The sequence below is a fragment of the Homo sapiens genome, chromosome 13 (assembly GCF_000001405.40).
Source record: "Homo sapiens chromosome 13, GRCh38.p14 Primary Assembly".
NCBI classification, from domain to species: domain Eukaryota; kingdom Metazoa; phylum Chordata; class Mammalia; order Primates; family Hominidae; genus Homo; species Homo sapiens.
Genome location: NC_000013.11, coordinates 58,685,516 through 58,829,694, shown reverse-complemented (window position 1 = coordinate 58,829,694; position 144,179 = coordinate 58,685,516). Strand labels below are relative to the sequence as shown.

At 35.4% G+C, this 144,179-nt stretch overlaps 1 long non-coding RNA gene and 1 pseudogene across 2 annotated transcripts; one reads left to right on the top strand and one right to left on the bottom strand.

Annotated features, from left to right (window-relative positions):
- Positions 1 to 65,367: 65,367 nt before the first annotated feature.
- On the bottom strand, positions 65,368 to 114,429 carry LOC105370220 (uncharacterized). 2 transcript variants are annotated; one of them, XR_941987.3, is made up of 6 exons: positions 114,391 to 114,429; positions 114,149 to 114,295; positions 112,417 to 112,499; positions 110,287 to 110,401; positions 85,799 to 85,922; positions 65,368 to 65,706 (listed from the first exon to the last, which is right to left on the bottom strand). It is a non-coding gene; the product is annotated as an uncharacterized LOC105370220 (long non-coding RNA). The 2 variants fall into 2 exon arrangements; XR_941989.3 differs by having other exon boundaries at positions 112,468 to 112,499.
- DNAJA1P1 (DnaJ heat shock protein family (Hsp40) member A1 pseudogene 1) lies at positions 77,340 to 78,781 on the top strand (annotated as a pseudogene).
- Positions 114,430 to 144,179: the final 29,750 nt, after the last annotated feature.

Sequence of the window (144,179 nt, the reverse complement as noted above, 5' to 3'; positions counted from 1 at the left end):
CTTTGGTTTGTTCAAATGATGAAATAAAATAGTGCATGTGGGCTGGGCGCGATGGCTCAATCCTATAATCCCAGCACTTTGGGAGGTGGAGGCAGACGGATCATGAGGTCAGGAGATCGAGACCAGCCTGGCTAACACGGTGAAACCCCGTCTCTACTAAAAGTACAAAAAATTAGCCAGGCATGGTGGCACACACCTGTAGTCCCAGCTTCTTGGGAGGCTGAGGCAGAAGAATCGTTTGAATCCGGGAGGTGGAGCTTGCAGTGAGCCGAGATTGCGCCACTGCACTCCAGCCTGGTGACAGAGTGACACTCCGTCTCAAAAAAAAAAAGTGCATGCAAAAACATATATGATGAAGAAAACACGTAAATATGAACTAGTGTTTTTATCTTAATTTCCAATACACATTCTTTTTGCTTTCCAGGGTTTCTACTAATATAGAAACTACCCCTCTTATTGTTTCCTATTGTTTTAGTCATTGTCTGTTTGTCTTTAAGTTATTCTTTTATATTTCAGAACTCTAGAAAATTACCACCTCTTTCACACTTTTTTAGCTCTCCCTTATTTCTGTACAAATTAAGTGTTTGTGTTGATGGTCCAACTAGTATCTGAAACTCAACTCTATTCATCTTTATCTCTGGTTTAGAAATATCTGGCTAGCATAGATGTTATCATAAAAGGAATTCTGCTTTTTAAGTCATGACCTCAAAAATCTACATCTCAGAAAACTACTTCACCCTAAGACTGTACTCCATGTTAATTTGTTCATTCAAATAAAATTCATGTAATGTTTTATGCGAAATGTTAAAGGAGATAATACTTCTCAATAGTATGTACTCAGTACCTTGTTGTTTCATTCTGACTCTGCTGATACCTGAGAAGTGAATCATTTTTATAGTCCTTGCTTTGTGCTAATGTCATGCCAGTATTCTCTGGGGTGGTATACCTTAAAGACACCCCAAACGCAGGAAGTCTGCATAGTAACTGCTTAAAAATAATTATCCCCTAAAAACTGCACTACAGTGCTTCACATACAGTAGATGGTCAATAAATATTTATTAAAAGAATGCTGACATATCCAAAGAGTAACTCTCTAATGAGGTGCGGAGAGGATTTTGATATTGTGACTTAATATTACATATTTTAAATTATTTAAAAGGAAAAAAAGAATACCTACTTTCATAACTTCTACTTACAATGCTGATTTCTACTCATAGCCTTGGAAGTAAAACATGTCTTCTTTTGTTTTCTAGTTGTAGAAACAACTTTTGTAGTTGCGATATTTCATTTTGAATTCAAGTTGATACTATGAGAGAGAATTGTAGCTTCAGAAGAATTGATTATGACCATACAGATGTATTAACAGAGGCAAAGTGATCCGCTCACCATCCGTAATGTTTCTATTTGTGACCTTTGAGGAAAGGCAACATAGTAGATTATTTTTCCCATGTTTCTGAATTGTGCTTTTTATCTCTAAGTAGCAGCAATACTACAAAAAAAAAGCACAGTGCATATTAAGATGATCCTTGCATGACAAGGAAAGTCATTTATTTCCAATGAACAAGTCAGTCACAAAATCAAAATAATTTTTTTTCCCTTTGGATTCATTGTCAGTTTTGTTGACAGCGTGACACTCTCACAGAGAAGGGCAGTTATGTCTTTCACTACATTCACTACATTAAGCTGAATGAGAGAAACAGAAAGAAAGAAAAATTATAATCAAAGGCGCTACCAAAAAAATTTAATGTAACTGTAACAGATTCAGTTAAGCAAAACAAATAATTTATTATTACTTTTAATAATTTTGCTCTCAATTACTCCCTAGAGGAAAGACACATAGAATAAATGCTTCTGAATTGAATTAGCAATGATATCACATGGCAATAGAAATATACATTTCAGCCATCATTATGATATATCACAAGACCACAGACTTTTTATCGTGAGTTTCTTGTGGTAACTAAACAAGTGGAAGATTTGTGTAACTTGCATATTTTTTGAATTGTACAATTTTATTTTAGTCAGCAATTTTATCATTGTAGGCTTATGTGTTTAAGCTCTATATTTTATCTTTGATCACTTAAGTCATAGCAAATCTAGGCATGAAATTTGCATTCTTCTCATACATACATATCTATGAATGATACTACATTATGCTGTAGACACATAATTATCTCTTTAGAATTTTGATGGAAATTCTGAAGGAACTTGTCTGTGTCAAAATGCAAAGTTCTGTAATATAAGATCTTCCCTGACTACTTGCGTTTTGCCTCCTACAGCATTTATGTGGCATCTCTCACAAATGCTTACACTTCCGTATTATAGATTTCCCTGTGTTACATATTATTCAAATGTTAACAATGCATCTAAAAGGCTCTGTACACACAATTTACCTATATGACAAACCAGCACATGTACTCCTGTACCTAAGGAGAAGTCAAAAAAAAAATTAAAAGGCTACATAAACCCCTTTTTCTGAGTTTCTGCTGTGCTGGGAGTATCCTCTATTCTGAGGAAGGACTTACTGATGACATATTCTTGGTACATACAGAACTGAAAAAGGTTCAGAATTTTTAGTGCCTGGAAACATATCTTCACTAAATAATGTCATAGTCAATTCAAGCTGCCAATGCTAAAACAATATCTATATGACCTCATTTAGTCAATTCAGTTAAAACATCAGGGAAGTAACTCAGTGACAAAACTCAAACAGACCAAAGACTGCTGATTGGTTGCTTTTCAATTTTCTTCTTGAAAGTGTGGCTTCATGTAGCCATAAATTATGTGTTTCTTTTGTGAATTCTTATCACATCTTTGGTTTAGGAAGTACATGAATATATGCATTCTTGTGTTCAAATCAGATTTATAACTGGCAAATACATTTTCAGAAAATTATACCTTCACCTCTATGGGCATTGAAAAAAAAAGTGAAAGAAGGACTTTCAAATTATCTTCTGAAGTAGTGAATAAAAGGTTACTCTTTCCAACTATGTAACAATCTATGAAAATAACAGTACTACTGTCTGTAAGAGAGGTTCTTATTGACAAGGTATAAGCTCACACTCTAAATTCTATTGCTGAGGAAAGCTATAAACTTTCTAGTAACCTGGAAAACTTTTTCACTTAAACTAAGTAGGAAAAATAATAAACATATTACTGTTTACATTATGTCCCTAAGTCCAAATTACCATTGGTGGTTTTTATCAAATTTGAAAATTTAGTGAACATTATAAAACCTGAATAGAAAAATCTGTAGTCACAGTTTCACTGCTTTTTTTTAACTTTTAAGAACTTACAAACAAGATAAATTTGCTGCAAATATATTTTGAAAGTACAAAAATTTTAGAGGAAAAAAACAAAAAGAAACATAATTCTACTTTCCAAAGGTCACCATATATATTTTAATGTATTTTAAGTTATTTACTAATCTCTTAATTGCGAAATTTTTCATTTCAGTTATTATATTTTTAATTTCCAAGAGATCAATTTTTGTTCTTCCTTTGAAGCCAGGCTGAATTTTGAAAATAAATCATTTCATCTTGGTTTTTCACTTGATATTAATTTATACGCATTTTTATATTGCTAAATCTCTTCAAAATGTTTGATTACATAATGTCCTTATGATAAGAATGAGGCATAATTTCATAACTTTTTTCTTTATTTTTATACATTTTGGTTATTTCCTTGTTGTGGTACTTGCATTATAAACACTGATTTGGTATACAGAATTAGATTATTATAGGTATAATTCTGACTTTTATTAGTAAATCAATAATCTGAACATATTTTATTCTTTATTCTTTTTCAAAAACAAAAGTTACACATTCACACACAGAATCACATAGTTTTAGAAATTGTAGTTTCCTGTTCCTCTCCTCTCTTTCTCCCTCAAGACAAATATTGTCAATTATCTCAGCTAATTCATTGTCGCCAAGTTTTAACCACCATATTCTAAGTTAATGTGTTTGCCTTTCTACTTCTTAATTTTTTCTATTTGAGGCATTAAGTTCCCATTATGGAAAATGACAAAGTAGCATTTATTTCTCCCCTAGTCTCTAACACATCATGCTCTTGTCCCTCCTGGCTCTCTTTCCTAATGCACGTAAAGCATAATATCAGCAAGTTCCTGATTAAGTGTATATCATTATGTTTGTATGCCACCTATTTTTACCTCTGAAAGCCTGTAAAATTTCAGAGTCCCTCCAGCTTCCTGAAATTTCAAAATCGTGTGCCTTGGTGGGGGCATGCTTTTCTCTACTGTGCTAAGTACTATGAGCCCTTTGTAATCTTACACGCATTAGTTCTGAAAAATGTTCTTGTTTTATTTAATTGGTGTTCTCACCTTTTACTTTATTCTCTCTTCCTAGAATTCTCAGTGAATATTAAACTTTTTGGCTAGTACTCTACATTTTCTTACCTTTGCTCTCCAATATTTTATTTGTTTGTGCTTTACTGTATTTTCTGGGATATTTCCTCAACTCTGTTTTCCAACTCTTTTATTAAATTTTTCATTTCAGTTATTATATTTTTAATTTTCAAGAGATCTATTTCTGTTCTTCTTGTAAAAAATAGTATTTCATTCTTGTTCCAAGATGTTAGTAACTGCTACTATCTCTAGAATTATATATATACATGCATATATATATATACCCCCACAAACATATATATAATTCTATTACTATAATTATATATATTCACATGTGTATATATATACATTTCATTTTATACACACACACACACACACACGGACACACATACATACACACGTATGATTTTCTCCTTGGCCATGAAAATGTCTGTTCCCTCTAATTGTCTGCTGTTTTTTATTTTGGCCTCTGTCTTTCATGTAGAGTTTTCTGCAGCATGTGGTTGGTAGTTGCTGCTTGAAGACTACTCTGAGTGTGATTTGATGTCTTTGTATCTTTTATGCTATAAATAAAAATGTGATTTTTATTTAGCCTAATCCTATGGGAGGCGGGTCAGTTAGGAGAAACATACTGGAGGTTTCCTCATTCAGTAAGTATATATTTTCTTCTCCATTAACCCTGCCTGGTATATGCAGTCCAGAATCCTCCATTTTGTCCTTTTTAGAAAATAAAGTCCAGTCTTTTCTAGAGTGAGTGGTTGAGTGATGAGAGACAATTGTTACACTATTTAGAGTTAAGATGGGGTCTCAAAAACAGAATGGATCTAACAGCTTCTTAAGACAATTTTTCAAGCAGGGCTCCTTATTTGAAATATCCTTCTTTTCTAGGAATTTGGATTCACCAATTATTGAGGACTTTGTGACTGAGGTTTCTCTGTTTTCCTAAATCTTTCATCTGATTTGTATTTTCCAAAATATTGTTCTTTTTTTCTTCTTTACCACTCTTCTTATCCTTGAGGCATTTTCACTTTTAAAAAATTCTCTTTTTGTTTTCTCCAAAACAAAATTAGTGGTCATGTCTTCTGTTCCTATCAGGAAGTGAAAGTCTGAACTATAGATTCTTTCTGTACATTTGCTTTTCTGAAATACTGTACCAATTATGTTCTTACTAGGAATGTCTAAGGGCTTTTATTACTTATTTCATAGTGAGAGGTGACAAGGTGCTAGCAGCCCTGGCTCGCTCTAGGCGCCTCCTCGGCCTAGGCGTCTGCTCTGGCCGCGCTCAAGGAGCCCTTCAGCCTGCCGCTGTGCTGTGGGGGCCCCTCTCTGGGGCTGGCCGAGGCCGGAGCCGGGTCCCTCTGCTCGCAGGGAGGTGCGGAGGCAAAGGCGCGGGAGGGAGCAGGGGCTGTGCGTGGCGCTCGCGGGGCAGGCGCGGGTTCTGGGTGTGCGGGGGTTACGGGTGGGCGTGGGCTCGGTGGGCCCAGCACTTGGCACCTGCTGGGCTTTATCAGAGACTGGGTCCTGTGCGTGGACCGCCGTTCCCTCTTTGCGGGGTCGTTGGCCACAATGGTGGGTCTGTTTCTCACTTCCCTCCTTTTCCTCTTGGTTGTCTGGGACCAGCTCCCTCTGGGATGCCGGAGTGCCTGGGCTAGGAACTGCAAAGTCCCGCTCCAGGTACCAGTTAGAGGTGAAGCAGGCTGGGCTTCTGGGAAAGGTGGGGACTTGGAGAACTTTTCTGCCTAGCTAAAGGATTGTAAACGCACTAATCAACACCCTGTGTCTAGCTAAGGGTTTGTAAATGCACCAATCAGCACTCTGTGTCTAGCTAAAGGTTTGTAAATACATCAATCAGCACTCTGTGTCTAGTTAATCTGGTGAGGACTTGGAGAACTTTTGTGTCTAGCTGAAGGATTGCAAATGCACCCAGCAGCACTCTGTGTCTAGCTAAAGGATTGTAAACACACCAATCAGCACTCTGTCAAAACAGACCAATCAGCTCTCTGTAAAACGGACCAATCAGTTCTCTGCAAAATGGAACAATCAGTTCTCTGCAAAATGGAACAATCAGCTCTCTGTAAAATGGACCAATCAGCAGGATGTGGGTGGGGCCAGATAAGGGAATAAAACCAGGGCACTTGAGCCAGCAGCAGCAACCTGCTCAGGTGCCCTTCCACCTTGTTCTTCTGCTCTTTGCAATAAATTTTACTGCTGCTCATTCTTTGGGTCCGCACTGCCTTTATGAGGTATAACACCGTGAAGGTTGGCAGCCTCACTTCTAAAGCCAGCGAGACCACAAACCCACCAGGAGGGACAAACAACTCTGGACGTGCCACTTTATGAACTGTAACAGTCAGTGCAAAGGTCTGCAGCTTCACTCCTGAGGCTAGCGAGACCAGGAACCCACCAGAAGGGACAAACAACTCCAGACGCCTCACCTTAAAAGCTGTAACACTTACAGTGAAGCTCTGCAGCTTCACTCAAACCCAGCGAGACCACGAACCCACCAGAAGGAAGAAACTCCGAACACGTCCGAACATCACAAGGAACAAACTCCAGATACCATCTTTAAGAACTGTAACACTCACTGCAAGGTCCGCACCAATTCTGGACACAATAGTACACTTCCCAACAGTATTTTAAATTTGTTTTAGTATTGCCAATTTGATAGGCAAATAAATGTCGTAATTTAAAATGAGAAATGGGGAAAACAGCTAACCTAAACTATTACGGAAAGGGAAATAGCAAGTGCTCCATAAATGAGTGAGAGAAGGAGGGTGACTGAGGATCAGAGATATTTAGCAATTCTGGGTAAATCTCAAAAGATTCATGAAGTTTTGCACTGATAAGAGCTGGTTAGCCTTCCATTTTTATTCCATATTGGTCCAGGGATAGAATAAATAGAACCTCAAAAGTCCAAATGGGAAAAATTATATCCCAATTTTATTAACTTTATAATAGTATTACCAACAACTATAATCTTGTCACCAATAGGAATCTTAAGAGTATTCATATAATTTTAAGTTGTAGACTTACTGTAATGCTCAGTACTTGAAAATTACGGTAGTTAGTTCATACTCTAGATCTTATTTAATGTTAATAAACCATATATATCCATTTATAAATCTATTTTTAAAACATCTTGTTAAATATATTTCAATATTGTTGGTTTTCATAATAATTTTATGCATTTTACTATAGGAATTTAAACATAAAGAAGTTTACAAATCTCTAGCTTTCATCCCTAGATGAAAAGTTATCCTGAGAAGAATGAGAATTGGATTAAAGTTTAAAGTGTGCGCAGACTTTAAGTATGTTGTGGATTAGATTATTTGCTCAGATAGTTTTAAATTATTGCTGTTTTAAAACATTTTAATTTGATACCCCTTCATTTTATATTTTTTATTTTACATTTTTAAAAAATTTAGCATTTCACTTTGTGTTCAACTAGTACCTTCTTCTAAAATGAGGAATAGAATTAAGTAAGATTTTTGAATGCTTCATTTGTCTTGTACATTTTTCACTGATGTGTTGGGAATATTCTAAGGAAAGAATGGAACAATTTGCGATTCTAGTTAGACTGTTGTAGAACTTAATTTGCTGTACTGTAATCAACATGTTTTTTATTCTTTTAATGCAAATTTAAAGTTAAAAGAAGAAAACTGTACTGAAGAAAGTAACCAATAGTCCATTAGTAAATCGGGTGATAAAATGTTTGAAGTGAAGAACCAAAGTTGGCCTGGAAATAAATATACATTTTTAAATACAGAACTTGACATTGTAATGTGCTCCTGTGAATTATTGGTAATAAAATAGAGCAATTCTTTAAAAGATGAGAAATGCATATAGACCTATGAATTAGACAATATCCGGAGAAACACATTAGAAACTTCACTTTAATCCTTTAGGCTTTTGTGACATACACAATGAAAACACAATGAAAACAAGATACATACCGTGATATTAAAATACTCAGAGTTCTGATATTAAGAACAGACAAGAATACTAATAAAATCTTCATGTGGTAATTAAAATATATATATATATGTATCACGTATATTGTGGCACCAAATAAAGATAAATAAATTGTGCTTGTTTGTGGCAGAAAAGGGAATTAACAGAACATTTGTCTCCAAAATGAACATTTGTATCCAAAATTATTTGAGATGGTTTACAAATTGAACATGTTAGAAAACAGGAAATTTGGTAATAGAAACTAAACAAAACATCTAAATCAAAGGAGTAGATAACAGTGGAGTTTAGTTCATTAGTACAATTGGCTTCACTTTTCCTGTTGCATAGGGTAAAAAAGAAAATCTGTTTACTTAGATTAGCTATTACTAGTGGAATATTTTACTGTTTGCTTATATTAGCTTTATTCTATAGGATATCATCTAAAAGATACTTCCAGAAAAAATAATCTGTGATAAAAATATTGAGGAAATTTGGCAAAGAGTGGGACTAGCTTTGAGACTATGTATATTCGACTTAAAGAATTCTTACTGTAATGAAAATTGTACTAATTCTATTGCAAATGACATCCATATCCTGAAGAACTAGTATTTCATGGAACATATTCTGGATATACTCGTTTGATAGTCTTCAATTAATGATACATACAATAAGCCCATATGTTTGCATGATCACATTTTCCTAGTTAATAAACTGTTTTGAATAAAGTAGCCAGAGTAAAGTCTAATAAATTGGAAATAAATAGATGAAATAAAAAGGAAGTCAATATGGAGACAATTTAACAATTTTCTTTTGTGATAGTTTTTTGGGTAATATTTCATAAACTGATGTTTATTGCTAATTTCAAACTTCAAAAGAAAATACAGTACATACAAATTATCAAAAATACTGAAGACAGGCTGGGTGTGGTGGCTCACACCTGTAATCCCAGCACTTTGGGAGGCTGAGGTGAGTGGATCACCCTAGGTCAGGAGTTTGAGACCAGCCTGACCAACATGGAGAAACTCTGTCTTTACTAAAAATACAAAAATTAGCAGGGCATGGTGGCAGGCGCCTGTAGTCCCAGCTACTCAGGAGGCTGAGGCAGGAGAATTGCTTGAACCTGGGAGGCAGAGGTTGCAATGAGCCGAGATTGTGCCACTGCACTCCAGCCTGGGCAACAGGGTTAAACTGCGTCTCAAAAAAACCCAAAAATATATATATAGAAAAGAGTTGGCATTTTGAGTGCTAAATATAATCTCTGTGAATTAATAAAATAGAATTTAAGATTATTAATTCCTATATCTTATAACAAAGTATGTGAGACTCCTGACAGAACAATTATAATTGTTACAACAATTACAATAGCTGTGTCATATATGCAATCTATTGATTCACTTGAAAAATCTCAGAAATTGATTTTCTAACTCTAGATATTTTTCTGAAACAAAGTACCAGAGAGACTACTAATCAAGACATTTTATGATTAAACACCTCTGAATAATAGAAATTTTGATAAAGATAGAAGAAAACTACTTGCCAATGTGAATGGCATTCTTTAATTATGAAAGAGAATACTAACTCCGGCAAAAAATATTCAGCCTTAAAAGTAGTAATACATTCTAAATAATTGCGTATATTTTCTATTTAGCAAAGTTCAGAACCGACAAGTTTTGAGAAAAAGAAGAAAAATAAATTTGTTTAAAACAGTTGCAAAGTTTAAGAAAATATTTAACAGAAGATAAAAAGTCGTCTACATTTTATAGTTAAATGTCAATTTTCTTATGAACAAGACACATTATTTCTCATTGGACAATGAGCAATATTAACTGAAATTCAAGGAAAACGGGTAGAACAAAAATAATTTCAATCAAATAAAGGCCATTATAAGAGACAGAATTCTTTCAAATTAGGAAAATAGTTGCATATATTGTGCCCAAATGGGAGGACAAAGAAAATTTTAGAAAGTATGTTAGAGACTAATAGGCTGAACCAAATGCTTATTTATTGTATTATCTGCTTAAGAATTTGGTGCCTGAGAGAGAATAATAGAACAATGATTGCCTTTTCATAGTGAATAAAAGCTGCAATAACTTTTTTCTTTTTTTTTTGGTCACAACCGACATTACTTGCAATAGAAGTAGTTAATAATAAATTAAGGCAAATGAGGATGGAACAAATATTTGAATGCATGTGAATTATGGGCATTCCTAACACTAACATTGGAGTTTTCATTTTAGCCAGGCTTTCCAATTTTGGCATCACATTAATTTTATTATTTTCTTAGGAGGAAATTTAAATTTAAAGCATATATTTTTATTGAAGGTATTTTTAAGTTATGGGCAAATGATATAATGTGCATCAGTGCTCACAAGATATTAAATCAATGTTTTGATCTATTTTCAGATCGTTCCAAACGATGGCCAATTTCTTTGTCTTTTAAATTTGATTGTGTTGCAGGTATTTATCTCAAATTGGTGCTTTGTTGGATATTTTCCCAATCTGCTGCAATATTAAGCAAGGCAAGTCATACAAATGACTGCTAACAACTGAAATTGGCATGTATTCTAAGTAGTTGTGAAGGGGATTGGCTGGCTTGAAACCCACCTGAGGGGTCTAACAATTTTCAAGCCATTAGCCCAAGTCTTCTTCCCATGGAGAAAATAACAAGATGATCTATAAGTCTGTGGCAAAAAACCAAAAATATTTTCCAATTATTTCTCAAAATTAGATCGTTTTGCCTCCCTATTTTGCTCCTATTCCTTGATTGTGTTCCACTGAAAAGTGCACAGAAGATCCAAAAAAACAATTCTATTTTTGGAACTCTTTAAAAATGCCTCTCCAGAAATTCTAAAAAGGTATGTCAATCTGAGATCATGTAATGTCCACAGACTTATTTGACTTTTATATTCTCACTTACTGATTTGATCTTCAAATACCTGTAGCCGAGGTTCTTATTATGCATGTAGTTCTCTGATGGTCTGAACTGAATTGACTCATCAACCAATACTTTCATAGAAACAGAGCTTGGATCTACAACTGATCTTCATTTTCTCTATGATTCTCAAAATTACTCCTTAAAAACACTCATCATAATGATTATTACCTCTTATGTCTTTTTTTTAAAAAAAGTAATAAACCAGGGACACGGTCTTCAAATTGCAATAGTGATAGCATCAACAACAACAAAAGAAAAAGATACTATTGCTATTATACTCTACATTTTTTCAACCTTTAGAACTATAAATAATTTATATCAAGCTTATAGATAGCATTGTCGATGTAACTTCCAGTGGGGAAAAAAACCCTTATAAATCATTGGTATCACCAGTTCTACAATCACACGTTTAAGTGTATCAGCAATAAAACACTTGCATATATATTATATAACATTTTTAGTTACTTGTATTTATTAGGTGTTTAATGTGTCCTAGGCTGTGCAAAGCATAGTGGACACAAAAGCAAACAAAACAGGTATTGTTTATATAACTTATATTTTGAACAAGGAAATGGATAATAAGCAAATACCTAATTGTATTGACATAAAGCAAATGAATAATTCATCTAGGAATCTATTCCTTCAAGTTGCCAAACATTAGTCTTTGGGATAAAAATGGCTGTGTTGATACTTTCTTTTTTTTTTTTTTTTTTGTGAGACAGAGTCTCGCTCTGTCACCCAGGCCGGACTGCAGTGGCTCTATCTCTGCTCACTGCAAGCTCCGCCTCCCGGGTTCATGCCATTCTCCTGCCTCAGCCTCCGGCGCAGTTGGGACTACAGGCGCCCGCCACCGCGCCCAGCTAATTTTTTATTTTTTTGTATTTTAGTAGAGACAGGGTTTCACCATGTTAGCCAGGATGGTCTCGATCTCCTGACCTCGTGATCCGCCCGCCTCAGCCTCCCAAAGTGCTGGGATTACAGGCGTGAGCCACTGTGCCCCGCCTGTGTTGATACTTTCAAAAGTCCCCTGGTAGGTACCCAGATTTTAAATGTCTGAAAGTATGGCCAAGAAAGTTTTCTTGATACAAAGATAACTTTGTTCCTCTTGAAGCCACAGTCACCACAAAACTTTTGTAATTGATGGATGAGAAAGAATAACAGAAGCATCATTATGTATGGTATTTATTGAAAGCCCACCACATGCTAGGAGTTGCTGCAATTGTTGGAACTCTAAAGCATGCATGCTCCTTTGAATTCTCATAGTAGTCTTCACTTGATCTTAGCCAAAATGCCAAGAAGTGACTCTCATAGCAGTCTTATGTACTCTTTTCAAGGTGAGAATTCTGAGAGATAGAAAGACTGTGCAATTTACTTATAATTGCACAGCTATTAAGTGAAGATAGGTCTATATGATTCCAAATCTTGTAAGCAGTGTATTTAATCCTTTGTCTATTACTACAACTAAGAATCTATTGAGTAAATGTAAGCAAAAGAGCAAAACTGGATACTGCCAGAGTCCAAAAAAGTGAACTAAAATAAGTGGTTCTAGAAACATGTGATTTAAAGCTTAAGTTTCTTTCTGGTATAACCGGAAAAGATGAAAGTAACTCTATATATTTACATATATTGGGAAAGCAGAGTTATTTGTGGATGCATTATGCTCAGAAGTTATTAATTTCAGAATTCATAAAAAGGTAAAGAAAAGAAGAAATTTATTACAAATTTATGCAAATTCATGACTATGAAGCCTCCTCCTTCTGGAGCAAAAAAGGACTTGAAATGAAAGCAAAACAAAAAACTACAAAGGTATAGCCTAGGCAAGAGCGGTGTTAACATTTTTAATATTACAATTTGAGCATGTATCATAGATAATATTTGTTAAAAAATTGTATGGGTGCTGTCGTGGCATTTATTTTCTGTCCAACAAGTGAGTCTAATAATACATTCCTGACTGGGTGCTAACAAGATGTGGTTAGACCCTCAAAGTGAACTGGATGCATCAGTCCTCTTACAGTGGACTGATAAGCAAATGCTGATCAAGCAGAACACAGAGGCAACTAGATAGAGAACAAAGAACACATATTAGAAAAGGACAAAAAAGTATCAGCTACAATTAAGTAATGGGAAATATTCTCTATTAATACTGCCAGATGTTTTGCATATATAATTGAGAAACAATACTTTCTTAATAATTAGATTATGTCTTAAAACACACCAAAAATATCTTAAAACACCTGTATATGAAACACATATAAATCTATACCTTTAACCCAGTCTATTTTCAGAGATAAACATTAATATTTTTACTTATAGAGTCTCAGGCAATCTGACAACTACTCTACTGGGTACTAAAAATAAATACGTGAAATAATTAAAAGCCAAATTCTAGCCCTCAAACACTTGGAAGGAGAGCTAACTAAAATATGTTGATTAGGCTGGGTGGGGTGGCTAACGTCTGTAATCCCAGCACTTTGGGAGGCCAAGGCAGGTGGATCACCTGAGGTCAGGAGTTCGAGACCAGCCTGGCCAACATGGCAAAACCCTGTCTCTACTGAAAATACAAAAGTTGTAGGGGCAGACACCTGCAATCCCAGCTACTTGGGAGGCTGAGGCAGGGGAAATCACTTGAACCCAGGAGGCGGAGGCTGCAGTGAGCCGAGATCATGCCACGGCATTCCAGCCCAGGTGACAGAGCAAGACTCCATCTCAAAAAAAATATTTAGGCTGGGCTCGGTGGCTCACACCTGTAATCCTAGCACTTTGGGAGGCCGAGGCGGGTGGATCACGAGGTCAGGAGATCGAGACCATCCTGGCTAACATGGTGAAACCCCGTCTCTACTAAAAATACAAAAAAAATTAGCCAGGCGTGGTGGTGGGCACCTGTAGTCCCAGCTACTTGGGAGGCTGAGGCAGGAGAATGGCGTGAACCCGGGAGGCGGAGCTTGCAGTGAGCCGAGATCGTGCCACTGCACTCCAGCCTGGGCGACACAGCAAGACTCTGTCTCAAAAATAAAAAGTATATATATAAAACTTATATATATAAAAAAATATATATATATAAAACTTTTATATATATAAAAAACATATATATAAAAGTTTTATATATATAAAAAACTTATATATAAAACTTTTATATATATAAAAACATATATATAAAACTTTTATATATAAAAAACTATATATTATATATAATATATAAAAACATATATGAAACTATATATTATATACTATGTATAAATACATATAAAACTATTATATATTACAGTTATATATAATACATAGTTTTATATATAGTCACATATATGGATATTTAGTCAAATATTCTATAGAATCCTGATTTCACAGCTTACTTTTTAAGCTACATATATATATATATATACACATACACACACACACACACACATATAGACTAGGACATTTACATACATATCTATATAGACTAGGATATCTATCTATCTATAAACTAGGATATCTACATCCAGCCATGATAGAGTAACTAATATTAAACTAGCTTTTCTGTCAGAACAACAATAGTGAAAGAAATATATGAAATAACTATTTTCATATACTGAAATAAAGAGACTGCACAGGTCTGTGTTCCATGAGGGAAAAAAAGAGATTAACCATATGATCATCTCTTTTTTTTAAAACCTGGGAGCATTTACCACATCCCTAACACAGAAAGAGTGAATCCAACCAGACCTTTGCAGTCTTGCGGGGCTGGGAAAGAGATAAAAGTTAAGAAAGATTAGATAGTTGGACTTTTAGGAGCAGATTTCTAGAGTGATTACTCTAGAAATCTGCACTAGAGGGCCGGGCATGGTGGCTCAAGCTTGTCATCCCAGCATTTTGGGAGGCCAAGGCAGGCAGATCACTTGAGGTCAGGAGCTTGAGACCTGTCTGGCCAACATGGTGAAAACCCATCTCTATTAAAAGACAAAAATTAGCTGAGCATGGTGGTGTACACCTGTAATCCCAGCTACTGGGGAGGCTGAGCAGAAGGATTGCTTGAACCCGGGAGGCGGAGGTTGCAGTAAGCCAAGGTTGCACCACTGCACTCCAGCCTGGGTGACAGAGCAAGACTCCTTCTCAAAAAACAAACAAACAAACAAAACCCAGAAATCTGTACTAGATTCCCTTCAACCTTGGTCTTAATTCTAAGCTACATGTGTGTAGAATGTAGACAGGCAAATAATATCTACCAGGAAAAGATTAACTGAAAAGGAACTGGCACCTATAGAATTCTTAGATCTCATAGGGTTGAGAGAATTCATGATATGAACAACTTGTGTGTAGAGATCCTGCTGAATATATACGACATTCAGTAGATATTCCAGAAAGGCCTCAAAATAGATATAGTGTACAACTACTAGTCCTAGGGCAAAAAGGTATTTTATACTCCTCCTCACAAAGCTGAAAAATAAATCTCAAAAGGATCAAACTGATCAAATAAAGTGCCTGCCAAACCAAAACTCAACACTCTTTTTAAAAGAAAATAAAATCCAGATACTCAACAATATTTACAATACTCAGTGCACAATTTTTAGATATGTGATAAGGCAAGAACTTGTATCCTATAACCAGAAGGAAAGTCACTGAATAGAATAAAAACTCATGAATGACAGAAATGATGAAATAAGAATTAATGGACTTCAGTATATATATATATACACACACACATACACACACATATATGTGTGTGTATATGTGTGTGCATGTGTGTATGTATATATATGACTTGGAAAAAATATGAATGTAATCAAAGTAGAAACAAAAACTATAAGAAAGAGCCAAATGAAAATTCTAGACCTGAAAAATACAAAATGTGAAATAAAAACCTTATGGCTGAATGGCAGATTAGAAACTACAGAAAAAAAATTGATCAAGCCAATGAACCTGAATAAAGGGCAATGAAAACAATTTAAATTAAAATATAGTTAGCAAAAAATGCCAAAAATCCAGCAAAACAAAATCTTGTTTGCCCGTAGTACAGTAACAAATAACCCATCATTGGTTTAGTGAGAATTCCAGAAGGAAAGGATATGAAGGAAATGGGAGAAAAGTTACTTGAAGTAACATGAACAAAAAATTTTCAAATTTCATGAAAATCTGAATCCAACATATTTAAGAAGCTTAGGCAAGATCAACATAAAAAATAATACCTAGTTGAATTATAGTAAAGACATTAAAAACTAATGATAAAGAAAAACATCATAAAAAATAAACAAAGGGACAGAGAAAAGAAAATCCACACACATTATGTAAAAAGGAACAACTACAAAAATCGCATGTGCTGCTTTTTATTTTTAAAAACTGCAGAGCAAATAACAATGGTACCACATCCTTAAAGGGCTTAAAAAGTAAGCTGTTAAATCAGGATTCTATAGAATATTTGACTAAATATCCATAAAAATCAAGGAATAATAAACACTTTTTTCAGACACAATTACTGAGAGAATCTGTTGAGAATATTTGTATACTGCAAAAATGTGTTCCCACCATAATTTGTTTTCACCATAAAGACACATGCATGTGAATGTTCATTGCAGCACTATTCACAATAACAAAGACATGGAATCAACCTAAATGCCCATCAATGACAGATTGGACAAAGAAAACATGGTACAGATACACTATGGAAAACTATGCAACCATAGAAAGAGACCGAGATCATGTCTTTCACAGGAACATGGCTGGAGCTGGAGACTACTATCCCTAGCAAACTAACACACAAACAGAGAATCAAATACCACACGTTCCTACTTACAAGTGGGAGCTAAATGATAAGAACTTATGAACACAAAGAAGGAAACAACAGACACTGGAGCCGACTTGGGGAGGGAGTGTGGGAGGAAGGAGAGGAGCAGAAAAAATAACTATTAGGTACTGGGGCTTAATACTTGGGTGATGAAATAATATGTACAACAAACCCCCATGACATATGTTTACCTACATAACAAACCTTCACATGTGAAGGGCAGAAGGAAAACAACTGGAAATGAAACTAAGACCTAGACAACTAAGACATGGCCCAGAAATATAAAGGCATAGGTAAACATAAAATAATTTTTTTCTCATTTTTAAAATTTATTGTAAAAGTTTGACCTTAAACAACATAGAAGCAATGCATTGTGGGGTTCATAACATATATTGAAAGAAAAACATATGAGGGTACTATCACAAAAGACAGGAGGAGAGAAGAAAATAAAACAAAAACAAAGATAAATAAATAAAACCCAACAACAACAAAAAAAGAAAAGACAGGAGGAGAGAAAATTGAAGCATATCGTTATATGGTACATAAATTATACATGAAGCAGAAGACTATATTATATATAACATAGAACAATATTATAACATATATGTTGTAAATTCTAGAGAATTTGCTAAAATAAAATTAAAAGGTGAATTGAGTCAATAGAAGAGATAAAATTAAATATCCAGGAATCTTCTTTAAAATCAACAAGAAAAAAATTAACTCAAATAAAAAGTTGGCAAAGGACATGAATAGACACTTCAAAAAAGAAGATACACAAGCAGCCAACAAACATGAAAAAAAATGCCCAGCATCATTAATCATTAAAGAGATGCAAATCAAAACCACAAGATACCATCTCTCACATCAGTAGAATGGCTATTATTATGAAGTCAAAAAAATAACAAATGTTGGCAAGGTTGCGGAGATAAGGGAACACATTCACTGCTGGTGAGAATGCAAATTAGTCCAGATCCTGTGGAAAGAAGTTTGGAGATTTTTGCAAAGAACTAAAAGTAAAACTGTCATTTACCCCGGGAATTCTATAACTGGGTATATATCTAAATGAAAATAAATCGTTCTACTGAAAAGACACCTGCAGTCATATGTGCATTGTAGCACTATTCACAGTAGCAAAGACATGGAATCAACCCAACTGCCCATCACCGGTGAATTGGATAAAGATAATGTGCACATATACACCAAGGAATACTACACAGTCATAAAAAAACAAAAACAAAATCATGTCCTTTGCAGCAACATGTATGAAGCTAGAGGTTATTATCCTAAATAAATTAATGCAGGAACAGAAAACCAAATACGTTGGGTACTCACAAACACAAAGATGGCAACAATGCTAGATGGGAACAGATGCTATGACTGTGGAGACAAAAACCAGCATTCCTTTCCTCAAAAGTTCTTTGACTGTATTCCCAAAAATATAGTTCAGAAAGCAAGCAGAAATCCTCTTTTGGGGATTCCAAAAGGATGGAGGGAGAGAGGGGAGAAGAGTTGAAAAACTAACCTATAGGGTACTTTGTTCATTGCTTGGATGATGAGATCATTAGAAGCTCAAACCTTAGCATCACACAATATACCCGTGTAACAAACCTGCACATGTATCCCCTCAATCTAAAATAATAATTAAGTCTTGTTTGATAAAATATGGCAGAGAAAAAGAAATAAGGAACAAAGGCCAGTTGGGACTAACATAACACATAGAGCATGATGGTACATTTAAATCGAACCATATCACTAAATATAAGTGGTCTAAACAGTCCAGTTAAAAGGGATAGATTGTATTAAAAAAACACAACGATGCACTTCCTGTCTACTAGAAATAAACAATAAAAATGAAGACATATTGGTGAAAGTAAAATAATAGGAAAAGACATACTATCTAAAGAATAATCCTAACAAAGAGTGGCTGTATCAATATCATATAAAGTCAGGATCTTCCCAAATCTGGCAGAAAAAGAAACAGATATTCTAAGAACAGAATGTTTAATATGCAAGCTTATCTTCCAAATAATACCTTAACAGTACCTCCCTGTGTATTCAAGTTTGACACTCCTAAAATATTTCCACATAGAAATTTTGAATCATCATGGCCTCTGTTATATTTTCATAGTTCTTGAATTAATAAGACCTTTACCGCTCACTGTTGCCTAACTTTCCAGCCCTGTTGATTACTTTCCTCACAGGCACCTTAATGACACATGCTGAGCAACTTGCAGCTGTTCAAATGCAAACACAACATATGTTAATCAAACATCTCAGTATTTTTACACATTGCTTTATCTGAAATGTACATTCTCTCTCCTATATCTGGGTATTTCTTACAAATACTTAAGTATTGAGCTCCAATATTACCTCTCACAGAAGAGTTTCCATTATACCTTCAACGTGGGTTAGGTTATCTTTTCATGAGCTTCTACAATGACCCCTCTCAGTGCATGTCACCTATTTCTGCTTGCTTTCTGAACTATATTTGTGGGAATTCAGTCAGATAACTTTTGAGGAAAGGAATGCTGGCTTTTGTCTCCACAGTCATAGCATCAAACTCCATGGTTAGTACAGTGAGATGACAGTTTTACAAATGGTACTGACAGTGAGATATTTGATTCTAACGTTTTGATTTGAGCACAGGTACATTATTTTGCAGGATGGAAAATAAACTCTTAAAATTGGAGCTTTCTTACGATTACTAAGTAATGTTTACAACAGACATCTTGGCTTCATTTCTATACTTCTTCATCCTATTTAGAGGCAATCTTGACTTTCATGAAGCTTCTGCAATTTCCAGGTCATCTCCGCTAGAAATATAACAAGATGGGGAGAAATGAAGCATTATCATATTTCAAGAATAGAGAAACTTACATTTTATATTACTTTTAAAACATGTCATCCATTTTTTTCCATGCGAGACTTGATAATACTAAATTTTCTAAGTAGCAAATTCAGTTAATAATTATTTATTGAGAGCACGCCATGTGCCAGGTGCTATGTGGGATGTTATTTAGCAGTAAGCATAGAGAAGGAGAAAAGACAGGGATTAAATGAAGTATTAGGCAAAATCAATAAATTATATGCACGATATGTGTTTAAAACAAAATACACTGGATGTTACTTACAGTTTCCTTTGGATTACATTGTTGATCAACAAAACAACAAAGAGAAAGACAAAAAGCTTCACCCTAGCCAGCAAAAGCCTTTGAAATCTGATGTTGGATTTTATAATGTCTTATCTTCTTATCTCCAGGTCATGTCCTTAATGTTTATGAAAAGCAATCACTGAATTGAAAATGTTTTGTTTTCAATTCAGTGATTGCTCAGCTATAATAAACTGCTAACACTTTTTAATTTGATACGTTACCTACTCATTACACATATAACACAGCAATAGGTTTTACTTTTCCCCAGGATCAATTTTCTCCAGAATATGAATATTTCAACACAGTTCCTTAATTTTTAGGATCGCTTTGCCTTGGTGAAATGGATTTATTTGTTCAAGAAGAAAATCCAAAGAAAACTTCACGAAATTTACTAGTTGAAAATAAATATATGGCAACAACTCACAGCAGGGATCATAGAGAACTTTAGAAGCTTTGGTCTTATCTTCATATGGAGGGCATTGAATGAATGAACTAAAGAGACTATCAAAAACATGTTTGACCCCGATTCTAATTTTCTCACTGTTGAATAGGTACATCTTTTCACAGTTATCACATCATTCATGGGAGTCCTTTCTGTGTCTAACTATGACCATGAAAATGACTGAAGACAAATTCTATAATTTTATATGGAATAAGATATTGGGTAAAAGAGAAAGTTTCTTTGGGCAAAAGGTGGAAAGAGAAGAGAAGATCAGTTTGAAGCCTTATCAACTCAGGAGAGTAGCTGGTTTAGGGATCTCTTGGGATCTAAGTGTGTGTCTTTGTTTCTACATGGAAATTCTACTTCTTGAAGATTTACTTTTCATAGGGAATCTATGGGAATGTGACATTTTCAGTAGAGAATGAACAGGGTGCTGGCTGGCTGTTATCCAAGAAGAACAACAGATTGCTGTGAAAAGGATTAAAAAAAAATCTTTGGATAACCAGGTCCCTGAAGGAGTACTGACCCCACCCTTTCTAAATCAAATCTGCCTTCCTGGTTAGTCCTGTCTAATTATGTTCCCCAATAATCTACTTTGTAAAAAAATCTCACTTTTTATACTTTATAACTCTGCACACACTTTTTACATTAGGGATTGTCTGAAATGAAGCTCCTTACCAGCTCTCTCTACAGGAGTTAAATGCCTTGTGGGCCATGGGATTTTGCCCTGTTTGCATGTAACTCTTCCTACTGGGAAAAGCAATATCCCCCACTTCCAGTTTCCTCTAGTGAACCAAAAGTGATCTCCCAAGGTTATTTTTGGAGAATCTTCCTTATTTCACTATCGTAGACATGTAATGAAAAAATAATTCAACTTGGACATATTTAACTGCAATTATTTTGAATAAAAAAGTGGGAAATTTTTGAAAGGAGTTATCCAATGAGAGAAAATAAACTATTCACTGAATAGATACAGAGAGCCCTTGATGAAGCAGAATAAATCTTTAAAACTACATTGACATAAAGAAAATACTTTCAGAAATGTACAGTATTAGTCAATTAAATTAACAGAACATATTGCATAAATTTGTGGCTTGAATGTGAGACCATGAGATGTGTGCTCAGCCATCTGAAATATGCTTAAAGTGGATAAATAAATATGCTATGTAGCTTCTGAATACTAATGCTAAGTACTTTTTTTCTAACAAATGTCTTTATACTAAATTTTATTTTATTATTTATTTTTAATAGATATTATTTTACTGAAGGGAAAATGAAGTTAAATTTTCTTAAGCTTTTCTACCTTCTACCATATAGCAACTAACACAATCAACTGTCATTTCTCTTTATCTTATAAATAATTTGTTAAGATTGAATCCAGGTAAGGAGCAGTGATTCTAGGTCACCAAGGAGTGTACACATATCCAGTATCTTCAGTGGAATATGTTTGTCCCTTTCTCTCCATCAAAATTTGAGTTCCTCTGAGTGCTCAGAAGTAGGGGGAACGAGGCCAGGTGCAGTGGCTCACTTCTGTAATCCCAGCACTTTGGGAGGCCGTGATGGGTGGATCACCTGAGGTCAGGAGTTCGAGACCATCCTGGCCAATATGGTGAAACATTGTCTGTACTCTGTGGTGGTGTGTTCCTGTAATCCCTGCTACTCGGGAGGCTGAGGCAGGAGAATCGCTTGAACCTGGGAGGCCGAGGTTGCAGTGAGCTGAAATCACACCACTGTGCTCCAGCCTGGGTGACAGAGTGAGACTCCATCTCAAAAAAGAAAAAAAAAAAAAAGAGGAAGAAGAAGAAATAAGGGGAATAAGCTTTTTCATCATCCCATGATATCTATTGCTCAGATGGTGACATAACCATTCAAACTTAAAACTATTATTATCAACACCTTCTTAAACACCAAAGTTTTTTTTTTTTAGTAATAGGCAACTTGTCACGTAATAATCTTGAGAATGTACTTGTTTATTTTTTGTCAAAAAACTAAATTACATGTGCAATTTCAGTTGTGCTTATTTCAGTGATTATGTGTCATTTATGAAGCTTGATGACAATATGTTTATTTAGAAAATATTCGAGAACTTTATATGTCAAACTTGTAATTTTTTTTCTTTGCTTGTCTAACAAACTCCAAATATCATCATTTTCAGTGCACACCGATGCTAACAAAGGGTGCAGGTTTCAAAAGCAAGGAAAGTGCCTCAACAATTAACTGAAGTATGTGTCACTAATGCTGATTGCCACTGGGTAAAATGAAACACAGTTGAACTAATTATCTGTGCCAATATATGTATATTTTCACTGACAGAGGCAGGGTTGAAATCAGATGTCTGATTCCTGGTGAGTGACCACAATTTCATTCAAGTAGCTCCCAGACATTACAGGTACATGCAACATATGTGACTTGTACCTATGGTATTAAGATGCCAATATTCTCCATTCACAAAGAAGACACCTGATTCAACGATGCTAGGCAAAATGCCATGGCAACAGCTGGCTTCTCATTCTAGCAATGATTTTATAATCCTGCTGGAAGGCCATCAGCTGTAGGCTTTTCCTCTTTCTTTGTTCAAGCTCTTTTCTAACACAGCAAGTGAATGTTAGACACTCTTCAGAAAGTGATAAGGAGGAAAAACGTAGTATAGAAATACATATGGTACTATTCTCCTATTAGCAGTAGAAAGAGAGAGGAAAGAGAAATGGCAGAGCCAACCCATAGCAAATGATAAAAGGATTCTGATGAAAAGGATAAATGTCAAGAGGCCCTGGCCTCTAAAGCGAAAAAATGCTTTAGAGGAGGTGAAATTTAAATTTAGTAAAAGTAGTAGCACTAAAAGAATGGTGTCTAGACAATCAGAAAATGAAGAATCTAAATGAATGGAAGGGAGAATAAGTAGGAGATAATCAATAGGAAAAAGAAAAGGAATAATTCATATTCATTTCTCTCTTAGTAAAGTTATAAAAATAAATTAAAGCAGGAAATGCCTTTGAAAACCAAATAAATCAAAAGAAATTTACAGAAACATTGGTTTGGAAGGCAACTGGAAAACTGTAAATTGTTTTAATCATATGGTAGCAGAAACATGAGGTAGTAATATTTTGTTACCTGATATCATAAATTATGCAGTAAATAAAATATGTAAGTCTCATTGACATAATACATAAATCAATGACATAATGCATTGTTCCAAAATGCATACATTAACATTAATGTGTGACTTGCTATGGTGCACATCCTAACACCTCAAAAGCTTTTAAATCTATTGTATGAATGATCCATTTTTCAAAATTATAAGATCAACTGCAAATTGTACTAAAAATTTCATTATTTAAATGGCTGGCAAACTATTATAAGAATAGCACTAATAGATGTTCCAAGTTACTTTGCAAGTTTATTTAGTATTTACACTAATATTTACTCATATGTGGCTAAATTTAGACACTTTCTAATTTTAGTGATTCAGTTTAAAGAGTAAACAAAGACTTTCACAATCCGAACTGTATTATTATTATTTTAGTTTGTGTACTGTTTTTAGTGTGTGGGTAGGTGTGCCTAAAGGTATTTTTACCTCAATGAATTTAATCTCCTTTAAGCTAGGATCCATGATTTTCATTTCTTTTTCTTACATATTATTTTGCACAGGTTCTTGCGCCTAGTAAACACAGAATAAATGCTATTGAATTGTTCAAAGTTAAAATAAAATTTGCCTATAGTGACATGATTTTATTTTCTAAGAAAACATTAATTATATAGAGCAATGATTATGGAAGTTTCATAAATGCATATAAATGTTGCTGTCATAAGACCATGAAAGACTATTGTTTGTGTCAATGACTTCTGCAACAGAATTTTCTCTGAATCATGTCTTAATCCACATCAAAAGACATGGTGCTAATGTTTCCATAAGAGATGTATTTGGTCCTAAATTATAAACTAAGATAATCTAATACATTGATGAACATATTAGGGGACAGTGTGGTCCAGATTGTCCCCTGTGACCTTGACAGTGACATCAGTTCCTCTGCCCTTGGTGAGGGAGCAGTTATCTTCCAGGACCATCTTGTCAAGCTGTTTCCTCATTTCTAGAATAACAACTGGTTCAGCAACAGCAAATATCTGATCATCACAGCATTTCACATAGCTTCCAACTAGAAAACAGAGGTCCCTGTTCTCCACTCTAAGTATGGGAGGAATAGTGAGTGTTCTCATTATGTGAAGATTTATGTCATGATTTTATTGCCATTTACTGAAACTGTCACATCTCATACGGATTTCCACATCAGATAACAGCTATTAAAATTGACACCATTACTGTATAAAAAAGAAACAAACAGTAAACAAACAAGAACAGAAAAAAGATATATACATGAAAAATGAGCCAAAAAAGGGAAATATTTACATTGCTATTCTTTTTATAAGTTGAAGATCTCTTTTCTGACATATTCTTCAGGGAAAATAAATCAGAGATTACTTTTGAAAAGGATCCCTAAAGTTTGACAATTTAAATAACAGCTATGTTTCCCTGCCCAGTGAAATCCATACAGTTTTGTTGGATCCTTTTCCACAACCAAAGACATTGCATTTTCAGTGTATCATCCTAGAAGTAACGGACTATGTGCAAGAAGCCTCTTCACATTATTCTTCTCTAGTTTCCTTCTGTCGATCTGTGAAAGATGATTTAAAAATTTTTATCTTGCTTAATTTTCCATCTACTTTCTGACTGCCCATTTTAAAAATTTTTACCTTTTGATGTGTTTGCCAAGACAGATTTCTAAGCTACTTTTTAGTTTTAATTTACTTCTTGATCTAATCTCACTAATTCCTGCTTAAATAAGCTTGCTAGATTCTTAATAAGCTTTTTTTCTTAAATAAAAATGTCCATGTAAAATAAAACACACTTACCAAGACACTTGTTTCACTCTTTATATCTTTCACTATGTTGGTGTATGTGTTATGTGTATACATGTGTGTATAGTTCACAGTGCCTAAGATGAGTTCACACACACACACACACACACACACACACACACAAGACCACACAGCAGTGAAGTCTATACCCAGACAAAGCAGGCTTATGTTGACCTTCCACTAACACAGTTTAAATGCTTTTCCCTTCTTAAATGCTTCAATTAATGAAATTAGCTGTTTTATCTATTATACTCTGAGTTTCATATTTTTAAATTAACATATTACAATTTTACCCTCGAAAACCTACCAAAAACAGGGAAAATGAGAATTTTTACATATTCATACCTCTATTGCAATGTATGCTTTATTACAAAAAACTAGTATGTCTAATTTCAGTTGTTATTAAATACATTATTCTTTTATTCACTTATCTAACTTTATTTATTGGGTACCTTCTACTCGCAAACACGTTTGTGTGGTACTGCTATATACTGAATGTTTGTGTCCCTTCCAAATGTATATATTGAAATTCTAACTCCTAAAGTGATGGTATTAGAAGGTAAGGCCTTCAGGAAGTGATTTAGTAATTAGGACTCAGACCTCATAAACAGGTTTAGAGCCCTTATAAAAGAGACCCCAGAAAGCAGCCTTGCCTCCTCCTCCAAGTGAGAACACAGGAAGAATACAGCCCTGTGTGAACTAGGAAGCAGGTCCTCACCAACCACGGAATCTTCTGATACCTTGATCTTGGACTTCCTAGCCTCCAGAACTGTGAGAAGTAAGTTTTTGTTGTTTATAAGGCACCCAGTCTATGGTATTTTGTTATAGCAGCCAGAATGGACAGAGGTACTGTGAAGACTTCGACAATAACTATGCATTATTGTAGCCCTTTACAGAGTTTTACATGGTTCTCAGCTTCTCCTCTTATTTTTAATGTTGATCTGTATTCAGATCTGAATAAAAACCTGTGATGGTCACTATACAATACAATTCAGTTGATATGAATGTCTGTCATTTATAAATGTTCAGAAAGGAATATGGCGACATGAAAAAATATTTTAAAATACCAACAAAAGTTCATCTGTTATATTTATGGAAATGAATATGCCAGATATATTCATAGTTAATCAGGAGAGAGTGACAAGAAAATATGTTTTCAAAGTAAGTGAAATTGGAGATAATTATTACTATCTGTATTCCCGTGAGTAGAGAAAAGAAGTTACAAACTCAGAAAATTATTTTAGATGATACCCAAATGATTCTAAAACCCCATAATCTTCATTTACCGTAGATGTGATATAGCAGCCTGCCTAGTCATTCCCAAGATTTGTCTCTAGAATCCTTCAGTTCTTAGTTCCATAATCTTATAGAATGAATAAATAATTTAATTTAGGGTATGGTATTACTACTTGAAGACAAAAGAAGTTTCTGCTGTTTCTTTAAAAATTGTATTCAATGAAATTTAATACAAACAGAGCTTTATTTCTGACTTTTATTTTCCATTAAATTTAGATTTGAGACTATACATTTTTTTCCCAAAAAAAGAGAACCAAAGGCTCTCTTTTATTAATAAGGATAATTTAAAGAGAATTGAAGAATCAATGCTCATGTTTATGCACACATATTAGAATAAAATCTATGTATACACAGGTATAAATTATAGATTGGCTAACCAAAACTACATTACTGTATATGAACTTAGTTCAAAAGAAATTATGATTTTATTTCTGGGCAAACAAATATACGAAACAAGTAGAAAATTCTCTGATACAAACATCTTGGGGACTGAGGGTGGAAAGCGGTGGTTCCAAAACAGTAAGAAAATAATGCTTCTTATGCCCAGTTTATAAGCATTTACAATTTCTGCCTATTAATACAAGGCCATCTCAACACATAAATGTCATTGTGCAGGCAGACTGGCTAAGCTTAAAACATAATTGATTTAGAAAACGAACGATTTTTCATATTATCCTTCTCAAAATGAAAAAAAAAAGCAAGATTGAAAAATGGGCAGAATTTATTTCCCTTTTCAATTCTGTGGTTAATCTGCTATTTTTCAACCTCTTTTCTTTTATTAAACTCAATTATGTTTTACTGGCTCAGTGCCCTTTTTGTGAGGTAATTTCTCAATGTACATTCTGAGGCCTCCTTGACTCATTTTTTGAGGATAATTTTAGTACATAGGATTACTATCTACATTACCTGAATAGAAACCTTGTACTTTTCAAATTCATTTTGACAGCTCAAAGATACATCGTAAACTTTTCTTCCTTTCTTTCCTCCCTCCCTCCCTACTTTCTTCCCTACCTCCCTCGTTCCCCTTTCCTTCCTTCCCTCCTTCCCTTTCCTTCTTCCTTCCTTTTCCCTTCTTCTGCTCCTCCCTCTTTATCCCTCCCTCTTCCCTATCTCTTTCTCTCCTTTATTCCTCTACTTTTTTCTTTTCTTTTCTCTTTCTTTCCTTTGTTCTTTCTTCTTTCCCTTCTTTCCTTCCTTTCCTTTCTTTTCTTTTTCTTTCTTTCTTCTCTCATTCTTTCTTCCTCCCTTCGTTTTCCTTCCTTCCTTCCGACTTGTTTGATATACATTATTATGCCACTACTTCCATATAATTGCTTCAAGCATTAATTTTAAAATGCTGACTCTCAAAGGTAGTTGACAACAATTTTGAGTAAAATTGACTACTTTTCTCCATGACAATTATCATAACCAAGAACTGCTGTTTCCTGATCTTTATAAACCGTAAACTTTACATACTATTCTCACTCTACTCATGGGAGAGAAAGGCCTAAAAGTCACCCTGAAATTGTTTATTTTCACACTCAACATAGGTACCTATATATTATTATTTGTGAATGTTACTAGTTAATTTAATAATATGCATGATGAAATTTTAGAGATCAGCTGATACAGTCTTTCTATTTAATAAGAATCTTAAGCTCAGACATCACAAATTCACACAATTAGAGATTTTGCAAACCATAGCTAGATCCTAGGTAATCACTCTTTTAATACTACATTATTTTCATTACAAATAAATCTACTGACATATTTATATTTTTGTTTGGCCTACATCATTAACAGTAACAGTCACCAATATCTGTCTAGTACAGTGGCTGACAGAGTCGTCAATCTCTCCTGAATTGAACAATAAAAATATTTCTGTATCTTAAATTATCTTATTGTCACATAATTTTGTGGTATGCATATTATTAATTGAATTTTACATATTAATAAATGGAGGTTCAGTGCATAAATTACTCATGATTAATCAATTGGTAAAGGGGAAATTCTAATTTTGACCTTGGATATTTCTGATTTTCTTATATGTTCACACATTTAACAGTCAAAACTTGATAATACCTTTTCTCTGTTTTTCATAAAATAAAATCAAATGAAATAAAAATGTATTTTATAGTATAAACTTTATAGTAGCTTGTTCAATATATGGAATTGAATCTGGGACTATAATATGTGTAATAGAGGAATTTATTCTAAGATGATCTTCAAAATTGTTATCAGTTTTTCTATTCTTCTTGGCACTGTCATTACAGAAAAGCGTAAAAGCAGTTATTAAAACACCACCCAGAAAAAAGTAATAGAAATTAGAGACAATGTAATAATCTATTTTTATGACTTATGTATTCAAGTTACATTTTGCAAAAGACGAATAATTTTAAATTAAGATATAATCAATTGGAACTGAGTTCTAGACATCAATGTTCAATATCAATATGAGAAATAACATATTAATCATCCCAGTATTTATTGCTCAGTGCAATAGTAAGTAATTTATCGCACAAGTTAAAGAAGAGAAATGACTCAAATCTGCAAATGTAACCTACAATAAACACATGAACTTGAACAAATGTAACTTGCTGTCCTTTTCATGCTTTCTTTAGTAGGTAGTACTCACTGAAGTAACTAACATTAGCTGTAACAAAAATTTTTTATGTATTTTCCTAATTCTTTTTTGAGTTATCTCTGTGATCAATGATCTTTTACACACACCCACGCACACAAACACACATGCACACATAACTGATTAAATAAATGATATGTTATAAATTGAAAATATGGCGTTTCCATTAAAAAGAATGAACAAGCCTATAAAAGCTGATAAAGGAATGACCTGCAAAACATATTATTTAAAACAAACAAGCAATGTAGATGAATGTGAGAGTATCACAGACGTAAAAATGGAAGGGCAGAGGATATACATGTATTCTCTAAGTATGAGCACCGAATATCTCTGTGTGATACTTAGCAGGCTGACTGGAGTGTCTGCCTTTAGAGAGGAGAGTAGGGTCAGGATGACAAGAAGACTGATTTTTTCATCACGCAGCCTTTGTACTGTTAGAGTTTTTAAAACTATATACATATATTACATTAAAAAAAGAAAGGCTGGGCGCGGTGGCTCACACCTGTAATCCCAGTACTTTGGGAGGCCGAGGCAGGAGGATCAGGAGGTCAGGAGATCGAGACCTTCCTGGCTAACACGGTTAAACCCCATTTCTACTAAAAATACAAAAAAAATTAGCCGGGCGTGGTGGCAGGCGCCTGTAGTCCCAGCTACTCGGGAGGCTGAGGCAGGAGAATGGCGTGAACCTGGGAGGTGGAGCTTGCAGTGAGCTGAGATCGCGCCACTGCACTCCAGCCTGGGCGACAGAGTGAGACTCCATCTCAAAAAAAAAAAAAAGAAAGAAAGAAAGAAAGAAAGAAAAAACATGTGGCCAGGAGCGATGGCTCACTGCCTGTAATCCCAGCACTTTGGGAGACCCAGGTGGGAGGATCACTTAAGGCCATGAGTTCGAGACCAGGCTGGGAAACATGGTGAAACCCCGTCCCATACAAAAGTTAGCTAGGTGTGGTGGCACATACCTGTAGTACCAGTTACTTGGGAGGCTAAGGCAGGAGAATCACTTGAGCTCTGGAGGCAGAAGTTGCAGTGAACTGAGCTCATGCTACTGCACTCCAGCTTGGGGGACAAGAGTGAGACCCTGTCTCAAAAAACAAACAAACAAACCAAAAACAAAACAAACAAACAAAAAGCAGCCATAGCTTGTCAGTATTTGTGATCTTTATGTCTTTTAAGGTTTGTGTTTGTGATCAATGTTTGTGATCTTCTATTATATCTTTATTTTGTGCAATATAGGGTTTATCAAGGTTTCCAAGTATTTTCTGGAATTATAAGTCAGTTAAAATGCTATAAGAGCAGCTCACAGCAAAACATTTTCAAAATATCAAAATTTCTAAAATATTTATATTTAAAAAGCCTTATAACTGGCCAGCTTCTTCCACATATAAAATTATTATAATAATATGAATAGAATGTGAAATATATAGCTTCTAGGAAGAATTTTGATTTTGTCAAAATTCTTAATCAGTGCTTTTCTCTTCAGTTTTTTTCTCTTCAGTTTCAGGGCAGATATTTGTCAGGATTCAATATAAGTAATTTGGATGCCAGTTCCTATGTTGGACATGTATCAAAAGGAAATGGTTTTATGGAGGAAAGAATTTGAAAACTTAATTTAACTTTATTATTATAATGTTTTCATTACATTTATTATCGCTATTTGATTCTTAAAGAAGAGTGATATGTTCGAAGAGATAAATTTAAAATTTTTTTCAATTATTTATTCATTGAAGAACAAAGCCAAGTAATTACTATTTTCTAACTTACATCACCTTAGCTGTTACAAGCACTCTCCCAAATGCTGGATTTTAAAAAAGAAATTCTTACATTAACTTGATATTACTTGTCACAAAACTCCTAAGTTCTGTGGCTGAGACATGTTAGCTCTCCTAAGCCCTGTTTAAGTAGTTGTATTCATTTTCTACTACCACTGTACCAAGATTAATTACTTACACAAAACAAATTTTATTTTCTTATAGTTCTGGAGATAAGAATTCTCAGATCAATCTCACTGGGAAAAAAGTCAAAGCTTCAACAAGTCTGGTTCTTTTCAGAGGTGCTGTAAAAAGAATGTTTTTTCTTGCTTTTTTTCAGCTTCTCTAGATCACCTATATTCCTTGGCCTTTTTCTCACATCATTTCAATCTCTTGTTCTCATGTGAGTATTCTCTCTTTGACTTCTTCTGAGTCTATCTAAGAACTTTTGTGATTATACTGGGCTCACTAGGGTAGTCCAGGATAACCTCCACATTTCAAGATCATTAATGTAGTCACATCTACAAAGTCCTTTTTTTTCTATACAAGGTAATACTCACGTTATAGGTATTAAGAAGGGGATATCTTTGGGGTACCAGTGGTCAGCCTACCATAGTAGCCTACACACAAGGGTCTTAGAAAAAGTCTCAACATAGTTATACATTTAATTTCTCTTCTTCTTGAATAGGAGGCATGAGCAACTACATCTCCAAAATTATTTTTTCGAATGGAAGTTAATTTTGCCATTAGCGCTTTATGCAATTCTGGGTTTCATCCTTTCAGCTTTGAGGATTTATATCTTGTGAAGGCAGTAATGGGTAATAAGCTGCCTTATTGCCTTCTTAAGTCACAACCTCCATTTTTATGGTAATTTAAAAATCTCATAATCTATTCCTTTATAAATTCCATTGAGTTTGTAACAAGGCCCTAGTTTAAAGCTTCCTGTAGCCACCAATTATATTAAATAAAGAACCTTAAAATAATGCAGGAATGTGGTCTTCTGAGCCCGTGATGCCATCAAGTTACTCCTCATCATGAGCAAGAACTGATAATCATCTATTCTATGTTATCAGAAAGTTCAGAGTTAGAAGGAAGAGTTCAGACTTTTATTATTATATTCCAAACATAAAGTAGATTTTTCTTTGATGTGAGCTGTAATTTTCCAAATGTTGCAATATGTTAAAAAGCAAGAACAATTTCCTATCTTAAAACAGCATTTAAAAATAATCCAAGAATTTTTATTTTAATAAATACGTTAGTTCAAACACATATGCAAAATACAGGAGACTTCCTCATATGCCTGTCTTACAGATATGTATTTGGGTGTTGATACGGGGCTAATATGAACGTATGTCTTTTTTTAATGAATGAAATTGTTCACATGTATGCTTACTGTTGAAACAAATATCTTGTGTTGAAAATTGTCATCATGTTTTACAAACTTTTATTTTAAAGTTTCCTGCATATTTATTTTGTTCTCTATCACTTGTTATATGGTCTCTGTACATCCTGTTTTATTACTTTTTCTTTGTTTTTATTTTGGTTTAAATTAGGATTTTTACTATTTGTCTTTCATAATAATACATGCATGCATGATATGTTGTTTATTATTTTTTTATTAGTGTTACTAGTAGTGGTACTTATAATGTTAAAATATATGCTTAAAGCCATTTCCTCCAGTTTTAATAACTTTTAACATGTTTATATATGTGTGTATAAATACACACAATATGAACGTATATATTAAATTAAATTATTGTTAAAACTAAAGGATACTACAAATTTTATCAAAACTAGACCACGGTTGGAAAAATTTTACCTAGAAATTTTGCTTTAAGAAATGTAAAGTACTGAGTTAGCACTTACCATTTTTAATATAATAAAAATAAAAGGAAGAAGGCTAAATATATTTGTGTTTCCATAAAACAGAAGTTAAATCTTACTTATTCTAAATTAATCTTCTATATAAAGAACTTTCCTATATTTCTAAAGATTGCTTTTAATAACCCCAAAAACTATTGGCTTATAATCCTGAGAATACGAATATTTGGAAGAAGAAACTCCATGTGTTAGAATGCTTGTTGCACAAACCATTTCTTCATCACTGAAATATGTAAACTATGCTTGTCATTAACTGGCAGTCTGTAGGTACACTGATTTCATTCTGAAAACAGAGTGCAGATAATTGTAGAGAGAAATGGGTCTGAAGTCATTACTATGCAAAACCTATTTTGCCATTAAAATAAATGTTAGAACACAATGAAAATATATCATTCTTCCACACAAATGTTATTCCGTAATGAGAATGAAGAAATTCTCATACCTATTTTTGTTCACACTTCATTCCCTGGGCCCTATTTCCCATATTTTCTACTGCTTCATTTATATGAATATGGTTGTCAGTATTAGCTTTCTATTGCTGCCGTAACAAATTGCCATAAACTTGATGGCTTTAAAGCAAAGTAAATTTATTATTATTCATTTTTGCAAGCCAGAAATGTGACAAAGATTTCACTGGAATAAAAGTGTTGTAAGGGCTGCATTCCTTCTGCAGGCTGTAGGGGAGAATCTGTTTCCTTGTCTTTTGTAGCTTTTAGAGGCCATTCATATTCCTCTCTTCTGGATCCCTTCCCTCTGTCTTCAAAGCCAGCATCGTTGTCTTTCTCTGACTATCTGTCTCCTTCTGACCATAGCAGGGAATGTTTCTCTGCTTTTAAGGATCCATGGGATTTGATTAGGTTCACTTTGATAATCCAGGATAATTGCTTCATCTAAAGTTTATCAACTCATTCACATCTGCAGAGTCCCTTTTTGTTGGGTACTTACTACACAAGTCTATCTCCAATTTATACATGTATTCATTAACAACAAGCCTGGTATGGGCAGTTTCTCATCAGGGGCTACAAAGACAAATAAGATGCTAAAAAATGTTCATTGAAATCACTAGGCTTTTACCAGGAAGCAAACTCATAAAACACATCAGTAGAGTTTCATAACTGGTGTTTCAATTAGGATAAATTTGAACCTCTTTAATATGGATGGCAGAGAAGAGCTCTCAATCTCATGACCTTATTATCATAACTTTCTGCTTGTCTCTACCTCATGCTCCAAGCTTATGGAACTAAACACAGTCCCTCAAATCTGTCACATGTTTGTGCTGAAGGTAAAGGATATATCCCTTATGGTACATGCCCCAGCCAATTTCTTCTACTAGTTTAAAAGCAAGAGGCTACTCCTTATACCCTATGACCACTATATAAAGGTCCAGAGATATGTACCTGTTGCAAGAACAACACATAAGGTAGCCTGGTGTGAAAGGGTATAACCTTAGGAGTAATTGTAATGAGCAAGTCAATTAGCTGGTTCCTTCCGAAATCAATCTTAGAGAATGTCATGACAGGTCACTACATTGTAAAGGGGTTACATAGCAAATTGTCAGCGTAGCTATGGAGAATTACAAGATAAACTCCAGCCATGAGTGACTGAGTAATAGAGATAATTGTCAGTCTTCAGATAAGTGCCTTATTTCCTCACGATTATTATTGTTAATATATTATTATTATTTAAATTCTTGATCATTTATGTACTAGTACAGATTGATGCTACTGCTTTGATTCATGCTAAGGTACCAGAAATTTTACTTATCATTAGTTTGACACCATCAGTGCAAATGCCAACACAGTAAAAAGACAAACAATATCTTGGTGTTACTGTAAAAACAGTTTAACACATTCCACCCTGTCTACCACCCAAAGGATCTTGAGCTACCAGGAGACTATGGACATATCGGCACACACTTTTTTAAATCTAAAGAGTGTCTGATCTATATAAGGGAAATGGCCTAACATTATTTGAATGCTATTTCTCTACCTGGAATGTGTTTCTTCAACTGCCTCCTGCAAAATTTTTTATTGGTCAACTCAAAGAGCCTAACTCAAGTGGCTTCTATACTATGTAAACTTTTTTCTTTTTCTACAAATAAAATTAACTTTAGGGTTGACATTTTGAAAATGAGAATGAGACTTTATAATTTTTTCTAATGAACGATCAGGCAGTATTTTTAAAACTCAGTGCATAGAAAAGACTCAGGTGTGACTCATTTGAGATCTGCCACTGCCAAAGGAATATCATCATTACAACCTGTTTAGCATGCATGCAAGGATGTTGTGTGGTTGCTGTGACAGGTACCACTTCAGAGATTCAAGCAAAAGCTACATTATGTTTCTTCTTTGAGCCTGTGGCATTAAATTACACAGACTAGCACTTTAAAGAAGAAAGTTTTTTATAACTGCATTTTTATCAAGGGTACATTTGGATAGCAAGGTTTCAATATCCATTTTAGCTGAAGAATTGTAAAACAGAATAATCCTTTTGAATAAAACATTCATGGATATCCCAAGAAATTATTTTTATATGTAGTTCTCAAATACCCAGTCCTTTAGAAAATATTTCTGTAAAGACTTTATTGTATTGCAGAGCATAAAAACTAACGCATCATTTTCAGCCAATATTATTTTTTCTTCTATGAATTTCTTTATAAACTTTTGATACGGGTAACATAGATAATTTTTTAAGTTTAGTTGTTTCATAAAGAAACAGGAAGAGTTCACTTCTAAGTGGAATTATTCAACTTAATTCAATAACTCTTTATTGCCCTCAGACTATTGTCAAGATAATAGATTTCACGTTTGTCACTATACCAAATACATCTAAACAATATAACATTTGAAAAATGTAAAAATTTAAATTCTGTGATTTAAAGTAATAGAAATTATTTTCAACAGTATTTGAAAATTAATATTTTATTTGTAGGATTTTAATGCCACTTTAAAAAGTAATGTAGAAAAAATGTGTCTTTTATTTACAAAATTCTGAATGGATAGTGAAAGTAATAACCTCCTTTGGCAATTCAAATCTCTTTATGCTGTAGAGATATGTGTTTTTATTTCAAAAATAATACATTTAGAATTGACATATAAGTTTCATATGCATAGTGTCTATGTCGAAAATTGTGCTTGATATTGTAGTACTCACTAGCCAATTAATTTTACATTTCTTTGCTTCCCAAACTGTCAAGCTGCTCAATATTTGCTGACAAATAATATGTTGAATACCTACTGTATTTAAGATGCTGTGATACATGATTGCAAGTTCCAAAAGTGTAAAAGATGGGGTTTTGCTCATGGAAAAAGGTAAAGAAAATAGTGTCATATATTACATTACACCCGTACACACTGTGCAATAATTTTAGATTGTCCCCACTAGGGTATCCATAGCGGGCCTTATTTGTGGAAAAATCAGAGTAAATTTAATCCTCTTGCCATAATAATGGCTTTAAGGAACCCAAGTCCAAGTCAGCCAATAAATGCTGTGCCCAAGAATATCAGGATGGTTCAACATCGTTGTAACTCAGGATACAGTTTGGTGATAAGAGGAAGGAACAGCCTGCTCCCTGGATATGAATGAAGAAGGCACTTGTGGTTGACTGATGCCTGTAGCTATTTTTGAAGCTGGCATAAGACTAAGGCTGACACTTTGGAAGACAGAGCCTCCAAAATCAAAAAGAATTAGAGCAAAGGATACAAATATATTTGAGCCTACCCTCCTTTTAGATTTTCAGAAATGTAAGTAAATACATTCTTATTTTAAAGTTGACTTCTTAAGGTTGCACTTGAAAACATCTTAACTAATAAATCATCAAAAAACAAAGCTGCCTGAGACAGATGAATTCAGGCAGAAGAAATGAAGTGGAAAAGAGAGCAAATGAGACTACTTATTGGCTAAGTCAGGGTGGAAAATTCAAATGCTCCAACTCAGGAGACCTATAGTTATGAAGCAAATCAGAAATAAGAAGAATTAGCAAATATTGCCCAGAATACTATTGACATGTTTGAATGTAAATCCAGTACTATGAGATCTATTTTCAAGAATTTTATAGAGGGCTACTGAAGATATTGTGTAGAAGATGCTTGGAACAGTGCCTTATAGACATGAAGCAATAAATAAGTGATAACTATTATTATTTATGAAAATGATAGGAAAGTGTGTGGGCAGTCAATACATTTTAACTTTCTTCTTTTATTCGGACAGTCAGAATTGGAATGACTGACATGGGCATTTGAATACAAAGGATACTAGATAGGTAAAAGGAAGAGAGAAGTTAACAACAAAGGGAAGATGTTGAGGAAAAAATATAAAACATTATTAATTGGCCGTATATAGTAGTAATTAAGGTCAATGCTCTTATTCATATGTGGGAGCTAAAAAAAATGATTTCATAGAGGCAGTGAATAGAATGGTGATTACCAGAGGCTGGAAAGGGTAATGGGGATGGGGAGATAAAGAGGGGCTGGTAAATGGGTACAAAAATACAGTTACAAGGAATAAAATCTAGTGTTCAGTATCACAATAGGGCAACTATAGTTAACAATAATTTATTGTATATTTTAAAATTACTAGAAGAGCAGATTTGGAAAGTTCCCAACATAAAGCAATAATACACGTTTGAGGTGATGAATTTCCCAATTACCCAGACTTTATCATTATACATTGTATGCTTTTATCAAAATATCGCATGTAACCCATAAATATATACCTCTATTACATATTCATAAGATTGAAAAAATTAAAATAAAAAAGGATTACAAATATATGCTTTTGAATTTAAACAGCTTAAATCAAACCTCTATCAGACAATACATGTGCAACCTTAGACAAGTTAATTAACCAGAGTTTCAGACTTTCCATCTATAACGTGAAAATATTAACAGCAAGTCTCTCATAGGGTTCATATGAGGTTAAAAGTAATAATGCATATGCATTAGTCCATTCTTGCATTGCCATAAATAACTTCCAAACACTGGGTAATTTATAAAGAAAAAGAGGTTTAATTGACTCACAGTTCTGCAGGCTGTACAGAAGGCATGGCTGGGGAGGCCTCAGGAAACTTACAATCATGGCAGAAGGCAAAGGGGAAGCAGGCGCGTCCTACATGGCTGGATCAGGAGAAACAGAGAGTGAAAGAGGAGATGCTACACACTTTTAAACAACCAGATTTTGTGAGAACTCACTTACAGCAAAGGACAAATTTACCCCCATGATCCAATCACCCTCCATCAAGCCCCTCCTCCAAAACTGAGAATCACAATTTGACATGAGCTTTGGGTAGGGACAGAAATCCAAACCATATCGGCATAGAAAGGAGGGGATGAGATGGACAATTAGAAGCAACTGTAGTCTGCAGCACTTACAGAGAGGAATGAAAGGGGGAAGTTAACTCAGCACCTTCAACTGAAATACGCAGGATCTCATATTGGGACTTATTAGGCAAACAACTTGACCCACAGAGAATGAAGAATAGTAGCATGGGGTGACAGCCCACCCAGGACAGCATGGTGCCAAAGGAACCCCCACCCCCAACCAAGGGAAGTGGTGAGTAATTGTGCAAACCCACTGGGGAAAACATTCTTCTCCCACAGATCTTTGCAACTGTTGGACCAGGAGATCCCCTCATGAACGCATGCATTAAGGGCATTGGGTCTGATACACAGAGCTCTGTGAACTCTTGGCAGAGCAGCCACTCAAGCACACAGAGACTCAAGAGTTTTACATATTCTGGCCCCAGGATCCCTGGCAAGGTGAGACATCCATCCATACAGACTCCTAGGAAGGGGGTTGAATCTAGGGAGCCAAGCAGCATCATTTTGTGGGCTCCACTTCCACAGCACCTCACAAGTTAAGACTCACTGACTTGGAATTCCAGCCAGCCAAAGACAACAGGCTGCAGTCTGTCTGAGATGGGACCAAGTTCTCAGGGGGAAGGGTGGCCACCATCTCTGTAGTTCGATTGACTCAATTGTTCCAGCCTGCTAGCTTTGGGGAGTCCAAATGGTCTGGAAAAGGAAGGGCCTCCCACAGTGCAGCACAGTTGCTTTGCCAAATCGTGGCCAGACTGCTTCTTTAAGTGGGACCCCAATCCATTCCTCCTCACTGGGCAGGACCTCCCTGTGGGGGCTTCAGCCACTCCAGCCAGGGTTATACAGACAGCTCTGATCTCTTCCTTGGACTGAGCTCCTGAGGAGAGGGACAGTCACCATCTCTGTCATTCAATTGAATCACCCATTCCAGCCTGCCAACTTTGGAGAGGCCAGATGGTCCAGATGAGGAAGGGTTCCCCCAGTACAGCACACCTGCTCTGACAAAAAGCAGCCAGACTGCTTCTTTAAGTGAGTCCCTTATGTTGTTCCTCCTGACAGGGTGTGACCATCCAACAGGGGTCTCCAGCAACCTACAGGGATGTTTGGGCCAGGAACAGGTCAGTAACCTTCTGGACTGAGCTTGCAGAGGAAGGATCAGGCTGCCATCTTTTCAGTTTTACAGCCTTTACTGGTGATACCTCCAGGTGAGGGGAAAACTGAGGCAACTAGAGTATGGAGCAGACCCCCAGGAAACCACAGCAGCCCTATAGAAGAGTGGCCTGACTGTTAAAAGAAAAACAAACAAATGGGAAACAACAAAAACATACAAAAAAAAAGACTCCACAAAAAACCCATTTAAAGGTCAGCAACCTCAAAGACCAAAGGTAGAAAAGTCCACAAAGATGAGAAAGGATAAACATAAAAACAACGAAAACTCAAAAAGCCAGAGTGACTCTACTTTTCCAAATGACCATAACACCTCTCCAGCAAGGCCACAGAAGTAGACTGAGGCTTAGATGGCTGAATTGACAGAAGTAAGCTTCAGAAGGTAGATAATAACAAAATTTGCTGTTCTAACCCAATGCAAAGAAGCTAAGAATCATGATAAAACAATACAGGAGCTGACAGCCAGAATAGCCAGTTTAGAGAGGAACATAACCAATCTGATGGAGCTGAAAAGCACAATACAAACTCACAATGCAATCAAAAGTATCAATAGCAGGATAGGCCAAGTGGAGGAAATAATCTCAGAGCCTCAACACTACCATTCTGAAATAAGACAGGCAGACAAGAGTAGAGAAAATAAATGAAAAGTAATAAACAAAACCTCTGAGAAATATGAGATTACATAAAGAAACCGAACCTACAACTGATTGGGGGTACCTGAAAGAAATGAGGAGAATGGAACCAAGTTGTAAAACATACTTCAGGATATCATCCAGGAGAACTTCCTCAACCTAAGAAGACAGGCCCACTGCAAATTCAGGAACTGCAGAGAACCCCTGTAAGATGCTCCACGAGATCAACCCCAAGACACATAATTTTCAAATTCTCCAAGGTTGAAATGAAAGAAAAATTGTTAAGGGTAGTCAGAGAGAAAGGCCAGGTCACCTACAAAGGGAAGGTCATCAGACTAACAGAAGATCTTTCAGTGGAAACTCGACAAGCCTGATGAGATTGGGGGTAAATATTCAACATTCCTAAAGAAAGGAATTTCAAACCTAGAATTTCATATCTGGGCAAACTAAGCTTCATAAATGAAGGAGAAATAAGATCCTGTTCAGACAAGCAAATGCTGTGGGAATTCGCCACCACCAGGCCTGCCTTGCAAGAGTTCCTGAAGGAAGCACTAAATATGGAAAGGAAAAACCATTACCAGCCACTAACAAATACACATTGAAGTACACAGACCAGTGACACTATGAAGCAACCATATAAACAAGTCTACAAAATAACCAGTTAGCATCATGATGATAGGATCAAATTCACACATAACAATACTAACCTTAAATGTAAATGGGCTAAATGCCCCAATTAAAAGACACAGAATGGCAAGCTGAATAAAGAACCAAGGCCCATTTGCATGCTCTCTGCAAGAGACCCATCTCACATGCAAAGATACAGATAGGCTCAAAATAACAGAGTGGAGGAAAATTTACCAAGCAAATAGAAGACAGAAAAAAGCAGGGGTTGCACTCCTAATTTCTGACAAAATAGACTTTAAAGCAACAAATATCAAAAAAGACAAGAAGGGTATTGCATAATGGTAAAGAGTTCAATTCAACAAGAAGAGCTAACTATTATATATATATACCCAATACAGGAACACCTAAATTCATAAAGCAAGTTCTTAGAGATCTGCAAAGAGACTTCAACTCCCACATAATAATAGTGGGAGACTTTAACACCCCACTTACATTATTAGACAGATCACTGAGACAGAAAATTAACAAAGATATTTAGGGCCTGAACTAAGCTCTGGATCAAGTGGACCTGATAGATATCTACAGAACTCTGGCACTTACTCTAAAATTGATCACATAATGAGAATTAAAATACTCCTCAGCAAATGCAAAAGAACTTAAATCTTAACAGTCTCTCAGACCACAGCACAATCAAACTAGAACTCAAGATTAAGAAGTTCACCTGAAACCACACAACTACAAGGAAACTGAACTACCAGCTCTTGAATGACTCTTGGGTAAATAATAAAATTAAGGCAAAAATCAAGAAGTTCTTTGAAACTAATAGGAGTAAAGAGACAATGTAACAGAATCTCCGGGACTCTGCCAGAGCAGTATTAAAAGAAAAATTTATAGCACTAAATGCCCACATCAAAAAACTAGAAAGATCTCAGGTTTACAACCTAACATCACAACTAAAAGAAATAGAGAACCTAGAGCACCCAAACCCCAAACCTAGCAGAAAACAAGAAATAACCAAGATTAAAGCTGAACTGAAAGAGATAGAGAAACAAAATCTTTCAAAATATCAATGAATCCAGGATCTGGTTTTTTGAAAAAGAAAAATATATATGTATACTGCTAGCTAGACAAAGGAAAAAAGAGAGACGAACCAAATAAACAGAATCAGAAATGATAATGGAGACATCACTACTGTTCCCATAGATATACAAATAACCATCAGAGAATGATATAAACGCCTCTATGCACATAAACTAGAATGTCTAGAAGAAATGGATAAATTCCTGGACATATACACCCTCCCAAGACTGAACCAGGAAGAAATTGAATCCCTGAAAATATCAATAATGAGTTGTAAAATTGAGGTAGTAATAAATAGCATACCAACCAAAAAAGGCTCAGGACCAGATGGATTAACAGCTGAATTCTACCAGAGGTACAAAGGAGAGCTGGTACCAGTTCTACTAAAACTACTCCAAAAAAGGGAATAGGAGAGTCTCCTCCTTAACTCATTCTATGAGGCCAGCATCATCTTGATACCAAAACCTGGCAGAGATACAACAAAGAAAGAAAACTTCAGGCCATTATCCTTGATGAACCTTGATGCAAAAATCCTCAACAAAATACGGGCAAACTGAATCCAGCAGCACATCAGAAAGCTCATCCATCACAATCAAGTTGGCTTTATCCCCAGGATGCAAGGTTGGTTCAACAAATGCAAATCAATAAATGTCAGTCATCACATAAAGAGAACTAAAGACAAAAACCATGTGATTATCTCAATAGACGCAGAAAAGGCCTTTGATAAAATTCAATATCCTTTCATGTTAAAATATTTCAATAAACTAGGTATTGAAGGGAAATATCTCATGTATGAAAAACTGACAGCCAATATCACACTGAATGGGCAAAAACTAGAAGCATTCCTTTTTGTAAACTGGCACAAGACAAGGATGTCCTCTCTCATTACTCCTATTCAACACAGTATTGGAAGTTCTGGCCAAGTCAATCAGGCAAGAGAAAGAAGTAAAAGGTACTTAAACAGGAAGAGAGGAAGTTAAATTGTCTCTGTAGATGACATGATCCTATATGTGGAAAACTTCATCAACTCAGCACAAAAGCTTAAGCTGATAAGCATCTTCAGCAAAATCTCAGGATACAAAATCAATGTGCAAATTCTCTAGCATTCCTATACACCAACAACAGGCAAGCAGAGAACCAAATCATGAATGAACTCTCATTCACAATTGCTACAAAAAAGAATAAAATACCTAGGAATGCAGCTAACAAGCAAAGTGAAGGACCTCTTCAGGGAGAACTACACACCACTGCTCAAAGAAATCAGAGGACACAAAAGGAAAAGCATTCCATGCTCATGGTTAGGAAGAATCAATATCATGAAAATAGCCGTACTGCCCAAAGTGATTTATCGACTCAATGCTATTCCCATAAAAGTACCGTTGACATTCTTCACATAATTAGAAAAAAACTATTTTAAAATTCATATAGAACCAAATAGAGCCGTAGTAGCCAAGACAATTCTAAGCAAAAAGAACAAAGCTGGAGGCATCATGCTACCTGACTTCAAACTATACTTCAAGGCTACAGTAACCAAAACAGCATGGTACTGGTACAAAAACAGACGAATAGTCCAATGGAACAGAATAGAGAACTCAGAAGTAAGACTGTACACCTGCAACCATCTGGTCTTTGACAAACCTGACAAAAAGAAGCAATAGGGAAAGGATTCCTTATTTAATAAATGGTGCTCGGAGAATTGGCTAGCCACATGCAGAAAATTGAATCTGGCCCCTTCCTTACATAATATACAAAAATTAACTCAAGATGGATTAAAGACTTAAATATAAAACCCAAAACTATAAAAACCCTGGAAGAAAATCTAGGCAATACCATTCAGGACATAGATACAGGCAAATATTTCACGACAAAAACATCGAAAGCAATAGCAACAAAAGCAAAAATAGACAAACTGGATCTAATTAAACTAAAGAACTTCTGCACAGCAAAAGACACTATCATCAGAGTGAAGAGACAGCCTATAAAATGGGAGAAAAGTTTTTCAATCTATCCATCTGACAAAGGTCTAATATCCGAGTCTCCAAGGAACTTAAATTTATAAGTAAAAAAAAAAAAACAATTAAAAAGTGAGAAAAGGACATGGACACTTCTCAAAAGAAGACATACATTTGGCCACAAACATTTTAAAAACCTCAACATCACTGATTATTAGAAAAATGCAAATCAGAACCACAATGAGATACCACCTCATGCCAGTCAGAATGGCTATTATTAAAAAGTCAAAAAGCAACAGACACTGACAGGGTTGCAGAGAAAAAGGAATGCTTTTACATTCTTGGTGGGAATGTAAATTATTTCAACCATTGTGGAAGACAGTGTGGCAATTCCTCAAAGACCTACAGGCAAAAATACAATTTGACCCAGCACTCCCATTAATGGGATATAATAGAATATAATATAATAGAATATAAATCATTCTATTATAATGATAAATCCACATACATGTTTGCTGCAGCACTATTCACAATAGCAAAGACATGAAATCAACCTAAATGTCCATCAATAATAGACTGGATTATAAAAAATAGTACATATACACCATGGAATACTATACAGCTGTAAAAAGGAATGAGATGATGTCCATTTCAGGGACATGGATGGAGTTGGAAGCCATTATCCTCAGCAAACTAACACAGGAACAGAAAACCAAACACCACATGTTCTCACTTATAAGCAGGAGCTGAATGATGAGAACACATGGACACATGGGAGGGAAAGACACACGTTGGGGTCGGTTGGAGGGGTTAAGGTCAGGGGAGGGAGAGCATCAGGAAGAATAGCTAATGGATACCTGGCTATTCTGTGATAGGATATTCTGTAATGGGATGATCTGTGCAGCAACCACCATGGCACACATTGACCTATGTAACAAACCTGCACACCCTGCCCATGTACCTCAGAACTTAAAATAAAACTTGAAGAAAAAGGGCTGGGTGCGGTGGCTCACGCCTGTAATCCCAGCACTTTGGGGGGCTGAGGCGGGTGGATCACGTGGTCAAGAGATCGAGACCATCCTGGCTAACGTGGTGAAACCCCATCTCTACTAAAAATACAAAAATTAGCCGGGTGTGGTGGCACGCCTGTAGTCCCACCTACTCAGGAGGCTGAGGCAGGAGAATCTCTTGAACCCAGGGGGCAGAGGTTGCAGTGAGCCACGATGGTGCCAATGCACTCCAGCCTGGGGACCGAATGAGACTCTCTGAAAAAAAAAAAAAGTTGAAGGGAAAAAAAAGAAAGAAACTTTCTAGTTTAACCACAAAAAACAAAAACAACAAAGAAACATATTTAGTTCAGTGTCTCACAGAACGTAGGTGCTTAATAAATATTACTAAGTTTATTGTTGTTATTTAGTGAGGAGTAAAGAAGGACAAGTAAATAAGAATGAGAAGAAAGGAAGTACCAGTTTTAAAAAATAACAATTACAAAATGAAAAAGATATAGATTTTTCATAGTAAGAGAAAATCAATGGCCACAGAAAATGTCAAATACAAAGAATACAGAGAACAAGTCATTACGCTTGATAAGTCATCAGAAAGTTACAGGAGGTTTCCATGAAAGGTTCAGTGTTCAGTTTGGAGCTACAGAGTAAGGGATTGAGGAATGGGGTGGTAGTAGGAAGCAGATTCACAGGATGTAGATGATTGTTTGAGATTATAACCAAAAGCAAGAGGAAAGTATATGAGAAAACCTGATAAGGAAATTTTTTGTTTCTGTTTTTGTATTAGATTGGTGCAAAAGTAATTGTGGTTTTTTACCATTAATATAAAGGAGACCTGAGCATATTGTAATTGAGATAGAAGAGGTCTCAGTAGAGTTTCTGGGAAGAGAAAGGGGATGATAATGGAGGTGCAATGGCAGAAAAATAAAGATTAACCTTTATTAGGAGGGAGTAAGACACCTCTTTTTTTAAAATAGAGCATAATGGGAGAGAAAAAAACATTTTAAAAAGATGAGAGTTTGCTGTCAGCTGTAAGCTGAAACCATGATGCTCATATTTCGTACTAGCCTTCTCAGTATATTAGAATGTTTGGCCAATATTTGAGCACAAGGGATATGGTGAGTTCAAAGAATATAGAAAAGTCTTGGTAAAATTACTTATTTATTTATGTGTGTTATTATTCCAGAGAAGATTAGGAAAGTTCACAAGATGCATAAAATTCACCAAAATAGTAAATTAGAAATATGTATTATAAAGAAGTGGCTAGGATAGAGGTATAAATAAATCTAGAAATGAGGCTAGAACACAAAAATTTGAGTCACAGTTTGACTCTAACCTTATACTATAGCAGAAAAGCAGACGAGAAAATAGGATAAGCTCATGAGTCATAGCGTCTGTAGAGAGCAAACTATGTTTTCCAAGTTGCTTCCAAGGAGGACACTGCAACCTAACAAACGAAATTCTCATTTACATCTACTTGTAAACACAGCTTTGAATTGTATAGTGCTATTTCTTATACTGTAACGCTAATGGAATTATACTAAATCACAATTTAACAAAACTAGTCCTGTGGGGAACCAATACAATAGTCCTCATCTATATAAATATTTGATGAGTTAAGTAAAGGCATAGGAATTACGGTATCTAGAGAAATAGACTATATAATCTTCAGGCAATCCTTCCTAAATGTTATTTTCTCTTAACCCAACTTTTGACATTAGGCGGTAGCAAGTCTGATATTATGTACCCTGACAAGAACTAGAGTTCAGATCATCTATATTGGCAGCTAAATATGATATGGCAAGCTTGTCTGTGAACCAAAACTGATATAGTATTATCAAACCTGAGGAGGCTGACAAAGGTGTATTCTGGTACATAAAACCACCATGACACTCTCAGGGTCAAATGGAGGAAGCACCTGCTGGCAGCATCAAGATTTTCCTGGGTTATTAAATTTGAGTCAGCATAGTTCTTAGGTCTTAGGTAGATGATAAATGACTTTTTACAACCTAGTCATTACTTATGTCAGTTGTTTATACACACTTTAAAAATGTAACACTTTAGATTATTTGAACATTAGTTCATAGAATTAAAAAAAAATAGTATATTTCTCATTCCCTTGATTTTACAAATAAGTAAATCAATATTTTTTTGCTTTGTTTTTTCTTATGTAGTTTTCTTCACCCCCATTTTCCTCTGTTTCTCTTTTCCTTTTGATCAAAAGGCATTTATTAAATATCCATGTCAATGTGGCTCCTTGCCAAGCCCTATAGAAACAGTTCTTAGCTTTCAGGCCGGGCACGGTGACTCACACCTGTAATCCCAGAACTTTGGGAGGCCAAGGCGGGCGGATCACCAGGTCAGGAGATCGACACCATCCTGGCTAACATGGTGAAACCCCTTCTCTACTAAAAATAAATTAGCCGGGCGTGGTGGCGGACGCCTGTAGTCCCAGCTACGCAGGAGGCTGAGGCAGGAGAATGGCGTGAACCCGGGAAGCGGAGCTTGCAGTGAGCCGAGATAGCACCACTGCACTCTAGCCTAGGTGACAGAGCAAGACTCCATCTCAAAAAAAAAAGAAAGAAAGAAAGAAAGAAAGAAACAGTTCTTAGCTTTCAGAGCTTGCATTGTGAGGCAGATGATGACTCTGTCAATAGACAAATATAAGGCGTATTGACAACATAAGGAAAATGTTAAACACCACAATGTGGTTTTTTGTTTGTTTGTTTTTAAGTACAGTCGGGCAGTCCTTTCATGGGAACTATTCTTTCTGAAACCCACAACTTTTCTTCCTTTTACATTTTTAATGCTTTCCCATTCAGTGTTGCAAAATCTCCATAATGTGTGCTCTGCGTGACATGTCTTCTAGATATTTCAATCAGTTCAATCAACACATCTTATAAGCAGAATTATTTTTGTGAAATACTTGCACATTAATAAACCCTTAATTCTGCTGAATTAGGGCAAAGGCTGTTGCTCCTTCTCCAGGCACAGCTCCATCACCTGAACCAAACGGTTTATTCTATTTATGTCTAGGTACAAAAATCTTACTTAACAGTTCTTGGGGGCTTAAGAAATCAAAGCAGCCAAGCGCGGTGGCTCACGCCTGTAATCCTAGCATTTTGGGAGGCTTAGGCGGGCAGATTGCCTGAGGTCAGGAGTTCGAGACCAGCCTGGCCAACATGGTGAAACCCCGTTTCTACAAAAAATACAAAAATTAGCTGGGCGTGGCACATGCCTGTAATCCCAGCTACTCGGGAGGCTGAGGCAGGAGAATCGCTTGAATCCGGGAGACAGATGTTGCAGTGAGCAGAGATTGCACCACTGCACTCTAGCCTGGGCTACAGAACAAGACCCTGCATCGGGAAAAAAAAAAAAAGAAAGAAAGAAAGAAAGAAAAAAAGAAATCAAGGCAGTTTCATAACAGAAATACTGGATACACTTATGCTTTGGTTTAGGCTGTACAATAGATACCTGTATACGATCCTCATGAATGGCAGTTGCTGGCTGCTTCTTGCATTCAAACCAATCCATCAGCAATTGTATGTTTTCTGTCCATTTGGAAAAAACGTGACTGCCAAATTCTCAAGTATTTACCTTGCAGGGAGTTGTGGACATGGGAAATAACATGTATAACAATTTGTCTCTGAAATGACAAAAGGAAGCCAACAAATAAACAGCAGGTTATTTTTCTACATGAATAGCCCAATGTTCACAGTGTAGATCAAAACATGTTTGGTAGTAAAGTCTGAATTTACAAGGAATCATTGAATTGGTCCTAACGATTCATTAGGAATCTGAGTGTCAATGTCTAGAAGTATACTATGAAAATATTTCTTCTCTTCCTATTTACCTAATAAGAGAATTAATGTACATGAGGACAAAATGCAAACAACATGTGTTTAAGTTTTGAGTTAAAGTATCATGAATAGAAATTATAGTGAAGTTTATTATTTTTTACATTATTGTTCTGCTCTTCTCCCAAGGAAGAGTCGTATTACATTAAAATAAGAATTATATGGTAAAATATTCACTATTTCACAATATATAGTCATACTATCATTAGAATTTTATCAGTTGCAAGTGATAAAAATCCATTGCAGGCCAGGCGCGGTGGCTCACGCCTGTAATCCCAGCACTTTGGGAGGCCGAGGCGGGTGGATCACGAGGTTAGGAGATCGAGACCATCCTGACTAATACGGTGAAACCCCGTCTCTACTAAAAATATTTAAAAAAAAAATTAGCCAGGCGTGGTGATGGGCGCCTGTAGTCCCAGCTGCTCGGGAGGCTGAGGCAGGAGAATGGCGTGAACCCGGAAGGTGGAGCTTGCAGTGAGCCTGGGCGACAGAGCAAGACCCTGTCTCAAAAAAAAATCCATTGCAAATTGGTTGAAGCAAATCAATTAATGAATCTAATCTTTATCTATCAACTAGCTTTCATCTACCTATTTTGAGAAAACTGTACAGTATAGCTTCTGTGGTTATATCCTTACCCAAAACCTTCTGCACTATGAGTGGGACCAGAGCTGCTGCCAGAAGAGTGGGGCTATAAATAAGTGTTCACTATATTGATAAAATTCGAGCAACTGAAAGAAGTATCCGTATTCCCACTAGTTTACAATAGCATAGAATAAAGAAAAATGTAACAGCAACTATGTTAGGAGCAATGCAGATCTCTGCTCATGGGTTAACACATATTTATTCTTATTGTCCCTAATCCCAGAAGGGAATTGCATTCCAGAAGAATTCTCAAATAACTAGAGAATATCTGTATTTGACTCTAATTAAAATTTAACCTTTTAGATAAGTTCTATTAAAACATAAAATTTATTCTGTAATCCCTAGAGATGCAGCATGTATAGTATATTATTAATAAGACTAAAGGAGATTTATGGAAAATGTCTGAATAATCAGCCAAGACTTTAACATAAATGTATGCAAATTTGCCAAACATTGATGTAAAATCTTGAGAAGTATCCTCAGGAATTTTCCTTTTTATTATGTTAATGGCCAAGATCAATTGAAACATGAAATATATGGAAATATATGGACTTTTATTTAATGTAAGTGCTGCAAATTTTGCAAGGCAAAATACATAAGAGAAGCCATTCAGATTTGGATTTAATATGTAAGCTTGGAGAAATTTGGTTAGACTGAGTCTTTTTCAAGGGAGGGGCTTATCAAAAAATATTACAAACCCTAAACTAGTTAGAGAAGAGTTCAGGCTTTGGGTCTTATTAAGGTGGCCGTATTCCAGTTTTCCCAGGATGGAAACAGCTTATACCTATTGTCCCGGTATCTCATCCTATCTTGTTTAACATTGTCGCAGTGTTTTGGGGGGATTTTATAACCAAATGTTATTAATAGCTGCAATACACTGAGTACAATATCAGATTGTTTGATGCTCCCCCAAGTCCCCCTCCCAATTGTTGCTTGTTGTTTTTGCCAATGGTTTCTATTACTGTGAGACTTGCATGTGTAAACAGCATTCTCTAACATATAATCGGAATGAAACACAGCCAGTGGTAATCCATATTTCTTTTTCCGATCCTTTTCAGATAAAACATGATTAACAGATCCCTGTCAAAAAAAAGTTTACAGTGTTCTCTATTAAAAGGAAGAGTCCTCCAACACAGGAGGGTGGGAACACTTTCTTCTTCCATTCTTCCACTTTGCTGCCATTGGTGGCCACTTGGTGCAACAGCTTGTTGTACCTTGACCCATACAATGGCCTGCTAGGTACAAGAAGCCTCTTGGTCCCCATTGACCCAAATATGTGGGAATATGTATGGGAAATGCAGGCTGAGCAGCTTTGCCATTAGAGTATAGAGACTAGTACTGATGTACCAGCATTTCCTGGATCTCAGCCTATTTATTTCACTTTTTTGCTGTGCACTTCTTTGGCAGAAATGGGCTCACAGAAACAAAATATATGTTTAATAAAAAATTAATTTATTTCCTACTGTTTATTTCATTTTCAAAAGAAATATGAAGACAAAAGTATAACTTGCACAAAATGTTTGTTAAAACCTGCTGTAAGCTACAAGGGTTAGGACCACAGGAAAACCAGGAAACATAAATCTGCTGCAGCAGGGTCAACATCTGCTTCAGAAATTAGTAGCTATTTTTAAAAAGCTGTGCTCATTGACGATAATTTAATACAAGAATCTGCAAAAGGTTTATTGACATATTCTGAAGGATGACTTTTCATTGGGATCAAATGACTATTCTTCTAAATTAAGTTCACTTATTTTTAAAATTATGCTATTGTTTACATAAAATAAAATTTATGTGGAAGTACAATTTTCAACTTCATTTATTTTTGTCCCAAATGCTTTTATGCACATAGAACAAGTGAAATAAGTGATAGCTGTTATTGTGTTGGCTACATTAGAAGATGAAAACTTTCATGAGCAATTAGATAATGTTGAGTTTCATATGTATCATCAGAAGCTTCAAAGAACAATATAAATTAATTCTAGTAATAGCTTATTTTTTCCCTTTCCAACTCAGAAAAGATATAAAACTTTTGAATGTTCTTTTCATTTAAGGTGATATGTCTGACATTACTGTAAATCCTTTTAGAAATTCATTTAAAAATTCATCACTGAAAATAAAAATATGTGAAGAAAATACACATTTCAAGTTCAGTAGAATATAGCATAGGTGCATATTGTCTATACTAATTTAAGAAACCTATGAAACATTGATGTACTTGAAATTGACTTTGGTGCAAGTATTTAAATGAGCTATGATATTCCACCAATCACAACAAGCTGTGGTTGTCAAAATTTACAAATAATTTTAACTTTACTTGTGTTTTGTTAAAAAATTTTTAAATCTAAATTGTACGTCTAATCTCTACCAATTAATATACTTGTAGATGTGTTGTCAATGGGGACTTTGTCACTGCTTGTTGAGGCTTAAACAACTATTCTCCCATAGGGAGGCTTTGTGTGTGTGTGTGTATGTGTGTGTGTGTGTGTGTGTGTGTGTGTGTGTGTGTCTTTTCCAGTTAATGTGCTTAGGGTTTGCGGCAGGAGAATCTAGGACCAAGCCACATCAGTTCTCTCCTTAATCCACTCCATCTGCCTACTCTTCCAGTTGTGCTACCATAGTGCTCAGTGCATTTCTAAGAGCAACAAAAATGAATAAATCTCACATGAGTTTTTAAAAAATAAATACATAAATTAAAATATTTTGCATCAAAATGTTCCACAAATGAAACACTAAAAACTTCTGTTTTGAAACATTAGTGTATCTTAGTTATTGAAACTAGTATTGCAAACTGGAAGATACTGAAATCTACTCCTGTAAAAGCAAAGGAGGGGCTGGGAGTGATAACTCATTCCTGTAATCCCAGCACTTTGGGAGGCTGAGGCGGCTGGATCACCTGAGGTCAGAAGTTTGAGACTAGCTGGGCCAACATGGTGAAACCCTGTCTCTACTAAAATAAAAATTAAAAAAATTAACTGGGCCTGGTGGTGGGTGCCTGTAATCCCAGCTACTTGGGAGGCTGAGGTGGGAGAATTGCTTGAACCCAGGAGGCAGAGGTTGCAGTGAGCCAAGATCTCTCCATTGCACTCCAGCCTGGGCAGCAAGAGCAAAACTCCATCACAAAAAAATAAAAAAATAAAAAAAGCAAAGGAGGAAACATGAATTAAATTTTAAATTATGATTATGCTAGTGCAAGTAGAGTTTAAAACTTAATTCTGAAAGTCTACAATATTATTTGGAATGTCTTCACATGTGGGAGAAATCTTTTGATAGGGCATATACATGTATGTATATATGTTTTCTTTTAAAATTGAGACTTTTATTAAACCCTGTTTTTTAAACTCCCATCATTTTTGTACCATGTCACAGCTCTGGCTATAATTTGCTCAATTAAATTATAATTTACAATTATTCATGCAATATTTTAAATCCACTATTTTCAACTTGAATACATTTTTTATTTAACTGTTTTTTAATTTCAACTTTTAGATACAGGGGTACATATGCAGGTTTGTTACATGGGTATATTGCACCCAGGGAGTGAGCATAGTACTCAAGAGGTAGCTTTTCAACCCAGGGCTCCCTCCCTCTCTCCCCACTGTGGTAGTCCACAGTGTCTATTATTCCCATATTTATGTCCATGTTTGCTCAGTTTTTAGCTCCCACTTGTAAGTGAGAACATATAGTATTTGCTTTTCTGCTCCTGCATTAATTCACTCAGGATTATGGCCTCCAGCTCTATTCATTTCTGCAAAGGGTAAGTTTTTATTCTTTTTCATAGCTGTGTAGTATTCCATGATATATATATATATACCACAGTCTCTTTATCCAAACCACCACTGATGGAGGCCTAGGCGGATTCCATGTCTTTGATACTGCATATAGTGCTGTGATGAACATTTGAGTGGATGTGTCTTTTTGATATAACGATCTATTTTCCTTTGGGAATATACTCAGTAATGAGATTGCTGGGCCAAATGGTAACTCTATTTTAAGTTCTTTGAAAAATCACCAAGCTTCTTCCCCCAGTTGCTAAATTAATTTACCTTCTCACCAGCAGTGTATAAGCATTCCCTTTTCTCTGCAGCCTCACCAGCATCTGTTATTTTTTGACTTTTTAATAATAGCCTTTCTGAATGGTGTGAAATGGTATCTCATTGTGGTTTTGATTTGCATTTCTCTGATGATTAGTGGTGACGAGCATTTTTTCAAATGTTTGTTGGCTACTTCTAAGTCTTTCAAGAAGTGTCTGTTCATGTCCTTTGCCTACTTTTTAATGGGGTTATTTATTTTTTGCTTGTTAATTTGTTTAAGTTTCTTATAGATTCTGGATATTACACCTTTATTGGCCACATAGTTTGCTAATATTTTCTCCCAATCTGTAGGTTTTCTCTTTACTTTATTGATCATTTCTTTTGCTGTGCAAAAGCTCTTTAGTTTAATTAGGTTCCACTTGTCAATTTTTGTTTTTGTTACCATTGCTTTTGGAAACTTAGCAAAAAACTCTTTGCCAAGGCCAATGTCAAGAAGGGTAATTTCTAGGTTTTCTTCTAGGATTTTGAGATCTTACATTTAAATCTTTAATCTATCTATCTTGAGTTAATTTTTGTATATAGTGAAAGGTAAAGGTCTAGTTTCATTCTTCTGCATATGACTAGCCAGTTATCCCAGCACTGTTTATTGAATAGAGAGTTTTTTCCCTGTTGTTTTTATTAACTTTGTCAAAGATCAGATGTATGGCTTTATTTCTAAGTTTTCTATTCTGTTTCATTGGTCTGTATCCTTTTTTTGTACCAGTACCATGCTGTTTTGGTTACTTAGCCTTATAGTGTAATTTGAAGTTGGGTAGTGTGATGTCTCTGGCTTTGTTCTTTTTACTTAGGCTTGCCACTGCTATTTGGGGTCTTTTTTGTTTCCACATGAGTTTTAGAGTCGTTTTTTCTAATTCTGTGAAGAATGACATTGGTAGATTGATAAGACTAGTGTCGAATCTTTAAATTGCTTTGGGCAGTATGACAGTTTTAACGATACTGATTCTTCCAGTTATGAACATGGAATATATTTCCATTTATTTGTTTAGCAGTTTTAGCAGTGTTTAGCATTTATCTGTTTTAGCAGTGTTTTGGTTAGATGCATTCGAAGGTATTTCATTTTCTTTGTGGCTATTGTAAACGGAATCGTGTTTTTGATTTGACTCTCAGCCTGGACATTATGTGCATAAATGTGCATTCTAGAAATACTATTGATTATTGTACATTAATTTTGTGCCCTGAAACCTCGCTAGAATCGTTTATCAAACTGGAAAAAGACAAAGATGCCCCTTCTTACTACTCCTATTCATCATAGTACTGGAAGTCCTGGCTAGAACAATCAAGCAAGAGAAAGAAATAAAAGACACTCAATAGCAAAATAGGAGGTAACACTATCTTTCTTCGCTGACAATATGATTCTATTCTTAGAACACTATGAAAGACTGCCAAAAGGCTACTAGAATTGATAAACAATCTTAAATAAGTTTATTTTAAAAGAGAAATTTATTTCATCATCATAAATGGAGCTGTATACTTTTTGCCATAATGAATTACAAATAGCCTGTAACTATTAAAAAGTAAATCACATCCATTTTTCTCTGAAACTCTTCAAGAATAAAAAACATTTTAATTGAATAAATGTATACTTTTGTTAAAATGAAACAAAATTGATGAAGTCTACCATTTTGCATCGTTTAAATTTAGGAAAAAAGTCATCATAAGTTGAAACTTATGTGCATATTCTTATGAAACATTAAAGCAAGATATTTTGAAAGGAGGCAAAGAGCCTTTTGAAAAAAAGTGTAAACTAAAATATTTTATATTTCAGTATAAATGCTATAAAGTATTGAGAATATATTTCATTGTACAGAATTTAATTTGCTTTTACCAGGTACCTCAGTGTGTCCGGAATTGGTGGGTTCTTGCTCTCACTGACTTCAGGAATGAAGCCGCAGACCCTGGCGGTGAGTGTTACAGCTCTTAAGGCGGCGCGTCTGGAGTTTGTTCCTTCTGATGTTTGGATGTGTTCGGAGTTTCTTCCTTCTGGTGGGTTCATGGTCTCGCTGGCTTCAGGAGTAAAGCTGCAGACCTTCGTGGTGAGTGTTACAGCTCACAGAAGCAATGCGGACCCAAAGAGCGAGCAGCAGCAGGATTTATTGCAAAGAGCGAAAGAACACAGCTTCCACAGTGTAGAAGTAAACCCGAGCAGGTTGCCACTGCTGGCTTGGCAGCCTGCTTTTATTCTCTTATCCGGCCCCATCCACATCCTGCTGATTGGTAGAGCCCAGTGGTCTGTTTTGACAGGGCGCTGATTGGTAAGTTTACAATCCCTGAGCTAGACACAAAGGTTCTCCACCTCCCCACCAGATTAGCTAGATACAGAGTGTGGACACAAAGGTTCTCCAAGTCCCCACCAGAGTAGCTAGATACAGAGTGTTGATTGGTGCATTCACAAACCCTGAGCTAGACACAGGGTGCTGATTGGTGTGTTTACAAACCTTGAGCTAGCTGCAGAGTGCCGATTGGTGTATTTACAATCCCTGAGCTAGACATAAAGGTTCTCCACATCCCCACCAGACTAAGGAGCCCAGCTGGCTTCACCCAGTGGATCCGCAGTGGGGCTGCAGGTGGAGCTGCAGGTGGAGCTGCCTGCCAGTCCCGCACTGTGCGCCCGCACTCCTCAGCCCTTGAGTGGTCGATGGGACTGGGCGCCCTGGAGCAGGGGGCAGTGCTCATCTGGGAGGCTCCGCCGCACAGGAGCCCACGGAGGGGGGTGAGGCTCAGGCATGGCGGGCTGCAGGTCCAGAGCCCTCCCCTGCGGGAAGGCAGCTAAGGCCCAGTGAGAAATTGAGCACAGCAGCTGCTGGCCAGGTGCTAAGTCCCTCACTGCCCGGGGTCGGTGGGGCCGGCCAGCTGCTCCCAGTGTGGGGTCTGCCGAGCCCATGCCCACCCAGAACTCACGCTGGCCGTCAAGCACCATGCGCAGCCCCGGTTCCCGCGGGAGCCTCTCCCTCTACACCTTTCCGCAAGCTGAGGGAGCCGGCTCCGGCCTTGGCCAGCCCACAAAGGGGCTCCCACAGTGCAGCGGCGGGCGGAAGGGCTCATCAGCACCTTTGAAAATAATATTTTCTCCATTAAAAATATTATGGTCTAGACAGAAGAGTCATTTTAAGGAGGAGGTAACTTGCAACTTGTTAACCATAAAATGCAGAAATTTATGGATATCTTTCCAAAGAAAAAGATACTGTTGCTCTATTCAGAGGTAGAGCAGATAAATGGAATCTTTTTTTTTTTTTTTTTTTTTAGATGGAGTCTCGCTCTGTCGCCCGGCCTGGAGTGCAGTGGCGCCATCGTGGCTCACTGCAAGCTCTGCCTCCCGGGTTCATGCCATTCGAGTAGCTGGGACTACAGCACCCACCACCACGCCCGGCTAATTTTTTGTATTTTTAATAGAGACAGGGTTTCACCGTGTTAGCTAGGATGGACTCCATCTCCTGATGTCATGATCCGCCAGCCTCGGTCTCCCAAAGTGCTGGGATTACAGGCGCCCGCCACCACGCCCGGCTAATTTTTTTTTTTTTTTTTTTTTTTTTGTATTTTTAGCAGAGGCAGGGTTTCACTGTGTTAGCCAGGTTGGTCTTGATCTCTCGACCTCGTGATCCGCCCATCTTGGCTTCCCAAAGTGCCGGGATTACAGGTGAGAGCCACTGCGCCTGGCCGAATCTTTTTTTTTTCTTTAATCAGAAAAATCATATGAGGATAGCTGAAGTATTAGGATCATAAAATACAAGAACCCAAGTTTACCTTGTGGAAATTTTTATATTTGTATTGTACCTCATTTATTAGAGGTAGTCCTCCAAATGATTTGCTGACCCATGGCTACATGTGAAAATGTGGAAATCACCCAGTCTCATTTAAGTTAAGAATTAGGTTGAACACTCATTTTCAAAATGTCATGATTAAGCTAGAGTACCCCCTCAGTTGCAGTTAGATTTCTTCTTGAATATGTTTTTCCTTCAGGTATTAGAACTTTATAGGAATGAGAGATGTATCTGTTGTGATGATGCTGGGGCATTAATACTGGCCTCTGTAATGTATTGCAGTTTATTTCTGATTCTGAAGCAAATTAACAATTCTAAAGAGAACTATTTTTCAGATTTTTTTTGTGTATGTTAAAAAGTGTTGGTATCTCTCACAGTGTGAAGAGAGCTATTGGTAGTTTTTTTTTTTGTTTCCATATTTTCTGTCATAATAACCATAAAATCAATCTCATTGAGGTGACAAAGACTGTCTTTAGTTTGGAGTTACTGGTTTAATATTAATGTTTTGCATAGTTTCTTTAGAAAATTCTGGCAATGTATTTTGCATTCTGAAGATAGATACAGTCTGTGAGCAGAACTTGGCCCTTGAGTAGAAGATGCAACAGAAGTGAAATTATTTGAGTGATACAAGAATCTCATCATCAGACACTCTTGCCTTTGGAATCTAAAAACATTTTTACATTAAAGATATTCTTTTTATGGTGCCAGTATATCTGCAAAAGAACATAAGACTGTTAAGGCTCAGGAGGCTGCAGGTGGGTTAGTGTTTTACTGTTTTTATTCCTTTGTCAGCTTATCAATAATCACTGCATGATAGGGATGACTTTTTTTTTTTTAAGATAATGCTGAAACTAAAAATTTTCCTTTTCCTGTTGAAGTCATTGTGAATATAGAATTGCTCATCCTGGAATGGTAAATGGCAGAGAAAATCCATTTCCTGATAATTCTCAGGAGTATTATATGTACACATTAGCAGAGAATACCATTCTTAAAATGGAATATTTAAATACCATTTAAATACAATTCTTAAAATAGAGTATTTTTAGTATATAGTACAAAAAGAGAAAGAATACCTTACAACTTTAAAAACAATGTTGACACTGAACTTAATGTCCTAAACATGAGCAATCATAAACAGAATTTTAATATGTTAGTTTATGGGAATTACAGGAAAATAAGTAAATGGCATTGAAATAACAGGATACAAAAGGTAGCAACAAGATAAGATCAAATTCAGGGTAGAGCTATTTCTGGATAGAGACACTGTAGTCTCTTTCGACACAGTGAGAATGATAACACTAGAATCTTATTTTGTTTGATCTGTCTCTGATATGTATGCATGTATGTATGTATTTATCTATCTACCTATGTGTCTATTTATCTATCTTTTTCTTTATTTTTAACCTGAGGTATAATTCCTGCTACTGCTTAAAGTGTACAATTTGATGAGTTTTGACAGATGTATACTTCTTCAATATCGTTGCTACAATGAAATAACAAAACATGTTCATCACCCTCGAGATGTCCACTAACTAGGACTTCACTCAGTTGCTAATTTGCTTTATGTCACTATAAATTAATTTGCAATTTTTTAAATTATGTATTTATATATCTGCATCTGGCTGTTTATTCTTCTATTTTTATATAGGTGGAATCCTACAGTATTTTCTCTTTGGGTATCACTTCTTTCACCCTGTGCAATGATATTGAGATTCATTCATTTTGCTGTATGTATCACTAGTTTCTTGTTATTATCTAATATTCATTGCCTGGATATAGCTTATATGTTATTTGTCCATTCAAAATTCAACTGTTATTGAACATTTGGTTTGTTTATTGTTTCTTGGAATTATAAATAAAATAGCTAAAGCATTCATGTTGAAGTCTTTGTGAGGACATATGATAAATAATCCAATAAAAATGGCCAAGAGATTTGAGCAGGCATTTCATGAAAGAAAATATATGAATGGCTAATAAGCATATGAGAAAATGATCAATATAATTTGTCACTAGAAGAATGCACTTAAAAGCATCATTAAAATACTAATCCACACCGATGTGAAAGTTATCCATACAAACATGGAGTCACTTGTGTTAAACTCAAAATAAAGTCAGGAGATTAGAAAGGGAAAACCCTCATGCAAACATGCCTGTGATAAGAACTATTGTAAAGACTCTCTGAAGGTTCTTATGCACATAAGCCTGTAACAAAAACTTTTGTAAAAGATTTTCCAAACTGCAACTTGCTACATGAGTCACAAGGACATTTAACCATAAGTATAAGAACCTGTGCCTGATACAGTCTCCACTCATGAGCTGACAGTCAACTCCTGCAATAAACCCTTCTAACCATTGTTCTCTTTGTTGCAAAATAACTGACATGGACTCCTCCTTTTGCCTTTAAAAGCCTCCTTGTGCCTCAACCTCCTCAATTGTGCCTATAGTTGCCATGGCTCGTGTACTCTGTATGGCAATGCTTCTGCTCCTTCCTAAATAAACTGATTATCTTTGGAGAATCTCTCTTTGTCTATTATTTAGGTTGATGCCTAGTAGAGTGGCTGAAATTTTAAATTACTGAAAATACAAAGTTCTGGCAAAATGTGATGGCACTGGAAAACTCATAAACTGCTGGTGATACTGTAAAATTATAAAACCACTAGGAAAATTGTTCCAGAGTTTCTAAAATAATTGAACACGTCTATCATACGACTCAGCCACACATCACCTAGATATTTACATAAAAGAATCAGAAACTTATTTTAAAAGCAGCATATCAAGCAGAAATCTGAGCCTTGCTACTTTGTGTGACTGGGTAGGTTGATTAATCATTCTGAGTTTTAATTTCCTCATTGTTAAAAATTGGGAGTAAATGATAACTATTCATAAAGAGCCTTGCTTATCACCTAGAATACACTGATACTCAGAGAGTGTTAGTTACTTTTCTTTATATGTTAATTGTTCACTGGGCTCTAAAACATTCAATCCAGGCCAGCTGCAGTGGCTCATGCCTATAATCCCAGCACTTTGGGAGGTTGAGGCGGGTGGTTGCTTGAGCCCAGGAGTCCAAGACCAGACTGGGCAGCATGGTGAAGCCCTATCTCTAAAACAAAAAAAGAAAGAAAGAAAAAAATAATTCAATCCACAATGTAGATTTATTCTTTCTAAATTATTTTATCCAGCTATTTAAAGTTTCAGTTGCTAAAAAAATCATTAAGCAGAAAGGTCTGTACCAGGCATATCTGACTGGAAATTAGGTAGATTCTATAAGATCTGATGATATGGTTATTATGGAGAATGGTGTCCAGCTACTGTCCTAGGAAACAAGACAAGGGAAGACCCAAGAAGCAGGCAAGGACACTGGCAGGTCAGCAGGGAGGCACCAACGTCATGATTTTTGAGTGACTTTCATGACTTTGTTGGGTACAAATCTGTAGATAATTAGAATAAATTCCCCACATTGTTTATATTATCTGTACCTCAAAGTTCATATAACTATTCACACTTGGTAGTTGCTATGGTCTGAATGTTTGTGTACCCTCAAAATTCATATCCTGAAACCAATTCACTAATGTGTTGGTGTTGGGAGATGAGGCCTTTGGGAGGTGATTGAGTCATGAGTGTAGAGCCCTTACGAATGAAGTTAGTCCCCTTATCAAAGAGGCGCCAGAGAGCTGCCTTGCTCACTTCTTACCTTGTGAGGACACAGCAAGAAGGCACCATGTATGAACCACAAAGCAGACCCTCACCTGACACTGAATCTGCCAGTGATTTGAACTTCCTGAATTCCAGAATTTGTGAGAAATAAATTTCTGTCATTTTTCTTGCCATGGCTCATGTACTCTATTAGTACCCAGTTTACTGCATTTTGCTATAGTAGCTCAAATGGACTAAGACGGTGGTAAATATACCAGTGATTGTTTATATAACCACTGGAGGATTACTAAATAACAAGAATTCAAGCACTAGGAATTGTCCCTGGCTTCAGAAAACAGGTTATGACATGTAAAACACGTTTATTAACTATAAATACAGAGTGTTGCAGAAATTCAGAGTGAAAGGTAATCACTTTTCCTAGACTATTTGGGGAAGATATCAGTGAAAAGTATGTGTATGAAGAAGCAGATAAGCATTTCACAGGTGTGTTTGAGAGTGGTTTTATGAGAAAGGATGGGGAGGCTGTAATGTCAGACTGAGAGATCATAGAGCAGCCTGGCTGAAGTGGGGACTTTCCATAATTGAGGAGTGTGGAAGTGTGGCAAGATAAGCAGTGGCTAGGGGGAGAAGGAGGTGGCATTTATCCTTTAGTTATAGAAAGCTATGGAACCCTACATGTGGCTCAAGTGTGATCAAAGATGCTTTTAAGAAAGAATAAATCTGTAGGCAGGCCAAGGTAAATTGAGAATCTGGAGGTAGCACAGACACTAGGAGAATATTTAGGTGACTTTTGTGGTAATCTAGGATCAACGTTAATCTTTTAACTCAGTGGCTTTTCCCTCTATTCCTCTTCTGTGGCCTTTCCAAGCCCTAGATTTGGAAAAAATCCCGATTCCCCTGACTTTGCAATGAACTTGGACTACTGTGCAAAAGCTGAATTATTAGGAATGTGAATTCAGACCCATTAACCTTAGAGGAATATCACAATGTTAAGGAGATGTTGTGCTTTTTAGAGGGAAGAAAAATGTGTAAATACAGAACATTATCAACAGCTGTCACTTTAGAGGAAAGATCTTTCTCTTTGTTATGTTGTGTCCCCTGAGGAACAAGTGAAGGTCATGTTATTAAAAGTGCTAGTATATTATAGTACTCATGTCAGCTAATTAAATCTGTCATATCAAACAGCTTCTATTTTTCCTGGCACTTTCTCTTAATTCCTTCTGTTTCTATTCAGTAGATACAGAGAGTCGGCAGGGGAGAAACCTCAACTGTCAGAGTCAGATTTTCCAAAATGCTGCCAAATAACTCTGTGTGCACTTCATTGTATTTGTAATGTCTTCATTCTGGATTTTTTTTTTTATCAACCTGGATTATTCCTGAGAACTGCCTGATTTATCAAGCACAGCATCTACTTATAAATATTAAAGAAAATAACAGTGATGAAGAGAGACAAGTTTTAAAAACTACTAGAGAAAAAAAAAACCTGGCTTTTTGAAACAGTTATCCAATTTAAAGGTTTATGCTCATAATTTACTCAAGAATAATTTAGAATTTTCCTAATAATTACTTCAGAATAAACTCTAGGAAATACTGGCCTCTCTGAGGCAGGTCCCACATAAAGCTCTACAAATGATAGTCTCATTCTGAGGTTGCTACGAACATGTCTACAAAGTCTTATTCAGCATTACATTGAAGCTAACCTTCTGCTTTACCAATTTATCTCAAAAAAAGTTTTACTGCCACCACTATCAAAACAGTGTCCTAGAAAACAAACTCATAAATTATGTTCCCTGTTCTTCCAGGTCCCTAAGCTTCTACCAATAAATTCTGCAGTCGTCTTCTTCGGTGGAGAGGTTTTCCACCTAATCTATAATTTCTGTATCTTGAGCATTTTTTTATATGTAGTCTTTTAAGTTTTCAAATCTCACTGATTTCAAATTAAACTTCTCTTTTTTAACAAATTAAATTATGAATAATAAAAAACCAAAAAAACAAATGAAAATTATCATATGGGATGAACCCTTCACTGAGGTCTGTATCAACTTGATCTCTTACTTCTTTTTTCTGATCCTTTCCTTCTACTGGATAGACTCAGTACAGTACAAAAGATAGATGTGGTAAGGGCCAGAGGACACTTTCTCTGTCCTGCTTACTAACTCTGGGCTGTAATCCATGCAAGTCTTGGAGGAAAAAAAATGGCTCTTCTATGTCTGGTGAATGCTATAACAGTAACTTTTGGCTAATACTATTCCCCAAGAGTATCTGAATCCCACTGAGAAAATAAACAGAGCCGAAATTTAAGCAAGAATTTGAAGAATCCTGGATTTAAATATGTTTGTGACTCCACACTTGCCCATCTTCAATCATCCTACAAAACTGAGCTCCGTGTTTATAAATCTATTGCTATTGGACAAGACTACACTTTCATCACTGCCCACTTAAGCTGATGGAAGGGATTAGCTGATAATTTGTAAATTTGCATACATCCAGCACACATACACAAACACACACATAGTCTATGTTAGAATATGGAAGGTAAGTTAGTTACTGACAAATCAGTTACTTAAAGCATAAAACTTGGTTCATAATTTTATTTATTACAGTGGATGGTATTCGTCTGTTCTCTTGCTTCTATAAGGACATACCTGAGACTGGGTAATATATAAAGGTAAGAGGTTTAGTTGATTCACAGTTCTACATGGCTTGGGAGGCCTCAGGAAACTTACAGTCCTGGCAAAAGGGGAAACAAACACATTCTTCTTCACATGGTGGCAAGAAAAAAAGATGCAGAGTGAAGTGGGGAAAGCCCCTTGTAAAACCTCCAGATCTCATGAGAACTCACTCACTATCACGAGAACAGCATGAGGGGACTGCCCCCATGATCCAATCACCTCCCACATGGTCCCCCCGTCAACACATGGGGGTTACAATTTGGATTACAATTCAAGATGAGATTTGGGTGGGGACACAGAGCCAGACCATTGCAAAATTCTCATACAGCATAAGAAATCATACTTTTAAAATCACTTTTAAAGTAAACTAAACATAACATATGAGCACCATACCCTGAGAATATTGCCCATGTTAGATTGTATCCCCCCAATTTTTTGTTCTCTGTTTGAACTCATGCTTTTGAATCCATCAGTTGCAATTTCAATTGCCCATTAGAAAGAGCACAAATATTTTGCAATAGAATTTGTCATTACATAGGATGTTTCAAAAATATTTTAATAAAATGTGAAAATCCTCAAAATATGGTAGACATCTTTAAATGAGATGATAAGAACACAACTGTATATATGTGTTAAATATACCTATAGAAAAACTATATTTTTCTACCTCATCATACCTCAAAATATTAAAAATGGCTAAATCTGGGCTGGGATAGAAGTTTAGTTAACTTTGTTTTCTGTATTGTAAATTTTTGCATCCCTGAAATTTTTACAGTGAACAATTATCTATTAGTTTACTATAAGAAAAATAATATCTTAATTTTAAGTAAAACCATGAATGTGACATGCATGACACACAACCTTATACATAGTAGTTATTCAATAAACATCAAATCCCTTCCCCACTCAGACAGTATTAAATAAATGGGTAAAGATACATTTTGTTATCAATAAATCTTACATTGTCTAGAAAGCAACTGTACTCAAATATAAAAAGCCTTGGCTAAAAAGAACAGCATAAAACTTAGAGACAGAGGTTAGCCCTGGGCAAGAAGAGCCTCTGCAGAAGAAAGTTAAAAAGACTCATTGATGCACTAAGGTCTAATTAAGCAAGTGAAGCATGAGGGTGATATCATCAAAAATTGTTCTAACGGTAGGGAAGCGATTATGGAAACTATTGCAATGGTCAAGTTCACTCATAATGAACACATGAATAAGAAACTTGCATTAGCCACTGAAAGCAAAGTTTTATCTGGAGCATAGTTTTTTCAATGATAACAAGCAAAGTCAATGCTGACTCTAATTCCCATTTTGGAGGGATGGTGAAAGGTCAAGGTCTTAAGTGGTCATAAAACTCCCAGTAAAATTGGAGTAAAATTTTCTGTCAGGTAAATACCATGGTCAGGGACATATAGACAACTTTAAAAATTAGAAAAAAAATTACTCAAGTAATAATTTTGGCTTTACGTAAACCACATAGTTAAACATAATGAAATTCAATGAAAAGAATAATTGCATGTTTGGCTTCAACTTTTACACACTTCTCTGCCCACACCTCTGCCCTTTTGGGCTTTCCTCTTCTGTTTTCTCATGGTCCATCTCACTAATAAACTAATGAAATGCAATAATCAGAGATAACACTTTTAGCAGAACATTACTCCCTTTATTCCTGCAATTGTTACGCATTTATCTATTCAGTATGTATTTGTTAAGTTTTCTTTCGAAAATATTTTTGGAGTATGCACTAAGTGCTCAGTAGGGTTCTGTTTGCTGAAGATTTAAGGCAGTTAAACTAAAAAATTCCTTCATTACTATATTTATATTCTAGAGTATGGCAGATAGAAAATAAATAAGTAATACAATTGGACTAGGATATGCTGCTGTACATTTAACTACACTGTGAAAAGAATGCCCAAGAAAAAGTGGATGCTGCTCCTGCCAAGCCACCTGATTGCACTTCTTCTGCTGGCTTCAATGCAGTTGCTGGGGATTTAGTCTGGCTTGTTTCTTGGCTTTACGTAGGGCTTCTGATAATGGGTCATTTTGTCTCAGCTGCCTTTGTCTCCCTCAGTCCTCTTTGGCTCTGGACCCCAATCCTCTCTTGCCCCTTCTCCTTCCAGCTCAGGGATCTGAGGGTACATCCCAGTCTGTACTGTAGGCTGATCTCGTTCTTGCATGTTGAGCCCAACAGACTGTTAATATGAATAAAGTGACTTTTTGTTATACAGGTACTGAGAGTGACACAATCAAGGTAAACCTCAGGGCCTCCATGATCAGGCTAGGTGATCAAGTTTATTTTACTATGTCTCGAATGCAGATATTGAGGGAGAAAATATCCAGAGAACTTAGGTATGCTATTTGCATATTTTACATGCTATTTGAAAAGCAGAAGGCTCAAAATTAAAAAGCTGAAACTCTTTCTAAGATGATTAGCAAATTTAAGGGAATTCCCAAATAAAAAGAAGAGATTTTGGCATCTCAAAATTGAAATCTAAAGTTCTTGTGGTTAAGTAGCAAGTAAAAGTATCCATAAAAATTCTGAAAATAAAGCATAACGTTGAAAGACTAGCACTACTAACTTATAACACATATTATAAAGTTATAACACTTTTTAAAACCCTGTGATGTTAATGCATAAATTAACAGATCACTGTAAAAGATGAGAAAACCTACAAATATACCCAAATACGTGCAGGAGTTTAGTGAAAGACAAAGTATGATTTTCATAATAAGTGCTATTTCTACAATTGTGTAGACCCATGGAAAATAAATTAACTTAAATCCTATTTGATACTATTACTCCAGGGAGAATTCCATTTGGGTCAAATATTTAAATGTAAAAATAAAACCACAAAAATCCTAGAAGCCATAAAACAATATATGTATTTTTTTAAATATCAGAATGGAGGTCTTTTTTCTCTTCATGGCACAAAATTCAGAATAAATAAAATATATATTATATATGTGTGTGTGTGCGTGTGTGTGTGTCTATATTCCACAGCAAAATCAATGTAAGCATAGCCAAAAGACAAATATGAATTAGAAAAACATTTGCAATCATATCACAAAGGAGTAATATCTTAACACCTAAAAAGCCTCTCGCACTAACGCAGAAGAAATACCTGACAAACCAATAGCAAAAAGGAACAAAGATATGGGCAGACATCTTTACAGAAAATTAATTACAAAATGTAATCCTATAAGAGATGTGCAAAATCACTAAAAAAGTTAATACAACTACAGAAATATATTTTATGTATTACTTTTCACCTGTTATATTGGTGAAAACTAAACCATATTAGTAAAGCTATAGGGAATTAGAAGCTGTCATATATTGCACTTAGCCACTGAATTACATAAATTCTCTTGACTACTTCTACTTAGCCCTGGAACACTGTCCTAAATTGTCCCATACAAGTTTTCTTACCTGGTATTTGAGCCTTCTCTTTTTCTTCCTGACCGCTGTCTTTCATATCAAATCTCTCCTTCCTATAAACTCTTTTAAAGCTTTCATACTATTATCTATTTTAATTATCTATGAAATTGTCAACTATAAGCATCATAAAGCCTAAGCCTTATCATATTTTTTTTCAACAAACCCATTGCCTTAACTTGCTGTTTGCTAATAGTAAAAATATATGTAATGGTATTAGACATCACAATTTTCACAGGCTTCTGATATCTTCTCATTTGTTACTACAATAATTCCCAGACCTGGGCATCACCATTTACCCCATTCCACTGATGAGAACATTGAGTGAGGTTATGATCACGTACTGACCAGCTAGCAGAGCCTATAGTGCAGCTGTGTGGAAGTCAGAAAACCTATATATAGATCTTGCCTCTTCTACTTTTTGCTCCTGTGAGATTTCGTAATTTATTTAACTTCTTTAAGCTAGTTTCCTTATCTATAAAAACATAAATGACAATAACACTTAGCTCAAGGCTTCTGAGAAGAGTAACAAAGAAAATGAAAAGAAAGCATTTGGCATAAGACCAGTCATTTAAAAAGTGCTCAGCTATTGTTGTGATTATTATTATTTTTCAATAATATAGCTTTTGTTACTTGTAGATTTATTTTGCTTTACAGTGTGCCCTTCTGACTCAGCACCTTTATAGGTGACTTAAATGATGAGAGTTGGTTATTTTTGGTGATGGATTGATGGCAAATTCAATAATTGAAACACATTTAGTACTTTACCAACATACTTTTCTTACATATAATTCAATCAAAGAACCAGTAATAATCAGGTAAATGTGAGCTGGCATTGAATAGCTTTATTATCTAGTATTACTGTCACATTAGCCCTTCACATCTGTTTTTGGTTGCACTGTGTGTAGTGCATGAATGATACTTAGTTTGATTACTGTCTATTCTTTTTTTTCTAAGCCTTCATCAAAACATTTGTCTCATATCAATATGAATTTCTCTCTAGCTGTTTCTTTTTTTTCTTTTTGGTACAGAATTTAATCTTGGTACAGAATTTAATCTTTGGTACAGAATTAAACACAGTTTAATTCTCTGAATTACCAGATCTCTTTTTACTTTTGTTGTCAAAAGCCCAAATCCAATGAAATAATAGATCATCATTTCCTATTGTGAAAAGACTGAAAATAAAAAGTAGCTTTAATTTAGAAGTCTCTTTCTGTTGGTGTGAAAGAGAAAGTTCTTTTACCTTTTTTAGCTACTGAGTTATGGTCAACATATACATAAATGCTGGCAAGAACAAATTAAATGTGGAAATTAGGAGGCAAAAAATAATTTTATTTTATGAATATTTTCTTTTTTTATTATGAGTAATGCAAATTATAATTATGCTATTAAAACAATGATTTTAGCAATAATTTGGTTATAATTTACTATATAATCATAGCAAAAATTCTCTTTTCATAATTTCTTTGTTGATCTGAAAATGAAAAGTTATCATTTTATGTTCACAATAGTTTGTGAATAAGGTAGCTACAAAATTCCATAAGGGAAAATAAGTTAAAAATAGAATTTTTTTTTCCACATAATATATTGACACATAACGAGAGACGAGTTTTTGCAACTTCTATTGTGGATTAAACAATTGAAGTTTAATCTGACCAGCTGAAGTGGAAATCTCTAAAGAAGGTATACAAATTAAACTACATTTTTATACAAACAATTTTTCTAGGCCCAAAGGCAAAGATCTTCTGAAGCAAGATGATAGAACATGGTTCTAAGTTGTTTTCACAAGACGAAAGCCGGATGCTTAAATTGAATTATCTGAGTACATGCATTTCTTCAACAAATAGGTTTTGAATATTTACTCTGCCCCAAATCACTGCCCTAGGAGTAAAGGATACTGTGGTAAATTAAGGTGAAGTCTTGTTTCGCTGGAAATATTTATTTAGATAAAAAATATTGCCACAATATCATTTTATTTATATTTTATAGCTACATCTACTTAGTAATACTAGGTAAATTGCATTGAGTATTTAATTTATTAGCTCAGGCACTAATGTGAGTATATTACTTATAGGAAAACTCCTCACAGCCCTTAGATAAGAAATATTGCTTCCCTGATTTAAAATGAGAAATTGAGGTTTGGCGAGGTTAGATAATATAGTCTATTTTTCCCAGCTAATCGAAGAAAATATTTGCAATTTGAATCAAGTCTAGTTTGATTTAAATTCATCATTTCCATGTGAAATTATTTAAGTGTCTCCATTTGTAGCAGTTAGTATATAGTTGAACATAGGCAGATTATCATGTGTTTGTTTGTTTCTGACAATATGTGGACCACCAATGCAGCAGAGCCCATGCTTGAATATGCTATTTAAATTTCTGTAAGAATTGACTCTCCCCAGGAAGGAAGTCACCAATTCTAACCCCTACAAACTGCTTTCTACCCTTACGGTGCCTCTCTTTCTGTTCTAATATCTTTAGCTCCACCTATCCCTACTTTTCAACTAAATACATCTCTTAAAGAACTTCCATTCTGAAAAGATTGCTGAGCAAGTAATATAACCTGCATCTAGGCTACTTCCTTCTCTGTCTGTACAACTAGTATTGTCACAGTGCATGCATGCTAAGTTTGAATTTCAGATAATCAATAAATACTTTTAAAATATAAGTATGCCCCCTTGCACCTAATATACTTAAAAATGCATTTGAAATTCAAATTTAACTGGGCACCTTAGATTTGATCTGGGAACACTATTCCTGTTGAGTATATATACAGAAGTGGACAAGGCTTTTGTTTATGTTGCCAGATGGAATGGCGTTACTAGGTGGTCAGTGTGGAGAAGGTTATTCTTTGCGATCAAAATATGTTTACTGAAGTTACAGCCAATGCCCTTTCCTATGACCCCTAGAGAACTATCCAGGAGTTGTTCTGCAAACTACCATGCACAATACCCATTATTAAACCAAATGTCTTAGACAATTTTATCTTAAGCATGTGTGAAAGTTTTGCTAACAAAGGAACCAGCAAGAAGACTAAAGTGTGAAATGTTTCGACAGAGTGTAGGAAAATCATTTTAGAACCCATGAAATAAGTTGTCTGCATAAGATCATGAAATCCAGACTACTGATTTATATTTTGGGATAGAAAACTATCCTACCTTTATTGTTATATGGCTTAACCTAGGTCATGACAATTTCAAGCCAGTGCCTGAGGATGCCATGCGTGAACCATTAATCAGAAATCATAAACAATGAACGTGTGGCTCTTAGTAAGATATAGTGGACTCCATATAATAAACAATGCATCTGTGGCTGTTGATCACATATAGTGAGCAAGAAAATTCCATTCTCTAACAATGTCAGATAAGGCTAATTAAGAGATTCCAGCTACAAATTTCTTTCTTCCTATTTTTCCCCCAAGTGACTATCAGAAAATTCCTAAACATATTAAAAATCACCAAGTTGTATACTCTTGCCTGTTTCCTAAGTTTGGAAAAATAATTTTAATTTTCACTAGTAAACAGAAGTACAATTTTCAATATTTATTTCTCTAAGCATGCTGGAATTGTACCAAAATTATGTGATGCTGAGGGAAGGCAAGTCAATAAATTAGGCTTTGCTTTACCTTGTTTGAGTTTACCTGGAGGTGGCAAGGACATAGGTCTACAGAATGAGACCCACATGAGTGTGCCCTCACGTTAATAAGTTCTTATCCCCTCTCTTTTAATTATTTTAGGTATTATTTTAATAATACCTCCCCCTACTTTAAGAACCTGCCTATCTAGTGTTCTTCTTACCAGTTCCAAGTATCATTTCCAACGGAATCTTAAAACCCCTGGTCCCCTTTTTATTCTAGCAAATTTTATAATGCTCTTTTCTCTGCATAGTCTATAGCTTTATTTCTGATAGGAAAAAGGGAGCTCCTTTTCTGTGGATATTGGATAGAAGAGTATCACTACTATCTTTGATAACATCAACAAACATCTGATTCACCTCTTTTTTTCTGAACCTGAATTGCTTTTTATATTCTGGGTTTATCTATAAATAGTAGAAGTTTCTGCCAACCAAATGTATGTTTTAATGATTAGATCCATATGAAACAGACTTTCTGAAAGATGCAAATCCTACAGAGTATGTTCTATGCAATAGTTAAGAGCAAATAAGGACAAAGAAGCCTATTTATTTCATTAAAGATGTCACCCTTCAAAAAAATTTTTATCCTTAATAATTTCTTTTTGATGTAATTAAAACATGTATTAGCCTTTTTTACAAGGAAAGTGTATAATAAATTATTAATTCAAAGTATCCATTAACATGTGTGGGACACTCTGGAGTTGGATTAAAGATGGTGATAAGTTTAAATGACTGGGGCAAAAACGTATATGAGAAAACAAAGTTAAAAATATAAGAGATTTCAGCCGGGTGCGGTGACTCACACCTGTAATCCCAGCACTTTGGGAGGCCGAGGTGGGTGGATCACAAGTTCAGGAGTTCCAGACCAGCCTGACTAACATGGTGAAACCCCATCTCTACTAAAAAGACAAATATTAGCCGGGCATGGTGGCGCACGCCTGTAATCCCATCTGGGATTACAGTATCTACTCAGGAGGCTGAGGCAGCAGAATTGCTTGAACCCGGGGAGGTGGAGGTTGCAGTGAGCCAAGATCACACCACTGCACTCCAGCCTGGGCAACAGAGTAGACTCTGTCTCAAAAAAAAAAAAAAAGTTACATAAAAAAATGAAATCAGAAATGAAAGAGCAAACATAAAAACTGACACTACAGAAATACAAAGGATCATAAGAGACTACTATGAACAATTATATGCCTATAAATCCGATAACCTAGAAGAAATATCCTGAGTGCAGTGGCTCATGCCTGTAATCCCAGTACTTTGGGAGGCCGAGGCAGGCAGATCACGAGGTCAAGAGATCGAGACCACCCTGGCCAACATGGTGAAACCTCGTCTCTACTAAAAACACAAAAATTAGCTGGGCGTGGTGGCACATGCCTGTAGTCTCAGCTACTCAGGAGGCTGAGGCAGGGGAATTACTTGAACCCAGGAGGTGGAGGTTGCAGTGAGCCGAGATGGCGCCACTGCACTCCAGCCTGGCGACAGAGGGAGACTCCGTTAAAAAAAAAAAAAAAAAAAAAAAAAGATAAATTCCTAGAAACATGGAACCTAAAAAAATAGAATCAAAAATAAATAAAAACTATAACTGTATATAGACCAATAATGAATAAAGAGATTGAATCAATAGTAAAAAAAAAAAACTAACCAAAAAAGCTTAGGTCCAGATGACTTTATGGAATAATTCTACTTTAGTTCTGCTTATAAAGAAAAAATAATGCCAATCCTTCTCATGCTTTTCCAAAGAATTGAAAAGGAGGGAATACCTCCAAGATTTTTTTGTAAGACCAGCATTACTCTGATACCAAAGCCAGACAAAAACTCTCCAAAAAAGGACATTTACAGGCCAATGTCCCTGGTGAACTAAATGCAAAAATCTTCAACAAAATACTAGTAAACCAAAAACTAAACATCATACTAAAAGGATTATTCACCATAGTTGATTGAAATTTATCCCTGAAATAAAAGGATGGTTCAACATACACAAGTTGTTACATGTGGCATACCATATTTACAGAATGAAGGACAAAAACCATATGATCATCACAATAGATGCAGAAAAATACATGTGATGAAATTCACAATTATTTCATGATAAAAAACTCTCAACAAATTAGGCATAGAAGGAATGTACCTCAACACAATACAGTCTATATATGAAAAGCCCACAGCTAACATCGTATTCAATGGTTAAAAGTAGAAAGTTTTCTCACTAGAATCAGAAACAAGACAAGGATGCCCATAGTACCACAAGTCCTAGCCAGAGCAATTAGACAAAAAGAAAGAAAGAAAGAAAATAAACAAATAAATAAATAAATGCCATCCAAATAGGAAAGGAAGAAGTGAAATTGCCACATGATATTATCTTATACATAGATAACCCTAAAAACTCCACCAAAACTGTTAGAACTGATGAATTCAGTACAATTGCATGATACAAAATGAACACAGAAAAAATCAATTTCATTTCTTTACACTAAAAAGGAATTATCTGAAAAAAAATTAAGAAATCAATCCCATTCACAATAGCATCAAAATATAAGATACTCAGAAGTAAATTTAACCAAGAAGGTGAAAGATCTGTATACTTAAAACTATAAAACATTGCTGAAATAAATAGATTACAACATAAATGAATGAAACAGTATTCCATGTTCATGAATTAGAAGAATTAATATTGTTAAAATGTCCATACTTTCAAAAGCACTCTTTAGATTGAAGGCAGTCCTTATCAAAATTCCAATGCCATTTTTTTCACAGATATAGGAAAAACAATCCTAAAACTCATATGGATCCACAAAAGACCCCAAATAGCCACATCAATCTTGAGCAAAAAGAACAAAGCTGGAGGCATCATACTGCCTGACTTTAAAATACACTACAGTGCTATATTTATCTAAACAGCATGGCACTGACATAAAAACAAACACATTGACCAATGATGCAGGATAGAGAACCCAGAAATAAACTCACATATTTATGTATTTATGCTCAATTGATTTTCTACAAAGGTGCCAATAAGACACAATGGAGAAAGAAGAGTCTCTTCAATAAATGGTATTGGAAATATTGGATAACCACATGCAGAAGAAAGAAATTGGACCCTTATCTCCTACCATATACAATAATCAACTTAAAAAGGATTAAAAACTTGAACATAAATCCTGACACTCTAAAACTACTAGAAGAAAATATAGGTGACATTGGTCTGGGTGAAGATTTCTTCGATAAGACCCTAAAAGCACAGCAACAAAAGCAGAAATAAACAAATGGGATTGTATCAAACTAAAAAGCATCCATGCAGCAAAGAAAATAATTAATAGAGTGACAAGACAGCCCACAGATTGGGAGGAAATATTTCATCCCTTTATCCTCATCTGATAAAGGACTAATCTCCAAAATATATTTAAAAACAACACTCAAATGTCTCAATAGCAAGAAAACAAAGAACCCAATCAAAAAAATGGAAAAGAACTTATATAGACAGCTCCCAAAAAAGTCATACAAATGCTCATGATCACTAATTATGAGGGAGATGCAAATTAAAATCACAAGATACAAACTCTTACCTTTTAGAATTGTTATTGAAAAGATGAGATATAACGAGTGTTGGCAAGGGTGTGGAGAAAAGGGAACTCTTGTGCAACATTGGTGGGAATGTAAAGTAATATAGCCATTATGGAAACTAGTATGGAATTTCCTCAGAAAACCAAAAATAGAATTACCATATGATCCAGCAATCTCACTTCCAAGTACATATTGAAGAGAACTGAAATAAGTTTGCCAAAGAGGTATCTGCCTTTCCATGTCCACTGCAGCATTATTCACAACAGCTAAGATGTGGAAGCAAACTCGGTGTACCTCATTGGATAAATAATTAAAGAAAATATGTCATATGCATACAATGGAATACTATTTAGCCTTATACAAGAAGAAAATTCTGTCATTTACAACAACATATATAAACATTGTGCTAAATAAAATAAGCCAGGCACAGACACAGAAAGACAAATACTGCATGGTCTCACTCATATGTGAAAACTAAAAACTTCAATATATAGAAATAGAGAGTAGAATGGTGTTTATCAGAGGAGCAGAGGGGTTGAACAGAAAAAAGGGAGATGTTGATCAAAGGATAAAAAGATTTCAGTTGGACAGGAGAAATAAGACTTAGTAATCTGTCACACAGAATAGTAACTATAATAAATAATAACTCATTGCATGTTTCAAAGTTGTAGGTTTTAACTATTTTCACCACAAAAAATGATAAATATGCAAGGTGATAGATGTGTTATTAGCTTAATTTAATCATTTTGCAATGCAAACATATATCAAAATATCACAGTGTACTTCAAAAATATATAATATATACAATTATTTTTCAATTAAAAAATAATTTAAATAGTATATTCATGATGAAACCTTTATTGATGCACAAAGTTTAGAGTTCTCAGAACTTACAAAAATAAAGTTGTTACAATGTGACTTAAAATACTCATTTTTATTTTAAAGTAATTAGTATTACACTAATATTATATGTCTTAATGTATAGTTTATATTAATTACATATATTTGCTTCAATAGATTTATGCTGAATATTTATAATGAAAATGCAAGTAAGTTCTTACACTATATGTTGAGAAAAATTAATCAGTTTAGGTTTATTGAGCATTTGAAATGTCTATATCAACTGATCACATCACATATCTTTGGGTGGCTGCTCATCACACTAGCCTTTGCCTAAAAAAGAGTGTTTTAGATCAGACTATTCAAGCAGCACCCTATGGACCGTGAAGAAGAGATTAGCAATTACAAATTTGGATGCTAGTGTCAAAGAGATGAGAGTTGAAATCCCTGCTTTGTTGTTATCTACTTTCAAAATTTTCCACACGACATTTAACATTTTCATTGTTTCTACATATTTCCATATGATACTTAACTTTTTCTTTGTTTCTACGTATTTGAAATCGAAACAACAATAATATTGTGCACTGAAATAATACAGTAGCATAGAATTGCAAGTGAAAATTAAATAAAACAATATATTAAGTGCTTCTATAGTAGCCCAAATGCAATAAACATTGACCAAATATTAAATAATTTTACAATTACAGGCCTAAATTTACCTGTTGCTACTGTATATCTGAAATGCTTTTTTAATCTTAACTTTTAGTAAGTAATTTAAAAGTGCATATTGTAAAGATATTCTTCACAAGCATTATTAGTTCAGCACTCTAGATGGGGACTCTTCGGCTCACTAAAACCCCAATTTTGAATCAATATAAAGGCCCATCAGTAAGCCATTTAAATATTTCTTTTTAATATATGAATTGTCCCTTTCTTTTCTATCACTAACCCATCATTGTTTTCCATGTATATCTTATGTGTATCAAGCCAGCACTGTCCAGTAGAATTTTCTGTGTTGATGAAGATGTTCTAGAGTTCTGTTGTCCAATATTCTAACCACTAACCACATGTAGATATTTAAATTAAATTAAACAAAATTAAAAATTTGTTCTTTACTCATGCTAGCCACATTTCAAGTTCTCAATAGTCACATGCAACTATTGTCTACCATTTTGGATGGCACAGTTACAACTGGTCCACCTGACACCAATTTCTCTACAATCAGTTCCATTCCACAGAATTCTCCTGGTTTAATATTAATAATGAACAGTTTGGATCACACTATTCTCATGCTCCAAACCTCTCTGGTCAAAAGCATATTCTTAAAAATATATATAGTTACATGGAAAAAAATGGTTGCATACTATAAGGGTCAAAAATATCATTATGAAATAATAACTAAGTTTCAAAAATTGTGTTTTATTTATGTTTATATATCTATAAAAATGCTCATAATATTAAAATGCTTACTTGTATATTTATTTTAAAATGATTTGCATTTCATTTTCTGCATTTTATGCCTTTCCACATTATTCAAATATTTGAAAAGAATTTTTAGTGTTTTCTATCTGTCATTTTGTCTTCAGATTATTTGTCTTTAGTGTTTCTTAGCACTTGGTGGAGTTGCCACAAGCCTCACTGAGGCAGATGTCCTTTTAAATAATGTTGTCTAGTAATGATTATACTACCACAGATATGAGCTGGAAAAAGCAAGATAAAATAATTTTCATCAGTTTCATTTTACTTAAAATTGTTTTAGCTTTCCTTTTATGACTTCAAAGACTTGTTAAAAATTTCAATAAGATCAGGTGGGAAGAACTTGGTAACAAACAAAGACCTTTGATTATCATGTATTATCAATTAATATTCTAATATTTTGCCTTCCAATTAATATTTTCCCATTTTCTTTTAAGGATATCAGTGAAATAGCTTTACTAAGGACAAACATGGCTTGTTGAAATCAACAAAGTTTGTCTATAAAATTCACCTAATTTGACGGTCTAGCAACTCTATCAAAAAAGAAGTTATTCTTTGTGAGCCCACGCTGGCTCCTAACGATCATTGCTTTCTCTTCCAAATGCTCCCAAAACATCTGTTTAATAACTTCTAGAATTTCACTAGGTCCTTTCATGCCATGCCAAGAAGTTTGGATTTTATGTTATGTACAAAAAGGGAAGGATCTATGTTTTTACAGTTATTTTATAGTTACGTGGTTTTTTTCCATTAAAATGTACATTTCTTGAAATGACAGATTGTGCTTATGTGTCAATCTAAGTATAAACGTATAAGTAATAATACTCAATACACGCTAGATAGATGGATCAAAAAATGTGACAATATTTAAAATATTTTGAGGGAACTTTCCAGAACACTTGGCGAGAGGTGGAGTCGTGGCTGCCGCATCTGAGCACAGCTACTAGGTGCGTTGCTTTGCACACCCTCCACATCAGCCTCAGCCCACTTACTGCCAGTAAAAAATGGTGAGAGAACCCAGTTTCTGTTATGCTTTGGGGGTAAAACTCAATGCTGCTCAAAAATATTATAAGAAAAAGGTTTATAGGAAACTGGCATTGAAGTACCACTCTCGTAAGAACCTGAATGAAGGAGATAAATTTAGGCAGATTTCTCCAGCTTGTCAAGTTCTCTCTGATGCAAAGAAAAGCGAATTGTATGTCAAAGGAGGAAAGCCAGGTAATTAAAGAGGGTGGAGCAGGTAGCGCTTCTGGCTCTCCTGTGGACATCTTTGATATGATTTTTGGAGGAGAAGGAGGAAGTATGCAGAGGGAAAGGAAAGGTAAAAATGTGTGTCAGCTGTCAATAACCTTAGAAGATTTATATAAAGGTGTGGCAAGAAAACTGGCTCTGCAAATAAAACAAAAAAAATGTGATTTGTGACAAATGTGAAGGTAGAAGTGGTAAGAAAGGAATAGTAGAGGGCTGTCCCAATTGCATAGTTACTGGAATGCAAATAAGAATTAATCAGATAGGACCTGGAATGGTTTAGCAAATTTAATCCGTGGGCATAGAGTGCTAGGGCCATGGAGAACAAATCAGTCCTGAAGATAGATATAAAAGCTGCAATGGAAGGAAGACAGAGAAAAAGAAGATTGTACAAGTCCATATTGACAAAGGCGTGAAAGATGGCCAGAAGGTAACGTTCCATGGTGAAGCAGACCAAAGAACCAGGATTGGAGCTAGGAGATATTATTATTGTGTTAGATCAGAAGGAGCACACTGTTTTTATTCAATGAGGAGGAGAGCTTTTCATGTGTATGGACATATAGCTGGTTGAAGCATTTTGTAGCTTCCACTCTTAATGACTGAACTGTAGTCATCACCTCTCATCCAGGTCAGATTGTCAGCATGGAGATATCTTGGGTGTGCTAAGCGAAGGAATGCCAATTTATGTAGCCCATATGAAGAGCTGCCAAATTATCTAATCGAAGGTAAACTTTTCCTGAGAATGGCTTTCCCTCAGCTGATGAACTCTCTTGCTGAAAAAACTCCTACCTTAGAGGAAGAAAGTAGAAGAGACTGATGAAATGGATCAGATAGAACTGGTGGACTTCGATCCAAATGAGAAAAGATGACAGCATGACAATGGAGAAGCATATGAGGATTATAAACATCATCCTAGAGGTGGTGTTCAGTGTCAAACCTCTTAATGGGGCCAGTGAATAACACTCACAGTTGGCATTTTATGTGCAGCAGTGAATGAGTGGAAGACTGTAATCGTAATATGCTTACTGCTTGCTATTGTTTTTGTTTCAATGGTCAACTACAGTAGTGTTTTAAAAGTTGTATTAGACTGTTTTCAAGCTGCTGATAAAGACATACCTGAGACTGGGAAGAAAAGGGGGTTTAATTGGACTTACAGTTCCACATGGCTGGAGAGGCCTCAGAATCATGGTGGGAGGCAAAAGGCACTTCTTACATGGCAGTGCCAAGAGAAAAATGAGGAAGAAGCATAAGCGGAAACCCCTGATAAACCCATCAGATCTCATAAGACTTATTCACTATCACGAGAATAGCACAGGAGAGATCAGCCCCCATGATTCAATTACCTCCCCCTGGGTCCCTCCCACAACACATGAGAATTCTGGGAGATACAATTCAAACTGAGATTTGGGTGGAGGCACAGCCAACCCATATCAAAAGTTAAATGAAGAATAAAGGCAAATATAAAATCTCTGACTCTGCACTGTATGTATGATGACTTCAGTGTGCAAGATGGAGTTTAATATCTGTAAAAACTACTTTAAAAAGAAGTTCCATTAGCATTTGTTAGGCCAAACCTTGTTATTGATTTCATCTGTGTCCATGAACAAACTTGGACTGAAATGCTACGTATATGTCTAGGCTGCAGTGTATGACCTTTCATTCTTAATCTATAAAATTAAAACTGTATTTAACCAGCAATTAGAAAAAAAAACGTAATTTGTAGAGAAGTGTTGGTTTGTATAGTTATTTGTATTATATAAGTTCCATTGTGATTCCTCTGCATTTATTCTGTTGCCTCAACTGTTACTTGAAGATGGCATGATATAATTTAGGCTGTGGTATCAATGATATAAAGGATACCTTTCTAAAGAAGGAATTTTTCATAACATGCTGCTACTTGAGGGCTTGAACTTCTAGGATTGTTTTCTCTTCTGCACACACACCCACACCCACACACACACATGCATATATACCCATATGTATAACTTGACCAGTCCTAGTTATTTTTAATCCTTTCTCTTTGGACCATAATATGCCCCTAAGTAGTAACTTCCGGAGATGGGTAACTTAGAAGTTAAAGTAAAAAGACCTTGACATGTACAATTAATTTTCATGTATAATATAAGAAAGTGTTCCTTTGGTATGTCACAGGCTTACTTTAAACCTTTTGTCTTATGCTCCAACGTAACTGTAATTTAATGTTGGTAGTATAGCAAATTATAATGAATAACTTCAATTGTATGTTTAAAAGTTTCATCATATGTTCACATGCTTAAATCTGAATATCAGAATTCAAGCAATTCTTGAAATGTATGAATGTCCCCTTAATATACTGATTACAAAGCATTTCTCAAAAATATTTTGAGTAGGTGAGCTAAATAACTAAGCACATATTTAAGAAATGTTATTTTGAATAAAAGACTGGAAGGAGATGGGGAGTAAGCAGGGGTAAAGCTACATTCTGGGAGGCTTATTAAGAATCTATTGAAAGTGTTAAGGTAAGAAAAGATGGGGACTTGAGTTAAATAATGGTGGAAATATATGGGGGCAAATGGGATAAATAGATGATTAATTGATAAACAGATAGCTATATGTTTGCACACATATGTGTGTGCCTATATGTACATGATTGATTAGATCACATAAATTCAAAGATTTGTAATGACATCCAAGTTTTGGGCTTAAGTATCTCTATGTTTCAGAATATTTAAATTAAATTAATTCCCCCATATGACTATGGCTTTAAGTGCAATAAGATGGTTACTCCTTGTTCATAAAATGTAATTGTGTGGGGCAGCTCTGTTCAACAGTCATTTAGGTTCCTAAGCTGAGAGGGATTAAACTTTCAATTTATGGCAATCAAGTTTGTCGCAAGATTCCCACCAGTTAAAAGAAAATTCAAATGAAAGAGCATGCATTGGGAATGTCTGGGACCATGTGTGGAAATAGAACACATCACTTCCTCTCAAATTAAATCAGCTGAAAATCTATGGCTACACCTAAGCACAAGGGAGGCTGAAACATATTTTAAGTGATTAAGAATGAGGAGAGGAATATAAATTTAGGTGAGCACTTGTCATTAGCAAAAGAATGAGAGAAGGGAAAATAATAGATGTTATAGGGCTATAAGTTCATTTTGGAGCATAAGCCATGTAACATCCATATATAGAGGTATCTATTAAGAGAACAAAAATACAATTTCTAGGGTCTAGTGGGAGGTTTGCTTGGAGTTGCAGATTTAGAAATCATTGGTTTCTAGATCATTGAAGTCATGAGTGAAAGGAGTGTAAAATTAAAGTAGACCAGGTTAGAAAAGAAAAACGGAGGAAAGAAGAAAAGCTTATAGATAAATCTTAGACAAAACAAAACCCAACAAACCTAACTCTGTATAATCAAAGAAGGACTCTGAAAAAGAAAGGCAAATCCCAGGAAAAATATATCATGGCAGCCAAAAGACCCAGGTGAAAGAAAATAGCATAATAAATGAGAGTGGTCTTCAGTTTCGAGGACCACAGAGAGATTAGGTCAGATTAGGATGGAAATGTATTCTTTGCTTTTGGCAACACTGTGACAGGTGTGCCTTTTAATAAATCAGTTCCAATGGTGTTATGAAGGAAGAATTAGATGAAAAGTTTAATAATTAGACAAAATAGATTGTGGCGAGAAGGATGAGGGAAGGGAAATGCTTTTGTTTTTGATACTACAGTTAAAATGGTGCATCTTAGGCAATTTTAAACATTATAAAAAGAAAATATTAGAGGTGGAAATAATTTAGACACAGGTGAGAGGATATGGAATCTCAAGTATGAGTAGAAGGATTAGCCTCGTGCAGGAAAAGGGGCCTCTTTTCCTTTAAACAGTAGGGAGGTTAAGAACAACCGTCTCACAGTACTCGGAGATATAATTTGTTGAATTTTTAAACTTTGATTTACTTAAATAGCTTGAAAATATTTAAAATATAGTTCACATTTAATTTTACAGTTGTACCAGCTATTTCACTTATTATATTTGTTAATATCCTCAACCAATAGTCTTGTGTTGAATGCTTATTATGTAAGTAATGAACTAAGTTTTTTAAAAAGTACCAAAAAGAAAAGGCACAGAAAATGTTTCAATGAGCATTAAATAATGTTGCAATTATAAAAAAGTATATATTAAACAATGATATAGAGATTAAGTTAGGAAATGTTGATCTTAATGTGGGTTTATTTATATTTGCTTTGATAATTTTATTATTTTTAACAAAGTGTATATTTATAATGCTTATGTTAGATTCAGGTTATTGACTGCTCTGCCACCACATAAAGAGATTGCTCTTATATTTATCCTATTCATTCAAATCCAATTATACTCACAGTAGTAAAGAATAGAAAAGTAGCTAATTGTTGGGTGTGAAATTTAGAAGTTTCCATTTTTTATAGTTACCTGGAATAAACAACATAATGAGCTTAATTCTTTCCACCACAGGGTGCATAGACTTAAACTTGGGAATACGAAAGAATTTTTAGAATCATATTAGGTTAGATATCTTCACAGTCATTGAGTTTAATCATATTTTCCTGAAGTTTGGTTTCTAGTAAAAGAGTTTGGAATGAAAAAATAATAAAACAGTTTCACTCACTAGGATTCTTGACTCTCCAACAAGAAAGCTGAGGCAGTATGGCTTATTGGGAACACAGGCTTTAGAAATTCTGCTTTCTTTCTCACCCCTGCTATAATCTGATTGAGAAGGGAACTGGGCTCCTGACAAAGCCACCCTCAACAACTAAACTGGTATGGGGTGCATAATGATGATCATTATTAAATTGAATAATCTCTACTCTTAGCTTCTTATATATCTTTGAATTTCCACACATACACTGACCACTTATTTTTTACACCTGTTAAAGAACATCACAGTTATAAGGACTCTTAGATCTTAGAGCTCCTATAATCCAATCTTTCACTCAAATGGAAATCAAATCTGTAATATTCCTACAGTGAATGGCCAATTCAGACTGGACAATGGTCCATAAAGTTTCCATATTTCCTTGCATGCCCTCAAAAATACCATTGCAAAGGATTATACTTGTAGCCAGGAAACATCTTTAAGGCAGGAAAGAGGATATGGCTTTCCAACAATTGTTTTAAAAACTAACAAAAACAGAACAAAATACTTCTAGAGATTAACTTTCCACCTGAAAGTTATGATTGCTGAAGGAACCTAGAGTCTAGCATTCCAATAAGTGTACTGCCTGAGTACATTTTTATTTCAGGACTGATAGATTTCTTGTAGGCTAATCATTGAAATGGCTCAAACAAGCAGTTTCAATTTTACCAAACCAGGCAGCACTTCAGTTTGCAGCTCTAAACTAGAATTTAATGATAGGTAGGCCAATGCAATGCACCCTAGGCAAATGCCACTGAGTTCTTCCCTATGCGGGAAACCAATAGCCATGACAATACAATGTGTATTTTAACATGCTTAAGTGTTCTAATCAAAAACTTGGGTTACACAACTTTCAGAATTAACAAAAATATTCATTTGTATTTTATTGAAAAATAAGTGTTTTAACCAAAATGTGGTTCAATTTTAGAAAATATCAATATTTTAACTGACTGCTAAATATTAAATTTTCTTTTAAAAAATAAAACACCCTGTGAGCAAACTTAGGAAACTTTAGCTTAATATGTATTCAGCAGTCATGACTGATGGTAAACTGAGAAGAAACATAAAATATACAAGCAAAACTATGTATATGGTCTCATCATATGCTTAGATATTTTATTTATAATCCATTGATTTATATTCATAGTTAAAATATAACATGCATAAAATATTTACTTATAGTTATATATTTATGGGGTGAAATGAAAATAAGTTTCCAATGTCTACTAAAATATCTTCACTAATGATTTTAGAACACATTACAATGGAATATCTAAGGCAAAACCTACAACATGAAGGATAAAACTTTTTATCCCTATGTTTACTTTCATGAAAAAAGAAGCTATTTGGTAGTAATAGGAAAGTAATCGAAAGATATTTTATTTACTAGCAGCTAATATTGCAAGAAAATGAAAATATTTTTATTTAAAAATGACTCTAGTAACTGGGACAATTTAAAAGGGAAGATAATTCCTCTTGGTTAATAAAGATCGATGTATCAAGATATTCACTAGACGGATATATAGAATTTATATGTATATATATATATATACACATATATATGTAAATCTCATAGCTTGAAAATTTTTTTCATATTTCTCCCTTATAGCTTTTATTAAATGCATATTCCTTAAAGCTTCTTCATGCCTGTAACCCCAGCACTTTGGGAGGTCCAGGCAGGCAGAACATGAGGTCAGCAGTTCGAGACAAGTCTGGCCAACATAGTGAAACCCCGCCTCTACTAAAAATACAAAAATTAGCCCGGCGTGGTGGCAGGCGCCTGTAGTCCCAGCTACTAGGGAGGCTGAGGCAGAAAAATCACTTGAACCCAGGAGGCAGAGGTTGCAGTGAGCTGAGACCGCGCCATTGTACCCCAGCCTGGGTGACAGAGCGAGACTCTGTCTCAAAAAAAAAACAACGACAACAAAAACAACAAAAAGCCAAAAATTGAAAAACAAAACAAAAAAACCCCATAAACTTCTGTTTCACACCCTCCTCACCTCTATTCTCTTCCCTACTTTCCCCCACCCTCACTGCTAAAAACTGAGCCTCCTGAAGGGTCAGTGCTACTCTGGGCTATATTAGAGAATCAGACAATCTTTTCTAAATGTAACTCTGCATTCACAATTTAACTTTAAAATATGACATTTTGTGTGCTTATGGAAATCAGATACCAGAATTTACAATTTTCCAATGATAAAAGGTCATGTAGGAAAATGGTAAAGAGGGGTAAATAGCCAACATAGAATATGTAGAATATGAGACAGGACAAGCCCACAGAAAAAAGTACTAAGAGGGTGAAAATTTCAAGGCAGAAAGTTTTGCAAGATATTTTGAGAAAAAAGTAATAAAATGTAGGGGCTTTAAAAATGTAATCAAGAAAAGAAGAGAGGGATAGGTATAATGATTGAATGTTGATAAGTGACAAAGAGAAGGCAAAGACACTCAACTCTATTTTACTTGTCTTTGCTTGTCATTGTGAGTGATCTATGAACTAGAAAGGATAGAATGAATGTTGTTGAGAGAAATTTAAGTTTAAAGCGGGTGAAAAGATTGTAATAGCTCTGAACAAGTTTAGCAATTCTGGCTCAGATGAAATACATCCCAAAACAAGGAAGGAGTTTGCCCATGAGACAGTCAGGCCACTGTAATTGATATCTAGAATTTTAAAAAGAAAAAAAAGGAGCTATATATTACAGGATGTTTCTTAAACTAACAACAATGGCAACAATAATTTATGAAATAAGAGGAGAAAGGGAAGAGAAATAAATTTCCTTGTAATGAATGATTACTGAGTGATGTTGATCTCAGACCAAATTCAGAACCAATTTTGTTATGGAAAGTAACAACTATTCAAAACCAGCATGGAGTCACTGAGAATGAAATGTGGAAAATGAGTTTTGTAATCTCCTTTCAGGGCAATGAATATGTCTTGATTGGGTGTACCTGATAAAAATAAAGGTGTTTTTTTTTTTCTTTAATTTCTCCCTTTGGCAGCCTAGCAAGGCTAAAGATCAGGATAAATCTAAAAATATACTGTATCTAAATTTCAGAAAATCATTTTTTATGAATACTTTTGCATAACGTCTTGAAATAAAGAATAAAACATTAATTGTAGTATGATGTGGGTTGGTGGTTCAATCTAGTTAACGGAAAATAAAATGTGATTCAGACAAAGCTGCAAGTAAACCAGCCATGCTGCAGTTAGCCTTAAGCCATTCTGAACAGCTATGCCTTATCGGTTAGAATGAGGAAGACAAAGCCACAACCACCAATGCAAAACAGTGGAACAGAGTCTGTGGAAGCAGAGACACCAAGGTGCCCAACCACATCTCTGAAAGCCAACCTTGCCATCCTTTCAGAGTAAGCACACTAACACAGAGCTGGTGAAGAGAGGATAAACTTTGCATAGACACAGGATAAGGCTGTATCATTTAAGGCTTACCTTGAAAATGTCAGATCGCAGAAGAGTGTCTTAAAAGTCTGTTTTTCTAAGAACATGTGACTTCACATAAAATCCAGGTGGTCGGGAAGCAAGTCATGGTGTGATCTCCAATGGCTATGGCAACCTGTCATAATCCAAGAAACTGTCAATGTCCTTTTAGTCAATGAGGCTTTCAGATCACATATTAGGGGTTACAAATTCTAGTTGATATTTAAGATTCAAAAGACAGAAAAATATCACTTAATTTGCATAGGCTTGTAGCCATTTTTTTTGGAAATTTCCTGGAAAGGGATACTGGCGGGAAGCAAGAGGACTTTACTCTTATTAAATTAATGGTAGTAGTAGAAAGCATAGAAGTAGAAAGTAGTAGCAGCAGTAGCTTACCAGGATCACTACTAACAGCAATCTGGGTTTCCCATCAGAACTTTATACTTAGAGAAGCGTATTTGGAGTACTAATCAAAGTAACTACTAAACATGATTCTTGCCAGAAACCTGATCCTTTGGACTGGACCAACATGAAGATGGAGCTCAATAGCACTTATTAATTTATTAATTTGCGATCATCCAGGAACCCACCTTTCATCTTTATGTGCTAGCTTTGAAGCCAGGAAGGAGACATAAAGAAGTACTACAGACCAAGCAGCTAAGAATTGCATCATCCTCCCTGGGCTTGTAGTTTTGCTTGAAATTACATTCAATTAAGTGAGAAGGAACTGGGTAGAAGACATGGTTATACATAATATTTCTATTATTCTGTTTCAACTGGTAAGGACCTGAAGTTATCGGTAAAGAAGATCAAGAACTCTTATGTCAATGAACCTTGGAAGGCTAGGCAGGTGTAGGAAGGATGAATTCTCAGTCCACCACTTATAAACTATACGAATTTGGACAAGTTGAAACCATTTTCGGTTGTATATCCCTATATATAAAAAGGGAAAAACTGTACTTATTTCACTTCATCAATAAAATAAGGTCATATGAACTAAACCACATAGCACAGGCTGTCATTACTTCAGGTAGAAAGCGTTAAGACCACAAAGATCACATTCATTTTTTCCAACATTATTAGTGCCTCACACAAGGTAGAGTATTTCTTAAATTAAGAAGTTCTATTATATTCACAATTTTTGAACAAATATTTGCATGAAATTAGGGAATACATGTTTAAATGGGCAAATGACACATGTTTGGCCAACACACACAGGTCTTAGAGAGACAGCATTTCCTGTAAGAAAAAAATATGGTATTTGGAGTAAAATGAAATAAATAGAAAGCTTGGTGCTACTGCATGATTCCATCATAAACTAGCTCTGTGACCTTGGATATCTTGAGTCAAGATATAAAATATAAAGCTCCAAAACACAGAGCTTCAAGTTTTTTAATTTTTGTGATGATAGATGATTAGATTATGTAATATTAAAAGTAATTTTTAAATCTGTACTTTTGTAATTATAATTTTGTATTTTAACCTGGATTTGAAGAAAATGAAACCACTGATTTTAACAGAATAATTCTCATAAGAAGACATTTTCTTCTCAGTTATAGCACATAGCTTGTAAGTATATGGAACAATATGTATATTTTTAGCAATGTACACGTTTATGCATATTTATCAGACAAGTATTGAAAATTTTACCTGGGAGATATAACCTTATGGCGTTCCTTTATTTCTTTCTTTTGATATATTTGAGAGCTCTATAAGACATTCAAATGTGAATCTATTTGTGTATGTTAATATAACACAATTTTACAAAAAAAGAAATATAATATATACTTTATTGTAAAAATAAACTGAAAATATAATGTTGATTCATAATATGTATGATAAATAAACCTTTCTATATTTCACCTCCTATAATGTTGTCTAATTGTTTTGAGAATTTTTACTCATATTGTGTCAGCAAGATGTCATATCTTACCTTGAGAAACTGATGTCAATTAATCCAGTGATATACTGCAATTTATTTCTGGTAACCAGAGAAACCATTTTTACATACAGATAAATGTATTACATTAAAGTGATCTCGGGAAGCACTGAGATAATTCTTACAATTGAAGAGCACACTTTTTTTCTTCATCAAGTAAATTTAAAATATTGATTGGAAAATGCTAAACTTGCAAGTATGTTTTGTTCAGTCCATACATTGACTATATTAAATAATGATAATAACAGCAGCATTAAACTACATTAAGGACATGGCTTGAACTAACAAAGCTAAGAAATTTTAAGGTGACATGGAAATTTATCATTTATAGCAATTTCTAACCATTAAGGCCCTTTGAAATCATAGTGACATTTTCTGCTTTAAGCACCACAGAATCAAGACATTCAGCCAGTCCAGGCACTGCATAGAATCTATAAAGAGAGCAGGTGTTTTGTGTGTCTAACCACAGTGGATTCGTTGAAAGATGATGCTTCATTATGAATTCAGAATACCTCAAGCATTTCCTCTTTCACACTGCATTGTTGACATTTGTATTAGAGTAAAATCCACATTTAAAAGTGAAGTCCTTTACAAACTACCTGCCTTCAATCTCTGCCTTATAGTCTGTCTCATCTGCTACTGGGAGCATATCACTTCCCTTCCTCAGCCACTTTAAGGATTCTGATAAATATAGAGTCAAAGTGGCAGTTACTCTTTACTAAATTGTCAAAATTTTAACATCTGATCACAAAATAGTAATAATAATTATGCTGAAAGAAATTTATTATTCAATAATTATTAATTTTGGTAAGCACCATTATTATGAATATCAATGGTTAACTTTTATAAAGTGATTGCTTTTTGCAAAGAACCATGGTGAATGAAATACATTCTTTCATTTTTTATACGAGAGATCCCATTTCAAATGTGTACCACCACAATTGACGCAGAAACTTTGTTTTATAGTACACTGAATTAATGTATGTTTTTCAAATGCATGTATGGTTAAGTAATCAGGTATCTAGCAAGTACCTATTATGGTTTAAAAGATTAGCTAGATATAATACAAATGAGTTTGCAATCTAATTGGTAAGACAACATAATGAAATAATTTTAAAAACGCAACCTGTATATAAATGTAATTGATGGTCTTTCTTTATTAAATAGGAAAAAAGTATGGTTATGGGTATATCTAAGACCTCAGAGACATAAACTTGAGATATGGCTGACAGGCTGGCAATATTCTACACTATCCAAATGTGCTGCTCCCCATGCCTGAAATAAGCAAATTGTTTGGGAGAAACTTGATGTATCTCTATTGCCTTTGAAAACCTGGGGGAAAAACAAAACAAAACAAAACAAAAACTCAAACTGAAAGATTTAAGAGTATCTGTGGACTAATTATTTTTCCAGACTGATAGCTAAAACTTTGGGAAAGAATGAAGAAATGGAAGCTGGCTGTTTTATTCATAGTTGAGGATATCAGTTTTCTGGTACTCTAGTTATGACAAAGCAATGGGCAAGGAGACTGGTTGCTGCTTCCTCACATGGTGGAAGGCTAAAGGGCAAAATTGACTGAGAGTTTCTTCAAACCCTTTTACAAGTGTCTTAATCCCATTTGTGAGGACAGACCCCCACTTCTCAATACCACCTCATTGGGTCTTAGGCTCCTATGAATTTTGGGGGACACATATATTCAAACCATAGCAATAGCATATTAATAGCATAAGTATTAATATGACTTGGTGAGCAGAGAAATGTGAAGAGAAATGCACTATGTAATTGATTGAATGTTTGTGTTTCCCCAAAATTCATATGGTGAAGCTCTAAACCACAATGTGATAGTGTTTGGGAGATCATTCGGTTTAGAGTGGGATTATTATCCTTATAAGAAGATACATCAGAGTGTTTGCTCTCTCTAGCCTCTCCATGTGAGGACACAGCAAGAAGGTGGCAGTCTGAAAGCCAAGAAAACAACCTTCACCAGAACCCAAGCAGGCTGACACCCCAGTCTTGGACTTCCGGTCTCCAGAACTGTGAGAAAATAATTTTTTGTTGTTTAAGCCATTCATTCCACCTTATTTTGCTATAGCTGTCCAAGCTGACTAACATACATGTCTCTAACTTATTCAATGAAAAGGAGTAACAGAGGAGGAACATATTGAGAACATTTATAATTTTATGCTTTATTGTTACATGCATGATTTGTGAAGCCAAGTAGAGAGTCTATGAGCAGGGGTACAAATAAGAAAAATAAAGAGAATTAATATTATTGTGGATTCATGTTGCACCAAAATCTGGCTGTTAGGAAATACAACATAAATACAAAATAGGTATGATTTGAAAGAATGGCTCATATAATATACATATTATATTATATATATTATATTTTTTATATATTATATATAATATAATATATATTACATATTATATATTATATAACATATATTACATATTATATATTATATAACATATATTACATATTATATATTATATAACATATATTACATATTATATATTATATATATTATTTATAATATATTACATATTATATATTATATGTATTATTTATAATATATATTACATATTATATATTATATGTATTATTTATAATATATATTACGTATTATATATTATATGTATTATTTATAATATATATTACGTATTATATATTATATATATTATTTATTATATATATTACATATTATATATATTATATATATTATATAATATATAATATATATTACATATTATATATTATATATTATTTATAATATATATAATATATTATATATATTATATTATATAATATTAATAATTAATAATATTATTATTATATTAATTAATAACATTAATAATAATATTATATATTGTATAATTAATAATATATATTGTATAATATATAATATTTTATAATATATAATATATATAATATATTATATATATACATACACACACAAACAAAATGAAGATTACAGTTAAAAATTTGTAAAAGATTTCCAACTTAACAAAAAACCGTCTGTATGCAAATAATAGAGAACTTGAACTGTATGAGCATCTGTTTGAAATCTAATTCTGCTAAAAGGATGGCACCTAATAAATTTGCTATTTACCTTGCTGACAATTTCATCTTGCATGAGGAAGCAAATGCGCAATTGCTGGATTTCATTCAGACAGGGAAAGAAAATTGGCTGAGGTTGTAAGAGTGATGGAAACCTTTCAATTAAAGTGGTTGTGTCTATTTAGAATTGAGAAGGACAGAGTTGCATAGCAGACTCAAAGACATACTCTCGACTATTCTTACGAAAGCTGAAAAAGGTGAATGTGACCCTACAATTTTCATAGGTAACTCTAAAGCATGTGTCAAGAGTGTTGAAATGTTCTGAAATAATTTTTATGAAACATTTCTGCATAACTATTGTGCTTAAGAACAGTAGGAGACAGCAAGGGGATCCTATAGGATAGTTTGGGGGAATCTACAATAAGCTTGAATCTAAAGCGGCTTTCCAAAGATGAAAAGCAGGGCACAAAACCAAGACAAATGCAAAATAAAACCAAGAAATTTTAAGAATAGAAATAAGTTAAATCCAGAAATAAGTTACTGAGAAAAATGCTAAATTCTGTTGTTAGAACAGAAAAAGAATATATGTTAACAAGGTAACTGTCACATCTTAGAGAGAAAAGTGCAATATTCATGGAAGGTAGAATCAAAGCTAAATGATCAATTTCTGAATAATTTTGCTTAGTTCAGTAAGAGGATTGGTCTTCACCAATTATCTCCTAATAATCTTTTTTACACACCAATAATAAAGGATACAAGCCTGGAGTTGTCTCAGATCGAGTTCCCTAGAAGCAAATACTGAGATGGAGATTTGTATAAAAATGATTCTTGTATAAAAAAGGTTCTTGGTGGAGTAGTGGCGGGAATAGAAACGTGTTGCAGAAAACAAAGTGTATTCACTTCCTAGGGCTGCTGCAACAAAGTGCCACAAAATGGGTGGCTTAAACAACAGAAATGTATTGTCTCAGTTTTGGATATTTGATATCTAAGATTGCGTGTTGGCAGGGTTGGTTTCTTCTGAGGGCTGAGAAGGTAAATCTGTTCCAGACATTTCTCCGAGCTTCTGGTGATTTGCTGACAATCTTGGACTTTTCTAAACTTGTAGATTCACCACCCCATCTCTGCCTTCATCTTCACATGGCATTCTCCCTGTATGTGTGTCTGTTTCCAAACTCCTCTTTTTTATAAGGCTATCAGTCAGTTGTTAGGGATCACCCTAGTAGCAACATTTTAGTTTGCTTACCATTGTAAACACCCTATTTCAAAATAAGGTCCTCTTCTAAAGTTTTGAGAATCAGGACTTCAATGTATCCTTTTTGAGGGACACAATTAAACCCATAACAAGATGGGAAGCCAAACAAGAGTGTAATGTCTAGCTAAATTCCATATTAGATAATTTGGCACAATTCCCCAGGAACTCTGCAGAAATCGTAGCCTGCATTTCGGGGTTACCTGTCCAGGAACAAGAAAATGGGAGTATTTATTCCACTGCACCATCATGCTTTGGTTAGTGATTGCCCTGGGTAGGGATACGTTTCCAGATACTCCCAAATCTAGACCTAGCACTCTCATGCCAAGACTCTAGTAAAGGACTGAAGGAACTGGCTTTTGGGGTTGAAAGCACATTGAGAGCCAGTAATGCATGAAAATGACAAAAGGACTTGAGAGGCTATAAGCAAACACTAACAATGTCTGTTTTAAAGTGTCACAAAAGAGAAAATAATTCATTTAAATGCTTTTACATCTCTAGAAGTGGAAGAATTCTATTATACGATGCTTAAAAATATATTGTAATTTTAACCATAAAATCACTGTAAATAATCTTTGAGAAATATGGGAAATACAAAAGATTATTTAATATTGGTAATGAGCACATGTTCTATTTTTGAGAAGACAAAGTATTCATTCTGGTAAATTTGATGTATAATGAGAGTATTTAGAAATGACATCATTTGTCACTATTAGTCAACATGAATTGTTCATGAATTCATTGTGAACAAAAGAAAAAATAACATAATGTATTTTCAAATACATTTCAAGGGAGTATTTAGAGGGTTGCCTGTTTGAACAACTTTACAGGTGCCATTTACATGGTGTTCCAAGAAACTATGTAGCGCACAATTATCTTGGTCAATTATAGTGGACCTGTACATGCAGATAAGTGTAATAATTTATCTTGACTTTAAGAGTACATTTAATAAAGATTCTAAGTAACATTCTTATAAACACAATGGAGAAATAGCTGTATCTGTAGCCGATTAGACTCTATGTTGATGAATAGAACTGTACAGAGCTAGGAGGTCAGTAGTAGCATACAAATGGATTGATTTTTAGATTTTTCTGAAATATTATCAATTGCCATGGTAAAAGCATATTTTATCAAAATGTCTTATTTATTTATTTGGTTTTAAAGAAAAACCCAGTGTCTTGAACACCTACAGCATGTCACAGCTATTATTGAATCTGAGAAACAAAGTTGAAGGACATGGTCCTTTTCCAAAGGTGCTTACAGCCTGGCTGAAAATCTACCTTAATAGTCAAAATAATACTAACTAAAATATATCAGTTCCTATAAGTAAATCACTAGGCAATAGACTTTACAATCAGCAATAGTTGCTAGGAACATTTCATAGTTTCTCTCCACTTTTACTTTACCAAAGAGAAGTGGTGCTGATTTTTCATGCAATCCGAACATATTTATTGAGTGGGCTAGATTTCTGGAGGTCCAAACATTAATAGCAGGGTAATACGCCTGACATGGTCGAATGTGTCATCAGTCTTTCTTTAAGATTATTTTGTTCTATATACTTGGAATTGTAAGAACAACTCAGAGGTGATAAGGGCTGTTATGCTAGCCATATGAAGATTTGGAGTAGTCAGCCGAGGTCAGGTCTCTTAATGACTGGTCTGTTCTACCTACTACAGGCTTTTCCATTCCGCAAAGTAGAGAGAAATAAGATTTGAGTTTGGTCTTAAAACGAATGGAGCAATAGAGTCTACCAACTTTAGGGTCAATTCGAAGTATTAAACCTACCACTGATATAAGGAAAAGCAATCAAGTTTGATTCATTAGAGTTCTATGTCGTGGTTAAGGCAAAATCCTTACTTGTAACAAAGTATGCTCCTTCTCTGCTTTTCATATATATTAGAACATTAAGTTCTTAGAGTGGATTTTCTGGAAATGGCTTCTGAGATGGGAAGTTGCATGAAGAATATTCACTGAGGAGTGATTGGTCTTGTGTAACATATTTGTAAGAAAGTGAGGAACATTGGACTGGGCAGAAGGTGAAGTTGACCCTTAATGCAATTGTGACTGAAAGTTTAGTTATTATTCAGAGTCCTGGATATGGGATAATTTTTTAAAACCTATTTGTACCAATTTGTAACACAGAGGCTAACCTTTTGTTTCTTTATATCAGTCTGTCATTGGCTGTGGTGGCCTCTGAGCAAGGGGGTTCCTCGTGGCCAAAGACAATCCTCAACGTGGGGCGGAGCTATCATCTGCCACCAGTTTCTATTTCCAGAATTTGGGGTTAGAGTGATAGACTTTTAAAAATGGTTCTGCGTGGAACTACAGTATTCATTACATTGGTTAAAAATATTGAAAAAAAGAGGAAGGACAATGTAGGGGGGAAATTTTCCTAGATACTTCCAATAAAAGAACATATGCAACCAAAACAGTATGGTTGTTTTGGAGAACACGTAACAGGCTAGATTCAGGGTAGGTTAATAAAAATAATGTAAGACACAAAAGACTTCAACAGCTAGGGATCGATGTGACTAGAAAAGTCAGACACTCGTGGTGGAATTGTGGAGAGCCATCTGTTGGGATATTAAAGATTTGTCACCATGGACATCAGTGTAAATAATACAGTTCTACAGACTAATTTCTTGTGCTCTTTTTAACTCTGAGTTTTAGCAAAACTCAGTATAGATTACTGAGATTTCACAGGCTACCAAAATTAAAACGTTAAAATTATTTTATATATATATATGTTTGTGTGTACATATGTGCGTGTGTATATATGTGTGTACATGTGTGTAAGTGTATATTATATGTGTGTGTATGTGTGTGTGTACACTCACATATACAGACTTGTTCTTTTTACAAGGAAAAGGATATATTTATATATGGTTGTTCTTAGTAAAAAAATAAAATAATATCTATTATATAGCAAACTTTAAAAATAGCTGTTGAATTTTATGCCATAAATTTCCCAAAGTTCAAAATTTGGGGAGTCTGGTTTTCAGAATAACAACTTATGTAGGATCTTCCGTGCTCTGTTATGTTTTCAATATAACATTATTTGATTACTTTACAGGTGTCTTATTCAGTTTAGGCTGCTATACCAAAATATCATAGCATGGTGGCTTACAAACAACAGAAAATTATTTCTCACAGTCTGGAGACTGGGAAGTCCAAGATCCAGGTGCCAACCTATTTGGTGTCTAATGAAGTCCCACTTTCTTGTTCACAGATGGCTGCCTTCTTCTTGTGTCCTCATATGGCAGAAAAGATGAGGGATCTATCTGGATTCTCTTTTTATAAGGGAATAAATCCCACTTAAAAAGGCTCCACCCCCATGATTTAATCAACTTGCAAAGGCTCCATCTCCAAATATGATAACATTGAGGATTAGGTTTTAACGTATGAATTTTGGGAAGACACAAAGATTTAATCAATAGCAGATACTTACATTAAGTACTATACAAACTTGGCTGTTTTTAAGGAACTCATGTTCCAAAAGGTTGGTGCTGATCATAATCCCAAAAGACACAATTCCTAATGCCATAATCCATAATGTTGAAATCCTAAAAAATCAAAATCCTTGAAGTCTAAAATCTCTAGTTTTTAAAATCCTAAAAATTACAATGCTGAAATATTAAAATCCTGAATGTTGAAATCATTAAAGCTAAATTCTGGGGAAAGAATTAGTGTGTTTTTGGTTGTATGCAGGATAATTGCATCATGTTAGCCAAAACTATTACCTTGTTATTGTCTTTATTTGGATATTAAGTTTCAGTTAAGGAGATGTATACAGTTGCCAAGTTGACAAGGGGTGGACTTGTGGACTTTAGGTGTCAACTTGACTGACTAAGGAATATATAGAAACCTGGTAAAACTTTATTTGGGGTGTATCTGTGTGGATGTTTCCAGGGTAGATTAGGGTGTGAGTCTGAGTGGATTCAGTGGGGAAGGTATTCCCTCAGTATTGTTGGGCATCATCCAATTGGCCAGGGACCTGAAGACAATAATACAGAAAGTGAATTCTCTCTCTGAGAGCTGAGACAGACCTTTGCTGCCTTTGACATCAGAACTTCAGGCTCATTGAGCGTTGGACTCCAAGATTTATACCAGTGGCCCCCTGGGTCCTGAGGTTTTCAGTTACACCAGCAGCTTTCCTGACTCTGAGGTCTTTGGACTTGGACTAAGCCATGCTACTGATATCCCAGGGTCTCCAGTTTGCAGATGGCAGTCATAGGATTTCACAGCCACCATAATTGTCTGAGCTAATTCCCCTAAAAATTTCCCGCCTTATGTATCTATATACATACCCTATTGGTTCTTTGGAAAACCCTGACTAATACTGATTTGGTACTGGGAAAGCCGAATATAATTCCTTCTTATTATATTCCTTACAACACCATGAAATTGCCCCCCTCACAAAAAAAGCGGTGATAAGTTAAGTGTATGAGGCTACTTAATGGTGAAAGATAAAAGTTTAAAAGCTAATTATTACTGGTGCTGTGAAAGCAGAAAATCACTTAATTGCAACAGCTGAGCAATAACCAGACTTTCAAACGGATAGCATATTCTTACGAAATAGACCACAATCACTCTCTAAAATACAAGTGCAGCAAGTGTTTAGAGGATCATAGAAGTGAGAATGTAGGTGAAAAATACAAGAAATCGTCCATGCCAAATTATTCAATTGTGTACAACTTCTGCCCATTCACACACGGCGCAAATTTGCTAGGCTATATATTTTATCTTTGCAGCATTTCTAATACTGGAGGTATAAATTGTGTCAAGACTTTTAGAGATTTCTAATTAACTTCATACATTTTTGGCAGATTCGACTCCATAAAAGTGCATTATCACAATGTTGAGTTTATGTGTAAGCATTGTGTGTGTACATAAAACTGTTTGAAATTTCTTAGCACAGGGAGATATTTCTTTTTTTGTGAATCTGTATTTGTGAAAAACAGAATTTTCTGAGATCTTTGTTCTTTGGGTGATTGCATATGTCATGGTGACACATCTGGATTTTTGATCAATCTCGTCAAAAGACTCAGATTATCTATCAGAATATTTAAATGACCGCAATTTTAAGGCTGGGTGCACATAATTACCAACCATAGTGATATGTGTTTATACCTCTTGCTTTTTGACCTACCTCTTTATGAATACAGTTTGTCTACTCATAACTGTTATACTCATGAAACATCCTTAGTATACCTGAGTGTTTATGCTTGCAAAAATATGTACATTGCTATTGCCTAGTGACCTATAAAGTTTTCTGTCATGTTTTTATGTTTTCAGATAAACTGTCTTTAAAAAATGTAAATAAATATCTTTTAAATAATGTGTAAACATTATTTTTCCAGAATTATATTTTTGCAGTTTTGATCTCTTGGGATTATATTTTTTGAGATTTTTGACTTTAGAGACTTTTATCTTTCAGGATTTCAACATTCAGCATTATGGCATACAGGATTGTGTCTTCTGGGATTTTGGCCCAAACTCTCAAAAGTTGCCTTTTATGTATATACGTACATCTTTTTTGTTGTTGCTTATATGTGTCTTGAATACACTTAGCTTTTTCTTACATTTGGCATATCAAGGTAATTTGTCATAGTTTAATCTACAATGTTTCTTAATATTTTCTGAATTATTTCTGTTGTTGGTTAAATTCTACAAATCTCTCCAATTTTCTCTGATAAAATACTAAACTATTAAACCTAACTTTTTGTTTTTTTGTTCATTTTGTAAATGAATTTATTTACAAATATTTAGCATTCCTAAGTGTCTGATATTATTTTCTGTACCAATTTGTTGATTGAACTGGTATGACAGAATAACTTGCGATTAGAAGTTAGTAACTTATTAACATGTATTATTATTTCTTTCTCCTTTTACTCCTTCATTTTTGTCTATATTTCTGAAGGTAAGCTTAAATTTTAATTTTGATTTTGTAATTTTTCGATACAGTAGGCCTCTCTTCCTGTTGGATTCTGTCCTGTAGGCCACCATATAAGCTTTGGAATATATTTGAGGGAAGTTTCAATAAAATCTTCTATGAGATTTTTAGGGAGATGAATGAGTTAAAATATCTGAACAAACAAGGCCAGGATAGAAAGCCCTCTTAGCGTTCATCAAGACTAATTTGCATATTCAAATTACCAAACACAATGCATTTCTAACGCTTGAATATATATGCATATATCTATAAGCATACTCAAATACTGTATATATTTTCAATTACATGTTGGATGGATTGAAATCTTCAATGAATTAAATGATACAGAATAATATGTACATCTTTTAAGTGGATGTTTAAGAGTGCTAAGCAATATGTGAAACAATTATGCAAATATATGCACTAATATATTTAGAGTAATTAGATGCCATAGAAAAGAAAGGAGACCTTCTGGTGTATGTTAATTTATTAGGTCTGCATTGATGTATGATGAAAATCTCAGTTTCTATTTTTCTTTCAGCACTAATATATTGCATGTGGTTTACATATATTTAAGGAAATACTTTTAAAACAGAATTTGAATATTTAGAGTTTATAGAATGCTTTGGTGCAAAACTAAACTAAGGTAAGCTATTAAGTGCTTATCCCAAGGTTTTATTTCAGTTAATGCCTACAAGACAGACAGAGAGACATTATTTGGTATATATTTTATTTATAACTATTTATTTGATTTATTGCCAGATCTATACTAAATTTCATAAAATTTATATTTTTTCAAAGCCCACAATAGCAACCCAAAGATTACATCATTGACCCTGAGTAACCTCAGAAATGAAACTTCTCCCTCTTAGGTGAGAATAACATATCCAGGGAATGAATTAGCCCACTGATTTGAGCTACATGCTCAGTGCTGGGTCAAATACTGCATTTATAAAGTGTTTATAATGACATCTATGTCCTCCCAATATGACCTACAGAGATCATGGTAATTACCAAACCCCAAAGAAGCTCCATACCATGAGACACGGGATCTGGCTTCCCCAGCAGCTGCTCCAAGGGGCCAGGTATTCCAGAAGTACTGAAATTGGGATTTAACCATCTCTACCACTCTCACAACTCCCTTGGGGGAACTTTCTCCAATGAAAGCTAGAAAATAGTAAGGGAGCTAAAGATAGGCAGATAATTTCCCTTCCTATCTCCCAATGACTGCTCCTAGTTTTCCCTCAATCCTCTCCAGAATGATCCCTCCTAGACGAATGATCATGACAGTGAAGCAGTGGCTACCTGGATAACACATCATCATGTATTTGCTCCCATTCTCTCCCAACACACTGAACTTTTCCTTCACTCCTTCTTCCATAGTATTACACATCTCACTGAAGAGTCAGCAATTACTCTTTGACTTCATCTCCTAGGGAGTCCAAGCTAACATAAACACTATCTCGTTTGTTTATTGTGTTCATTGCTTTTAAGATAAGTTCCATGAGTTTTAGTGTTTACTACTGTATCTCCATTGCCTAAACCTTCCTGGCTTATGCCAGCTCCTGGATAAATAATTATTAAATTCAAAATTTATGGACTCCACTTTAGATTACATGGCCTCAGCAGTACTATTACAAAAAGAAGTGCAAAAGAGGACTCTTATGACAAGTATAGAATGAGTACTCAAGAATTCTTCAATAATATTGGGAAAACAAAATTGATTCCATGTTGGATCCTAGCCATTTACTCACTAGTATCTACTGCTTGTGTAATGCAGGTTGCTCAAAGTATAATAATAACAAGACAGAATCTTTGCCTTCAAAAAGTATACAGTCTAGTCTTGGCATGCATACATTCATAATTGCCTTAAGACTTTTCAGAAAATTGAATATATTATAATTACCTCATTTTGCATGAGATAAAACAACTGAGCTTTATATAGGTGATTACCATCCTATTGCTACTTCTATTTCTAAGGTAGAGATAGTTACCAGGGATGCAAAGTCCACTCCAAAACAAACTACTTTGCTTAGATCACTGGAGCACTTTGCATATTGAAATTTTGCAGCAAGCTAAGATGGAGTAGAAACACAACTCAGCAGCTTTCTTCTCCGTTCTAGTATTTATTTTTCCTTTTCCATCTGGCAACAAGGGAAAATAAACAAAGGCAACAGCATCTGTTGCTCCTGCTGCTTTGAATTAAGCTGACTTAGTTTCATCAGTTTGCCCCATTAAATCCATTGCTGCACCTTCCCAGGTATTAGTCTGACCTTTAGTTTGACACTACTGTTTGCTGGCTTTACCAGATTTTTTTTTAAAAGACATAAAGCCCAGAGAGATTGCAATTAAAAAGCCAAAGATGTTTAATAGCCTTTGCTTCAGTTGTATATGTGCATATAAACATAAGGTTTTTAAAATCCAAATTTCCATATTAGTGTCTATATTTAAAGCACAAGTAATAAGCCTCTGATATTAAAAACAAGGGATTGCCTAGAGATTTGTTTTAAATGATAGGCTTTTGAAGCTTTAGTGATGGTTGTGGGGTGGATCTCCTTGATAAAGAGATGGGATGTAAGAGAGATTACTAAATGATTTTGAGTTTCGGGAATGCACTGGTTTTTATGCAGGTCTTGATATGCTTGAGCACACAAATACATTCCATAAATCTGTCTAAGTTCCCCAGAACTCAAGGGTAATGTATTTCCTCTTGAATTTCTGTCCTGATAACCTGATCAGCAACACACACACACACACACACACACACACACACACACACTCCCCTCATAAAAAGCAGTCCTAGCATAGAGAAAGAGGTGTAATTTCTAACCCATCAATCTAAAGGCGAGAGAATAAGAGCAATTTCTTCTCATGAAGTTGTCTCTGGGTATTTGAAATTTCTTCACATGATTGTATAGCAATATTATACCTGTAAAATGTTTAGAAAGTTTGTTCTTTATTTTGAAGTACTTAATTAGAAATAAGCTTGATATGAAAGTTGTTATGCAATTAAACTTATTGACCATATTAACATTTAAATGAGAACAAGCAACATCAAGATATTCAGAATTCAAGTTCAGGAGAAGATGCTATCAAGGCTCTGACAAAGAGCATTTAGGATCTATACTTACAAGGTTCATATGCTAATGATCAGTTTCACTCATAAAAATACAACTAGTAAACATTGCCCAAAAATATTCTAAATCATAGCCCTCAGTTCCAACAACTTCAAATTCAAACAGTATGTTTTGATGGTTAATGAACATAAAGCTTACCAAGTTAAAGGTTAAAACATACTACTGTAACAACTACTCATTTTTAGTAAATAGGCAGTATTTTTTTAAACTAACATTCTGTTACTTGCTACTGTTTTTTATAGCGATGAACAGTTGTGTTTTGCTTAAACAACAGTTGTGAAATGTCTTATGCTGATACTTGGTAAAAATGGAAATATCAACGTTGTTTATGTAGGATTTTCAAGCCGTAAATCAGTCAAAGGTACATTCTGTTCTGCAGTCTACCTATTAAGTATGAATGGGCTTTTCTGATTGGTGTGACATTTTAATTGACAGTGTCAAATATCAAAGACAATAATACCCATTTAAAAGTAAAACAGAATGAAATGTTCGTTTTTGTCAAATACAGAACAAATGATCCTTGTAAGAATAAAGCACTTTGCTACTCTCAAATCGTCCAATATTCAAGAGCACATTTACCACCAGTCATTAAAGTAATTTTGTTAAGAGTGAATTTTGTGTACTAGTGATTTTTTAGACTTTTTATTGAGAATGTGAAGTATTTTACTCTTTAAACTGAAATTCCATCATAAATAAACATCACTGGAAGTTTTTAAAAATTAATTTGCCTTCAGAATTCTTTCCTTTGTTCTAAATCTCTTCCTTTTTACAGACTTATGGAATAGAGGAGAACAGAAATTTCATGAGTGCCTACTCTGTGCCCGACGTTTCACACACATTGTCTAAGGTTATTCTTCTAGTAACCCTGCTATCTTGTTAATTGCATTTAACAGGAGAGGAAATGGAGCCTAAGTGAGATAAGGAATTTTTGAATAATATGTCACCTGCCTGCTCCCTCATTCCACGTGCGTAGGGAGCAAAGCCTGTATTGTTATTCACTGTTGTCTTGTCAAGAACAGACATTAATTTTGCCACCCAGGAGTGAGGGCCCGGTGGTGGCTGAAAATTGTATTGAAGAGTGTTTCCTAACCCTGTTGGGGTTGAATTTTGTATTTTGGAGGGGCGGGGGGTCTACTCAGACTTTCTGTATAGTCTCACCCACTATAAACTGGAGATGGCAAGTCCATCTGAGGTTGTTGTAAGGTGAGCATATTGTGCATATGCCTGTCACAAATTAAACAATTGACAAACAGTATTCATTATTCTTATGATATTCCATATTTATTTGCTGAACTCGACTGAGGAGAATATAAAAACACTTTGGATTTTATGAACTCCGAGTATCTGAGACAGGTCTCAGCTAATTTAGAAAGTTTATTTTGCCAAGGTTGAGGACGCGCACCAGTGACACTGCCTCAGGAGGTCCTGACGACATGTGCCCAGGGCAGTCAGAGCATGGTTTGGTTTTACACATTTTAGGGAGACCTGAGACATCAATCAACGTATGTCAGATGAACACTGGTTTGGTCTGGAAAGGTGGGACAACTCGAAGCAAAGATCAGAAGACTCGAAGCAGGGAGAGGGCATCCGGGTCATAGGTAGATAAGAGACAAAGGGTTGCATTCTTTAATAAGCCTCTCCAAAGGAGGCAATCAAATCTGCATTTATCTCAGTGAGCAGAGGGGTAACTTTGTATAGAACAAGAGGCAGGTTTGCCCTAAGTGGTTCCTAGCTTGGCTTTTCCCTTTAGCTTAGTGATTTGGGGGCCGTAAGATTTATTTTCCTTTCACAATTTTCACACAAAATGAAACAAAAGGAAATATTTTTGAAGAATAAAGAAAAATATTCTAACCACTAGGTTTGTGAAGCCTTTGTACCAGAGCCCATTACTGCAGATTTTTATGAAACTGGAAGAAAAGCCTTGCAAATGACCTATTTTCCTTAGTTTGGGGATATTCATTTCCACTTAAAGTACAGTATCAAATGAGGTTTCATGGGGGAAATAAACGAACAAGGCAGAAGAACACATTCGTTCATTTTTATGATTCTATGTAATGAAAAATTATTTTCCTAGGCTCTTTAAATAGAAATATTTAAATTGGTGTATTTGAATACATATAAATAATTTACCAGAAATGAGGGCAAACCTGACAAAAATGGGATTTTCTTCATTGTGTATACAATAAAGACATATTTGTAAGAAACCATTTCAGGTGTCTTCTGAGTTTGAGTGTTAATTAGCAGACTTTTACTTTTTAGATTACGAGTCATATTTTCATCTAATTTCCTACTGAATTTTATAATTAATTACATTTGCTCTATGCTTCGTTAATTCCCTGAAAACAAATCACAGTTTTAGTGTCTTTTATGCATCTAAATTTTAAAGTTTTCACTTTCTTGAAAAATAAATAGATCACCTTTTGGAGAATCACTTCTATTCCAAAACTCTATTTTAAATAGAATTATAAATTTTGCTTAATATTTCTTCATATATTAGAAAGACATGTAAAATATATTTCTACAGCATATAAGATAGAAATGTGTATAGCAATTTAGTAAATACTAACACACACGCAAAGATAATAGTAAGAAAGCTGAAAGCAACTCTATTCAGTAAAGAACATAAATAAATATTTTGAGCAGTAGAAGTTCTTTTATAAATTATCTTCTTAGAATCTTCTTGCCCTCTACTTTATTGGGAAGTTACAGATTGGTTAGTCACAGAGTGATTGTCAGAGATCATTTATCTAACATTTTGTTCCTTAATGAACTTTGTCTGAAACAGTTATTTCACATTTATCATTTATTAGCTCAAAATTTTCTTTCTATATGTAATAACTTTTAATACTCAGATTGATCTATTTGGTTATCCTGAAATAGTTTGCATAGAAAAAATATAGGATAAATATTAAGAACTTTTCTTGCTTTTTTTCCCATTATCTCTTTTATGAGTATCATTTTGAAATTAGGAGTTTTTCTATTTCAATATGGGTCAATCCACTGTAGCTATTATTCTTTCCAATGATCAGATTGTTCGATATCTGGCCACTGGAAGCTGGTTTTTGTGAGTTCCTGTGTCATTTTTCTTGTTATTTTATTTTCTCAGCTTTATTAAGATGTTAACATTTGGCAAACTACACATTTTGAAAGTGTACAATTAGATGTTTCAACACATCTATACACCCATGAAGTCATCCCCACAATCAAGAAAATGAACATAATCATCATCCCCCCAAATTTCCTTAAGCCTGTATAATTCTCCCCTCCACACTCCTGCCACCAGCTCCTTCTCCATTCTATGCCCATTCACTAGGCAACTGCTGATCTGCTTTCTGTCTCTACAGTTTTGCCTTTTACAGAATTGCACATAATTGAAATTTTATAGTACATGTCTTTTGTGTTTGAGTTCTCATACTTGGCATAATGATTTTGAGATGGATCAATACTGTCTGTATTAATATGTCTTACTGCACCTTATTGCTGAGTAGTATTCCATAGGAAGGATGAATCACATTTCTTTATTCATTCATCAGCATATGGACATTTAAATTATTTTCAGTTTATGGGTATTACAAATAAAGTTGCAAAGAACATTTATGTACAGAATTTTGTAAGTATGTATGCTTTCATTACTTTTGGGCAAATATTGGAGTAGAATTGCTAGATTTGATGATAGGTGTATGTTTAATTTTTTCAATAACTGTGAAACTGTTATACAAAGTGATTGTAGTATTTTAAATTCCCAACAGCAGTATAGAAAAATTATGTTTTCTCAACTTTTAGACATTCTAATAGGTATGTGCTTGACTACTGCATTTTGGCATTGTCATGTGCTTATTTGCTATCTGCATATCTTTCTGAGAAAGTGTTTGTTCAAATACTTAGCCCATTTTTATCGTGTTGCTGATTTTCTTATTATTGTGTTTTGAGAATAATTCACGTTTTGGATACAAGAATTTATTAGATATATACATTGCGAATATATCCTTCCTATTTGTGGATAGTCTTTTCTCTCTCTTAAAAGTGTCTTTTGGCCAGGTACGGTGGCTCAAGCCTGTAATATCAGCACTGTGGGAGGCTGAGGAGTGTGGATCACTCGAGGTCAGCTGTTTGAGACTAGCCTGGCCAACATAGTGAAACCCCATCTCTACTAAAAAACTACAAAAATTAGCCCGGTGTAGTCCCAGCTACTTGGGAAGCTGAGGCAGAAGAATTGCTTGAACCTGGGAGGCGGAGGTTGCAGTGAGCTGAGATCACGCCACTGCACTCCAGCCTGGGCAACAGAGTACAACTCCATCTGAAAACAAACAAACAAACAAAAAAGGTGTCTTTCTTATAAATCATGTTTTACTATTATATTAAATAAATATTTCATAACCCAAGATGACAGAGTTTTTACTCCTATGTTTTCTTCTAGGAGTTTTATAATTTTAGATTTTACATTTAGGTCTACTATCCATTTTTAATTAATGTTTTGTATATAGTGCAAATTACGGGTTGAAGGTTGTTTTCTTGCATATTTTCCGGTATCATTTCTTTTGTTGATGTCATAACAGTTTTTGTTATGATGAATAATGCCAGTATGAAACAACATTTTGCATAATCATTTCATACTGCCAGAGTAGAAGAATGCATGTTTTCCCATATGTACTGTAGAGTTAGAGTTTTGACAATAATATGTTAGTTATCGATATACATGCAAATCTCTCTTGGACCCTACTGCATTCTATTTTTCTACTCATCTGCCTTTATACCGGTATCACACTGTCTTGATTTTTGTCTTGATTATGGTAGCTATACTGTTAAGTTTTGAAATTAAGTAGTGTTGCCAGGCGTGGTGGCTCACGCCTGTAATTCCAGCACTTTGGGAGGCCTAGGCGGGCAGATCACTTGAGGTCAGGATCAAGACCAGCCTGACCAATATGGTGATACCCCGTCGCTACTAAAAACACAAAAAATTAGCCAGACGTGGTGGCAGGCACCTGTAGTCCCAGCCACTTGGGAGGCTGAGACAGGAGAATCGCTTGAACCCAGGAGGTGGGGGATGCAGTGAGCCAAGATCGCACCACAGCACCCCAGCCTGGGCAACAGTGCAAGACTGCGTCTCAAAGAAAAAAAAAAAAGAAATTAAGTAGTGTTTGTTTTCCAAATGTTTTCTTCTTTTTCAATATTGGTTAGACTGTTCTAGGTCATTTGAATTTGTATAGACATTGTAAAATCAGTTTGTCACTTTCTATTTTTAAAAAGCCCTGCTGGGTTTTTTATTGGGATTGCATCAAATTTGTAGATCAATTTCGGTTAAATTGACATCTTGGTGATATTTGGTCTTTATACCCATCAAGATGGTATATTTCTTCATTTACTTAGGTCTTCTTTAAATTCTCTAAGCAATGTTTTATATATATATATGTGTGTGTGTGTGTATATATATATATATATATGTATGTACTGGGCTTCCTAATTTGCCATATTTATTTATATTTCATATTTTTGATGCTCTTGTAAATGGCATTTTAAAATTTTTAATATTTGCTGCTAGTATAAAAACAAAAATGTGTATTTTGATTTTATATCCCACAAAATTGCTAACTCTATTCTGGTACCTCTTTTTTCTTGCCTTATTTTACTGACTAGAACCTCCAGTACAATATTGAATGGAAGTTATGAGACTAGACTTCCTTATTTCTGTTCTTTTAAAGAGAATATTCAGTCTTCCACCATTAAGTTGGATGTTAGCACTGAGTTTTTTGTAGATACTTTTTTTCAGATTTAGGAAGTTACCTTGTATTCCTAGTTTGCTGAGAGTTTTGATCAAGAAAGTGTGTTGGCTATCAGCAAATGCTTTTCTGCAAGTGTTAATGTAATGTTTATTTTTGCAGTTAAAAATGTGTATATGTGTAAATACAACTCTTTGCATACTATTTTATACCTTACTTTTAAAACTTAACCATATATCCATACGACAAGAAGAAATCTTCTCATTACTTTTTACAACTGCATGTTTAATATGTGGTTATACTCCATAACTTACTCAGGTTTCTATTAACGGATTGTTTCTAATTTTTGTTATGACAAATAATGCCACTATAAAACATTTTGCATAATCATTTCATATTGCCAGAATAGAAGCATACATGATTCCCCACACCCACAGCAGAGTATGTTATGAAACTTTGGAGTTTTGCCAATAATAAGTTACATTTAATATCTTGTTTTTGTTTCAATTTATATGTATCTTCTTTTGACTGAGATGTATCTTTTTATAAATGTAAAGGGCATTTGTAGTTTTCTTTAAAATTCTCTGAATTGCTTTCTCAGATCTGTATCTCATTAAGATTGTGATTCTTTTATTCTCAAGCATTAAAAACTCTTTATACTTGGAATATTATCCTTTGTGACATTAATTGCAAATGTTTTAGTTTAATTTTAATTTTATTTTTTACTTTATTTATGATGACTTTGCTTTGTAAATGATTTTATCCCTTTTTTTTTCCTCTTTCATTGCTTCTGTATTCCAAATGCTACTTAATGGGAGTATTTTCCTTGATTTAGATAAAAAGAAATTCCTTTGTTTTCTTCATAGGTCCTTATATTATTATGATTAATATTATTATTATGCCTTTTACTCCTTTGAAATTTGTCTTTGTATATATATATATATATATATGACATATCTTTAGCTCCTGCTTCTGTTACGCACCTGGGAATTAAAAGCAAACTCCCTAGGTTTTGTGTTAGTAGCAGCCTACATACAACCCCTATGAAATGACCAGCCTCTAATTTGGTTTTACATTTCCATTCAACTTAAATGCTCATAAAGAAAACATAGAATTGTAGACTAAACATCTTCAAAGCATTAAAAACAAAACAAAATAAGCAAAAACATCTCCATTTCACCTGACTTTTCAATTTTATTGGTAAGATACACTTGAGGTGCTCTGGTAGGTATATAGCACATGTAGAAATGGGACATGTTTTCCCCATTAGGTCTAAGAGCCATTCAAAAAAACTATGGAAGTCTGGAGTTTCTTTATAATGTAAAATAAAGATTGTCAATGTAATAAGAGGTATAGTTATGATTGCGTAATGTTATTTTGAACTCCTCATTATACTGGGTATTATGAATCATTTGTGAACACATTAAAGTAAAATTCTCTAATTGTGGTTCTCCTGATAACCTAGGAGAGTAAAATATGCATTTCTTTAGGCTGTTACAAAGAGTACAAGATTTTAAAAACAAAATAGTCAGCCCTCTCCTTTGCATTATCTCATCTTAAAAGCATTTTTGTCCTCTTCTGTAATGTAAATTGTCAATAGACTAATTAAAACATAATCACACGTTCTATTTCCCAATGTTTAGATTATAAAGGTCAACATAATGGCACAAAAACTTCAACTGTCAAATTTATTTTTAAATTTCTGAGAAATAATACCGTGTATTCCATTCTATCCAAGTACTTTAGCAATTTTCTAAGCAGCACTCAAGCTGGAGGGAGGGACGTGGTATGTTTTCTGGGAAGTATTTCTTTTCTGTTTTAAATTCAAGTGAATCAACCCCCGTGAAACTTATTTGAAGAGAGTAATTAATAAGAAAATATTAGCACTAGAATGGACGTGCCCCTCTTTTTGCCACTTTCAAAATAAAATGGCTCTGTGGAAATGATATTACAGACATATTGTTTGATAAAATATATAAAAGATAAAGTCAAATAAAATCTGAAATAACAAAAAGGACCAAGTTATGCACAAAAGAGAAAAATTTAAGGTTAGTTTAGTGTATCTGAGCCCTTATGTGGTGCCTGTTGAGAAACTCTCTGCTCATATTTGCATGAAGTTAAATATAGGATTTTGCGTGTATTGATAATACTTAAAAAAACAAGCAAAACCTGCAAAATACATGCATATCTTTTAAGTATATTAATAGACTACACGACATTTTAAAATAATCTTAAGATAATATTGTAAGCATAGATTTGTTTTTTTCAAAAATGTGTCCAATTTGCAATTTGCTCTTCTATGTTATGACTATATTTTAACTACCTATTTTATCTTACTGTAAGAAATGTAAAAGAAATACTTGACTTATCTTATATGCACCATGTAATCAATATCAAGGTCCTTGTAAATATTACTTGATTAGGTATCTGCACTAAGTCTAGGCAATTATAATTTCTTGCTCAGACTCTTGCAATAGTTACCTACCTATATCCATCTCCAGATAATCCATACATAATTCATTATCAGCTAAAGAACCACTGCCTTTGTCCTATTAAAATACACACACACACACACACACACACACACACAGTATCATAACATTTTATCACAACCTTTCTCTGATCAAATATCTTCAATCACATCCCATATTCTGACTCTACCCCCTCTGCTGCACCCTACTACCTCAAAAACCTAAAACCCCTAGCCTGGCTTTATTTACTCTATCTATCTTTAAGTTTTATTGTCTGCCAGTAGCCTCTTTCCAGGCTTTTACTGACTATCCTCTTTCATATTTTTCTAATAAAATTCAGAGGAATTCCAATAAAATTCAGGGAAATTTAGCGACTTGCTTCATGGTTTACACCTCTGCCTGTTCAGTGAGGGCATTTTCTAATTTCTCAGGCTTTCTATACACAGGATAATAAAGTAATAAACCAGTATTTCCCTAAAAACAGTCTAAATTGGCTGGGTGCAGTGGCTCACACCTGTAATTGTAACGTTTTTGGAGGCTGAGGCAGGGGGATCGCTGGAGCCCAGGAGTTTGAGACCAATCTGGGCAACATGGCAACTTTTTCTACCAAAAGTACAAAAAATTAGCCGGTGTGGTGGCACCAACCTGCAGTCCCAGCTACTTGGGAGGCTGAGGTGGGACAATTACTTGAGCCCAGGAGGGAGAGGCTGCAGTGAGCCAAGACCACACCACTGTACTCCAGCCTGGGCGACAAAGTGAGACGCTGTCTCAAAAAAAAAAAAGTCTAAATTTTACCTAATAAGGAAAAAAGGCCTGTGCTTTGGTAATTTGAAACTCAAAGGCTTTATTAGTTATAATAGTTATAGTCTACAGGGGCAAAAGATATGAGTAGTTATAGTTTTTGCCTCTACTTCTGTATTGTTCCAGAATCTTCTTGCCTGTGACTGCCTGTCACTCAATTCTCAAACATGGCTGAATCTTCACCCAGTCTTACCTTTATCTTTGTACTCAGATGAAAATAATCTTTGTTACCATGCTTCATCAATTATCCATTCCTCTTTGCATATCCATAAATGGCTTCCATTCAGACTTCAACACAAGCTAAGTCTCTCCAGTACAGAATGAAAGGGAGAGAGGAAGAGAAAGAGAAAGAGAAAAAAAGAAAATAAATGAATTGTCCTTTTGTCGTCTTTCTAGGTATTGCTCCATTTTCTGCCTCAGACACAGCTAAACTTGCAAAATATGTTATATACACTTATGTATTCAGTTTCTCATTTTAAAGCAATTAAGTTTGGTGGATAATTGTGTAGGACCTAAGGGAAAACTTACCCTTTTTTCTCTAAAGATTCACTAAAAATCAATGGACAAGAGGCAGATCAATAGGAGTAAAGTCATACAAAATTGACTAACATGCATGTTTGTTCATGGCAGTCATACAAAATATGAAAACTCAAAGGGCCAAGTAACAGACACCTTTATATCATGTTGAGGTAACAAAAAGAATCGGGGCTTGGAGCTTGGTAAAACAGGTTATGGGAGGGAGGGAAAGAGAAGGGCATGGGGCAAGAATAACCTTGTTGTATAGATAAAACCTCACAGGTAGCAGCTTTCAGAAAGAATAGATGTTAGTCTCTGATAAAGCTTCTCTGCCAGACATTCAAAAGTGTCAGATTTTCAGTTAGTCTTTTCTAGATCTGGATAAAGTATGTGGCGGCGTCAGGGAAAGCGTGGCTGTTCATTTCACCAATGCAGATTTACTCTACAGATGCAAGTTTCTTCCACAAAAGGCAGCTTTTCAAGGCTATTCTTGTCTGCAGCTCCTCTGAATAGCCACCTTGAAAGATGTCAAAGAAGTATATTTTGGGATAAATATTTTTGGTTTTCTTTAGTCCCCCATTTTAAACTTTACTTTTAGAAAGCTTATTAAGGTAGGATTGGCAGCTGTGTAGAGACTTGGGTTACATGTTTACATGTTTACAGATAAGAGACAGGCAAAGATATCCATTCACTGCAACCTCTGTGAGGCACCTCCCAAACTTTAGCTTTTGCTAGTGCCTTACCAGCCATCATACACCCGAAGATCAAGTGGTCTCTCATAACACAAAACAATCTCCAGTATTCCCAAAAGCCAAAGAGGTCAGGGAACTCAATGCAAAAGGAAGTAGAGTGTTAGTCCTGAGACATCACTGCCCGTGACTCTTGGGGCTTCACGGGGAAGACAGAACCACCCCAAAAAGATGTGTATGGCACCTTTTTTTCTGTGTTCCTCAGGGGGATTCTGGGCTGCCAGAAGTCCCCTTTAGAGCTTTTCATGTGGTATCAAAGGTGGCAAGAAAAGGAGGAGTACAAGTAAATGGGAGAACAAGTCTCAGAGGAGACAATTTGGAGAGATCTTAAACCTCTCCAAAAGGCTAATGAAATTTTACCTTTTGTCAGCAAAAATCATGCCAACAAGAAAGGAAGCAAACAGAGGGACAGATCATATAATTAGATATATATATGTTATATACATATGTTTTATATATATAGAGAGAGAGAGAAGCTTTATCAGAGATAACATCTATTCTTTCTGAAAGCTGCTACCTGTGAGGTTTTATCTATACAACAAGGCTATTCTTGCCCCATGCCCTTCTCTTTCCCTCCCTCCCATAACCTGTTTTACCAAGCTCCAAGCCCCGATTCTTTTTGTTACCTCAACATGATATAAAGGTGTCTGTTACTTGGCCCTTTGAGTTTTCATATTTTGTATGACTGCCATGAACACACATGCATGTTAGTCAATTTTGTATGACTTTACTCCTATTGATCTGCCTCTTGTCCATTGATTTTTAGTGAATCTTTAGAGAAAAAAGGGTAAGTTTTCCCTTAGGTCCTACACAATTATCCACCAAACTTAATATATATATATATATTTTAGTCAGCTGAAAATTTTTTCAGGGGTGAAACAGGATACAAGAGAGAAAAAGCAGAAAGGCCCTTAAAAAATTATGACCTAAATATCAGCTTTTAGTTAAGCCAACTTTTGACCGTACAACTCACTTAAAAATATTTTAAATATACACACAGCAAGCTCTGTCCCATGAGCAGTCAGCCTTTCACCGGAACCTAGGGAATGGTGTCTTACCAGCAGCCTTTCCCCTCATGACCTGGGAAGATGTTTGCCTCATCCACTCACCAGTCAGTTCTCAGCAGTGGCAGGAAGTGTGTCTTTCCAATCAAGGATAGGAAACAAAACAATGGAAAGCAAGTTGTTATTCCACACAAAATACAAACCAAAGTTTTAAGTCAAAGGTATACCTAAATACATAAGTCCAAACAAAAAGAAATAAGTACACATGAGAACAAAACCAAAAAGCCCTTCTTGGCTATCCCAAGGTCTCCAAAGAGGGAGTAAAAGCTTCAACCTTCCCAAGATTCAGACAACTCCAAACAACAGTTCAAAGAAAGAAAATTTCACCAGCCACAAATGGAGCACATCCTACATTTCTGTCCAGCATGTTCTCTAGGGTTTCAGTTTCTCAGTTGAATGTCTGCAAAGACCTGACAACCTGTGTTCCATACACACAGGAAATTTAAAAATAGTCAGGACAAGTGGAAGTCAAAAGCTATCTATGGGGGTACAAAGGATTACAAAATAAATGGGTACAGATATGCAAATATCAAACTATTTTTTTATTAATGTTTCCAAGGGACTTTTACCCTGGTCAGGAATTTAACCCAGGCCACAGTAGTACAGACATAAATTCCAAGCCACTAGACTATAGGTCTTTTTGCAGATTCTGCAAAAGATCCAAAGTAGGAAGTTTGTGTATGCAAAAAAAAATTTACTTTTGTTTTAAATCTGATTTCTGCTTTTTTCTTTTATTCTTGCCAAAGAAGGTTGTAAGTCTATAAATTCATTTTATATCTTTTCATAGGTACAAAAAGATAGCTGTTTAAGATAAAAGCTCTCTAAAAAGTTTTCTTTTAAATATAGCCAATTTATTTATTCTATAAGTGACTCAAAGCAATAGGTCTTTGTCATGAAAACTTCCAGAGATAACTTTTCAGGTTTGGATTACCATAGATGTAAGTAATGTCTTTAAAATGGGTGCAGAGGATGAATCCTCCCATGATCCCCAGAAAAATTCACTCCTGGAAATAGGCTAGAATAGCAAAATACTTTTGTTGCTATAGAAGGTTAAAGATGGCGTTTGCGTGTATGCTGCCTCCAGTATCCCACAAATCTGTGATGGGGGGCACCAGTCACTGACTTGTTAATCTGTGGCACTGGGTAGGCTCTCCTGGGATTGGACTTCCCCAAGACTAACCAGGCAACAAGGATTGAGATCACAAAAGCCCCTTATGGATAGGACTCCTCATGAAGGCAAACTCCCTAGAGAGTTTGGCAGATTTGATAAAGAGTGTACTGTTCAATATCTTACATGTCTTGGGTTCCTACTCTTTTCAGACTGGCCACTGGACGTGACCCAAATCATGCCCCACAGAAGGCTGAGACCAAGAGAGAATGTTCCCACTTTGTCACAAGCCAAGTTCTCAACAACATAAAATAAAACGAGAAAGGAATCTTACCCAATTTCTATTTCAGGGTCTATGGTAACCCTCTTTATGACAAAACACAGTAAGACAGAGACAAGGCAGAAAATAACGACTATTTCTGGGAGGAAAAGGATCAGACAATGTAAATATTCATACAAAATATACACCAGAATTTGTACACCTAAGACTACTCTCTATAAATGCTTTACTCCCATCAGTCTCAAGTTTGAAAGGGAAACGGTAGAGTGATTTTTATCATTTGCTCCACTGGATTCTATAGAGAAAGACTGGGAGTCTCACTAGTAAGAATTTCTTACCCTTTTGTGAACTTCTCAGATCCTAGGTTCCCTGGGCTGTGGCTTCCAGAAGAACAGAGTGGTTTTGGTATCCTGCTCACAGTGCCAAAACTGTGGGGGCCAAGGGAAAACCTGCCCATCATTCTCTGAAGGTTCACTGAAAATGAACTGACAAAAGGCAGATTAATAGGAGAAGAGACACACAAAATTTATTAACATGCCCACATTGTGTCCGGAATTGGTGGGTTCTTGGTCTCACTGACTTCAAGAATGAAGCCGCGGAGCCTCGCGGTGAGTGTTACAGCTCTTAAGGCGGCGCATCTGGAGTCTGTCCCTTCTGATGTTCAGATGTGTTTGGAGTTTCTTCCTTCTGGTGGGTTCGTGGTCTCGCTGGCTGAGGAGTGAAGCTGCAGACCTTCGCAGTGAGTGTTACAGCTCATAAAAGCAGCATGGACCCAAACAGTGAGCAGTAGCAAGATTTATTGCAAAGAGCAAAAGAACAAACCTTCCACACTGTGGAAGGGGATCCGAGCAGGTTGCCAATGCTGGCTCGTGCAGCCTGCTTTTATTCTCTTATCTGGCCCCACCCACATCCTGCTGATTGGTAGAGCCGAGTGGCCTGTTTTTTCAGGGTGCTGATTGGTGCATTTACAATCCCTGAGCTAGATACAAAGGTTCTCCACTTCCCCATCAGATTAGTTAGATACAGAGTTTCCACACACAGGTTCTCCAAGGCCCCACCAGAGCAGCTAGATACAGAGTGTCGATTGGTGCACTCACAAACCTTGAGCTAAACACAGGGTGCTGATTGGTGTGTTTACAAACCTTGAGCTAGATACAGAGTGCCGATTGGTGTATTTACAATCCTTGAGCTAGACATAAAGGTTCTCCACGTCCTCACCAGAGCAGCTAGATACAGAGTGTCGATTGGCACAAACCTTGAGCTAAACACAGGGTGCTGATTGGTGTATTTACAATCCCTGAGCTAGATATAAAGACTCTCCACGTCCCCACCAGACTCAGGAGCCCAGCTGGCTTCACCTAGTGGATCCCGCACCGGGGCTGCAGGTGGAGCTGCCTGCCAGTCCTGCGCCGTGCGCTCGCATTCCTCAGCCCTTGGGTGGTCGATGGGACTGGGCGCCGTGGAGCAGGGGCTGGCGCTCGTCAGGGAGGCTCGGGCTGCACAGGAGCCCACGGAGGGGGTGGGAGGCTCAGGCATGGCGGGCTGCAGGTCCTGAGCCCTGCCCCGTGGGAAGGCAGCCAAGGCCCGGCGAGAAATCGAGCGCAGCGCCGGTGGGCCAGCACTGCTGGGGGACCCAGTACACCCTCTGCAGCCACTGGCCCGGGTGCTAAGTCCCCCATTGCCCGGGGCCAGCAGGGCTGGCTGGCTGCTCCGAGTGCGGGGCCCACAAGCCCACGCCCACCCGGAACTCCAGCTGGCCCGCAAGCGCCGCACGCAGCCCCGGTTCCCGCTCCTGTCTCTCCCTCCACACCTCCCTGCCAGCTGAGGGAGTGGGCTCCGGCCTTGGCCAGCCCAGAAAGGGGCTCCCACAGTGCAGTGGGGGACTGAAGGGCTCCTCAAATGCCACCAAAGTGGGAGCCCAGGCAGGGGAGGTGCCGAGAGCAAGCGAGGGCTCTGAGGACTGCCAGCATGCTGTCACCTCTCAACATTATATGGGAGTCATACAAAATATGATAACCCAAAGAAAAGGCTAGATAATTGATGCTTTTATACCATCTTGAGGTTACAAAAAGAATAGGGGGCTTGCAGCATGGCAAGATAGGTTATGAGTGGAAGAGAGAAAGGCATGGAGCAAAGACAGTCTTGTTATACAGATAAAACCTCACAGATAGCAGGTCTCAGAAGACATACATGGTAACCTGTGATAAAGCTTCTCTGTCAGTCTTTCAAAGGGGTCAGATTTTAAGTTAATCTTTCCTAGATCTAAACAAAAAGGGAGGGGACCTCAGGGAAAGCCTGGCTGTTTGTTTCACCAATGCAGATTTTCTCTACAGATGCAAGCCTCTGACAAAAGGCAGCTTTTCAGGACTATTCTTGTCTGCAGGCTCTCTGAATTGCCATTCTGAAACATGTCAAAGAAGTTTCTTTTGGGATGAAATTTTTTTGTTTGTTTTTAATTTTCACACACATATAATAATGCATACCAAAATAAAATTATTTCTCTATAACTGAACTGGGAAGTCTGGCAAAAGACTTTTTGTCTCTGGAATCCCCTAAATTCATTCAAAATTTCTATTGAAACTCGGCCATCCATTAATTTCTTAATATTGATTCTGTTTTATCATATTCTTTTTTTTTGTGAAGCACCCACCTCCCATTCCCATTTTTGTTCCATATCTCCGTTTGGTTTTGTCAACCTAAAACAATGAGAGTCAGAAAATATGACTAAGTATAGAGTTTATTTGAGCCCAAAGCTTGAGAATGGCTTTGGGGGTAGGGAGGCATGACTGAAGTCCCATACTCATATCTCTCTGGCCTGAAAAATTTTGCAGATGTCACATAACTCAGACTTCCCTAAGCTATTTTTCTTTTCTCATTTTGGTCACAGAAAAGCTTATAATTTTATTACGTGGTTTTCTCTGCAATACGACTCATGACTTCTTTGGATTTTAAACTTTGATATGTGCAATCAAGCTTTTAGCATTCACAAAATCCTTTTCTTTCTCAAATCTATGGTTCTAAAAATTGAGAAACATGGCTTTTAAATTGCTCTTTGCTAGAGAGTTTTTAAGTGTCTACTGCAATATTGGCACTCCATTGAATTTCTCTCATTAAGACAAGCAATGACCTGCTAGTTGCCAAACCCTATGCATATATTTAGTCCTTATTTTATTTGTCCTCTCTGGCCTTTAGTACAGTTAATTACTCAGTGCTTGAAATTTACCTCTCCCAGGATGTCTGGGGAAATGTTCATTCTTGATTGTCCTCCTATCTGCACAGAGTGCTCATTCTAGCTTTCATACTGATATCCAAGAAGAAACTGTATACTTGCCTCTTGTAATTTAGTCTGCCCATGAATTCCACTGCCACTTGATATGATGAAAGCGGAAATGGAAAAGTTCCTTTGTCTCCCTTGTAGGGTGTGTGACGGGGGGAGTGGCTCGATTCTTCAGTGCCCCACTGCTCAAACCTCTAAGGGGCGCATGCAGCGGGCAGGTTGTGAGGCTCTGACCCCACAGCAGCATCTAGCGGTGAATGCTTACAGCTCCTGAAATCCCAGTGGGTGTGTGTTACAGAGTACTCTTTAGTTTTATTGTCTGTAGGCGGCTTGTGTTAATCAGCTCAATTAGACCCTCTGCCTGATGGCAAGGACAGAGGGCTTTCTGTATCCCAGCGTTCTTGCCTTGGTGTACTGGAAAAATCAGATCACACGTGGGCTTGGAGAATGAGTGCAAGGTTTTTTATTGAGTGGTGGTAGCTCTCAGTGAGTTGGATGGGGAGGCCAGAAGCAGGTGGAGAGGAAAGGTAGTTTTACCCTGAGTGGGGCGGCCCAGCAGCAGGGCTTTCCTCCAACCATCCCAGCCAAACTTTGCGTCGTTCTGCTGGTCAATGGCCCAGTGGTGTCTACCGGTGCCTATCGGTGTGTTCTTCACCATTGTGTTCCTCTCGACGTCCAGCCACTTGCATGTGCTTCCATTGTTGTGCTCTTCTCGACATCCAGTTACATGTGTGCTCTCCCCACTAGGGTCTCAGAGTTTTTATAGGCACAGGATGGGGGCGTGGCAGGCCAAGGTGGTCTTGCTACATTTGGGCATGAAAACAGAAATGCCTGTCCTCACCTAGGTCCATGGGCACAGACCCAGGGGTTGAGCCCTCGCCAGGGACCCCTCTCTTCTCCTCCTAGCACTTCCCTGCCCCCCTTCCATATCAAAAGTACTCACAACTAGATTTCCAGCACAGATTCCCTTGAATTCCTATATGGAAGCCCAGCATATGGTCACTGCTTCTTTGCTTGTTTGTCTCACCCAGGCATTAACAGTACTACTTTCATGTAATCTGGCTTTGCTCCCTGTCCAGCCTCATATCCTGCTATTTTTCTTCTCTACATTACAGTTTCAAAAAAGCAAACTACTTTAGTTGCTTGCAGTTGCTATACTCCCTCACTCTTTGAAGACTTTACACAAATTACTTCCTCTGTTTAGAATGCCTTCTCCATCACTACTTACCACCAGGCACGACACTAACCTGTAATACATCATTCTAATGCTCCCTCCTCAGTAAAATTCTCCTGGACTTCCTCGGTCAAGTTTTCTTTTCCATAAGCTTCTTTTCTGTACCTTGCATATAATCTTTGTTATAGCAGTTATTATGTTGTGTTGTACTTGTTTGTTATGTATTTAGTATTGTAAAAAATTCTGATGCATTTAGGGCACACTGCCTATTTTATTTTGGTATTTCTAAAACCACATGGTGGACTAAGTAGAATAGATAGTCAATATTGGCTAAACGAATGAATGGTATTTGATCCAGCCTTGCTTTGGATATCTTACTAAATGCACATCAGCTTCTTCATATGTGCTTTGTTTGGCTCTGTGTGATGTCATTCCTCATGAGTAGAGACTTCATGTTTTCTATTAGTTTGAAGATGCCCCCTTGCTGTACTATTGTCTCTAGTTAGTCATTGGTTATGGCTAGTTCGATGTTAAGTAATTTATTAAAGATTTTTTTTGTAACGGTCATCTCTGGCATTACTTCTTATCAGGGGTGTAATCTGCCCACTCTCAACAGGGAGAATTATTAAAAACTTATGGCTGAGCGCAGTGGCTCATTCCTGTAATCCCAGCACTTTGGGAAGTGGAGGCGGGAGGATCACAAGGTCAGGAGGTCGAGACCATCCTGGCAAACATGGTGAAACCCCAACTCTACTAAAAGTACAAAAAATTAGCCAGGTGTGGTGGCGGGCACCTGTAGTCCTAGCTACTCAGGAGGCTGAGGCAGGACAATTGCTTGAACCCGGGTGGCGGAGGTTGTAATGAGCCAAGATCGCACCACTGCACTCCAGCCTGGATGACAGAGTGAGACTCCCTCTCAAAAAACAAACAAACAAACAAACAAAAAAAACCTTACATGTTCAGCCCTAGTTGGTCTGCTCGTAAACTGATCTATGCACATTAGCAAAATTTAAAATATAGTGAAGATTTTAATTCTTAAAGCTCTCATTATAATTTTTAATTTTATAAAATATTTATCTCGATAAGACTATTATTCAGCAATTTGTCTTCTATTATATAAGAAGACATGAATCTCTTCCAAAATAACTCATTCAGAAAAATTAGGTATAATCTAACATTTAGGAAATAACATTGCTTCTGGAGCAATACATTTTTATTTTAAAGGTGTGAATGTGTGTGTGTGTGTGTGTGTCTGTGTGCGTCTGTGTGTGTGTGTTACCAAAATGCCAGGGGTTCAGTCTAGGTCCTGCTGCTGCTGCTCACTGCACAGAAAGCCAATCATTGAGACAAGAGTTATTGCCAAGGAAGAAGGCTTTAATAGGGTGCTGCAGCTAAGGACATGGGAATTCAGTCTCAAATCCATCTTCTTGACTGACTGGGGTTTATACAGCAGGAAAGAAATGTAACAATGTGTAAGAAAACAGGAATTAGGGAGGGGCAAAGAAGCAATCATGATGAATGTGGGGTCCAGCATCTCATTGTTTGGATATGGTGATCTGATGAGTTTCATTTTTTTGAAACTTTTTTGAAAGGCCTGAGGTTGTTTCCTGATGAAGGAACTCAGAGAAAACAAATAAAAGTTTCAAGCTTTAAGATCAGAAGGGTCAATTTCTATGTTTATTCAAAAACTATGGAACTATTAAGTCGGTGTCATTTATAACTCATATGTCTATAAATAAATGTGGACAATCCAATAAATATTTTACATGTACAAATACAGAAATAGGAATTCTGGTGGAAATGGAGAAGTTTTCTTAAGCACCTAGTTCAAAACTGCTAAATGTTCTATTAGTATTTTGGTTATCAGGGCTTTTAGCTGATTTTTTCTCTTTGTGGTTTATATAAAAACAAAGAAAGTTAATTTTTTAAAAGATCCTTTTTGTTTTATAGTGGTTCTTCTAAAATATTATCTTTATTTTTATCCTTACCTCAGTTTTTGTTCTGATAAAATACAAATAAAACTTTCAAATGTTTTAAAGAATATTTCTAAAACACAGACTTACATAATTACTAATATACACCTAAAGTAGATAAGTCAGAAGTTTAAAAGTTATAGCTAAATTAGAAAAGGAAAATGTATTAACAGCAGTATGACTTTGCACTGACTATGAACTCTAGTAATTTATTGCTAAAATTTAAGATACTCGGGGAAATAGTTTGTGCAGGATTGTGGAGACCATCCACTGTCTAGGAGGAGATGTGCAGAAAATCATTGGTCTTGTAAGAATTGGCGATGAGCAATTGGTCTTGTGAGAAGAGTGAACACACTATAGCATATCAGTTAGGGAAATTTGATGCTAGTTGATGGAGAAGGGCCAGCTACAAATGAAAACATATTTTACCCAAGAATTTGTTATGCGGGAAACCTTTGGAATTTTAAAGAAAGTCGTGTGAGAGGTGAGATTCATTCTCTTTGCAATATAGACATGCCCCGCAAACTGTCTCTCCATTAATGTGCTCTCACTTAACCTCCTCTTCGTCTTTAAAACCTAAAGTTCATAGAATATCTGATCCCTTCTTTTTTGGTTGAATTTTGCCAGTGTTAACATATGGATGATTTTTATTTAAGTGTTCAAAACATAATATACCAGGTGTGGGAAAACTTGCTATCCAAAAATTGGTAAAGTATCACAATTATGCTTAGATGCTTAGAAAAGTAGGGTAAATGTCAAAAACAAGGATGTGCCGATGCAGTTATGAACATTTTTCTTTCATTTATTTTTATTTTATTTAATTAAATAGATATTTTTTGAGAAAGGATCTCTCTCTTTGTCATCCAGGCTGTAGTACAGTGGAAAGTTTTATTTGTATTTTATCAGAAGAAAAACTGGTGTAAGGATAAAAATAAAGATTATAGCTCAAGCTCACTGCAGCCTCAAACTTCTGGGCACAAGTGATCCTCCTGCTTCAGCCTCTTGAGTAGCTGGGGCTACAATTGTGTGACACTACACCTGGCTTTTTTTTTTGTACAGACAGGGTCTCACTATGTTTCCCAGACTAGTCTCGAACTCTTGGCCTCAAGTGATCCTCCTGCATTGGTCTCTCGAAGTGCTGGGATTACAGACTGAGTCACTGCACCCAGCTACTCTTTCAATTAAAAACTGAAATTGACTAGATGCTGCTAACACACCATATTAAAAATAGACGAAATTAAGCAAAAATCAGTTTTATAACTTTTTTTTAACTTACAGCATCAATCACCAACCATAAATTTGTATTCTTCCTTCCTGTTAAAGAGTGTCTAGAGCAGCACTAAAATGATGCAGGAATCTGTCTGTTCTTCTGAATCTCAAAGTTGTCCTGAGATTGTTCCCCCATTACCTAGCTCCTCTTGAGAGGTGAAGCCTGCTGGGCTTCTGGGTTAGGTGGGGACTTGGAGAACTTTTCTGTCTAGCTAAAGGATTGTAAACGCACCAATCAGCACTCTGTGTCTAGCTAAAGGTTTGTAAATGCACCAATCAGCACTCTGTAAAACGGACCAATCAGCACTCTGTAAAATGGACCAATTAGCTCTCTGTAAAATGGACCAATCAGCAGGATATGGGTGGGGCCAAATAAGAAAATAAAAGCAGGCCACCTGTGCCCTCAGCGGCCACCCACTTGGGCTGCTTCCATGCTGTAGAAGCTTTGTTCTTTCTCTTTGCAGTAAATCTTGCTGCTGCTTACTCTTTGGGTCCACACCGCCTTTATGAGATGTAACACTCATTGCGAAGGTCTGCAGCTTCACTCCTGAAGTCAGTGAGACCACAAACCCACCAGAAAGAAGAAACTCTGGACACGTCCAAACATCAGAAGGAACAAACTGTGGACACACCATGTTTAAGAGTTGTGACACTCACCATGAGGGTCTGCGGCTTCATTCTTGAAGTCAGCGAGACCAAGAACCCACCAATTCCAGACACACACTGATGCATTACCATTTGCAATAAGAAATAAATGCTCTTTCCTTTCCTTTTGTCAACCTTCTTCAGGCTTCACTTTTTACTGTATTGGGGAAATAAGAAAGAGTTTGTTTTTGGAAATTGCCTTACTTTAACTATAAATTTTTATTTGTTTTATTGAATTTATTGCTGTGTGTTGTTGCTATGCTTTGTCAAAAATGTACTATTGGTGTAATGGCATGAAAAATGTACATGCCAATTCACAGAGAAACTGTTAAAAATAGATTGGTGATCAGGAAATGATGCCTTAAGCATTTAACATATTAACATGATAGTTTGTTTCATACATATGAATATTTTACTGTATTTTAGTTACATTTTAGGAAATTAGTTGGGAGTTTTGGTTTTATATATAGTAATATAAATTTTCCAGTTAAAAAAAGCTGGGAAATAGGCATCAGGTTAGCATTTTAAGGCAGATTGTTTGGTTTTTCAGGATGGGATCAGGAATGGATTGCAGATGCTAAGCAGGAGACGTTTAATCTTTATTTTTTAATTTTTTTTTCTGTTAGAAACGATGGGCTTGTAAATAGGAGATGGCCATAGTAAGTTGAGGAGATCTATGCATAGATTTTTCATATTTCAGGATTGGAGTTGAATTGAGACAAATGTGACACGTGTGTATTCTAAATTAAGCTTTGCATCTCTGAAGTAAGGTTGAGAAAAACTTGAGTAACACTTTAGTAATTTTTTTCCTAATGACAGTGCCAGAAGAGCCCACTGGAGGCAAGGTTTTCCAACCCCCTGACTCCAGTAAGAATGAACCTAAATAATTTCAAACAGATAGCTATTTCCGTTTCTAAAATATATCAAGGAAATGAGAATCTACCCTTTGGTAACTAGTTCCACTATCTCACAGTCAGTTTGCCAACATGTACTATTAAGAGGCCTAAATGCACACATTACTGACACAATGGGCTATAATTGTGCTTTTGAAACTGCTACACAATATCCAATCTATGATTATTTAGGGAGTTTACATCCACCCATTATTGATGCAACAGCCCTTAATAGCACCTTTGTTGTCAGAGGGTGTTGTGTTGCTTAATATCCCTAGCACTGTTTGAAACAAATTGGTAAAACACCACAAACAGTTGGAAGATTTCAGATATTTATGTGTGAGTATTACAGTCTACACTTAAAGTTGAATTTACATATTATGTAGCTGGAGAAAGACTTCACTCTTTTGGAACATTTTTGAAAAACATTCCAATTCAATTGAAAGTTTCACATTAACCAGAGTATAAAATGAACAAGCATCGATGCCACAATACCATGGTTAGGATGTTTTTAAACATTACATTTCAAGCATTTAAGAAAAAAATGAAGCAAATAAAGCTCTATTTTTTTTAATTCCCTAGCTCTTCAGGTGGCAACATTTAGCTAGAGAATGCATGTTTGTGTCAGTTTTTCACTATACTCCCAAAAGACCAAAATAGAGGATCAGAATAAAAATCCAGTGAGAACTTAACTATCATATATTGTTTTCCATGTAGAAAATGAAGTGAATAGGGATATTTCAGAACCCAGGTTGCTAAGAAAATTATTTTCTTTAATATTACATTTAATTCATAGACTAATTTTTTTAATTTCTGAAAATGTCTTTTCTGGATACAAAGTGATGGTCACTAATACTTTTTGGTATGATATACACATATCCAGAAGATAGCCCTAAACAATGTGTAGCAATAAAGGATATAAAGTCAGGAGGGAAGACAGGAAGGGAAGAGAGATGAAGGGGAAAGAAAGGCAAGAAAGTAAAGAAAAAGAAGGAGAGGAAGGGAGGGAAGGAGGGAGGGAGGAAGGAAGGAAGGAGGGAAGGAAGGAAAAGTCAGACAGGGAAAGACAGAGATAAAAGGACAAGGAAAGTGGAAGGGATAGGAAGAGGAAGGGAGAGAGGGAGAGAGAGAAAGAATACTTTGATTTGATAGTTGGGTAAAGATGGTTAGAAAATACTTCTTTAAAAGTTCTATTTATAGTTCTTTGAGTTCTTGGGAATCTGTAAGACTTAACTGCCAACACATCCAACTTTTTTTTTTCCCCTGAGTGAATTACAAAGGTAAATATAAACTAAATATATATATTTTATATAGATTTTCTCAGAAACTATTTTTAATAGTTTAGTCAAAATTTTACCTCACATTTTTGTCTATATTCTCAAGTTTTTTTTTTGAGTTTTTTGAGACCTAAGTTTAATTAGCTTATTCTTTCTTTCTAATCTGTTCTGCAGTTCAGAGGCATGTGAAACCACAAAGCAAGATAATAAGCAGAAGTGAAGTAATGCAACACACTGAAACTAATTTTAATTTATATTTCTCTCTACTTCTCGCTAAAAAATGAAGAAGTTGAAGTTCCAGAAGTTGAAAAGCTGCAGTTCAGTTATTTTGAACGTATCACAAACTCATAGTTTTATAAAAGTGGAGCCTTTGCAAATTCAAGTCATAACCACAAATAAAGGAAGTTATTGAATACTTTTTCATTTATTTTTAATTTTTTAATATGGGGTCTTGTTCTGTTGTCCAGGATGAGTGCAGTGGTGTGATTATAGCTCACTGCACCTTCCACATCCTGCACCTGAAAGGTTCAAGGGATCCCTTTACCTCAGCTTCCCAAGTAGGTAGGACCACAGGCATGCTCCACCACACCAGCTAATTTTTCTTTTCTTTCTTTCTTCTTCTTTTTTTTTTTTTTTTTTGTAGAGACTGGTCTCACTCTCTTGTCCAGGCTGATCTCAAATTCCTGAGCCTCCCATCTCAGCCTCTCAAAGCAACAGGATTATAGGCATGAGCCACTGCACCTTGAATACTTTTGGAAAAAGATATTTTAACAGAGAATAGTAAGCTTCCACATCTGAGAAGATGAACTAGACATGCTTTTCCATATTCCTCCTGCTGAGTATATCTGAAAACCGCGGTATTATATACATAAAAAAGACCACTCTGAAAGGTGTAGAGAAGAAAGGAGACTACCTAGGAAACTTAAACCCGAGGATGATGATGAGTTTCTTGGTTTTATTTTTGCTTCATACATCCCGGATTTAGAGATGAAAAAGCCAGCAATGCAGAAATGCCAGCAGATACAAACAAACAAACAAAAAAGCAACCTAACCTTCTATTTGTGGCCAAAGGACCAGGAGAAGTCAATTGATCAAGATAGAAAACCTTTACACAATAAACTCTCCACTCCATCCAAACACCAGCTCTGGTTCCTCTCCTACCCATGACAGCAAAGTCCAGGTGAGGAACGCAAACTTCCACACTTGCCAGGCTGTAACAAGGCACCCAGGGTTCCTCACTGGAGTGTGTCGGGAAAGGCCTGTTAAAGACCTGGGACTTTCATCTTCAGCAAGTGCATACCCCATTCCAGGTTCCTACCTCTTCCCACAACAATGTCAATGGAGACCATGTATGGAGGCTGGGCTTTTATTCCCACATGGAAGTAATAAGTTGCCATCCTCATCCCCAATAGAATGGTGTCAGCGAAGACATACTGGAGAGTCAGAACTTTCACCACCTGCCCCCGGTGCCGCCTGCATAGTGTCAATGGTGGCCACATAGGGAGCAGCAATTGGGGCACCATTATCCCCCCTGGACAGCCAGGGCAGTATCAGTGCAGGACTAATGAGAAGCTGGAACTCCTTCCCATGCCCAACAGTTATGAAAAAATTCCACAGCTTGAGTGTCAATAGAGGCCAAATGGGTTACCTGGATTTCTAGCCCCGTCTAGCAGTAACAAGGCACATCCTTCCTCTTTCCCTTGCCCAAGCAGTGTCAGAGGAACTTAGCTAAAAATGAAGGTTTAAATAAGATCTGGAGTTTCAATATACAATATCCCAATGCCAGATTCCAATTGAAAACCATTTGTAATACAAAGAACCAAGATGATCTCAACCTAAAGGAAAAAACATAATCAATGATGTCAACATTGAGGTAATAGAGAAGTTAGGATTATCTGACACAGATTTTAAATAGGCACGAAAAGAAAAGCTTGAATGATCAATTAGAAACACACATAAAACAAATGAAAAAAATAGACTCAGAAAAGAAATGGAAGTCTCAGCAATGAAATGGAAGTCTCAGCAACAAAACAGAAGATGTGAAAAAGATCCCAATGGAAAAATTTAGAACCAAAAATTACAATATCTTAAATACAATGTCTAAGGATGGGCTCAATAGCATAGTGCAGGCGACAGAGTAAAGGATTCTATGAACTGACGGGTAGAATAAGAAAAATTACCCAACTCAAGCTGTATAGAGAAAATAGACTGAATAAGAATCTGCAGACATTCAGAGACCTGTGGGAGTATAACCAAAGGTTTGATATTTATGTCATCAGAATTTGGAAAGGGGAAGAGAAAGAGTTTGGGGGTGAAACAGTGCTCAAAATAATAATGGCTGAAAATATTCCAAATTGGTCAAGAAACATAAAGCTGCAGATTCAAGAAACCCCAAACAGATAAAAACCCTAAAGATATTCAAAGATATTCACACCATAGTGAAATTTCTGAAAACTAAAGACAAAGAAAAAATCTTGAAAGCAGTGAGAGAGAAATACAAAGAGAAAATAATATTAGTAGTGGATTTCTTATCAGGAACCAGGAGGTCAGAAGGAAGAAGCACAACATTTTTCAAGTTTCAAAATAAAAGAATTGTCAATCCAGAATCCTATATCCTGAGAAAATATTCAGGGGAATTTAAGACATTCTCAGATGAAAGAAAACTAACAGAATTTGTCAACAGCAGACTATTTTTTTTTTTAAGACAGAGTCTCTCTCTGTCATCCAGGCTGGAGTACAGTGGCACCATGTTGGCTCACTGCAATCTTCGTCTCCTGGATTTAAGCAATTCTCCTGCCTCAGCCTCCCGAGTAACTGGGATTACAGGCGCCCACCACCACACCTGGCTAATTTTTAAAATATTTTTCATAGAGATGGGGTTCCACCGTGTTGGCCAGGCTGGCCTCAACCTCCTGACCTCAGGCGATCTGCCTGCCCTCAGCCTCCCAAAGTGCTGGGTTTACAGGCGTGAGCCACCGTGCCCTGTGCAGACTAACCTTAAAAGAATAACAGGGAAGTTTTCTAAACAAAAAAACACAATGAAAGAAGTAACCTTAAGACATCAGAAAGAAAGAAATATCACAGTAAGCAAACATGTGAGTAATATAATAGACTTTCTGCTGTCTTGAATTTTCTAAATTGTTTTTGACAATTGAAGCAAAACATTATAACACTGTTTGATGTGGTTCCATATGTATGTAAAGGGAATATTTTAAAAAATTATATTATAAACAGGGGACAAAAGGAGGTAAGCATTCTATAGTTTATTTGAATTGGCAAAATGATAATATCAGTAGATTATAAATTATGCATATACAATGAAATATATAAAGCAAACACTAAAAAATTTTATACAAAAATATATGCTCAAAACTGCTGGTCATGGAAATAACACCTTGATTTCCTGAAGTCTGAAATCAAGGTGTTAACTGGGTTATGCTTTCCCTAAAATCTATAAGAAAGAATTATCTCTTTCCTGTTTCTATCTCCCCTGGTTCCTGCAGACACTGGCATTCCTTTGCTTGCAGCTGCATCACTCCAATCTCTACACACAAATTTGATGACTTAAATGAAATGAAATAATATTTCAAAAAAAAAACAAACTGCCACAACTCACTCAAAATGAAATAGATAATTTGGATAGCCCTAGAATTATGAAATTGAAGTTGTCCTTTGAAAACTCCCAAACAAGAAATCTCCAAATCAAGATGATTTCACTGGAGAATTTTCTAAACATTTAAATAAGTATTAACACCAATGCCAAATAATTTCTTCCAGAAAACAGAATAATAGGGAAGAGTTCCTAATTCATTTTATGAAGTTAGTATTACCCTGACACCAAAACCAGGTAAAGGCAGACTAACAACAACGAAACTATAGACCAATATCCCTCATAATTAAAAATAAAAATATAAACAGTCTTAACAACATATTAGCAAATAGGATTCAGCAACATGTAAAAAGAATTATATAGCATTACAAAGTTGTGTCTGTTCCTGGAATCCCAAGTTGATTTGTTATTTGAAAATCATTCCGTGTAACTCACCAAGCTAAAGAAGAAACATCACATGATTGTGTCAATTGATACAGAGAAAAGCATTTGACAATATTTGAAATATATTCCCTATTGAACTGAGAATAGAGGGGATCTTTTCAACTTGATAAATAGCATCTACATAAAAAATGTACTATTCACTTTGTATGTAATGGTAAGACTAAATGATTTGCCCCCAAGGTCAGAAATAAGGCAAAGATATTGATTCTCATCAGACTGAACTGCGGTGGTATGATCACACCTCACTGTAATCTGAACTCCTGGGCTCAATCCATCCTCCTGCCTCAGCCTTCCAAGTATCTAGGACTAAAGGCTTGCACAACTATGTCCAGTCAAATTTTTACTTGTATTTTTTTATTTTTGTAGAGATAGGGATCTCACTATATTGCCCAGACTGATCTTGAACTCCTGGCCTTACATGATTCTCCTGCCTTGGCCTCCCAAAGTGCTGGAATTACAGGAATGAGCCATTGTTCCTGGCCTCATCAGTCTTACTTATCATGATTTGGGAAGTTTTTGCCAGTGCCATAAAGAAAAAGAAAACAAAATTGTTTCTACTTATAGATAACATTAATTGTCCACATAGAAAATCTCAATGAATTAAAAATATGCCCCCAAAACTTCATAGAAGTAATGTGAGTTCAGCAAGTTCACAGGATGCAAGATAAGCACACAGAAATGAAATGCATTTCTGTATTCTAACGGTAAATACATAAGTAGCAACATTAGATGTACAATAACATGCACAATTGCTCAATAAAAATAAAATGCACAGGTATCAATTTAAAACTTCTATTCTGAAAACATCCTTTAAGCAATGGTGCTTAAAGAAGTCAGAGATTTTAATAAATGGAGAGCTACATGATGTATAGATTGAAATACTTAAAATAGTAAAAATATAAATTTCCCCAAATTCTATGGACAAATTTATATACAGATTTAATTTGTACTACCAGAAAGATTTGTGTGTGTGTGTGTGTGTGTGTGTGTGTGTGTGTGTAGAGATAGAAAATATTATTCTAGAATTTATATAGAAAGGCAGAGGAAACTAAAATGCCTAAAATAATTCTGAAAAACACAGAATAAAGTGATAGAATTCAGTCTACCCCATTTTTGGAGTTATTATTAGCTACAGTAATAATATTGTAGCTAAAGATAGCCTTTTCAATAAATGAAGCTGAAAGGATAGGACATCCATAGGCAAAAAATTAACCTTGACTCACACCTTAGACAAAAATAACTCTAAATACACTCTGGAGTTAAATGTAATAATTAAAACTATTAAACTTTTAAAAAATAAGAAAAAAGGATCATTCGATTTAATAATATGGACCTTTCCATGTTCTTCATCCATGTCATGGCTATGCACAGAAGTGAATTGTTTAGCAGGTTGGTCAGGGGTCGAGAAAAGAAAGATTGGAGGATCATGGAGATGTTCTAGCATGCTGCAGACCATTGAATGTCTTAAAACTTTTTTTTAAATGTGGTAATCTCTGAAACTTTGTAGTGTTTATTTCCCACTCTGTAGCACATTTGTTTTACTTGTACTTGACGTGTCTTATTCTTAATTCTGATTAACTTAATATTGTAAATAATAGTGAGCAAGTGTGATTTTCTACACAATTCTCTGATGGTTCAAACCTTTCTATACTACATTATGACAAAAGAAAAATTCTAAATGTAAATTCTTGCCCTTTCCACATGAGTCCAAGCTGTTTCTGTTCTTCTTCCTGATGAGAATAGAAACAAACACACATTTTCAAATAAATGACTGCAATACCAAATGATATGGTTTGGATCTGTGAACCCACCCAAATCTCATGTTCAATGTTGGGGGGCCTGGTGGGAGGTGATTGGATCATGAGGGTGGTTTCTCATGAATGGTTTAGCACCATTCCCTTGGTCCTGTTCTTGTGAGAGTGAGTGAGTTATCACCAGATCCGGCTGTTTCAAAGAGTGTAGCACCTCCCCACTCTTTCTCTCTTGCTCCTGCTCTGGCCATGTAAGATGTGCCTGTTTCTCCTTAGCCTTCTCCCATGATTGTAAGTTTCCTGAAGCCTCACCAGAAGCAGAAGCCACTATGCTACTGTACAGCCTGAAGAACCAAGAGCCAATTAAACCTCTTTTCTTTATAAATTACCCAGTCTCTGTTATTTCTTTATAGGAGTGCAAGAACAAATTAATACACCAGACATCTGAAAGGTGATCTGTTCTTGCAGAGGTACTACATCTGGTACAGTAATTGCCTGTTACTCTTAGTTAAATTTACGGTAGTTTATTGTCGTCCTTCAGGATTCATCTGTTTTTGGAGATATGTTAAATGAAAATATGATGGAGATCACAATATCTTCATCTTTTAAATATTTAAGGGTGGCACTACTATTCGTCTTTACCCCCAGAGGTAATGCTCTTTTCAACTGCATGCTAATATGAAGATATTTCAGAAGCTACTACTTGGCTTTCCTCATGATTGTAACTATTATCTCAAAGTCTAAGGAACCAATATGGAATCCTGCCAACTACCAAGAGTGTCTATCCTAATTATGCATTATGTAGATAAAGTGGAATCACTATGTATCAGACTTGGGCCAAGAGTCAATTTATTACATTGGCTTCATATGCTGTATGCTTCCTTTCTAGTATCAAGTCCATGATGAAGTGTTGAGTCTCTTTTTCCAATATGTGCATTTAAGGCTACATTTTTTCTTGTAAGTCTACATCTGACATGTTTTAATATATGGTATTTTAATTGACATTGAGTTAGAAATATGTTATGTTTTTCATCATAATTTTATGTTTGACTCAATGGTTATTGAGAAATGTATTTTTTAAAATTCCAAACATTTGGAGATATAAAAAATTCTTATTATCATTAATTTCTAACTAATGACATTTTTATCAATGAATGTAATTTCTGTATATTATCATCTTTATATTTGTTCAGATTTATTTTATGACCCAGGATATCATCAGTTTTTATGAATGGTCAATGTACTCCTGAAATGAAAGGTATATTCTACATTTTGGGATAAATATTCTATAATTGGCCCAGAAAGTTGTTTGTTCATATTTTTAAAATTTTTGTGACCTTCTGTGTGTTTGCTAGGGCAGCTGTAACAATATACCACACAACGAGTGGTATAAACAACAGAAATGTACTCACAATTCTGGAGGCTAGAAGTCCAAGGTCAAGGTGTCAGTAAAGTTGGTTGCTTCTGATGTCTCTGTTATTGACTTATAGATGGCTATTTTCTCCTTGTGTCATCCCGTGGTCTTTCCCTTATGTTTGTGTCCTAAATTTCTCTTTCTGTAAGAACACTAGTCAAATTAAGTTAGGGCCCTTTTTAATGCCATCATTTTAACCTCAATTCCGTCTTCAAAAACCCAATATCCAAATATAGTTACATTGTGAAATGCTGAGGATTAAAATTTTAATGTGTGAATTTTGGGGGGACACAACTCAGCTCATAATGACTTCCTAATTTTAATCTGCTTTTTCTCTCAAGTACTGAGAAAAGAGAGAGATGTGTTAGAATATTCCACTGTACCACACAGGCACTCTTATACATTGCTGGCAGGAAGCAAAATGGTACAGACCCTATGAAGGGAATTGGCAATATCTAATGAAACTATTTGTGCATGTACTCTTTGATGGAGCATTCCTACCTCTAGAAATTTCCCTTAATGAAATACCTCCAATAGCTAAAAAAAAACAACAACAAAACAAGCAAACACACAAAAACAAACAAACAAAACACATATGCATAAGTATTTTTCATTGCAAATTTAATCATTATTTTTAATTGTAAAATGGTGGAAATGACCTAACGGTCCAAATATAGGACCTCCCTAAAATATAGTTGATCCTCATACTGCAGAAGTTGGTTACTTAGGCTAGCTGTGAAGGTGGAGGATGATAAGAGAGGTTGGGGGACTATATGAAGGAGTGACTTTTTCTGAGCAAGTAATTTTGCAATATAGATACAGATAACATTTGGAGACATGCCAATGCTCTACACATTTAAAAATTAAAATTAAATCAGTAAGGACAAAAAGAAAAATAAAACAGCAACCTAGCACTGAAAGCAGGCTGAAGCTTATGAACTCAACTGAACTTTAAATGAATACCATAACCACACTAACATGGGAAAAGCATACTTGGATAAGTTTTTCTTGTTGTTTTGCCTTTTAGTTTGATTAATTAATTAATATTGCAAAATTTTTTGCTCGGAAAATTATCACTTTTTTTCCAATATTTATTTTTGGTTCAGAGGATACATGTGCAAGTTTGTTACATGGGTAAATTGCACATATGGTTTTTTGATCCTCACCCTCCTTTCACCCTCAACCCTCAAGTAACAACTGGCATGTATTGTTCCCCTCTTTGTGTTCGTGTGTACTCAGTGTTTAGCTCCCACTTATAAGTAAGAATATTCAGTATTTTGTTTTCTGTTTCTGCATTAATTTCTTTAGGACAATGGCCTCCAGCTGCATCCATGTTGCTGCAAAGGACATGATCTCATTCTTTTTTATGGCTGTGTAGTATTCACTGGAAAATATATACCATATTTTCTTTGTCTAGCACACCATCGATGGGCATGGAGGTTGATTCCATGTCTTTGCTATTGCGAAAAGTGCTGCAATGAACATGCCAGTGCAAGTGTCTTTTTGGTGGAATGATTTATATTCCTTTGGGGATATATCCAGTAATGGGGTTGCTGGGTTGAATTGTAGTTCTATTTTAAGTTCTTTGAGAAATCTCCGAACTGCTTTCCACAGTGGCTGAGCTAATTAAGCATTCCCTTTTCTCCACGGCAGCCTATAAGCATTCACTTTTCTCCACAGCCTCACCAACATCTGTTATTTTTTGACTTTTTAATAGCTATTCTGATTGGTATAAGTTGGTATCTCATTGTGGTTTTGATTTGCATTTCTCTGATGATTCATGATGTTGAGCACTTTCTCATATGCTTGTTGGCCATGTGTATGTCTTCTTTTGAGAAGTGTCTGTTCATGTCCTGTATTAGTCTCTTCTCTCCTTGCTATAAAATAAATACCTGAAGCCAGGTAATTTATAAGGAAAAGAGATTTCATTGGTTTACAAGTTCTGCAGGCTGTACAGGAAGCTTGATGCTGGCATCTGCTTGGTTTCTTGGGAGGCTTCAGGAACCTTTCAGTTATTGTGGAAGTCAAGGCAAAGGGGAAACAGGCACATCACTTGGCAAAAGCAGGAGAAAGAGACTGAGGGGGAAGGTGCTACACATTTTTAGACAACCATATCCCATTAGAACTCAGTCACTATCATGAGGACAGTACCAAGGGGGATGATGCTACACCATTCATGAGAAATTTACCCCCATGATCTTATCACCTCCAACCAGGCTCCACCCCCAACACTGGGAATTTCAATATGAGATTTGGGCAGGGACACATATCCAAACTATATCATGTCCTTTGCCCATTCTTTAATGGGGCTATTTTTTTGCTTGTTGATTTGTTTAAGCTCCTTACAGACTCTTTCTCATATATCTGCCAATCTCCCTCATCCCCCTCCACCATTAGCAGACGTAGGTAATCAACTTCTTCATTATCTGTTTTTTACTTCTGTATTTTTTTGTAAAAATAACAAATGTAAGCATGTTTTTCACTTCTTTCTTACTTAGATAGTAGCATAGTATATAAAAGCAGTTTGGTTTTTATAACTTAGAAACACATGCCAGAAATCACTGCACATCAGTTCATAAAGTTTTACCGCATTCCTTTTTACACTGCATTTATATACTATGCTACCATTTGTGTAATAAAGATGTGAAGATAAACCATAGTTTATTAAAAAAAACACTTATATGTTCGGACTTTTAGGTTATTTCCAAATTTTTGCAATTACAAATAATAGTGCAATTTGCAATAACAAATACTTATGCATATGTAATTTCCAGTTGTTGGAAGTATACTATTAAGGGAAATTTTCAGAAGTGAGATTGCCTCATCAAAGGGTAAATGCACAGGTAGTTTCAGTAGATATTACCAATTAGCTTTCAGAGAGGCAAGAAAGAACTAATCCAAATAATTTATGAATAGAGTGTTTACTCGTATATTCTCAGTCTTGGGCAGTGTGGTGTTGCTGTGGAGAACTGTATACAAATTCTACGTATCTCTCTATACATCAGGCTTTTGTATTTTCTTTTCTTTTCTTTTTTTTTTTGAGACGGAGTTTCACTCTTGTTGCCCAGGCTGGAGTGCAATGGCCCGATTTTGGCTCACCGCTACCTCTGCCTCCCGAGTTCAAGCAATTCTCCTGCCTCAGCCTCCCGAGTAGCTGGGATTACAGGCATACGCCACCATGCCTGGTTTGTATTTTTAGTGGAGACGGGGTTTCTCCATGTTGGTCAGGCTGGTCTTGAACTCCTGAACTCAGGTGATACACCCACCTCGGCCTCCCAAAGTGCTGGGATTACAGGCGTGAGCCACCGTGCCCGGCTGGCTTTCGTCTTTTCTAATTATTAGCATTTGAAATGAGATCATCACCTACTTGCCAATGTATGTTGATGTTTACTATTTAATTACTTTTACTTGGAATATTTTTTGTGTTTTTAAGTCATATCATCTTGAACTTATGAGTTACTTTCAAATATTTATTAAAATGTTTCACATGCATGTTTCTTTTAAATTGACTTTCAACTGTTCACTAATCGTAATTTATTATTGCTAGTAAATGGGATTTTTATGTATTGTACCCTGCTGATTATTTAGACTTACTTTATGGACTGGTATTTGGTCAGTATTGGCAATTGTTTCAGGCATGAGTGACAAGAATAAATATTGTATTTATGTGGTGAAGATATTTTTTAATGCTGTTGTTCAAATATCCTATATGTTTATTAATTTTAGATATATTTAATCTATCAATTACTAGGTAGGGCATGTTAAAAATATATTATGACTGGGAGTTTGACAATTTCTTTATGCATTCCTGCAAAATTATTTGCTATGTGAATTACACTGATAGACTTTTCATTACTTTTCACCTTAAGTGAATTGAAAATAATGTTTTATATTTCTATTTCATTAATTTTATCTGGAAATTTAACATACATACTTGAGTCATTAGAGTTTAAAGATAGAGTATTTTTCACTTTGCAAACACTTTAAAATTCTATCATTAAAATCCCCGTTTATCAACTGATTAGTATTGTAGTTCTAACTCATTTTTCAGCATCAGAATAACCATAATTTATTTTCCTTATTTAATTCAGTGAATGCTTACTTCATTAATCTTACCTTTAACAATTTTCTTACCCATCATTATTTCTTGAACTTCATTTCTTTATTCTAAGTTTAATGCCTTCTTCTTGAAATATGTGGTATATTGTAGTCGTTTTTTTTTTTAAGTAGTTTTAGTGGATTTTTTTCCCTAGTGAGAAACTCTTGATGGTGTAGGCCAATTCTTTTTCTGAAAATGTATTATTTTTATCATCAGTCTTCAAGTGACACTATAGCTATGTATAGAGTTCTAGGTACAGGTGGACACCTATTTTCTCTCAGCACTTTGAATATAACTTCATATTCATATGGCTTAAATTTCTCATACATTCTCAGATATTAATAGAATGTCTTCTGTGTTCCAGACAAAGTTCTTTATTCTGTGGGTACAGTACTTTGTTCTAAACACTTTTCCAGATTCTAAGGATACAGTTAAGAAGACAAAGTCCCTGCTATATCTTAGCCCCTTCATCATAGCTCTTGCCTTCTTATTGAGTGGAGACAAAGGGGATCAGTGCTACAAAGATTAAATGGGGAGGCAATGATATTTGGGAGTGGTACATTATTTAGGGTGAATGTTGAAGGTTTTTTCCAAGTAGAAAGTGGATGAGAAAAACATCCCAGAGAGAGAAAAAAGGAAGCAAAAGAGCTTGAGACAAGAGTGTGCTTAGTGTGTAAAGGCAAGCAGGCCAGCATGGTGGGAGTATAGTGACAGGAGAGAAGCAGGAGGAAATATCAGAAGTGTAACAGTGTGTGTTAGAATGTAGATCCTTCTGAATGGAAATGTAATTTTATTTTAATCCGTGTGAAATGAGAAGTCTTGGAGGGTTCTGAGAAAAGAAGGATGTGATCTGACTTTCCGTTAAATAATAAAAATAAAACTCTGCGATTACAAATGCAAATAGGGAAGGAAAAGGAGGATTGAAATAGAGACACCAATTAGGAAACTGTTGTGATAATACGTATAAGAGATTGCTTCCTGTGGGGGTAATTTGGAAATATCTTAAAGAAGTGCTAGTAGGATTTGCTAAAGGATTGGATAGATGAGAGAAAGTTATAGATGACTGCAGTGTTCTTGGCTTGAACAACTGGCAGAATAACTACCATTTACTGAGATGGGGAAGATACGAGAATAGAAATCTCAGGAAAAAAAGTATCCAGGAAGATATCTGCTGTCTCTGTTTTCACCTTATATAATATACCACCCTTTTCCAATTATGATTGCATGTCTTTCATCCTCTTTAATTCTTCTTTTACCACTTATGTCCAACAATATTATGTGTTTGTTGTTTATTACCTGACCTAATAGTGGTGCTTCATTTGTAGCTGATCTATTTTTCTGCTTTGGGTCTCTTTCTCTGTTTAGTTACTTCAAATTATACTAATTTAGTGTGGAGAGGGAAATTTTTAAAAATCTTGCTTGGATTTTTTTTCCCTCTAAAAAGGAAAATTCATGTCTTACATAACACTTGGAAAGTTACCTGTCAATATTTTTTCATGTATTGCTTTTCCATTTTACTTTCTACCATCTTTGTAAATGCAATTAGATATTAGGCCTCGTTTTCTTCGCAATAGTTTTGACTTCTCATATTCATTGTGTCTTATCTTTTTAATATCTCATTTTAGATAATTTTCTTGGGTCTGTTTTCCAATTCACTCTTTTTTTCATATAAATATAATTGATTTTAACATATTTATTGAGAGTATTTAAATTTCAAGACATTTTAAAAATTACTATTAGTTATTGTTAGTCATTTTTTACACAAGGTTTTCTTTTTTTTTTTTTAAATAATTTTGGCTACTTTACTTATTTATTTATTTATTTATTTATTTATGTATTTATTTATTTTGAGACGGAGTCTCGCTCAGTCGCCCCGGCTGGAGTGCAGTGGCGCCATCTCGGCTCACTGCAAGCTCCGCCTCCTGGGTTCACGCCATTCTCCTGCCTCAGCCTCCCAAGTAGCTGGGACTACAGGCGCCGGCCACCATGCCCGGCTAATTTTTTTTTTGTGTGTGTGTATTTTTAGTAGAGACGGGGTTTCACTGTGTTAGTCAGGATGGTCTCAATTTCCTGACCTTGTGGTCCACTCGCCTTGGCCTCCCGAAGTGCTGGGATTACAGGCATGAGCCACCATGCTCCGCCAATTTTACCTACTTTAAATATAATTATTTTATGTTTCTATTATCAGAAGTCCTTTTTGCTCTTGATGGTCTTTATAGGGCCTGGAATTGTCATCCATGAAAGCATCTTTAGAGTAACTTCTTTGTGAATAGGAATTTAGTGTATCTAGTTTCAGATTACGTCTCTACAAAAAAGTTTTTCATTTGATTTGCCAGGTGCCCCAGAAAAATCGCAAAACATTTATTTTCTTAAAAATACTCTTTATTGTATTTCTTTTTTTTTTTTTTTTTTGAGACGGAGTTTCACTCTTATTGACTAGGGCTGGAGTGCAGTGGCACGATATGGGCTCACTGCAACCTCTGCCTCCTGGGTTAAAGCAATTCTCCTGCCTCAGCCTCTGGAGCAGCTGGGATTACAGGCGCACACCACTACACCCAACTAAATTTTGTATTTTTAGTAGTGACGGGGTTTCACCATGTTGGTCAGGCTGGTCTTGAATTCCCGACCTCAGGTGATCCGCCCTCCTCGGCCTCCCAAAGTACAGGGATTACAGGTGTGAGCCACTGTGCCCAGCCTGAATTTCTTTAAATTTAGAAATAGTACACCCTAAACTCTCATGAGACATAGTGTATGGAGAGAGACATAGAGACAGTGGCATTTTCTTCTTTTTTCCCACCCAGAGCCCAAATAAAATTTCTAGTAACTTGCCTGTGCCAGTATACAGGATCTTTCACTCAATATTTGTTGAAGATGTGCATGAATCAGTAAATAAATATTTAGAGAGCTATGATACCACGATAATATAACATAATACAGTTCTAACTGCAATTCTAATAAGTATACTTAGAAGTCTAATAAAATCTTATTCATGTATTACAATAAAATAAGGTGCATTTTGAAGTAATCATTCTGAAAAAATATTAAAATCTCATGAAGTGATATTTGACTTATCTTATAGTATAACACTATAAATCCATAACAATAAAGGCATTATGGAACTAGCACAAGAAGAGTGAGGCTGATGAAATACAGGAGAAAATGAAAAAGTGATTCCAGTGATGCAATAATTAGGATAAGATGAGAATAGCAGTTCGAATAAGCAGATACAGAACTGATTAATCAATAAATCGTGTTGAGGCAACTAATGAACATTTTGAAGAATAAATATCCTCATCCTATATCTTATACCAAAATTAATTCCACATCAATTGGATTTTTTGGCCAAATACTAAAACCAAAAATGTATATCATATAATGTGAAGGGATATCCATGTAACCTTATAGAGAATATGCTACTGCAAGAATGATACATAACATGGATCACTCAAGGGAGCTGATTGGTAGATTGTTTTAACTTATTAATTTTGAAATAATATTTAGGCTACCAACAAGTTGTAGAAAGAATGTATACATTTGGGTATAGCCTTCAATTTGCTTTCCCAAATAACATTTTACATAAAAGTAATACAATGTCAAAACAAAGAAATTAACATCGACATACTTGCTAATTGTCCCACTAATGTCCTTTCTTTGTCTTTCATGACTTTGGAACTTTTGAAGAGTACTGGCCAGATATTTTGTAGAATCTCCCTCAAATTTTTGTCTTAAGTTTTCTCACGGTTAGAATGAAGTTTATGTATTTTTGGCAATAATATGACAGAAATTATGTTGTGCTCTTAGAGTATCATATTAATTAGGAGGTGCATGATGCTGTGTGTCAGTTTATCAGTTACACATTTACTGTATTTCTACCTTTAATTAGTAAACATTGTATGGGGAGGTATTTTGAAACATTGAAAATATCTTGTTTCTTTTCATACTGTTGCTCACAATTTTAGTATACACAGATGATCCTTGCCTGGAAGAATTTTTATTGTACTCTTTGCCAAATGGTAATTTTTCTTTTCCATTATTTTTCTACACTTATTAATTGAAAATTCTACTTAAGAAAGAGGTGTACATTTTCTCCATTTATTCATTTACTTATTATTTATTTATGTCAGTTTGAACTCATGGATACTTACTTTACACTATGGATTATAATCTGTCAATTATTTTTGTTGTTGTTGTTGTTGTTGTTGTTTGAGACAGAGTCTCACTCTGTCGCCCAGGCTGGAGTGCAGGGCGCCATCTCAGCTCATTGCAAAATCTGCCTTCTGTGTTCATGCCATTCTCCTGCCTCAGCCTCCTGAGTAGCTGGGACTACAGGTGTCCACCACCACGCACAGCTATTTTTTTTTTTTGTATTTTTTTAGTGGAGACAGGGTTTCACCATGTTAGCTAGCATGGTCTCAATCTCCTGACCTCATGATCCGCCTGCCTCACCTCCCAAAGTGCTGGGATTACAGGCATGAGCCACTACGCTTGGCCTCAATTATGTATTTTGATGTTCAAATAATCCTAGGTTTGATCATTGACATTTCCTTCAGGTTGGCTGCTGCCAGAATGATAGACTTGACTGGACCAACAAAGAAAACTTTCCATGTATTAGAACGTCTTAAACAAAAGTTGTAACACAAATGTATAACTAATCAGATTATTAACTAAAAATGAAAGCATCATTAATAATTTTAATACGTGTTTCTACAAGTTAAATGATAATAGGAACTAATAAAACACGAAAAGCATAAAAAACCAACAAGCATTCAAAAATTAACAGGTGATATAATTACAAACTACCGTTTTTATAATAAAGAAAATGGACATTTAAACAAAAGATTATAGCAATATAATTTTTAACATTTATTTTTGAAAAGACTTTCAGTAAGAGAATAATCTGTGGTTTCAGAGTTTATAGAAGCAAATGCTAGCTAACAATCATTATGAGAGTTTAAATTGGTATCAGTTTTTGGAGATAAATAAGGTAATGCATATTAAAAGTCTTAATGCTGTCATATCTCTAGGAATATTTTCTCAAGAAATAATAATGAGCTTATATAAAAGCTTATCTAAAATAAATTTTACCTTAGTGTTGTTTATTGGCAAATACTGGAAAAAAAGTAAAATGCTCACCCAGATGAGACTGATAAAATATAATTCAGCAACACAGGGAGATATCAATGGAAGATATACATATTCCTAACAGTAGTTGCAAGAATACTGAAATTATGGGTGACTTTAAATTTTTATCTTTTGTATGTCCATATATTATAAATTTTGTCTATGTTTTATTTTTAATGAGATAAAATCACAATGAATCATAAAACTCATATTTTTGGTAGATCAAAACATTCCTTTACATTGTTTTATCTGTGGAACAAAATAATGCCAAAGATAAGGGTGATCTATGCTACCAAATTCAGATTTCTGTAAACATTTGCTTTCACATGATTGAAGAAAAATTTTTTGCAAGTAAATATAAGCAGAGTCTCCTTCTGTCGCTAGCCTGGAGTACGGTGGCCCAATCTCAGCTCACTGCAACCTCCACTTCCTGGGTTCAAGCCATCCTCCTGCCTCAGCCTCCCTAATAGCTGGGACTACAGGCACAGCACGTGCCACCACGCTCAGCTAGTTTTTGTATTTTTAGCACAGACACGGTTTCACCATGTTGGCCAGAATGGTCACGATCTCTTGACCTTGTGATCTGCCAGCCTTGGCCTCCCAAAGTTCTGGTGTGCCCAGAGTTGGTTACTTCTGATGGGTTCGTGGTCTCACTGACTTCAAGAGTGGAGCCGTGGAACCTCCCGGTGAGTGTTACAACCCTTAAAGATGGCACAGACCCAAACAGTGAGCAGCAACAAGATTTATCACGAAGAGCGAAAGAACAAAGCTTCCACAGTATGGAAGCAGACCTGAGTGGGTTGCCACTGCTAGCTCGGGGTGACCAGCTTTTATTTCCTTATTTGTCCCTGCCCATGTCCTGTTTCTGTCCTATCAGAATGCCCTTTTCTCAGTCCTCCCCACGATTGGTTACTTTTAGAATCCTGCTGATTGGTCCATTTACAGAGTGCTGATTGGTCCATTTTACAGAGTGCTGATTGGTCCATTTTACAAACATCTTGCTAGGTACAGAGCACTGATTGGTGCGTTTCTGCAGAGCGCTGATTGGTGCATTTTACAATCCCTTGTAAGACAGAAAAGTACTCCAAGTCCCCCCTCCGCCCAGGAAGTCCAGCTGGCTTCACCTCTCACTGGGATTACAGGCGTGAGCCACTGCGCCCAGCCGAGCAGGTATTTTTAAATGGACTACTGTCTTCTGTTAGTGAGACTAGTGACCTATCTGCATGCAATCAAACAGCCTTTGATTGTCTGACGATTGAACTATACAAGTCTATACACCAATTTAAAGACTTTTGCTTTTGAGTTGACAAATTCTATGTACAAAATCTCCTGGCTATTAATTATGTTGGAGACTAGAACACTCTGAGACATGATTCACTTGTCTTAGAAGCCCACTTTTTAATAGCAATAAATGTCTGCAGCAGACACTTAACTGGGAGGTGGCAAAGTCATAAAAATGAGCTTCTATTCTCTTATGATTTCTGATGACTTTTCTCCGTGTCCAGGCTCTCACTTTCCTCTCTCATCCTCATGCTGCAAATGCTATCTGTAATCAGGAGTGAAGGGATGGATGCACACTGCAGGCTGTCACCTGAGTGATTGCAGCATTTTAACAGGATAATAATACTTGGAAGTAGTCAGGATGAAAGAAGCATCCTATAATGTTTTTCTTCCAAAATACATATATAATATACAAAATCGTTAATGCATGAGTTTTTCTTTACCTTCAGTCAAAATGTCCATTTTTAAGGTCATCTAGGGTGAGCTATTTAATTCAGCCAATTTTTCAACCTTCTATATCTGGTAGACCATTTGGCAATGTAATTCTCAAGACTGTCATGTTCAGTAATTGGACTGGACAGAGCCTTATTAGAAAAGGGCTTTTCCCTGATTAATCACAATCAGCTCCCATGTTCTGAAGAGCACCGAAAATTTGTGGAACTAGCTTTCAGAGACACTCAAGCCAGATGTTTTTATCAGAAGTGGTGCTTTTTATATCCACAAAATTAGAACCTGAAATTCACTGTATTATTGTTCCACGAAACCAAGCTCTTGTGCTATCAGTGTAAAAGTCCATAAAGCGCATATAACCTTTTTACTATTTGCTTCCTAAATAAAATACTCTGTCCCTTAATTTCAGAGTTTATGTCTACATAGTTTATATACTAGCGACCTAGATGTTCTAAAAAAAAATTTACTTCTTTGGTTAATAAAAATATAAAATTTAGGATAAAATATTTTAATGAAAGTGAATATAATTTATAATTATTTAAAAACAATAGCATTGGATTTTTAACAATAGATGCTTTAAAATTTTATCTTGGGATGAATCTATGATATAAATTTGATATAAAGTCACTTCAATTTTTATAATGACCATTCAGCTTTATTCCAAAATATCATTCATTGTCAGTTGCAATATTAGCATTTAGTAGCTATAATGAATTGGACAATTTTTAATTACATCATTTAGTTATATAACATAATTGTAGATGCAGCTTAAAGTAGTGTTTATAGCAACTACATATGAAGGACAGAAAATATTTTAAATATTGATGTCACAGTCTCCACTAGCAAAATTTAAAAATAAAGTAACACTTGAGAGCAAGGGTTGTTTTGGTTTGTTTTGCTGATTTATGTATTTTTAGATTTCCTAATGATTTTATTAGATTTTACATATTGTACAGATATGTAATTTAAAATATCTGAAATACTAAATAGGTAAATGAGTGAAAGTTCTTTTTCTTTCTCTTGCCCTCACTATCTTGTTACCTGCTTTTCCCAAATTTAATAATTGCTGTTAGTTTATTGGAGAATCTTTGAGAGTTCATATATGAACAAATATGTATAAAAATATTTTTGCTTTTTTTGCTCAGTAGTAAAGTGCTTCAAACATTTTTCTACTATCTTTTTTTTTCCTTTCTTTGTTCACTGAGTTATCTACCTTGAACATTTTTCCTCACATAAAAATATTTCCTAATTTTTATGGCTGTATAATATTCTGCTCTATTGATAGGTAGAATATATGTATATAATATATCTTATATATGTGTGTGCATATCTGTAATTAGTGTTTTGTTTTTTGATTTCTAGATTGTTTTAATTCAATAACAAACATTGCTACCCAGAGTAAAGCTGCACACTTGTGATTTCACTTGTATGTATGCAGATCTGTAGTAGAAATACCTAGAAATAAAATTGCTAGTTCAAAGTGTACAGTACTTGAAATATTTGTAGGTACTGGTAACATTGCATTAGAGTTAGTTCTGATACACACTCCCACTAAAAGTGTATGAGACATCTTGCTATATAGGTATATAAGTCATGTTATCTGAGCTTCTTGATTAAACATTATTAGGAATCTTATTCTCAAAACTTAGTTTGTTTTGCTGCAAATGTGTTTAGCAGTGCTCTAACTTTTC